Here is a 143,433-nt window from a genome sequence, read left to right on the forward strand (position 1 = left end):
GGATGCGGGTCAGCTTGTGGCGCACGGCCTCCACCCGCTCCCACAGCTCCTCGCAGCGCTCCTCCGCCCAGGGGGACGACGGACGGGCCTCCCCATCCTCCTCCTCCTCCTCCTCCTCCTCCTCTTTGTGGGGATGTTCAGACTCCTCCCCCCAGACAGACAACCCTGGCACAGAGTTCCAGATTGGTTCCCACCATTTTGACAAACAGCGGTAAGGCACCTGACAAGAGGCTGGAAAACTCAACGACTAGCACCGATAGTATGGGTAGCCCAGTTAAACACTACTGCTAATACCGTCGCTACCGCAACTACTGTTTTGCCTTTTAGTAATTCATCTGCCATTTGACAACTAGAATGATTATCCCAGAGGAGGCAGCAGCATTACTTATTAAACCACAACAACTCAGCTCACAACAACTGTGAGCTGGTTTCTGCTGAGTGACTTATTTGATTTGGTTTATGAAATGTGTGCTCTGTCCACAAGATGGGTGCCATCAAGGACTTACAGCGACTTTTCTTACAAGCTTTAACTAAGGACAAGAAAGATGTGTCGGTACAACAGAGTCTACAAGTACAAGTGACTGCATGTCTCTGCCCCTATATGAAGGGGCTCGAGGAGGAGAGACCTTTGATTGGTTCTGCAAGGCAGGGTTTTTATTAAACTCTCTCATTGTTTCTGGTTAAGGCAACCAAACCTGGGAGATTATCCTCGTTCTGTAGTTGAGCAAAGCCTTAAGAGTTTTACTTGTGAGTCAACAAAATTCATGTTTTCTCCGAGCTGCCAAAGAAGAAGGAGGAGAGTTTGGCCAAATATCCCAAACTCCGCCAAAACACATGACTGGCTCACTAGCTTTATCAAGGTCTGCCTGGCCTTGTGGAAGACTCTGGTCATGCGGGGTGATAGCACGGGCAGAGTGTGTGCATGCCGCCAGGTAGGCAGGTAGACTGGAAGGCCATCCAAACATCCAAACATTGAATGAAATTAAATGCTACCACAATTCCAGCCCACGCTGGGACGCTACGAGTCCCCCCCCCGAGGGTTCAGCTGGCCCTACAGCTCAAGTATTAAATACCAAGTCCTGCAGGGGCTGAGGAGGGCTTCGCTAACGACTCGATGGCACTGATTGCTCAGATGTTGTAAAAGGGGGTGAGTCCAATCCAGGGTTGGCTCAGCTGGTGACTCATTGGATGGTAGGGTGGCAGCCAGTCCAAATGGAAGACAGCCGTTCACTAGGTGCACCCAGTAGACATATACTGGGTGTATATATATATATACAGTATATATATTAAATATATAAAAATATTAAATATATATATATATATATATATTACAGATTAATATTATGGCATAAGGTGACTTTAAAAAGCTTTAAAACAGATAAGACAGAAAGACAGACAGATAGAAACACAAAAATGTCTGTCTATATGTGTGTGTGTGTGTGTGTGTGTGTGTGTGTGTGTGACCTCACCTAATGCCCTAATATTAATCTCCCTCCCTTCCACTCGTCTAGGATTCTCTTAAATAAGTATGATTCAATGCGTTCCCGCGAAAGGGAATTTCCCCCAAGGGTCGGAATTCCGGAATTCACACACACAACTGGTGCTGAGTCATCCAGCAGGAATGAAAACACTGGGTGATTCACGCAGGTCAGCAGACAAAGCTTTCTAAAGCCCGAGGTTTATTGTGCAGCAGCCTCCACTGGACCCACTGAAACCACTTCCAGTAATTTGCTGGTAAATCTAAGCCTGCTATAGAAGGACACAAATGGAAGAAAATCACAGCCATGATGTTTTGAGTATAAGCCATTGAATTTTGGATATGGAAATGTGATCACCATTGAATTTATACCATTGAAATAGTATACTTTGAAAATCAGGTCATCTGAATTTATTTGTTTTGAATTTGAAATTCAAACAGATAGGGAAAACTCAGGTTGCAGATATTCTGAATACGAATATGAATATGTTCATTGCTCATATGGTGGTCAAAAAATACGGACCAGAAAGTTCAAGCTATAAAAATTGGAACTGCAGTAGCAGGGCATTCCAAGGACAGGCCTAAGCAATCAAGACTGAATGCAATCTCATCTACTGCCACCCTATCAGAGCACGGTATGTCAGTCATGGAATCAAACAAACCTGCTCGAGAATCAACCCAACGATGGCAGGGAGAACGCTGGGGCTCCAGTAAGTTGTCCGGTTTACATCAGTTATGTATATTCAGACTCTGATCTCGATAAGCACAGGGGGTTGAGGGTTCAAAACCCCTCAGAACACAACATAACAGCTATGATGACAACATTCGGCTCGATCACATTCAGTCTCCATTGCTTAGGCCTGCCAATGATTTTTACGCTGGGTTCAATGAGGACAACCCGGAACCTTACCAGCGGCTCCTGAGAAGACTTAGGAAGTTTGCCATGAAGCCCAGCGTTCTCACAGACTCAGCACATCACTACAGAGAGGCTCAGCACATCACTACAGAGGGGTGGAGAGGCTCAGCACATCACTACAGAGGGGCTCAGCACATCACTACAGAGTGGCTCAGCACATCACTACAGAGGGGCTCAGCACAACACTACAGAGTGGCTCAGCACATCACTACAGAGGGGTGGAGAGGCTCAGCACATCACTACAGAGGGGCTCAGCACATCACTACAGAGGGGCTCAGCACATCACTACAGAGTGGCTCAGCACATCACTGACCATGTGGAGGTCATCAGCAGAAACTGATCTCAAAGGGGAAACAGAATCTGACACAACACTGATATCAACAATGGCCTCTTGATACCGAGGGTTTACTGAAGGTTAGGTCACAGCATGGCTCACCATGGCAACGGAACAGAGATCAGTCCAATCTTGGTATCCGAAACTCTCCCTGAATTCAGATTTAACATATCTGGTTAACCTGGGAATCCAGTTCCAGGAAACATACTCAACCAGATCATATAGAATCGGTGGGTTGATCAGTTGATAGGACAACATGAGAAACATGAAAATCGTGTGGTATATATGTATTATATATATTTATTTATATATATTATACATATTACATGGCTCTTCTCAATGCTGTGGAATGCTCCGTTCACTTGCATGGACCTTCCCGAATTCCGGTGGTGAATTATTTTTCAATAATGATGCTGTCAAGGGAAAGTGGATTTTTTCACGTCTTTCGTATCACTCCGCAAGTAGTCCGGTAACTTATCAACCCCAGCGGATTCGGTTGCTAAGCGACGTCAATGTCTTGGGCGGACTATTTCTCTGCTGATCAACACTACCAATGGTAATTGTAGAAAGACACAGTGTGTGAAGTTATTTTTTCGTTTTGGCAAGTAACCGTGTAATAAGCGGGATAATGTATAGAACGTCGCCGGTCATTATGTTAAATAAGCCCCTTCAGGGCCCCTTCTGGAGAAGGGGCATCAAAAATCATAGGACAAGCCATCCCATCTGTAGCCTCTATCTACGCCACGAGGACTAGCCATAAAACAAAGTGTTAGATGATCCCTCCCACCCTGTCAGGTCGCTCTTCAAACTACTGCCTTCTGGAAAGAGAGTGCAAAGTCTCAGGTCCAAAAAACATCCAGGTTTCGCAATAGCACGTACCCTGCCACTATCAGGCTCCTCAATGCTCAGGCACTCAGGTGTAAACCTGTGCTAAATGCACTCTGCACTTTATAGACTGCACAAACACTTTATGGGAAGTTGGAATAGCACAAGATCTTTTTATCTTTTTATATTTTTACTGGTTTGAATGATTGTCTGTGTCATTATATTTTATGTACTGTATGTAATATGTGTGTATTGCCTTATTTTAACCTGTGTGGTACTACGACAAATTCCAATCAACTGTGTTGACATAATATGGCAATAAAGTTATATATCCATCTAAAGCCTTTGTTAACCGGTGAGGGACATGTTTCCATGTTTCTCACACTGGGGGCAGGCCGGGACAGGTCAGGGTCTCCTCTGGAATCTGTCATCACAAACACCCGCAGCATGAGGAAATGCATTTGAAAAGCTTGTTGGTAAAAAGTACGCTGTTTCTTATCTACTGCATTGCGCTGAGCGGATAACACGTGTTCATGTTTGGGATCGGATCTCCAGAGTTGGTTTCTGCCACTCGGAGCTGCAGCGAACATTAAGCGCTTTGGGTTCTGGAGGCGACGCCTTATCTTCTCCAGGAGGGGGGCGTCACTTCGTCCTCACGAAGTACTTCTGCCGGTTATGAATGAATGTCGAGCTAAACTGATCGATTCGAGAAGCAATGTTGAACTAAGTCCATATTTCGGAATGGCAAGATGGCATAATCAGACATTATTTACAATACTTTTTGCTCCATTACGCACCATACCGTGCGTACTGGGAAGGGTGCATAACTGGTAGGCTAATAAGGCATCCATCATGTATTACAATTAAAAACAAGGAACAAATGCACGTCATGAGGTAATAACTAACTTACCGCTCATTGTCTCGTTGTGATGACAGCAGGAGGGTAGAGAGCGGACGAACCAGACGCACCTCCACCGTGGAGTGAGAGCGACTCATCTGAACAGCGGGTGAACTCCAAGGGGAGGTCTGATGGCTGTACACACACACACACACACACACACACACACACACACACACACACACACACACACACACACACACACACACACACACACACTCGCGCTCATAAACACAAACATGTGGGCGGTTGGGGGTTGATTTGACACCTGCCGGAGGCTTTTGGGGTTCAGGCAACTTGAGCAGTTACAAAGTAACGGATTACAGTAACGATATAAAAATAAAAATATCGGTACACTACTTTACTAGAATATAGGAACGCGCTTTCCTGCGTTACCCAAGCCGCGTTTGCCTGTGTGTAAAGTTCTGATCTGTTCAAGTGGTGCGTGCATGCGATTGCGTAGCCTACTGCCTGTGTGTGTGTGCTGCTTGCTTCGGCAGGCACGTTGCCATGGCGATCGATTTGAGTGACGTAGCTGCTGGCGCGAAGGAGAGATACGGAGACAGGGGGTTTCGGCCAGTGACGAGCTCAATTAGTGTTGCTACTGATAGACCTCACCAACCATAGCCTCCTTTATCCTGTTGTTTGTTATACAATATACATTAAGTGATGATAGGGCTATGATGTTTGGCCGTGTATCTACACAGTAAATTAAGAAACGGGAAAGTAAAGTAATGAGTAGTGAAGTTACTTTACAAATGCAGTAACGTAATCTTCAATCTACAGACGTAGGCTAACTAGTAATAAGTAACTAATAATACTTTTTTTCAGTAACTACCTGCAACACTGAACTTGAGGCATATGTTTTCCTAATAATATGGTTACTGGTAAATGTATTTATTTGTTGTCAAATGTAGGCTATTTCAGTATTTTATTGAAAAATAAAGTGAACCAGATTTATTACTGTAATAGTCAGGCCGTTCGATTTTCACACTGGTAGGCCTAATATTAATGCCTCACTCACTATTTATAATAGAGTTATAATATATATTACTGGATCAATCTGTGAAAAGTAAAAGTCCTGTTTTCAGAATCACAATTATGTAAAACTAAAGTAAGTATACAAAAAGTAAAAGTTATCTTTCATAAGGGACCATACATTTCTAATAAATAATAAATGTGGATTTTTGATTATTATTATTATTTATTTTTGATTTTTTCAACATTCCCGTAGCTAATGTTATGCCAATATTAGGTGAGTCAGTCACAGCATGATGAGGCATGACAACGACATGACTCATAAGGATGAACTTAGACTCAGGTCAGCTGCCTAACGAGCCAGCCTGACTAAATCACCACCATCCTCTTAACGTTCATAAGAAGCCACCAGCTGAACCGTGGTAGGACAACCTCCAACTCTTCGTTGCCTCGGAGTCAAAGGTGACAGTGAAAATCATCATCACAAAACTAACTGCTAAAAACACAACGACGGACAGAAACTCCGCCCCAGACCAGCTCCGCCCTGGACCAGAAGGTCTGGCCATTACAATATATACAGTTTGCTTATACATAACAGTATCAACAGTCCATAACACAAACTGAGATGCTACACCTTTCATATTTATAACACAAAGAAAAAAAAACCTCCGTAACTGGTAATTGAGTATGACTCACTTTGATTTATACCACTGCCACTACCACTGTCTCAATTATCAGTTCAATCTGATTTATCGCCATCAGATGGTGTGTATATGTGTGTGTATGTGTGTGTGATTTATAGGATCTACAATTGCCTTCAATATCGGGCCATCCCCCCCATAGTTTTCCCCATGACACAGACACACAGACACACACACACACACACACACACACACACGCACACTAACATAACACATTACAACAATATAGCTTACATAATTGCTTTATAATTGCTTGTGTATTAAAATATGTTGACCGTTTCTGATAAAATAGGCTATGCCTAAAGGCAAGAGGAGACAATACAAAGTAAACATGGACATATGTTGACAATACGTTTTTTTTTTTTGTCTTTAGCAAAACTAAAGACAAACTAGAGTCGTATAACTCTTTGCTTTGTGGCAGGCCAAGATATAGGATTACATGACTTGGTGGACGATTTATGGGTTGCCTATCCAATGGTGAGGACAAAGGACAGAATCATACAATACATGGACTATGATTCAAATTAAAATGCTGACAGCACCCTGCATGGCTGGGTATGCAAACTCTTCTTAAACTATCAAGGCCATAATGGATGACTTGAAATATTTAGTGCAATCTTATATTCACAACTTAACTGTTCAGTTGTATTCTATGAATAGCATATTAATACAAATAATAGCTTTATTTATATAGCACCTTTCAATAGAGTATATTAGCCTTATTGTTGTTTAACAGGTTTAATTGTTTCCTTAAGTCGATATGGTCTAATATTGCTTAATCAGTGCAGAATTTGTTCTGTTCATTGTGATAAAAATGTTAAGTGTATTTTCATCTATATGTCAAGCTTTACAGCTTCAGGGTTAGCAGAGCTGCCCGGGTTAGAGTTAGCAGAGCTGCACAGGTTAGAGGGGGGAGGCAACGGGGGGGGGGGGGGGGGGGGGGGGCAACGCACCAGTCCAAGGAGGTCCTAGCCTCAAAATTAATTAATTAATTCTATGCCTTATTACACCACATTATATGAAAGCTAACAGTACCTCATTGAACCACATATCTGCAGTGCTAACACCAGTTCTGACTAGTTTCTGCTTCGACACATCAAGTGGTCAACACAACACTAATAAGGCAGACCCTATAGGCGAGGCGTGGCTTCTTTACCATTCCGCCCGTGGCAAGGGGCCTGAGGGTTTACGTGGTTAAATCAGCCCACACCCAGACTGAATTTTTACCTGGATTCCGCAGATGCTTCATGAACCACCTCCAGAGTGCATATCTGTATCTCTGAATAAACCACGCATTGACCCTTTACTACTCTCCGAGTCATACCCAGCCCAGAAACCACGATACCAGACAATTAAAAATGAAGCTTCATTAATTATCTTCTTGTTTGCCCATATTAAGAGTGAATTCCTTACAGTTAAGAGTTTACTTCTTATAGTAAAACAAGTTATATTTTAATATTAGAACAGTTGTGTTGAAGATCTAAAGACATCTGGTTCTGAAGAGTTTCTCCAACAAATTGCCATGGTAACTTCACTAAAAGTATATGGTATCTGAAACTGACCTCTGCATTCCCCCAATTCACATACATATTAACATATGAATTACCTTAGTGATAACTTATTGAACAGGGCCCTGTTTGGATTATGTTATTAACCCTGAAGCTGAACTATTGTATTGTGTAACAGCTATGGTATTTTGTTCAATGTGTAGGTGGTCAGTTGGAAAATGTTTTTCTGATATCCTGGTATAGTTCACAGGAGTAAATAAATTAAAGATGGGTTTCTATAAATAGACTGCCATTTTGTCGCTCTATTTATAGTGAATGGCTCTTCTTACTGAGTCTGTCCAAGACAGGCACTTTCTCTGCTCTTGGTATAATTCCACTGGGTTTAACATTAAATAACCTAACTAACTACTCTCTTATGAGGGCTGAATAACATTACAATAATAACATTTTTTGGTTTATTCATTCATTAAACGGCTCTAGTCCATCTCCATTTGTTTCTTCATAATTGGTTTGGGATAGCGAGGCGTCCTTGGAGGTTTTGTGTGTTTGGGGTTAGTTCCAGAACCTGCTGGCTGAGGGGACCTATTTCTGGGTGGGTCTATGCTTGCTTAAACCCCACCTTTACAGCACAGATAGTTAAAAGACAGCCTGAAGAAGGTTCAGATAGGATCGGGAGGAGAGTCCCACAGCAGCAGATGAACCATGGCTCTCAACGTTCCAGGAGTGGTGGTGATGGTCTTCTTCTACCTGATGGTCCTTGGAACCGGTATCTGGGCCTCTTTCAAATCCAAGAGGGAGAGAAAGAAGAGTTCAGCGGACCAGATGGAGATGACCTTACTGGGCAACCGAGGAATCAACCAGGTGGTGGGCATGTTCACCATGACAGGTGAGTCCAAACTCCTCTCCTCACTTCTCCGTCCTGGGAATACGTTTTATTTGGAGATGTTTTCAGAGCAGAACGCAGGGATGGACTGCGGCTAAGAACAGCCCTGTAGGGCAGTCAGAACAGCCCTAGATGTGAGCAAAGTTTTTTAACTAATTACAGACATTATAGACGGGGTCCTGACAGCTGCAGAATACAAAAACATATATAAATGTATAAAATAATATAAAAGTTTGACTGTATATTTGTGTTTGGGTAGGGTATAAGGGTAAGGGTAGGAATCAACATTAGTTAATGCAGTAATAAGCATTATTATCTATCATTAGCATAGGGATTAGGGGTAATCGGTTAGGCTAATCCCAACCTTAACTCTATTTAATAATGTAGAAATGTATGCCTTTGTTAACATGAACACAATTAGTAAAGGATTACTAAACGATAAGTTAACTGTTAATTAACTGCTAGTTTATACTTGGTACTGCTTTACTAATGGTAAATAATGGTTAATAAATGTACCCTTATTGTGTTACCTGTATAGGTAATATGTGCAGTAACCTTGATTTCTGTCTCTTGTGATACTGTCGTTGTATATGTGCAGTGATAATACAATATGTTTTAAATTAACTAAAGCAGTGATTATAAAGGTCTGATAGTCTGGTAGATGAACTAGACTACGTCAGAACCAAAATACAAAATACTTGGTCGGTTCACTGCCACCTTGAGACTCAATGGCAACAACAGATGACCTTTTAAGCAATTTTGTTTGGATAACAAACCCTAACAAGAGGTTCCTCGCAATTCGTGCTTGGCACCTAATAACAACACGTCCTCACCAAAAAACTTGAGATTGTCATATATTGGCCCTAAAGGCTTTTTTCAGCTGCTGTGCCAACCATATCTGTTAATATAATAATATAATAATAATAATAATCTGTCTACACATTGTTTACGACCCAAACGTAGATGATGATTGATGACATTCAAAGTTTGTGTTTGTGTTGCATATTGTTTGTCGTGGTGGCTGTAAAAACAAACAAAAAAAACAACTGTAAAAAAACATGGTTGCATTCAGATGCAAAATATACGTTGCAAAATACCTTAACATATTTTCCAGTTAAACTGGAAAATCCAAACAACTTCATATGGTTTTACCCAAAACTATTCCAATAATTTGTCGTTCTTAGTTGGCCTATGGCTTAACAATGAAATAGGCCTGGGGGTTCTTAAATTTCTGAAATAATATCGGAAAAACAAGTTATTTGGCGACTTTATATGCTGTTAATAAGTTGTGTGTGTGCACGCACTTCATAACTAGTAGCTAACGTAGTCGTTAGCATGCCATGCATGCACTAGGGCCGTCATAATATCGTGCACCGGGGCCCCTTCGAAACTTACTTCCACGACTGCTGTAGGTTATAAATAATGTGTAATTGGAGTCAAATTATACATGTATATTACAAGCATATGAACATTAAAAGTAGATCAACTTGAGGTTTTTATTATTTGACAAATGGCTGTCAAAAGAGTAAGAGTCGACCACAGACTTTAATAGACTGCAGAAATAGTGTGGTAAAATGTAGCATCTAGTGGTGTGGTCGGGGCGAGGATAAACCCAAAAGATAGTCCTCTTTATTAAAATGGTTTTCTCGTCTGAATTAATGCATGAACACATGCATGTTGTATGCACTTTCCATCAATGGTACATTAACTATTGATCCACACAGTAATATGCATTAACTAGTAAACTAATGGTCTAGTAAATAACTAATAGTGTTAATGTGATTTAATGTTCATCAGGGGTCACCTCAAACCTTCTTTGTGTCCTAAGGTCAGGGCATTTCATAAGGAGAATGGGGTTGCAAAATGACACCACAGCCTTGCTTGGCCTCTATAAGAAAAAGCCTGCAACTTATAAAATATTTTTTGAGGGGGTGGGGGATTGACTCAGTCTTCTGTTTGCAATTTGCTGTTATTCTTTGCTTTCAATAAATGCCCTTATTGTTTGTCTGGTTTTTGTAATGGCAGGGGCTTTATTTTAAAGATTGCAGTGGATTGAAAAATGAATATAACCTGCCAAAAGCAGGTCTGCAATCCCGCACTAGGCATGGAAGTCACATTACACGTTACAGCTTTTATTACATGTGCACGGTCTGACCCCTTTGGCTATGTGCGGGTATTACTTCCTAGCTATTGTATGTGCTCGGTCCTGCTCCCCGTGACTATGTGAGGATATTGCGGCTTTGTTATTATATGTGCTGAAATGTGTCACATAAACATCAAGTGACAACATCAAGTGATATTTAGTATTTAGTAGTATATTGTGCCTCTGTGTGTGTTTATCTAAACAGGTGGTTAATATGTTGTGTGTGTCTGTGTGCTAATCCTGTAGCTACGTGGGTCGGCGGAGGCTTCTTCATCGGTTTGTCTGAGGCGGCCTACACCCCCTCGCAGGGGATCCAGGAGGTTATCGTGATCGTCATCGCAAATTGCACTACCTTCATTATCTGTAAGAGACTGAATTTATGATCTATATGAGCCTGAATTAATTATCTATAGGACCCATAATTCACTATATGGAATAGCATTGATTTATAATCCATTAGAGCCTTAATTTACCCTGGAAATCCAGAGTTCTCACGAGAGCACAATTTGTTCAATGTTGTTGTTGTTAGTGAGTCACTCTGGGAACGAGCAATATACTCACTCCCTGATTCCCCTGGCCCAGAACATTAACCAATCACATCAGTGTATCTGATATAGGCGGGCCAAAAGCTTTGCTGTTTTACCAACCGGATACGGCAAGAGTCTTATCTATAGGTTAGCTTTGCTGGTCTGGATACGTCACCCCTTGTATTCTTCTGATTGGTCGTAGTGTTATCCAATTGCATGCAGTGATATTTTCAAATGCATGCTTGGTGGCCCCCCTCAAGTTGGGCCATTTTCATTACTTGTTGCCAGACCTTACAGCTTTCTAGATGTGGGTCTGGATTTCCAGGCTAGCCTTAATTCGTTCTTGTAAGAGCCTTATTATCTGTATGTGCCTTAATTTACTTTCTGTATAAGCCTTAATTCATAATCTGTAAGAGCATTTATCAATTATCTGCAAAGGTCCTTTTACATTGAACACCATTCCATTCCATTCACATGAAAATCTCAATACAAATGTTTAGCCTGATCATTAAATCACAAAAAAGGTGAAATGTTTCCTCTTTATATATGACTAGCCTCCTTGAATATTTGACTTTGTCTTCTCCAAAGGTGGCTTTGTGTTCACCAAGCCCATGAGGGACAGGAGATTTGTGACCATGCTAGATCCCTTCCACATTAAGTATGGAAAGGGAGTAGCATGCCTCTTCACAACATTGTCCCTCATCGCTGACCTCATCTGGGTGCCAGCTACACTTGTGAGCTTAGGTAAGTTGGATGAACCAGACTTTCAAATAAACAGGGTAGTATTTTCTAACCATCAATGACACCCAATGATCTAACTAGTTTAAACACATTTCTTTCATCAATGGTGTTTTTTTTTTAAGTAATTGGGATTTTTTTTCAGATGTGTATTGTTGCGACAGATACAAAACGAATGTGTCAACATTTAAACTTGCAGAGACTCAACTTATTTTAATAATTGTACCACAAAGAGAGTATTGAAATTTTTATTGTTAACACTTATATTTGTGCTTAAACGGCTAAGCACAAGGTATATTTTCCCCCTCTCATGTCAAGAGTCCCCAAATCAAGTACATGTCTGGTTCTATGGTCATGTGCTTAACCTTGTCCTTCCTGGCAAAACAATCAGTTGGTGGATCACTATTTGCACAATTTAATGGATGGAGTGTGGGAGAGTGAAAGCCAGGACCAGCGGCTGGTGGCCCAAGGATGCTGCTCTGAATACTGACCCGTTGATACTCTACACTTGACAAAAGGGACCTCTGTGCCTTATGAACTGTGTCTGTGACATATCTCAGAACAGCAGAACAGTGGTCATGGGAAACTATGTCCTGGCCGATGGGCAGAATTAAATAATCTATTGGTGCCTCAATCTTTTCCTCTCGTGTTCTTTCTCCTCATTCGTCTCACATCGTCTCCTCTCTCATGCCTCCTGTCCGCTTTCTGTTTTCTCAGAGCTCATGTACTCTCTCTCCTCTCATCCAGGGAAAAAAAGAATATGAGGTTAATGGGCCATTTTGACAATCCTGCAGACATTTTAAGATCATTGCATGATTATTTCTTTCTTTATTTTAAAAACATAGGCTTACAGTATATTAAAGGACAAAGCCCACTAGATGTAGCACCCTAGTCCTTCCTTGCTGGTAATGATGAAGTATTATATTGTTAAAATGTGATTCTGAACATATTCAAAGGCTTTTGCAATGTGAAGTAGAGTGTGTCTATTTCAGAAGGAACTGACTTATTCTAACATGCAATTAGCATGGCATAGATAGTAACAAGTAGCCTCCCTTTGAGGCTGTTTTGTAAACACAAGTTACAGAAGTTGAAACTGAACATTTGGCGAGTATTGCAGAAACTGAGTACCCTCAAATGATAATAGCCTAGCGTGATAGATCCCCTATTATTGTGACCTTGCCATTATTTTGGAGAGCACAAATTAGCAATTCCTTTGTTACATTTTGGAGTTTAATAATTGATTAAACTATTTAATTAAGTAATTATTTAAGGATACATTTTCGATTTAATGATTTCCCTCCACCTGACCTGCTTCCTATTTGCGTTCTCTTGTGCATTCCCAGGTGCTGTCATGAGTGTTATTCTGGATATATCCTACACAGTGAGCATCTGGATCTCTGCTGCCGTAGCCATCAGCTACACGCTGCTGGGGGGTCTCTACTCTGTGGCCTACACAGATGTCATTCAGCTCATCCTCATGTTCCTCAGTGCAGTAGGTCAAAAAGAGAAACACCCTTTAATTTATGTCCCACCACCTCTACTAATGTCCATACACCCTTTACCCTCACACTGTGAGCCATTATCAGATCGGATTTGGTTCAACTTGCCTCTCCTGCAAATTAAGCACATACATGCATATATGCAGGCGTCTGCGTCAAGGAAATTTCTAGATGGACTGCCCTATTAGACAGACAGGTGAAGATGACTCCATAACGCTTTATCTGGCCTTGTCCCCTCTTTTGTCTATTGGCCGAAATAATCAACACCAACACACACCAACACGTTCTTTGAGCAAGTCTGACATTTTCTGATCACCCAGAGCAGAGTGGAGACGTCTGCATGTTACACATTGGGATATGATCTTTTTGCAAGGGAGTTTGCACAGGAGATCCAATATATTTGCCGAAGCTGAGACAGCATGGCCTTTTTCCACTGTGTCCTACTTGTTTTTGAGTTAAAGCTTGGAAACATGATGGTCTTTCGGCAAGATTGCTGGATACTTGGTCTCCTCTGGCTTTGACAATCTGCTTAACCTTCTGCCAACCCTGCGTCTGGCCTAAGGTTTAACTTTTTTTCTTGACAGTCAGTTCTCACTTTAGTAGTGCACTTTCTTTCTTGAATCCTTGCTGCTGACAGAAGCACACAATATCAAATTCAGCTTTTCTATTGTCATCTACTGACATATTGGATGCTGCGAGTGATGTTAAACTTGATCATCCATCCATCCATAATAATTTAGATTGCTATTAGAGGTAAATTGGGCCACTCCTGTTCTGCTCATTGCTGAAAGACCGGTCCATTTCTCCAGAGATTACATCCTAGGAGGGCTTCAGCAGTTTGACCATGGGACGCCGAATAAACTGGATAATCCTTGGTGTTGATGTATCACCACTGCTTAAAATCTGATACTTCCATGATGGCAATGACTCGATTGACAATGAATGTCTCTGAATTGTTTGGTTTAATTCTAGATGACCTTTAAGACTGAAGTACTGTCAGTCCAGAATACTGAACTGCCTAGTTAAATCTGTAGTTCTTTGGCTAACATCAGTTTGATCCGAACTGATTATACACCTTCCTTCAATTCCATCCTCTGTATGGTCATCTCTTTGAGGTGCAACTCTAGCTTTGCCATCAAAAATGCTATGTGGAATTCTGCTTGTAAGACGGTCCCATAACCAGACTTGCTTGCATTGCTGAAAAGGTGTGGCTTTGCAGATTTGATCTTGCCAAAGATTGCAGGTTTGAAACATCTGCTGATGCGGAAATCTTGTCCAAAGATCAAAGAGCCATCTTTGCGATTGTTGAATATAGATCTCTGGAACCTTGTTCCAGAGACACAACCATATCCAGCCTGTATAGGCTGGATAGGAAATCCACCACCACGATTTTGGCTCTATTGCATAGTTTTCTGTAGTGAAGGATGTGAGACAATCATCTATATATAAATTGGTCTGGACAATGTGAATGGCCTCTGCAGAAAAGTGATCCTTATAGAGCTTGTAAGTTGCATGCTTCTGTTTCCGGTACATGGGATCTTTATGATTGATTTCTCATAATGCATTTGACGACCAGATCAAAATGATTTTCTGGTCCCATTTGAATTGTGCCATGAATGTCAACATATGTTGAATATATTGTCTGTGAATTTCTAATATCATTTTTCATGCAAAGAATGCAACAATTTAGCGGGTAGAAGTTTGATACGGTTAGGTTTTTTGTCATGGTGCTTTATGGACTACAACTCCACTCGCACACGGATCCCGCTTGGAACACATTCGGGTGACATTCGGGTACAAAACACACAGGCATCTTGATCTGATAATACCTATGGATGGCTCCGTAGATTTTCCTAGCCTAGAGGTCCAATCTAGGGGATCTAGTGGAAGGGGCGTGACTTACGAGCTCTATTGTCATCTGCAGTTATTTTGAGTACATGACTGGCAAAACTGGATGAAGATGTAGCTCCAAATAGATGTAATTCTATACTCAGCAAGGCTCTGATTAAAATCACCTCCTGGCCACCATTGAAGTGGAGAAAGTCTTTGCCAGATAGTCTGACTGACTTGATGGAACATGCCTTCTATGTCAGCTATTAAGGCAAATGTTTTCTCCCTGAAGCGCAGTAAGACACCAATGAGTGTGGTGGCTAGCTTGGGACCTTGGATAAATTCACTGTTCCGTGATGCTCCATGGTGAGAGGTAGATCAGTCAAACACAACGCAGAAGGCGGCCTTCTTTGGATGATACACACTATATATGTATGGTATGTACAACAAAAGTCTTCTCTATCAAGCTCAGACTCTGTCACAGCCTTAGCATGCAGCTTTGTGTTTTTCTTGAACTTCTTCTGCAAACCTAATGCACGTTGTTGGACCACTTGGCGATTGTTAGGCATTCTGACATTGTCATTCTTGAACAGTATAGGAAGTTGATAGTGTCCATCTTTGAAGGTCGCTGTTTCAATGGTGCTCATGAATCTTTTGTCTTCTTGGGATCTGTCTTTTCTTCATAAGCTCTTTCAGGGAAGTCATAATCGAAATGCTGCACCAACAAATCTGACTTAGTTAGGCTAGATGCTGAAATGCGGCTTGAAGCAAGGAAAAACTTGCACCTTTAAATCCTGTTGGCACCAGATTCCTCAGAGGTAAAGAAGAACTCATTATGCCCATACTTTATTTGTGTTTCATTACAAAAAACTATCAAATTGATTCTCTTTACTTTCTCTCTCTTAACTTGTGCCCTGTGAAATGTTTTCACTGTTTTAGAATGAACCCGGGGACCAGTATGATTTTTACATTGCAGAGGTGAATTTCGGGAATGAACAAAGTTTGATTATCTGATTATTGGGACCACAATCCAAAATCCTAGTTTGTATGTTGTATTGTGTGGGTCTACAGTGATAGTATGTTTTTTTGTGTATTTCTACAGTGGCTGTGTGTTCCCTTTGTGTTGATGAGCCCTGCAGCGTCTGGTGTCTCCAACACAACACTCAACCTCAACAGCACCGGTTACCCCCCGTGGCTCGGGACCTGGGAGGAAGACTCCCTTCTGATGAAGGTTGACACCTTTCTATTCTTGGTAAGCTGCAGGAACAACATCCTTCCACTACAAGAATCAGTATAAATGTTGTACTACCGAAGTAACGTGAGCTTAGACTCCGTCACTCTGGAAGCAAAAGTGGCGTTTTTTGCCCAAACGTGACAAAGATATGTGACTCACATTAGAATTTTTTGATAATAGTTTTAACAGCACAAATCACATGAAATCTGATCTTTAAATTCTGATTGGGGCCACATTCATATGTGGTCCTGAATCAGATACAGATCAGATGTTTTGCAAAGCAACCCGAGTGTGAACAGTCATATTGGAATTCATGCGACTTGGACGTCCCCCTAGATCGACACTCGTCACAGTTCTGCTCTGGCGAGAGCCAATCTGTGAATACAAACATGATGCATAACTGCGATCCTACGTTGAGGCCATCCCTATATGCTCAACAGTGTAGTTGTTCCCAGTTCCACAGCTGGGGCTGTATGTAATACAAGGATATTGTGTTGGTCATGTGTTTACATGCATATGTGTGGTCAAGCTGTCTTCTAAGTTGTTTTTCCAAAGTACAAGAATGCTGAATGCACCGCAAAGCCAATACAAATATGCCCACTTTTACTTTGTAAAGCATTTTCATTAAACATAATAAAATAAAAAATATAAAAAAGAATTATAGGAACACTCAACATACGTACAAGGAATATTTGACCGATTATCTGGAAGACCTGATGGGCTTTGATGAGGTGTTTGAGGACCCACAAATTTGTTAAAGAGTTAAAGACAATACAATCCCCACACCCCCTTGAGATTACCCCAGTTTAAGGGACCCTCAAAGAAGGTTGCAGTTCCCCTTGTTTACAGTTGTTTACACTACAAACAATTTACAGAAATAATTTTGTTATTAAAAAAAAAACGTTCTTCACAAATTATTTGGAAACAAAAACATTGGATCTGAGCAATAAATCTGAATTAAGCATTAAGGCTAGCAGTGTGTTCGAGCCTTATTGTCAATACATCCCGTGTTTATCGAGAGAAGCTCTGGGACGCCTATCGGCAGAGTAAAGTGCGTGGTTTGCTATGGTATGTGAATACATTTTGGTTTAAAGAAGAGCCTGAATGTTTTTGCTACTCTGGTCTTTTCCTCTTAGATGCTGTGTGCATCTGAGCTTGGTGTTCAATGTACATTTGATCATTCGTAATGCCAGGATACATAAACGGTTAGGTCTCGACAGTTCCAGATTTGTTTTGTTTTATATCATTAGTTTATAAATTGAAATACTTTCACAAAACCAAATTTCTCTTTTGGGTGTCTTGGTGAAAATATCAGTATCCCATCAGGATCCCATCATGACGATACCCTAGGGGTGTACGTTATAAACGGTATAGAAAGTACACCGGTGTGAATTTGCGCTACGGTATGGATTTTGACCATACCGTGAGACCGGTGTGACCGTAAGTAACGTAAATACAGAAACGTAATTTTATTATTTTTCTTATTTTTCATGTGAAAAGTAAAGTTACGCGAAACTACTGAAAATATAGTAACGAAACGTTGTTCCTTTTTCAATTCGGAGCAACGTTACTTTTCCCAGGGACCGATTTGCCAGCGATACTATGCTATTGTAGTATGCTATTGCGCAAGCACGCAGGCACGCAGCCTGCGCAATAGTCTCTTCACAAGCACTCATCCACTCTATGAGACAGACGCTGGTAGCGTGAAGCTGTCTCTGCATCTCAGACATCGCTTCCACAGGCATTTTCCAAAGCCAGTTCTTACGACAAAAAAGCCAGCGGTGGAACGAGATAACAAACACCGTCACTGTTTACCTGTGTAAGGACATAGTTCCCTTTCAAAATGTCGATAGAAAGGGCTTTAAAGAGATGATCAAAACACTCGATCCCAGGTACGCGTTACCTGCCCGCACACACTTCAGCCAAATTGAGATGCCAAAACTATACGGCAAGGTCCGCGACCAAGTGGAGAAAGAAATCCATACTCACCATACTGGAAGTAACTTAAAAAAAAGAAAAGATTTAGCATTTTTTTATATTGCAGTTTTGCTCAATAAATGTTTTTAGAATACTTCTACACAAAAAAAGCTGCCTAACCAGTATTTTACCCCTTCAGAAGCATTTATATCGAAATTAGAATATAAAATTAACATACCGTGATATAATACAGTACAGTCTATGCCTCAAATCATACCGTGATATAAATTTTAGTCCATACCGTACAGCCCTACGATACCCTTATTGTTTGATCCGTATATCCTACATTTATTGAGACAGATTGCTTTTTGTCTTCCAGACTTTGGGGTCTATAGCCTATCAACCAGTTCATCAGAGAGTCTTGTCCGCCAGTTCCTCCCACACGGCAAAAATCAGCTGTATCGCTGCTGCCGTAGGTTTCATCATCTTTGCCATCCCTCCAGCTATAATTGGAGGTGTGGCTGTCACTGCAGGTAACTATTTTACACATGGTAGGAACATGCATGCACATGTAGACTAAGACTAATTCTGTGTACATTTACCCTCCTTAACAAAAGTAAATATGCATCTGGATCAATATATACAGGGAAGGATAGTGTACCAGCTACTAGGGTGTAAGTCCCCCAGCTGAGAGGTCCCGGGTTTGATCCTGTATGATATTTTAGTCCAGGAAAGGCCGCCGAGACAGGATCGCTTTTAACTCACTTTATTTGGTTAAGGTTATTGGTCTATTGTCTATCGTCTATGAAACAAAAGGAGAGGGATCGTATATAACACACGTGGAGCGTCTCTAAGCTTTACATCTAATCGATACGCCGCCCAAGAGATTCTGCCTCCTTGGTTCAGCTCTTGCCTTTTATAAACAGGTGAGAGTAGACTTCTTCTATGGTTTTCTCACTTCCTCTGTGTGTCCGTTGCTGCCCCTAGTGTAAACGTTTGTAACTTTGTTAAATGTGCTCAGTACTGCCCTCTGAGGTTGTGTGAGAGTATTACTGCTTAATTTGTCAAATGTGTTCAGTGCTGCCCTCTGGCAATTGTGAGGGGAAATTACCTCTAAACTATGCTCGGTGCTGCTGGATGTGGCTATGTGAGAGTATTACAGTAAAAATGTATCACTAGGGAATATTACAATTAAAATATGTCACAATCCCTAATATCTGTAGCCTTCCTGTAGGCATCGTGAGCAAAATGCCTAAGCTTCTGAATGACTATATTGCACTGTATTGACTGTATTGTACTTGTATCTCAACTTTGGATAAAAGCATCAAGTAGATATAAATACAATTTTGTAAAAACTGGCTCCAGAGGGAATCAAACCCATTACTCTTGAAGGGTCCATGCTCTTTCAATCGGGAGCACTGTGGGCTGACTTCCTGTATGTGTTCCTCAGACTGGAACAAGACATCCTATGGGTCTCCTTCTCCGTTAGAGCGTGGTGATGGACAAATGATCTTCCCCATCGCTCTGAACTACCTCACGCCACCCTACATCGGCATCATCGGCATTAGTGCAGTGGCGGCCGCTGTGATGTCATCAACTGACTCAGCCTTGCTCTCTGCTGCCTCTACATTTTCTACCAACATCTACAAGAACATCCTGAGGCCCCAGGTGAGGCCCACTTCTTTGTAGAATTTTTAGGTTAAAGGTCCCATGGCATGTCATTTTCACTCTATGAGGTTTTCTATAGGGATGCACCGATTGTGAGATTCTGGGCCGATACCGATGTTTAAAATAACAATTTGGCTGATAGCTGATGCCGATACTGATGTTTTTTTGTTGTTGTTGTTGTTATTTATTGCACCTTTACATGCACGTTCTTGCCTTTGACCTCAATGAATTGAAAATGACAACTTTTCATTGGATTGCTCCGGACTCGCCATTTCTACTGCTTCATCGAATCTGTTTGGTGTTTGTGTGTGCATGTGTCCTGTATCCTGGCTTGTGTGTAAAAACACTGGCTCTGATTGGCTACCATGAAACATGACTCTGCCTTAGCCAATCATAATCGCTTATCTCGTTGTTAAACCAGCCGGTCTCCTCACTAGCAGTTTGTGTGTGGAGCCAGGGGTGCATTCGGATTACGCAGTTTATTCAATCAATTCATATTAACGCACCGCATTTAACGGTCAGTAACGGTAACAGCGTTGTAACAACGGAAACAGTAATTAGTTAGATTACCCGTTACTGAAAAAATAACGGCGTTATTACAAACACTGATCAAATCTCATCAGCCATTTGAAAAACAGACATGGAGAAGTGTACAACGATTACCTGAAAGCTGCTAAAAAACGGAGAAATTAACGGGACATCAAGAAAGCACAAACCACCACCAGCAAGACTTAGTCGATAACCACAGCATTTGAGAAAGGGAAAAAATTCCCCACGGACAGCGCCAAAGCTAAAGGGATCACTAACAAGGTGATGGAGCATTAGATGACCAACCTTTCTCTGCTGTGGGGGATGTGGGGTTTCGAAGCGAAAAGGGTTTCGAGTGAAATGTCACTGTTCTTTTTCCGAGACAGTGAAATACTCCCACACGACCGACATTTTCTTTCACTTTTATTTGTAAACAAACCACACGTGCGTGCGGCACCCGCCGCTTACATCATCACGCCAGAGGCGTGTCCAGCCAGCGGCTCTTATGGGTGGTATTATTAGTAGACTACCACCTGTTGCATCTTCTCCGAAACTGCAAGTCAGACCGCAAATAATCAACACAACATTTAGCCAGCGCAAAATTGATATGACACAACAGATAAACATCGGCCACTGCCATCGGTGAATGTCATCTTATTTCCCATTAGGCCGATGGCAGTCAACAACGCGAATATCGACCGTTACCGATGTTCGTCCGATAAATCGGTGCATCCCTAGTTTTCTAACATTAATATGAGTTCCCCTAGCCTGCCTATGGTCCCCCAGTAGCTAAAAATTTGGGATCAAATACTGTATTAGGGGCCCACTAACACCTATATATAAGCATCCATAAAGTAGCATGCCATGGGAGCTTTAAAGGCTGTGTCAATTTAGTTTTCCCCAACAGAACTGTTAAAAAATATTCAGAAAAGATGAAGGGAAAGAGAGGTGTGCTAGAAAATAGCTTAAATATTTCAACAAATGTTTCAATTTAAATTTATCTTGGTTTCACTATAGAGTTGGGTTTCACCGGAGAAGATGAGAATTTGACGGCAGTAGATCGGAATCTGTGAGCTAATTGGTGGCTAATGTTCCCCTCTCCTTCTAGGCATCCCAGAGAGAGATGCAGTGGGTGATCCAGGCTGTTATAGTAGTTATAGGCATTACAGGAACTTCACTCACCTTCACCGGAAAGGGGGCATTGGGGATCTGGTACATTGGAGCATCGGTGGCCTACGTCTTCATGTTCCCTCAACTGATCTGTGTGCTTTTCTTGGACAAGGCGAATGGTTATGGGTCTCTTATGAGCTTTGTGGTGAGTTTGGTCTTGAGATTGTTGTGTGGATGGCCCAGCTTGGGGATCCCAGCGGTTCTCTACCTCCCAGGAGGCTCCTTCGAGGATGGGGTTCACGTCCAGCGCTTCCCGGTCAATACTCTGTGCATGCTATGCTCCTTGGCCTGCATCCCGATCTTCTCCTACCTGACTGCTCTACTTTTGGACAAAGGCATAATCCCTGAGGCATGGGATGTGCTCAATTTCCTTAAGTTACCCAGAACGCTACCAAGTTTGGAGGCTTCCAACAAAGACAAGAAGTGGAGGTTGGAGGAGAAAGACCCTCAACAAGACCCCTCAGAGCCAATGATAAACACCACAGGCCCTAGTTAGACGGTCTAAAACGCAGACGTCAAGGCGCAAAGTCAAAGTACTTTGTGGGCGGTTCTACGGTGCTGTTGCTATTATGACGGCGAGATAAATTAGCTTTGCGCCTGGCGGAAATCTAAAATGGGTTGGGCTGAAACCTGTAGGTGTGTTTTGGGCATAACGTGCAATAAACCAATGAGAGTTCCACCTGCCATCCCCTTTAAGACCCAGCGCATTTGACTTGGCGAGTTGATATTTTGACAGCGCGTTTGCAGTCCGCTGAGACAGATGCATGACCACATGAATTTCAAACTTCAAATGGCTCAGTTTATGGCCAAATAATAGGCATAATTCATACATGGAATAGCATTTTCTTCTCTAACTTCAGAAACACTGATTCGTCATGTAAATTGCGGTAAATACAACTTAAAACATATATGATATGCGGACACGGTCCTCGATGGCCGCAACTGTGGGTCTATTTAATGATATGCGGCAATACATATACCAATACCAGTATTGTATACATTATCGTTATCGACTTGTGTTCATAATATACATGTGTCCCCCCGTTAATATACATCGCCATGGACTGTATTATGTGCTACGTGTTTAGTTTGCGTGTGTTTAAACAGAGTATAGCAAGCCAAGTGTGCCACAATTAGACTTTAATGAAACGCGTGCTAGAACGCCAGAACGCATTCCGGTATTCCAGCACGCGTGCCAGAACGTGTTCCAGCGTTTCAGCACGCGTGCTGAAAAGCGTTCCGGCAAGCATGCTGAAACGCCGGAACGCGTTCTGGGATGCATTTCAGCACACGTGCTGTTAATATGCTAATGAGCTCCTCCCCTCAATTTTCTCAGCCAATAGATTTGAGCCGTTTTCACCCAATCATATGCTAGGGCAAACACACAGACAACATCGGTCGAGTCCAGAGATCGCAAATCTTTCCTGTTGCAACGTTTGCTCACACTTGTGTTAGTTTAGCGTGTCTACCTAACATCATATCTAACATTTGCAGACATTTTGTGTTATTTTAATAGTTATTTGACAGATATTTTTTGCTATCTAAGGCATCTTGTCATCTTGAACGAGAGAGAGCGAGAGGCTTCAGAAGGGGTGTGCGCAGCTCTAGTTATGCATCATGCTCATGTTCATGCTCGTGCACGAGTGTCCGACTTATTTTGTGCTACACAGAATCAAATACAAACCAAATCATTTAAATTGGGAGACTTTCTTTAACTTCATAAGGGAAGTGCGTGGATAGTAGGCTACAGTGCACCCTCCACAGTTATGTGTCAAAACCAGAAATGCAACAGGGGGGTAAATGCTTTATATTATAGATACTCTGATTTTTGCAGCAGACAGTGCAATTATGCACCCGTAGTTATGTATTGTGCTCATAATAATAAATAAATGAATAAAATGAATCTTGCATGCCGTTTAAATCATGGCTATAAAACCATTGTCTTTGCTTGTTATGTTATTTTATGTAACCGTGTAGGCCTAATGATGTTCTCTTATTTAACAACTTCAAAAAAAACGTTGATACATTTTTTGAGCAGCTATGGCGTCTTCTTTCTTGGGATTTAATAGAGCGTCTTAATAAACCATTTTTGTTGCTTCGAGGGGGTCTGGTGGTCTCTGTATATAATAAATAAATACATATCTAAATAATATGTATATCAATGGTCAGATACAGATCTTGTTATAAGGATAAACTACATACATGGTCTACTTATAATATTATGACTAAATAATTGTATATTTATATATATATATATATATATATATAATATAATATTTTTATATTTAATTAATTCAATATTAAACCAATGCATTTCAATCGGGAGATTATTTTCGACAGAATATGGGGCAGGCTGCGCAGGATTTTATGGCTCTATGGTGGTTGCCATCGACTACACAACCTGGCCATTATTTCATTTTCTGTAACATCCACGCATATATCCTGCATTTAATACATGTACACATGTATACGTTATATGCACAATATTCTGAACAAACCCCCGAACATATTGATTCTAGGTTCCTGTGATAGGAGCGGGACACTGTGATGAGGAACATTAATGTACACAATGTATGCACCGTTCACGTTGCAAAGGACTTCATGAGTTCAAACATAAACATTCATTGTAGCATAGGCCTAACATTCATTCATAGCTTGCTCCAAACCACGGCCGTTTCTCAATACCCAGAGGCGCAGTTTGCCAAAAGGCAAGGCAGGCAAATGCTTGGAGCTCCGAGCTGCTAGGGGGCCCCTGCGACCTGGTCTGAGAGCCCTTGCCGCTCGTCCGCGATCCAACCCCCCCCACCCAACAATCCCCCAAAACTCCATGTAGGCATATACTACTGAACAATATAAACAAATTATATAAAACTAAGCCCCAGCATCTTTCATTTTAAAATAGTATGTTAATATTTTGAATGAATATAAATGAAAAGATGCTTGTCGTGTGTATAAGCTATACACACAACTTTTTATATGTAGGGTACAGATGCGCATGCCTAACTGCCTATGTAGTTGGAGAGTAGACTATTGATATAATAATTACCAATGAGCGAGAAATTACACCGATTATAATAGAAACACACACATGATCGGATGGATCCGACCGGGATTTTTATTGCCGTTGCGATGGGTTTCCTCTATCAGCGACGTATACAATATAAACAAATTATATAAAACAAAACCCCAGCCTCTTTAATTTTAAAATAGTATGTCAATATTTTGAATGAATAGGCCTACATTTTTGTTATATATTGTGGCGACCGTGGGCGTTGTCGCAGTGTTCCAGGTGCCGCAAGGGATCCTGGGACAGGGATTTAGGACAATCCCAAGTTGGACCTCTGGCGCCCTCATGGACTTCATTTGCATCAGAGAGTGTGTGTGTGTGTGTCAGAGAGAGTGTGTGTGTTGTGTGGGGTTTGGGTGTGTGTGTTAGTGTTGTGCGGTTATCCTGTTGTGTTCTGTGTGTCGCACCATTACCAAGAGTGTCATGCATGTGTGTTGGTTGCGCTGTGTGTCAGTGTGTGTTCTTCCCAGTGTGTGTGAGAACGCAAGTACACAAGTACACACAAGAACGCAAATTAATTAGTTAATTAGTTAACAACGTTAAGTGCAGCAACTGAGCTGGCATCAATTGTGTTGTTTTTGTCGTAAACTAGGGTCCGCTGGCTAGGAAATAGACAACAGCTATTCTAAGTTGTCCTTCAAAATTCAAAATTTTTTACTTTACAAAGTATAATGTGTTGCATTTGAGGAGTTTTAAACCCACCTATTGTTTGACAAACAGAGACACGAAACTAGTGATGGCTCGTTCGCAAATGAATCAGTTCGAACAAACGAATCAGTTCGAACAAACGACTCTTTAACATGAACGAACCAACCTGATTCCCCATTTCAGTTTGTCTCATTCGTATCGTTCGTTTTCCGAGACTCGACTCCCAGCTCCACCCACTAGTCGCTGAGTCGCACTGACTTGCGAGTCACTGTTCGTTCACTGACTGTGTTTAGCGGTGAAGACTCGAGGACTGAGAAGTCACAAGAGCCAGCCGGGCAACAACATCCCGATTCCAACCATGAAGCACTCCTCAGCTAAAAGGAACTTAGTTAATGTTGTGTTGATTAATGACAGTACATTCAGTACATTGATGACATTCAAAGTTTATGTTTCTGTTGCATATTGTTTGTCGTGGTGGCTGTAAAAAAACATGGTTGCATTCAGACGCAAAATGTACGTCGCAAAATACCTTCTCGTATTTTCCAGTTAAACTGGACAATCTAAACAACTTCATATGGTTTTACCCAAAACTATTCCAATAATTAGTCGTTCTTAGTTGGCCTATGACTTAACGAAATAGGCCTGGGAGTTCTTAAATTTCTGAAATAATATCGGAAAAATTTATTTTTAAAAATTTAAAAATGTAAAAGTTATTTGGCGACTTAATATGCTGTTAACAAGTTGTGTGTGTGCACGCACTTCATAACTAGTAGCTAACAAGTTGTGTGTGTGCACGCACTTCATAACTAGTAGCTAACGTAGTAGCTAACATTAGCAGTGTTGGGATAGTTACTCAAAAAAAGTAATGTGCCAAGCACAAAGTGTGTGCCAAGCACAAAGTGCGTGGCAACCTATCATAATCGGAATGTCTGACAGTTTGAATGTGTGTATGCATGGTTTTAAGTCATAAATTTCACAGCCAAGAAATTTTTATTGCTTGGCTGTGACTGTCAGTTATGTTCTTTGTAAGGTGTGGCGAGGAATATACCTGTACATTCCACCTATGATTGCTTTTATGTGGTTTAGAACTTCAGGATTCCTAATGGACAGGTTGGTTGCTTTTAGTAAGCAGAGAACCATTCTGCCAGGGTCATCTAGCAACTCGGGCTTAACATAACAGCGACTGCGTTGCGCCGGTTCCATGTAAAGTCTGTGCGGTCAATCATCACCAAACTTGTGTACTTATTTGTCAAGGTCTTATGGTCTGCGTCAGGGTTTTAATGGCCTGTCAGGGTCTTAATGGTCTAACAGGGTCTTATTGGTTGGATTTAGGCTTGGCACCCGTAAAATGCTGCTTGCAGCTTTAATTAGGTGCCAAGCACAAAGTGCGAGGCAACCTATTATTATAGTAATTATTAGTTTTATTATTCTATTCTAAGTTGTCCTTCAAAATTCAAAATTTTTTACTTTACAAAGTATAATGTGTTGCATTTGAGGAGTTTTAAACCCACCTATTGTTTGACAAACAGAGACACGAAACTAGTGATGGCTCGTTCGCAAATGAATCAGTTCGAACAAATGAATCAGTTCGAACGAACGACTCTTTAACATGAACGAACCGAGCTGATTCCCCATTTCAGTTCGTCTCGTTCGTATTGTTCGTTCTCCGAGACTCGACTCCCAGCTCCACCCACTAGTCGCTGAGTCGCACTGACTTGCAAGTCACCGTTCGTTCACTGACTGTGTTTAGCGGTGAAGACTCGAGGACTGAGAAGTCACGAGAGCCAGCCGGGCAACAACATCCCGATTCCAACCATGAAGCACTCCTCAGCTAAAAGGAACTTAGTTAATGTTGTGTTGATTAATGACCGTTTGCACCACTTTACAATCGTGATTTGTTTGAGAATGAGAACGAGGGAGGAGCTGAGTCTGACCGAATCGGCTGAGAACTGTGCATTCGCGATTCGTTTGAACGAGAACGAGGGAGGAGCCGAGTCTGACCGACTCAGTAACTGAGAATCATGATTCACCGCTACCGGAAATGCGAACGAACGAACGAACGAACAAACGACTCTTCTTGGCGAACTGACCGACACAAACTGATTCATTCAAACGAATCATGAAATCCACCACTACACGAAACAAAGCTTTAGATTAGTCTTGCTCGCAGATTAGTCTCTCCCCCCTATGATCGATAATAGAAAACGTGCGGATCTGCCGCCCCCCCTGCCCGCTTCGCCCGTACCTAAAACCGCCACTGCTGTGGGGTTAATGATCCCCTGGGCGCCATGTGCCATCTAGTGGCTTGGTGAGTGATTCTAGCGAACGCCGACATTATACAATTACATTACTAGATTATTATAGTCAAAAACAAAAAAATAAAGGGGTGTCTACATTTATATTTTTACTAATGCCCTATATCTTTAACCCTTTACACACAATAAGGAACTACTTTTCTAACCCATTACACCAACTTGAAGAACATGGCCTTGTTTAGATTATGTAATTTACCCTCCAGCTGAAATATTTCTCCCGACTACAGTGTTGGGTTCAATATGTAGGTGTGGTCTGTTCAAAAATGTTTTTCTGATATCTTGGTACAGTTCACGGGAGGATACAGGCACTTTCTCTGCTCTTGGTAAAATGCAACTGGTAACTCTCTTATGAGGGTGAAATAACAACCCCACGGCTCTAGTCCTTCCTCTCCAGTAAAAAAAGTTATATTTTAATATTAGAACAGTTTGTGTTGAAGATCTAAAGACAACTGGTGGACATTTCTGCATTCCCTCAATTTGTCTTTTTTTGTTTATTCATTCGAACGGCTCTAGTCTTTCTCTATTTGTTTCTTCAGAATTGCTTTGGGACAATGAGGCATCCTTATTTCTGGGTGGCTCTATGCTGGCTTAAGCCCCACCTTCACAGCACAGATAGTTTAACAGTCTGAAGAAGGTTCAGATAGGATCGGGAGGAGAGTCCCACAGCAGCAGATGAACCATGGCTCTCAACGTTCCAGGAGTGGTGGTGATGGTCTTCTTCTACCTGATGGTCCTTGGAACCGGTATCTGGGCCTCTTTCAAATCCAAGAGGGAGAGCAAGAAGAGTTCAGCGGACCAGATGGAGATGACCTTGCTGGGCAACCGAGGGATCAACCTGGTGGTGGGTATGTTCACCATGACAGGTGGGTCCACACTCCTCTCCTCACTTCTCCGTCCTGGGAATACGTTTTATTTGGAGATGCTTTCAGAGCAGAACAGCTTTAAGAACAGCTGGTCAGTCAGAAAAGCCCTAGATGTGAGTATGTTTTTTAAAACTAATTACAGACATTATAGACAGGGTCATGACAGCTGCAGAACAATACAAAAACATATATAAATGTATAAAAGAATATAAACGTTTGACCGTATATTTGTGTTTGGATAAGGGTAGGAATCAACGTTAGTTAATGCAGTAATAAGCATTATTATCTATCATTAGCATAGGGATTAGGGGTAATCGGTTAGGGTAATCCCAACCCTAACTCTATTTAATAATGTAGAAATGTATGCTTTATGAAAAAGTTTAATTTTCTTTTTGTTTACTTTGCAATGTTGAGGGTCACATTGGGGGTAGCCTAAACAAGTTGCAGTGTAATTTCTAAATCTAACCAAGAAAAATGGACTGATGATTACTTCTTTGTTGAAGTAAAGGGCAGGCCAGTTTGCCTTGTGTGTGGAGAATTGCTCGCTGTAATGAAAAAGCCCAACCTGGAACAGTACTAAACATGCTAGGCTACGTGAATTGCAGGGGCAGTTACGCAAGGACAAAATAAACACACTTAAGCAAAGTTTGGGTGCCCAACAAGCAGCTTTCACCATACCAAATTTAGAGAGAGAAAATGTTGTGCATGCAAGTTATGTAGTGAGTGAGTTATTTTTACAGGCCCCTGAACTAGACTTACCTGATAGACAACGTCAGAACCAAAATACAAGATACTTGGTCATTTCACTGCCACCTTGAGACTCAACACTAACAACACGTCCTCACCAAAAAACTTCAGATTGTCAATATCCTCATATATTGGCCCTAAAGGGCCAATACAATATCTGTCTACACATTGTTTACGACCCAAACATAGATAAAATGGGAAGAATTTAATTCACAGAAACCCAGGGGCAACCTATTGAAAAACCCTTTGCCAAACAGTACATTGATGACATTCAAAGTTTGTGTTTCTGTTGCATATTGTTTGTCGTGGTGGCTGTAAAAAAACATGGTTGCATTCAGACGCAAAATGTACGTCGCAAAATACCTTCTCGTATTTTCCAGTTAAACCGGACAATCCAAACAACTTCATATGGTTTTACCCAAAACTATTCCAATAATTAGTTGTTCTTAGTTGGCCTATGACTTAACGAAATAGGCCTGGGAGTTATTTGGCGACTTAATATGCTGTTAACAAGTTGTGTGTGTGCACGCACTTCATAACTAGTAGCTAACAAGTTGTGTGTGTGCACGCACTTCATAACTAGTAGCTAACGTAGTAGCTAACGTTAGCAGTGTTGGGATAGTTACTCAAAAAAAGTAATGTGCCAAGCACAAAGTGTGTGCCAAGCACAAAGTGCGTGGCAACCTATCATAATCGGAATGTCTGACAGTTTGAATGTGTGTATGCATGGTTTTAAGTCATAAATTTCACAGCCAAGAAATTGTTATTGCTTGGCTGTGACTGTCAGTTATGTTCTTTGTAAGGTGTGGCGAGGAATATACCTGTACATTCCACCTATGATTGCTTTTGTTACGTGGTTTAGAACTTCAGGATTCCTAATGGACAGGTTGGTTGCTCTTAGTAAGCAGAGAACCATTCTGCCAGGGTCGTCTAGCAACTCGGGCTTAACATACCAGCGACTGCGTTGCGACGGTTCCATGTAAAGTCTGTGCGGTCAATCATCACCAAACTTGTGTACTTATTTGTCAGGGTCTTATGGTCTGCGTCAGGGTTTTAATGGCCTGTCAGGGTCTTAATGGTCTAACAGGGTCTTATTGGTTGGATTTAGGCTTGGCACCCGTAAAATGCTGCTTGCAGCTTTAATTAGGTGCCAAGCACAAAGTGCGAGGCAACCTATTATTATAGTAATTGTTAGTTTTATTATTATTATTCCGCCACATTTGACTTACACAGCCTAAACCGCTCGCACGCTTTTTATGAAACTTACTACAGCTGTAGAGGCTGACTCAAGATTAACAGACAGCAAATATTACACTGATTGGCCCAAAGGTGGCGCTATAGCAACTGTCCAAAAATGCAAACTTTGAACAAGCATATCTCGTAACCGCTTTGACCTACAGTCATGAAACTTTGTTCACACATGCATATCCTCCCATCATAATAGCGTGCACTGGGGCCCGTCGAAACTTACTTCCACCACTGCTGTAGGCTGTAAATAATGTGTAATTGGAGTCAAATTATACGTGTATATTACAAGCATATGAACATTAAAAGTAGATAATCTTGCGGTTTTTATTATTTGACAAATGGCTCTCAAAAGAGTAAGAGTCGACCACAGACTTTAATAGACCGCATAAATAGTGTGGTAAAATGTAGCATCTAGTGGTGTGGCTATATGATGATATTACTTCCTAGCTTTTATATGTGCTCGGTCTGCTCCCTGTGGCTACATGAGGATATTGCGGCTTTGTTATTATATGTGCTGAAATGTGTCACATAAACATCAAGTGACAACATCAAGTGATATTTAGTATTTAGTAGTATATTGTGCCTCTGTGTGTGTGTTTATCTATACAGGTGGTTAATATGTTGTGTGTGTCTGTGTGATAATCCTGTAGCTACGTGGGTCGGCGGAGGCTTCTTCATCAGTTTGTCTGAGGCGGCCTACACCCCCTCACTGGGGGTCCAGGAGGTTATCATGATCGTCACCGCCAATTGCACTACCTTCATTATCTGTAAGAGACTGAATTTATGATCTATAAGAGCCTCAATTAATTATCTATAGGAGCCATAGTTCACTATATGGAATAGCCTTGATTCATAATCCATTAGAGCCTTCATTTTCCCTGGAAATCTAGAGTTCTCACGAGAGCACAGAACACTAGATTTGGGAACGAGCAATATACTCACTCCCTGATTCCCCTGGCCCAGAACATTAACCAATCACATCGGTGTATCTGATATAGGCGGGCCAAAAGCGTTGCTGTTTTACCGGTCGGATACTGCAAGACTCTTATCTATTGGTTAGCTCTGCTGGTCTTGATATGTCACCCCTTGTATTCTTCTGATTGGTCGTAGTGTTATCCAAGACCAGACCCTACAGCTTTCTAGATGTGCGTCTGGATTTCCAGGCTAGCCTTAATTCGTAACTTGTAAGAGCCTTAACTTATTATGTGCCTTCATTTATTTTCTGTATAAGCCTTAATTCATAATCTGTAAGAGCATTTATCGATTATCTGCAAAGGTCCTTTTACATTGAACACCATTCCATTCCATTCACATGAAAATCTCAATACAAATGTTTAGCCTGATCATTAAATCGCAAAAAAGGTGAAACGTTTCCTCTTTATATATGACTAGCCTCCTTGAATATTTGACTTTGTCTTCTCCAAAGGTGGCTTTGTGTTCACCAAGCCCATGAGGGACAGGAGATTTGTGACCATGCTAGATCCCTTCCACATTAAGTATGGAAAGGGAGTAGCATGCCTCTTCACAACATTGTCCCTCATCGCTGACCTCATCTGGGTGCCAGCTACACTTGTGAGCTTAGGTAAGTTGGATGAACCAGACTTTCAAATTAACAGGGTAGTATTTTCTAACCATCAATGACACCCAATGATCTAACTAGTTTAAACACATTTCTTTCATCAATGGTGTTTTTTTTTTAAGTAATTGGGATTTTTTTTCAGATGCGTATTGTTGCAACAGATACAAAACGAATGTGTCAACATTTGAACTTGCAGAGACTCAACTTATTTTAATAATTGTACCACAAAGAGAGTATTGACATTTTTATTGTGCTTAAACGGCTAAGCACAAGGTATATTTTCCCCCTCTCATGTCAAGAGTCCCCAAATCAAGTACATGTCTGGCTCTATGGTCATGTGCTTAACCTTGTCCTTCCTGGCAAAACAATCAGTTGGTAGATCACTGTGGAGGGGGGCGGAGTCTGGCCGGTAGGGTAAGTATGGAGCACCAGGTCGGCTGGGGCGATTGCAATTCCAATCAGGAAGTGTGTATTTATGTGCCTGCTTTGCATTTCAGTAGGAGAGAAGAACACAGAGAGCGGCAGACGCTCACGTGGACAGATCGACAGGGGAAAAAGGGCAGAGAGCCTGGCCACAGTGTTGGTGGACCCTACTGTGCACTTTTCGTGCGTGCTATGATTTACTTGTTGTTCGCTTTTTGAGCAATAAAGCGAACCGCCTGTTCAAAACGCCAAGCCTGTGTCCGCCCACTCCTTGAACACGCTACAATCACTATTTGCACAATTTAATGGATGGAGAGTGGAAGCCAGGACCAGCGGCTGGTGGGCCAAGGATGCTGCTCTGAATACTGACCCGTTGATACTCTACACTTGACAAAAGGGACCTCTGTGCCTTATGAACTGTGTCTGTGACATATCTCAGAACAGCAGAACAGTGGTCATGGGAAACTATGTCCTGGGCGATGGGCAGAATTAAATCATCTATTGGTGCCTCAATCTTTTCCTCTCGTGTTCTTTCTATTTGGCGAGTATTGCAGAAACTGAGTACCCTCAAATGATAATAGCCTAGCGTGATAGATCCCCTATTATTGTGACCTTGCCATTATTTTGGAGAGCACATATTAGCAATTCCTTTGTTGCACCTTACAAGGATACATTTTCGATTGAATGATTTCCCTCCACCTGACCTGCTTCCTATTTGTGTTCTCTTGTGCATTCCCAGGTACTGTCATGAGTGTTATTCTGGATATATCCTACACAGTGAGCATCTGGATCTCTGCTGCCGTAGCCATCAGCTACACGCTTCTGGGGGGTCTCTACTCTGTGGCCTACACAGATGTCATTCAGCTCATCCTCATGTTCCTCAGTGCAGTAGGTCAAAAAGAGAAACACCCTTTAATTTATGTCCCACCACCTCTACTAATGTCCATACACCCTTTACCCTCACACTGTGAGCCATTATCCATGCATATATGCAGGCGTCTGCGTCAAGGAAATTTCTAGATGGACTGCCCTATTAGACAGACAGGTGAAGATGACTCCATAACGCTTTATCTGGCCTTATCGTCCCCTCTTTACATCTATTGGCCGAAATAATCAACACCAACATACGTTCTTTAAGCAAGTCTGACATTTTCTGATCACCCATAGCAGAGTGGAGACGTCTGCATGTTACACATTAGGATATGATCTTTTTGCAAGGGAGTTTGCACAGGAGATCCAATATATTTGCTGAAGCTGAGACAGCATGGCCTTTTTCCACTGTGTCCTACTTGTTTTTGAGTTAAAGCTTGGAAACATGATGGTCTTTCGGCAAGATTGCTGGATACTTGGTCTCCTCTGGCATTGACAATCTGCTTAACCTTCTGCCCACCCTGCGTCTGGCCTAAGGTTTAACTTTTTTTCTTGACGGTCAGTTCTCACTTTAGTAGTGCACTTTCTTTCTTGAATCCTTGCTGCTGACAGAAGCACACAATATCAAATTCAGCTTTTCTATTGTCATCTACTGACATATTGGATGCTGTGAGTGATGTTAAACTTGATTGTTTTTTCTTTAAGCATTCCATCCTGCTTGCTTTGATTTGGTTCTTATGATTGGACTGCTCCAACTATTTTTTTTCTTTTCAGACATAGTAGCAGCTTCTTGCTTCTGAGAAACCAGACGACAGCTCTGATAATGCTGTTCCAAGACGAGTAGTAGTGGATCAGAACGCTAGGGCTGTCTTGCTGTTCTTTCACTATTGCATTGACTGTTAATCTATCCATTTATCTATCTGTTTTATTTTGGGATCATCCATAATAATTTAGATTGCTATTAAAGGTAAATTGGGCCACTCCTGTTCTGCTCATTGCTGAAAGACCGGTCCATTTCTCCAGAGATTACATCCTAGGAGGGCTTCAGCAGTTTGACCATGGGACGCCGAATAAACTGGATAATCCTTGGTGTTGATGTATCACCACTGCTTAAAATCTGATACTTCCATGATGGCAATGACTCGATTGACAATGAATGTCTCTGAATTGTTTGGTTTCATTCTAGATGACCTTTAAGACTGAAGTACTGTCAGTCCAGAATACTGAACTGCCGCCTAGTTAAATCTGTAGTTCTTTGGCTAACATCAGTTTAATCCGAACTGATTATACAGCTTCCTTCAATTCCATCCTCTGTATGGTCATCTCTTTGAGGTGCAACTCTAGCTTTGCCATCAAAAATGCTATGTGGAATTCTGCTTGTAAGACGGTCCCATAACCAGACTTGCTTGCATTGCTGAAAAGGTGTGGCTTTGCAGATTTGATCTTGCCAAAGATTGCAGGTTTGAAACATCTGCTGATGCGGAAATCTTATCCGAAGATCAAAGAGCCATCTTTGCGATTGTTGAATATAGATCTCTGGAACCTTGTTCCAGAGACACAACCATATCCAGCCTGTATAGGCTCGATAGGAAATCCACCACCACGATTTTGGTCTGGACAATGTGAATGGCCTCTGCAGAAAAGTGATCCTTATAGAGCTTGTAAGTTGCATGCTTCTGTTTCCGGTACATGGGATCTTTATGATTTATTTCTCATAATGCATTTGATGACCAGATCAAAATGATTTTCTGGTCCTGTTTGAATTGTGCCATGAATGTCAACATATGTTGAATATATTGTCTGTGAATTTCTAATATCATTTTTCATGCAAACAATGCAACAATTTAGCGGGTAGAAGTTTGATACGGTTAGGTTTTGTGTCATGGTGCTTCATGGACTACAACTCCACTCGCACACAGATCCCGCTTGGAACACATTCGGGTGACATTCGGGTACAAAACACACAGGCATCTTGATCTGATAATACCTATGGATGGCTCCGTAGATTTTCCTAGCCTAGAGGTCCAATGGGGATCTAGCAGAAGGGGCATGACTTACGAGCTCTATTGTCATCTGCAGTTACTTTGAGTACATGACTGGCAAAACTGGATGAAGATGTAGCTCCAAATAGATGTAATTCTATACTCAGCAAGGCTCTGATTAAAATCACCTCCTGGCCACCATTGAAGTGGAGAAAGTCTTTGCCAGATAGTCTGACTGACTTGATGGAACATGCCTTCTATGTCAGCTATTAAGGCAAATGTTTTCTTCCTGAAGCGCAGTAAGACACCAATGAGTGTGGTGGCTAGCTTGGGACCTTGGATAAATTCACTGTTCCGTGATGCTCCATGGTGAGAGGTAGATCAGTCAAACACAACGCAGAAGGCGGCCTTCTTTGGATGATACACACTATATATGTATGGTATGTACAACAAAAGTCTTCTCTATCAAGCTCAGACTCTGTCACAGCCTTAGCATGCAGCTTTGTGTTTTTCTTGAACTTCTTCTGCAAACCTAATGCACGTCGTTGGACCACTTGGCGATTGTTAGGCATTCTGACATTGTCATTCTTGAACAGTATAGGAAGTTGATAGTGTCCATCTTTGAAGGTCGCTGTTTCAATGGTGCTCATGAATCTTTTGTCTTCTTGGGATCTGTCTTTTCTTCATAAGCTCTTTCAGGGAAGTCATAATCGAAATGCTGCACCAACAAATCTGACTAAGCTAGGCTAGATGCTGAAATGCAGCTTGAAGCAAGGAAAAACTTGCACCTTTAAATCCTGTTGGCACCAGATTCCTCAGAGGTAAAGAAGAACTCATTATGCCCATACTTTATTTGTGTTTCATTACAAAAAACTATCAAATTGATTCTCTTTACTTTCTCTCTCTTAACTTGTGCCCTGTGAAATGTTTTCACTGTTTTAGAATGAACCCGGGGACCAGTATGATTTTTACATTGCAGAGGTGAATTTCGGGAATGAACAAAGTTTGATTATCTGATTATTGGGACCACAATCCAAAATCCTAGTTTGTATGTTGTATTGTGTGGGTCTACAGTGATAGTATGTTTTTTTGTGTATTTCTACAGTGGCTGTGTGTTCCCTTTGTGTTGATGAGCCCTGCAGCGTCTGGTGTCTCCAACACAACACTCAACCTCAACAGCACCGGTTACCCCCCGTGGCTCGGGACCTGGGAGGAAGACTCCCTTCTGATGAAGGTTGACACCTTTCTATTCTTGGTAAGCTGCAGGAACAACATCCTTCCACTACAAGAATCAGTATAAATGTTGTACTACCGAAGTAACGTGAGCTTAGACTCCGTCACTCTGGAAGCAAAAGTGGCGTTTTTGCCCAAACGTGACAAAGATATGTGACTCACATTAGAATTTTTTGATAACAGCACAAATCACATGAAATCTGATCTTTAAATTCTGATTGGGGCCACATTCATACGTGGTCCTGAATCAGATACAGATCAGATGTTTTGCAAAGTAACCCGAGTGTGAACAGTCATATTGGAATTCATGCGACTTGGACGTCCCCCTAGATCGACACTCGTCACAGTTCTGCTCTGGCGAGAGCCAATCTGTGAATACAAACATGATGCATAACTGCGATCCTATGTTGAGGCCATCCCTATATGCTCAACAGTGTAGTTGTTCCCAGTTCCACAGCTGGGGCTGTATGTAATACAAGGATATTGTGTTGGTCATGTGTTTACATGCATATGTGTGGTCAAGCTGTCTTCTAAGTTGTTTTTCCAAAGTACAAGAATGCTGAATGCACCGCAAAGCCAATACAAATATGCCCACTTTTACTTTGTAAAGCATTTTCATTAAACATAATAAAATAAAAAATATAAAAAAGAATTATAGGAACACTCAACATACGTACAAGGAATATTTGACCGATTATCTGGAAGACCTGATGGGCTTTGATGAGGTGTTTGAGGACCCACAAATTTGTTAAAGAGTTAAAGACAATACAATCCCCACACCCCCTTGAGATTACCCCAGTTTGAGGGACCCTCAAAGAAGGTTGCGGTTCCCCTTGTTTACAGTTGTTTACACTACAAACAATTTACAGAAATAATTTTGTTATTAAAAAAAAAAACGTTTTAAATTTCTTCACAAATTATTTGGAAACAAAAACATTGGATCCGAGCAATAAATTTGAATTAAGCATTAAGGCTAGCAGTGTGATCGAGCATTAGTGTCAATACATCCCGTCTTTATCGAGAGAAGCTCTGGGACGCCTATCGGCAGAGTAAAGTGCGTGGTTTGCTATGGTATGTGAATACATTTTGGTTTAAAGAAGAGCCTGAATGTTTTTGCTACTCTGGTCTTTTCCTCTTAGATGCTGTGTGCATCTGAGCTTGGTGTTCAATGTACATTTGATCATTCGTAACGCCAGGATACATAAACGGTTAGGTCTCGACAGTTCCAGATTTGTTTTGTTTTATATCATTAGTTTATAAATTGAAATACTTTCACAAAACCAAATTTCTCTTTTGGGTGTCTTGGTGAAAATATCAGTATCCCATCAGGATCCCATCATGACGATACCCTAGGGGTGTACGGTATAAACGGTATAGAAAGTACACCGGTGTGAATTTGCGCTACGGTATGGATTTTGACCATACCGTGAGACCGGTGTGACCGTAAGTAACGTAAATACAGTAACGTAACTTATTTTTCATGTGAAAAGTAAAGTTACGCGAAACTACTGAAAATATGGTAACGAAACGTTGTTCCTTTTTCAATTCGGAGCAACATTACTTTTCCCAGGGACCGATTTGACAGCGATACTATGCTATTGCGCAAGCATGCAGGCACGCAGCCTGCGCAATAGTCCCTTCACGAGCTCTCATTCACCGTATGAGACAGACGCTGGTAGCGTGAAGATGTCTCTGCATCTCAGACATCGCTTCCACAGGCATTTTCCAAAGCCAGTCCTTACGACAAAAAAGCCAGCGGTGGAACGAGATAACAAACGCTGTCACTGTTTACCTGTGTAAGGACATGGTTCCCTTTCAAAATGTCGATAGAAAGGGCTTTAAAGAGATGATCAAAACACTCGATCCCAGGTACGCGTTACCTGCCCGCACACACTTCAGCCAAATTGAGATACCAAAACTATACGGCAAGGTCCGCAACCAAGTGGAGAAAGAAATCCATACTCTCCATACTGGAAGTAACTTAAAAAATATATATATATTTAGCATTTTTTTCTATTGCAGTTTTGCTCAATAAATGTTCTTAAAATACAGTCTATGCCTCAAATCATACCGTGATATACATTTTAGTCCATACCATACAGCCCTACGATACCCTTATTGTTTGATCCGTATATCCTACATTTCTTGAGACAGATTGCTTTTTGTCTTCCAGACTTTGGGGTCTATAGCCTATCAACCAGTTCATCAGAGGGTCTTGTCCGCCAGTTCTTCCCACACAGCAAAAATCAGCTGTATCGCTGCTGCCGTAGGTTTCATCATCTTTGCCATCCCTCCAGCTATAATTGGAGGTGTGGCTGTCAATGCAGGTAACTATTTTACACATGGTAGGAACATGCATGCACATGTAGACTATAAGACTATAATTCTGTGTGCATTTACCCTCTTTAACAAAAGTAAATATGCATCTGGATCAATATATACAGGGAAGGATAGTGTACCAGCTACTAGGGTGTAAGTCCCCCAGCTGAGAGGTCCCGGGTTTGATCCCTAATATCTGTAGCCTTCCTGTAGGCATCGTGAGCAAAATGCCTAAGCTTCTGAATGACTATATTGCACTGTATTGACTGTATTGTACTTGTATCTCAACTTTGGATAAAAGCATCAAGTAGATATAAATACAATTTTGTAAAAACTGGCTCCAGAGGGAATCAAACCCATTACTCTTGAAGGGTCCATGCTCTTCCAATCGGGAGCACTGTGGGCTGACTTCCTGTATGTGTTCCTCAGACTGGAACAAGACATCCTATGGGTCTCCTTCTCCGTTAGAGCGTGGTGATGGACAAATGATCTTCCCCATCGCTCTGAACTACCTCACGCCACCCTACATCGGCATCATCGGCATTAGTGCAGTGGCGGCCGCTGTGATGTCATCAACTGACTCAGCCTTGCTTTCTGCTGCCTCTACCTTTTCTACCAACATCTACAAGAACATCCTGAGGCCCCAGGTGAGGCCCACTTCTTTGTAGAACTTTTAGGTTAAAGGTCCCATGGCATGTCATTTTCACTCTATGAGGTTTTCTTAGGGATGCACCGATTGTGAGATTCTGGGCCGATACCGATGTTTAAAATAACAATTTGGCTGATAGCCGATGCCGATACTGATGTTTTTTTTTGTTGTTGTTGTTATTTATTGCACCTTTACATGCACGTTCTTGCCTTTGACCTCAATAAATTGAAAATGACAACTTTTCATTGGATTGCTCTGGACTCGCCATTTCTACTGCTTCATCGAATCTGTTTGGTGTTTGTGTGTGCGTGTGTGTGTGGCACGCGTATCCTGGCTTGTGTGTAAAAACACTGGCTCTGATTGGCTACCATGAAACATGACTCTGCCTTAGCCAATCATAATTGCTTATCTCGTTGTTAAACCAGCCGGTCTCCTAACTAGCAGTTTGTGTGTGGAGCCAGGGGTGCATTCGGATTACGCAGTTTATTCAATAAATTCATAGTAATGCACCGCATTTAACGGTCAGTAATGGTAACAGCGTTGTAACAACGCAGTAATTAAACAGTAATTAGTTAGATTACCCGTTACTGAAAAAATAACGGCGTTATTACAAACATTAATGGTGGCTAATGTTCCCCTCTCCTTCTAGGCATCCCAGAGAGAGATGCAGTGGGTGATCCAGGCTGTTGTGCTAGTTATAGGCATCACAGGAACTTCACTCACCTTCACCGGAAAGGGGACATTGGGGATCTGGTACATCGGAGCATCGGTGGCCTACGTCTTCATGTTCCCTCAACTGATCTGTGTGCTTTTCTTGGACAAGGCAAATGGTTATGGGTCTCTTATGAGCTTTGTGGTGAGTTTGGTCTTGAGATTGTTGTGTGGATGGCCCAGCTTGGGGATCCCAGCGGTTCTCTACCTCCCAGGAGGCTCCTTCAAGGATGGGGTTCACGTCCAGCGCTTCCCGGTCAATACTCTGTGCATGCTATGCTCCTTGGCCTGCATCCCGATCTTCTCCTACCTGACTGCTCTACTTTTGGACAAAGGCATGATCCCTGAGGCATGGGATGTGCTCAATTTCCTTAAGTTGCCCAGAAAGCTACCAAGTTTGGGGGCTTCCAACAAAGACAAGAAGCGGAGGTTCGAGGAGAAAGATCCTCAACAAGACCCCTCAGAGCCAATGATGAACACCACATGTTAAAAGGGAGCATGTCTGCATGTTTAAATTACAGTTTCTGTGCGGCTTTGTTTGACGCATCAAAATTGCCCAAGACATTTCCATTTTAAAAATACAGATTTTCCTGAGAATAGCAATGGTTGAAATCATTTGAGATACTTTTAGTACACAAGAAAATAAAAGATATAACAAAAGTCTACACTATCATACACATTTTACCTTTTAAATCTGTATTATATATAGTCTACTTCATGTTTGTTAAAGCAGTAAAGTTATCATATACAGTTTATTTGTGATAAACCCACAATAGAGCTCCGTTGGCTCACGTTACCAAGTTCACTACTATGAAGGTATTATTGTAGCAAAAGTCTTTAGCATGAGTACACTGAAGTCACAAATATGTAACAGTAAATTGGAAGTCGGAAATATTGTTAACACAAAATAGGGACTGAGTTCACAAGTCCTTTGTTACAGGTGTACAAATCCTATCCTGTGCATCACAACTTCAAAGAGTCGTGCATTTCACACTTTTGCTACAATCATTACAGTGCAGTTGGTGCAAAACACATTTTCACACCCGTGTTTCATAATCTGAGAACTCTGAAAAAATGTGTGCATTCGTAAAACCAAATGTAAACCAAATGTAATGCCTCCGAAGTTGCACATCTGTGAAAAATTTCCTCACAAATTAAATGATATAGATCGCTATGTTCATTGAGCATTTTAATGAGCGAGCACAAGTCCATCGATACAACTGCTCGAATCTGCTGCTACGAGTCTCAGCTGTTTTTTTTTCAACCCACCACCACCCCCATCAATGGAGGAAATATTAATTGTTTTATTATTATTCTTTTTTTTTCTTATCTTTTCCATTCTTCTTTCCTTTTAATTCTTTTTTAGATATATGTCTGTATCAGTGGTGGCTGGTGATGAAAGTTGTTGGTGTGGGGTAGTCATGGACGGGGAGTCTGGGGGTCCTCCCCCAGAAATTTTTTAATTGTTCTTTCCTGTATTCTGGTGCATTTTGGGGATGGCCATTACCTAAAAAAATAATTCAGATTCATAGCCTATGTATGTTAATTGAACCCACATACATTAATTTCATATTTTCAATGCTCAAATGCCATTCTTAAAGATCCCATGGCATGCTACTTTATGAATGCTTTTATATAGCTGTTAGTGGGCCCTTAATACAGTACTTGAATACATTCAAGAAATTCAGCCTTGGTGCAGAATTACAGCCACTACGAGCCAGTCCCACAATGAGCTTTCCACAAATGTGTTTTTTAGAGGAGGGTCAAGGTGGAGGGTGGGGGTGCAGCCCTGAGCAGCTTGCGGCCACGGTACCATGCGCTAGTGTTTACAGTGGATGTATCGCAATGGTGAGGCGCACACAGCTTTTGGCCGTGTTCTGTAAATATTCTAGAACACTCCAAATGCTCCGGCCGGAGTCCTGGAGAACTATATCTAAATAATTTTATATTATACATAGATATCTATATCATATATATTATCACGGCCAAAATCTGTGTGCGCCTCCAGACGTTATTATGAATCTCAAACGACTGCGTCGGATTCTCCGACGTCTCTGGTTCTTCCACTTCCACATCAATCTGAAGTAGACTGAACCACGACATGGAGGAGAAAGGGATTGTTGATCACGATTGTTGACCGCGATTGTCTCCCGCCGGAGCCCCGCTGCCCGCTGCCTGCTGCCCAGTGCCGAGGCACCACCGCCTCGGCAGTGGGCAGACGGCGGGAGACAATCACGGGCAACAATCCCTTTCTCCTCCATATCGCAGTTCATGTACTTCAGGGAGTCAAAGCCAAAGTTCCTTTCCCCCAATTCCTTCTCAACCATGGCTGAGATAACCCCTACTACGAGTCTCATTGTGGAAATACCAGAGACGTCAGAGAACCCGACGCAGTCTAGTCTTTTCACCAAAGGCAAGCTTGCCTTATTGTGTTGTGTGTTACGTGCCATAACACCAACAACAGAACGGTTATCCAAATAACAAAGAAGTGTACACTTGCGTTAGTGTGTATTCAAACACACATATGTGGCGCTCACACGGTCGTAGCTCATTGTCTCATTGGCGGGCCAAATTCTCTGGGCGGGCAAAGCAGAGAAAGGGGAGGTAACATGTCCCCGTATGCAGCTGAATGATGGAAGTTGCCGGACGCGCTTTGTTCAAGGAGTAGCCTGATCCAAGTTTCATGCAAGGGTTTCTTTATTCCATCGAAAATGTATCCTCAAGTTTAGACGTTACAAACTAGTCCACAAGCATCACAGTAGCGTCTTGAAAGGAGTAGCGAACGCAAATGCAAGGCACCAGGCATAGTGTAAGCGGTCAGCAAAAGTATGCTTTCCCCCATCACCCACTCACTACTAACCTCACCTGAGTGAAGAGCTGATATTACAAACCCTTACCGCCACCAACACCACGTGACCCAATCATTGAGCGTCATTACATAGGTGCGCCACAACTCAAGCTACGCCTATCCCCAACACTAGTGCTCATTTTATACCTAACGCCATTTCTAGCTACTGGGGGACCATAGGCAGGCTAGGAGAACTCATATTAATGTTAGAAAACCTCATCAAGTGAAATTGTCCCATGGGACCTTTAACATGTCTATACTCGTTTAACGACAAACACAACAAGTTTGTTTTAAAAGCCACATGAGTGATTCTTATTTTTTTCAGTGCAAAGGGCTCACATACATCATCATTCAATGATGGCACAAAACTGAAAAACAGTGGCCCAACATTAAGTGCAACAACTAGCATTATATTCAGTGCAGTTGTATTACTGGCAACTTAAGTTGAAATCTTTCATGACTGATATTGTTTCTAAGCAAACTAGACAGATGGGTTTGCCTTTGAATTCTATGAAAAGATACTCGGCTTCTCATCTTGACTGAAAGGTACGGTTTTTGTTTGATTGAGTTTTCTGTAAAAAAAAAATATATATATATATATATATATATATATTTTTTTTTTAACTTAAAGGTGTCATTGCACCGTTTTTTCATTAATGTTGCGTTGGTCAATAGTAGCAATGAATGCGAGTCGGTTTTGGTGAAAAAAATGCTCTGGTACTGTTCTAGCGTGGTGGAGGAGGTAGGCGGGGATGTACGACCTGATTTTGGCTCTTATTCATGACATGCAATTGCCGTGCCCGCGGGAGTGCACCGCCGGAGTCCGGGAGCACGGCCGGGGCACGGCTGCTGAGGGACCGCGACCGCGGGGACCAGCCGCTGTGCACCGCGCCCGGGAGCTCAGCTCCGGCCGCCACGGTGCCCCAAGGCGGCTCTTCTTTCTGTATTCAATTGCCGTGCCCGGACCGCCGTGCCTGAGCCACGTAAATGTTGAAATAGTGGTAATGTCCGATCCAACCATTTCTTCCTCAACTCTTGTTTCTTGGCCAAGAGATGCAACGTTGATTTGTTATAGTCACAAATAACACAGGCACAAACTCAATACTGTCGTGGACCGTCGCAAGCCAAGGTGCCATGAATACTAATTCACCAACTGACGTCAGTCAGTTACTAAACGGTTTCTTGTATTGCATTTTGGCATAACTTAACAATATGTAGATCAATTTTTAAAATATTAACTGTTGGAACACAATGTAACTAGTGCAACATCAACTTTTTGATTAATCAAATCAAGTAGTGTTAACAGACAATTAAAAAGCACTGATATAAGGTGACACTAATCCTTACTCTTAAAACAGAAAGGTTTTTATTAATTATTTTTTTTCAGATATTTTGTAGCAAACTTTTCACGGACCCCCTGGCAACGCGCAGCGGACCCCTGGGGGTCTGGGGACCGCACTTTGAGAACCACTGACTTAAACAGAACTTGTAGCATGTCACCTGTGACCTTTTTGGGCCATCACCAGTTTGCACCCCTGACTCTGTTAAACAGTTAAAATCTTTCACATGTTTCAAAATGGTTACAATTCTCAAAAAGGTATTCATATTATATTGTTAACTCTATTCTTGTGTAATTTAAAATGTAAAAGTGTTTTCGTTGCTCCGGAGTCAAAGGTGAGAGTGAAAATCCTCACAGAACCACACAGCTCCGCCCCGGACCATCTCAGGACCAGCTCCGCTCTGAGTGAACTGACAACCTTCTGGATAACCGAGCTGCAAGCGACTGAGAGGAGTTATTTATTTGGAGTTGGAGCAACATATTTGGAGTTCCTATTCATCACAGCATGTCAGAGGGTAACCATGGTTTCTCCCTGCTGATCGTGCAACAGTTCCATCTCCACGAACGTCTCCACGCCATCACAAATATATACACTGATATTTTTATTAAAACAAGGTTGATATCGTGCAGACACGTGGCTTCTACAGGAGCATATACCATCATTTCACGATCTCATAGTTGTTGGTGGTAGGTCTATAACGCTGTATTACGTAAGTTCTTTAGCTATATTTAAGATGGTTTACCAAGGTAGGCTGTCCCTTTATTCCACTGTAAAGTTAACGTGTTATTCTTACATAGGTTTGTCGGTTAGGTGTTCTGTGGATGTTTTGATTAGTTTGGTTTAAAGGTAATCAATAAAGTTGGTCAAACGCATGCGCAGTGCAGAGTGAGCACCACACCGGTGACCTTTTAAGTGTTAGTAGGTAAACAACACAACACATATATCTCTTCACAGGTCCAGCGTTTCTGAGGACGATGACTTCATCCCTCGTGTCCATCCAGTCTGAAGACTTTGTCCACGTTTTCCATAAAACGTTCATGTTAGTGTGTGGACCTTGAGGTGAGCCCGCGGTCCGGCCGACCAAACCAACGGGTCGTCACCCTGCAGGCCGCCGGCGTTCAGCTGTTAAACTGCGCAGCCTCAGCGTCTACAGTTTAATCTCATCGTCCTCGGCGCCGGGGCGTGCCGTGGTCCGGTGGCCGGAGAACGACACGGTGGTCCGGAGGCCGTGGGGCGGCGGCGAGGCATCATCCCGGTGACTGAAGGACCCGCCCCCATAGTGGCGGGACAGCACGCTGGACGCCCGCTGGAAACGCTCCGCCTCCATGGCCGGCTCTGCCCCCTGAGGGGAGCGGCATGACGCGTCTGGCGGCGTTCTGGCGGGATCGCCGCTGCTGCCCACCGCCGACGCTCCTTGCTCCGTCCAGACGGAGGTTCGGGAGCTCCCCCTGGTGGAGGTGGGGGTGGGGGTGCTTGCGGGGCTCTCCAGCGCCATCTGCAGGACGGAGGAGGAGCGGTCATCCTCCTCCTCCTCCTCTTCCTCCTCATCCCCCCGCCCCTCGGCCTCCAGGCCGCCACCCGAAAGGCCACTGGGGCTGTCGATCAAACTCAAGATCTCGCTCATGAGGGAGGGGCCCAGGTCAAAGGTGAAGTCGGTGAAATCGGTCAAGGAGTCAGAGCGCGTGGGAGTGGCCCCGCCGCCGCTGTCCGCTATGGAGCCCTTTCGGTTGTTTCCCTCCGGAAACCCTCTGTCCAGTCTGGAGAGACGGGGGAGAGTGACGAAGCCAGACTGCAGACCTGACAGAGAGAGATAGAGAGAGAGAGAGAGAGAGAGAGAGAGAGAGAGAGAGAGAGTTAGATATTTATCAGATTTGTTATATATATATATACTGTATATATATATATATACCATATAAACTAAATGATTGCAGGCCTCCCATGTTGTCATTGAGTCTAATTGTACAACAGTAACCATAAGAAGCATGCAGTTTGTTTAAGTTAGGGTTAGGGGTTCTCCGGAGGCAGCAGGCTACCAGCTGACACAGCCATAGTGAGGCACTTTTCCTCTCTTCAAACCCACACACATTCCGCGGTGCCATGACGGCACTGGCTCCGAATGCACTTTTTTCATATTCTAAATCGGCCTGAAAAGAGCAGTTAAAGAGTAGTAAAGCTACCGCTGAATGCACAGTTTAACCAGTGTAAGACAGAGCAAGGTACTGAGAAAGGTCAACTTGTTGTTACTAGGCACAACATGTATAGAATATCAAAAACTACTAAGCTTTTCTTTACAAGTTCAAAGAAAAGTTCACCAAGTAAGAAAGGAGACTAGAAAGTGCATTGGACAGTTTACGTACAGATACTGTGGTGTACATTGGTATACGTTGTGTTTCCTCAGTCTCTCGCTAAAGTTAGTGAACACTGATCTGATTCCTCTGTATCTGTGGGAAAGGAACTACTAACACCACAACCTGGTGAACTCCACTCACCCATGTTCAGTATAGAGTATTTATACAGTTTTTACACACACACACACACACACACACACACACACACACACACATATGCGTACACACATACACCCACAAACGCATGGACACACTCACACACACATTTGTGTCTAGACACAAACATCCACTGATTGGGGGGGGGGGGGCGTATTGTATGACCTGTTTACAAAGTCCAGTCAAAGTAACACACACACACAGACACAAAGATGCCAGAAATGTCCTCTTTCACACGTGTTGCATGTAAGTGTGTGTAAGTGTGCATGTGATTGCATGTGTGTGAGGTCGTATGCAGCTCTCAGGTGAAGCTGGGGTTACTGAGGTGACACCCAGTCCGCAGGCTGTTGAACACATTTGACATAATCTGCATTCATCATTTATCTTAAAAAGTGACAAATTTGAGATTCCAGAGATTCTATCCACCTCTGTCCTCAACTTGTTGCCAAACCGACCTTGTGTTTTAAGTGCTTTAGTCTGTCTAATTGTCCATCAGTTGCATATCACTAAACTATCATTTGGACTTTCACACTAAAGTGAAAATTTGCAGTAGTTGAGTGTTCTCTCGAAATGTCTATTGATAATCGAGAGATAATCAAAAGTAATGTTATTCAGTGTCTACTGTACATTCAGCAATCTATATTTATTTACACAAAACTAAGATCAGTGATAACATATTAAATTGAAAGTTTCAGTAAAAACAATTACAAAAAAGTGCAGTGGAAGTAAAAAATACAACAAATACACATACACACACACACACACACACACACATTTATATATGTATATATACATTTCTTTTTTCACTTGACATGTTGATGATACGTATATCAAAATTCAGTGGATATTCAGAAAAATGACGTGTATGTAGTTATCTTCGTGATAACCCTGATCGAGCGCCACCTTCGCCAATGTGGACATGTTGAGTGGGTGTCCCCCGTCACTTGCTGCGACGTTGTTAATACTCAACTGATACTAGGTACTGAACTGATACTCGACTGTGGACCATGAAACCTGAAACCTGGTGAATCATGTCTCAGTCAGCTCAGTTCATGTTGGGTTAAACTAGGCAACTACACACACACACACACACACACACACACACACACCTGCACTTACACACTTACACAGACACACATGGCTCTGCTTGCTGCTCTGGTATGGAGGAGCATCTCTGGCAGGAAATGCCCCACATCAATTTACTTTAGTTTGACAGTAAACTGACGTTCCACGGCAACAGTAAAATGAGGCGCAGCCCGTCGCTCTGCCCTCTCCAGGCCCCTCCCCTCACCTCCACTCACCGTAGCGGTAGTAGGCCTCGTTGGAGCTGGCCGAGCTGGGGAACAACGTCCTCTGCAGGCCGCCGTTGTGCAGGTCCAGGTTTAGCTGGGGCAGCGAGACGGCGTTCTTGATGATGGGCGAGATGGATGGCGGCGGCGGCGAGGACAGCTCCCGGGAGCCCCCCCGCAGCCGCGGCTCCGGGTTCCGGCGGACGTGGCGGAACGTGCGGGTGAAGAATCCGGTGGCGGAGTCGGGGCTCCCCGCGGGCTCCTCCCTCCGGCCCCCGTGGTTACTGAGGAAGGAGGTGTCCCCGAACACCTCCCCGCCCCGGCCCACGTGCATGGTGTGCCGGAAGTCTGGCAAGGGCGGGCTGATCATGTCCACCGAGAGGTCGCTCTTGAAGTGGCGCCGGCTCTGAGAGCCTGATGCCAGGCCCTTGAAGCCCGGGATCTTCGCCATACTCATGGTGGCGGTGGAGGTGGCGGTGGCGGCGGTGGCGGCGGACGGGGGGTGGGGGCGGCTGACGGCCGACGACGGAGTGACGTCACTACGTCGATGTCTCCCGGGGGAACCTCCGTTCAGCGGGCGGAGATAATAACGAATGTGGTTATTTCGAGAAGGTTCCTTGATGTGCTTTAGAACCGACACAGTTGGACGGCGTTATCCCGAGAGCGAGTTCAGGGACACTCCATCTGCTGTGGAGAGAGAGAGGGGGGGGGGAGAGAGCGAGAGGGAGAGAGAGAGAGAGAGAGAGAGAGAGAGAGAAAGAGAGAGAGAGGGAGAGAGAAAAAAATAGTTAAATGTGTTAAATTAGCAGCATGGAGAGGAAGGCAGGAAATGTGTTGTCCAGTGGCCTAAGAATGTGAGCATAATTCATTCTCCATGCAGCTAGTGCCAACTATCCCCCCCCCCCCCCCACCCCCTGCTCACTCCTCCCCCCTCCTCACCCCACACCCCCTCCCTCCTCACCCCGCAACACCCCCCCAGCCAGCTCCCCTCTCCAGCCACCCCATAGCAGGATGTCAGAGGGCACAGTGGGTACATTCTGTATGTTGGTGTGTCCGTATCGAGTCGGCTGCCATGTTTACATTCCTGCTCTGTTTCTGTGTCAGAAAGTCTCTCTCTCTCTTTTTTTTTCTCTCTCTCTCTTGCTCCTCCCTTCCCTCTGTGTCAGTTTGTTCATTACCACCAGAGATCAAAACAGAAAGCCCTCTCTTTACATGCACACATCACTGGCTATTGCATGTTGAAATCCCAGCAAAAAGGTTCCAGGTCTGATTCCCCAATGTCTGCAGAATATCTCTAGGTATCCTCGGGCAAGTTTGGTCCTGACAAAAGTGAAACTAGACTTTGTTTTTCGTTTTTTAAGAGAACCATAAAAGCACAAAACCAACTGGAATCAAAGCCTTTGTAACTCCACAAACATGTGGAGCTGCTCTGCTCCCACAAAGAGGGCAACCAACACATGCCTTCATCTAGGCAGCAGAGAGACAACAGAGTAACTAGGCTACATCCTAACACTCCTGGCTTACCGTCTGTCTACTAGCTCTTCACTAGCCTCCTAGGGATATGTGAGGACTTAGTTTAACTTACTAACCTTTCCATGTCCCAGACCGTTGTTTACTTACATTTGAGTCTTTCTAAATTTACATAATAATAATCAAATTATTAATCCTGCTTATTTTATATGAACATTTATATAAATCTTCCTTTAAACATGATGGTTCAATGTTCCTGTGAAGGACAGTAAAAACCTACCCATCCCGTGAGACTGGACCCCATTGAATTGATGCTAATGTAGCATCGGGGCTGCCTAGCTTGCAAGCTACAATCTAGCAGTCTTGTTGGAGTTTATAAGTAATCCTGTTGACGAGCCCTAATTGGATTAGCATGTCTGTTAACTGCTCGGTTAGCCAGGCCGTCTAGCCAGACATCCTACTCACTGTGGGAATCAGCGCTTTCATCACCATTTGGGATATGATGTCATCGTTTGAGATATGGCCTCTTTCTTTCCTTACCATCTGATACACAGATGTCCCCCCCCCCCCCCATTATTACATTGTTTCTCCATATGGTTCATGCTTTAGTTCCTCCTCCTACTCTCCAGGACACAATAAGATGTATAATACACCGTCAACTTAATGCAACATTTCCATGTGAACTAAATCTTGAACCAAATTCAACAACTTTCTTCCACTTACTGGCAGTGAGTCCTGGAGGACCATGTTCTCTATCTTCTGGTTGGTGTCTCCACGGTTTCATGCGAGAGACGGTGGTCCGGGCAGAGACAGAGAAAGTCCGGGCAGAGACAGAGAGGGTCTTGGCTTGGAGACCCGGGGAAAGGGCCTTGGAGCGATGGCGCCCTCTCTCTCTCTCTCTCTCTCTCTCTCTCTCTCTCTCTCTCTCTCTCTCTCGCTAAAGATCTTTACCCATGGCACCACACGACTCCTCCAACTCTGCAGTCACGGAGTCCGCTCAGCCAGAGGAAGCTACTCTCTTCCTCTTCTTCCCTCGTTAGTGTGACCGTTCAACTGTCATCCTGCGGAAGGGTTTCAAACCTTCGTGAAGCAAAGGGAACAGGGAAGAAGATTCACACACAGCCAGAAGGGCCACGTTAGAGGCAGTGGTCCTGGTGATAACATGCAGTTCGGCCGCGTTGCGCTCAAGAAAGGCCGTGAGAATGACACTGTTGGATTGGCCATGTTTGGGATTATCCCCTAATCCCAGCTGTCTTCTCTCTCTCTCTCTCTCTCTCTCTCTCTTTCTCTCTGTCCATTGCTTGCTCTCTGCCTTCTCTACAATCCACTTAGTTTCCTCTGGCAGGGGGTCCAACCAACGCAGGGGACTCAACGCTTCATTAAGTTCACTTGAGGCCAGGGGAGAGAGAGAGAAGGAAAAGTAGAGAGGGAAGGAGAGAGAGCCACAGCCAAGGAGAGAGAGAGAGAGAGAGAGGTATTTGTGGTGGAGTCAGACAATGAGAGAGGGGAACAGGTGGGCAAATAGAGGGGCAGATAGAAAGAGATACAGTAAATGTACATTATCCTTGTCAATAAAGCCTTTGAATGGGGGGGGGGATAAATGGTACGAAACTGGGGAACTGGGTGACACAGTAAGAGAATGAGGGACAGTACAGGGTTGAGATTTGAGACTAGGGCCAACAGTGAGGGCCATCAGCTCCACATAAAGCTGTCAAGCAGATGAATGCTGGGATTAACTATTGGAGGGACTGGGAATGTGTATTATTTTAGATTGGTTCTGGCTGGGGAGCCGGTTCTTCAAGGACAATGTCGGTCTGGGTCATCAAACGATCGTAACCTTGTTCTTGGTGATAAGACATTTTGTATTAGTAAGTACTTAAAGTTCCCAAACATTCAGAAGGCCAAAGGGATGTATTTACAAAGTAACAGTCGTGCTCAGCCTGCACATGCTAAATGCTCTTCAGAATCACTACATGGAAGTAACAACAACAAATTATATTGGTCACGAATGCTCTGGTGAAGCCAGGAGAGACACTTCTGATGTTTTGATCCGGGGGATTCAGGGGAGTTTGGTTCTCTCTTAAAAGCCCCAGGTTCTGATCTAATAAGGCACACCCCAGCAGGTATCTGTTAAAGACGTGAATCGTTTGTATTTATCCCCCTTTCAGCCTCAGCCTTACATAAGTAACCTTCGTCCTCAGTACAAGGTTTGTGGACCACATACGTCAGATGTCAGCCTCTCCACTACACCCTACGGTGCCCGTACGTGTTAATCTGGCCTGTCAGGGTGGTCTCCTATTGTCACATCTCGCCCTGTTCATTGAATACCTGACTCCCTGTCCTTGTGTTTCCCGGATCTGTGATTGTCCTTCCCCCCCCTGATTGTTTTCACCTGTCCCTGATTAACGGTCCCCTCCTAGTGTATTTAGTCAGCGTGTTTCCATTCCTCTGTAAAAGTTTGTCTTTGTTTTGTGGCTGAAGCGTCCCAGCATTTCCTGAGATATTATTACGGTTCCTGGTTTGGATTCCTTCTCGATTATTCCCTGACTACGCCTTTGCCTTCTCCCTGCCAGATTGTTTGCCTGATCTCCAACTGATGACCCGTGTACCGACCCTTGTATATTCTAGTAAAGAATATTCTAGTAAAAATCATTATTTTCACCCTGACTTTTTTTGCATCCGAGTCCTGCTATTGAGTCCTTTCTTCTGTCGTTTACCCAGCCGCTAAACCTAGACGCCCGTCGGGGTAACCCCCTGCCGAATGGAGGCAGAAGAAGTCGGCTCTCTGCTACATTTAACGTCTACTGATGTCTGCCTTACTTCCTGGTTTCCTTGTTCACAATCTGCTGGACATGAAGTGAGATCACATGAGATTCACGTCATTCAACCAGGACGGAACCATTAGATCATCCATGGTCTGGGAGGGGGAGGGGTGGGGGAACACCAGTGTGAGCTGGTAAGTGACAGTGTGATCGTTGGTGTCGACGCCCATCCATGTCCCGGCTAAGGCCCGCATTAGTCCGGTCTCAGCCTGGCCCCAGTGAGGAGCACCAGAGCTACCGCACCGCTTACCTGGCCGGCTGCATTCAGTTCAGATTACCTCCTCTTAATCTGAGGTTAATCCAATTAATACGAAGGAAAGGTAATCTAGAGAACCAGTGGAGAGCAGACAGCCGTCTGTCACACGCATGCACGAGAGGTCCAGGGCTGAGAGAGGATCATCGTCCAATCTAATATCGAGTAACAACATATTTAGGAGAACGAAGACCTTCTACAGCCATGATGAAGACAGACTTCAACAATCACGTCTCTCTCTCTCTCTCTCTCTCTCTCTCTCTCTCTCTCTCTCTCTCTCCCCTACATACATACATGAGCATGGCTCAATCTGTCTATTTGTCTGTGAGAATGTCTAGCTGTCTGTCTGTTTGGTTTCGGAGCCACAGAACCACAAATTACACTACTGGCCTCCCAGATTTTTTTAGGACTTCACACACATGCATACACACACACACACACACACACACACACACACACGTGTTGATGACAGAAGCTCTATGTGAGTTGAACATGCAACTACACACAACTACACAATATACTCAACAAAATACCCAACTACACACACAAATGCACATACAACTACACAACAACAAAAACAACCAAATACCCAACCTCACACCTACACACATAACTAACAACAACATAAAACTACAAAGAAACACCACACAGGAATACCCAACAACAACCAGACCAACACAACAGCAGTAGCTCAGTCATCACTGAGGGCCATGTTCAAACGTTTTCACACACACACACACACACACACACACACACACACACACACACACACACACACACACACCCACACACACACACACACACACACACACACACACACACACACACACAGATCGCTTGACATCATCAATAAACAGTCTTACTAAGTCTTGAATTCACGTCAGAGATAACGGGAGGCAGAGATAAAAGCAAACACGACTCATACACACACACCTTTCAGAAATGCAACTGAAGCACAATCACCCTGCTGGAGGCTGACAACCTGAAGATCCGTCCTCCTCTCCTCTCCTTCTGATGGAGCATTCAGTAGTGAGGCTCCATGAAGATCAAAGTCCTGACTTCACATCCTGATGGAGCATTCATTAGTGAAGGCTCCATGAAGATCAAATTCCTGTGTTGACCGCATAATGAACGAGTGAATGAGTTAAATGTTGGGTGGCGGGGTCCTGTTATACTGACCACAGTCGTGCGTAACGAGTGAATTAGTTAATGTTAACGTCACCATTTCCCGTTCCCCGTTATAGGAAAACGGGATTCGAGTATCCGTGAGATCCAAATGATATGCTGATTATGTTCCTCAATCCAAAGCACGGTAAATAGTAGATCATGGATTTTTCCAAGGCTATAAGTCATTTTGATGTTTTAACCTATGGTGTAATTTCTAATATCTTACTGGGACCAGTAAGATACACTTTATTGGATCCTAAACTAAAAGCATTTGGGGGTCTGAAAGTGCGTTTGCTTGGACTAATCCAATAAAAGTCTCTAGTCAATGAATTAATGTGAAATTATATTTAAGATCTAAGGTTTTGATAAAACTTGCTCCGCATAACATAACCGTTCATCGCAATCATTCATGGTTTTAAAATTGGTTTTCTTAGAATGCAAAACTCACCTTGAGTGAAACAAAAAAGTAATCCCGGTGCCGAAAGGAAATTCAACTCTGTGTAGTTGATGTGACGCGCGCGCGCGCGTGTGTGTGTGTGTGTGTGTGTGTGTGTGTGTGTGTGTGTGTGTGTGTGTGTGTGCCGGGTAGTTGAGATGTTGCGCAGTGGAGCGTCGTGGTCCCGGGCAGCTCCGGGGAGGAGGAAAAGGAGGAGGGGGGGCCGTGTTGGGTGACGTAGCGCGTGAACTTCAATCAATCAAACGAGGACAAGCCAATTAGAAGTCATCGAGACTTCAAGAAACAATGATAATAGTACAAATTATTTAAGATGGAAAGCAATCAATGAGCAGCAATCAATTTATACGATACATGGCTTTATGAAAGTGTGTGTGTGTGTGTGTGTGTGTGTGTGTGTGTGTGTGTGTGTGTGTGTGTGTGTGTGTGTGTGCGTGCGTCATGTGTAGACCATAATCCCTCCCTTCCTCCCTTCCCCCATCCTTCTTTTGTTGACACTGAATCAGATATTGTTTCATGTCGTGGTTCTAAATCCTCTGTGCCCTGAGAGAGTTCCCAGCCCTCAGACCAGCGGTAGTATGTGGCCCAGCCTGCTGCTCCTTCCTCAAGGACGGTATTTAAAGCCTTCTTGGCAGGCCGGGTTTGTGTGAAAGTCATTTCCTGAGGAACAAACCGAAGACTGCTCACCCCGTTTAAATATAACTCACGCCCTTCTCCTCTTTCCTCTCCCTACTCCGCCTTCTTCCTCCTCTCAGGAGCTCACCTCCTCCTCCTACACCTCACCCTCTCGCCAACTCCTCTCCCTACTCCTCCCTCCTCCTCCTCTCAAGAGCTCAGCACCTCCTCCTACACCTCACCTTCTCCCCCACTCCTCTCCCTACTCCTCCCTCGTCCTCCTCTCAGGAGCTCCTCAAAACAAACACAGGACGCAGGGTGGTGGTGTTGAAGCCGGTTTATTGAAAGGTTTGTAGATGATGATACATGGCCTGGTGCTCCATGCTGCCATACAGGAGATCTCTCCCTGAGTGTGTAATGTACAATAGGTGTGCAGCCTCACCCAGCCCCGGAGTCCTATCAGACTCGGCCAGGTAAGCTGCTTCAACCAGCCATCCTCCACACATACACCACACCACACAAACTCATCACCCCAAAGAGGCTGACCCAGGTGTTTACGTTTGGCCTGCAGCCGTGTTTCTGTGAATCCAGGAAGCTGGTGCCACGGCGCCTCAACAATGGAGCATTGTGACGAGGTCACTTGGTCCCTCTCACAGGCTAGGACAGGACAGGACAGGACACACACACACACACACACACACACACACACTGTTGTAGACATGCAAACAAATACTACAAAGACGGAAAGCGATGTTACAGAGTGTGTTGTTCAAGGTCTAAATATAGCAGGCTCGGGGGGGGGGGGGGGGGGGGGAGTGAGGATGGTGAAGAGGCAGGAGAGAAGGGGTGGATGAGGAGGGGAGGTTGCTGATGGTTGGGTGAGGATGGTGGTGGAGGGTAGGGCCAAGGTGTTTTGAAGAACCTGACTTTTCACCCTAACCACCATGCTGGCCTGGTAGGAGGTCTCTTGCTCGTGGCAGGGGGAGTCTGGTGGGAACCAGACTCCCCCTGCCACGAGCAAGAGACCTCCTACCAGCTCCGTCTTAATCCAGCATCGGCTGAATAGGACTCAGATGACCGACATGCTTTGACAGCTCACTACAGTAGAAACCATCTCTCTTGGGGATAAACTCTTTGCTGCGTTCACAACCTCCCAGGACATGGTGTTGTTTTAGGTCAGTTTGCCGTCGTCACTAACAGGATCTCTGGGAGAAAGAGAGCATGGCGTAACAAGGTGACAGGTGTCTCCGACACGTTTCCATGAACACTGGATTCCAGACCCCAACCGGTTGGTAGTATGCATAGGTATCCTGCCCAGAGGTCTGTTGCATATTCTCTTCACTGCTGACAGAATGTAAGCCAGCGGTGGAGCCGGGATGGAAACTGACGCAGGCCTCATTGTCCAAGGATCTTCTCTGCCTGAATCGATGTACAATGTAATAACATAACACCTACATGTGGCTGAACGTTGTTAACTGCTTGACTTGATCAGGTTTTTCTTGGCTTGTTCTCTCTTGTGAAAGAGACGTTGAATCTCATTTCTACCAAGCTGGTCAAACAAGGTTCAAAGAAAGTTATAGTTGTTGTTATAGTTGTACATACAGTAGTAGTAGCGGTAGTGGGAGTAGTCATAGTATCACAACACACTGGATTAAAAGAGAGCCAGCACAATTAGGAGGTTCAGAGCAGATGGGGAGAGGTTAGAAGACATTGTTTGTGCGTCAGAAATAGGTTCATACGGTGATAGGGCAGATGTGTGCGGTTTACTCAGATTTAGACACACTCTGTAATTCATATGTCAACTGCAGCTCTGATGTTGAAACGCACTTGCGTGCATGCACACAGACACACACACACACGCGTGCATGCACACACACACACACACACACACACACACACACACACACACACACACACACACACACTCACACACACAGATGCAGCATCTGCGGGACGGCGGGACAGGTCGTGTGTGTGGGTGTGTGTGTGTGTGTGTGTGTGTCTCTGCATTTGTTTGTATTTCTGTGTGTGTGTGTGTGTGTGTGTGTGTGTGTGTGTGTGTGTGTGTGTGTGTGTGCGCGTGTGTGTGTGTGTGTGTGTGTGTGTGCGTGTGTGTGTGTGTGTGTTTGTGTACTAGATTAGAGATAGAGGTATACGTTTAAAGAGTAGGGCAATAGGAATGAATACATTGGACTGAGATTGATAGATAGACATGTTTTCTGTGTGTGTCTGCATGCAGTCTGTCTGGTCTCTAGTCCTTCCTGTTGATCGGGGAGAAGAGAGACACCAGGCATCACAGCCTGCATCACCATGTCCACAGGATACCCTTTCTACTAAGAGAGAGAGAGAGAGATTACCAACAGGATGTGACCTCACTGTTTTCCTACAGATCAACACACAAATCATATTATAATGTAACCCCGTCTCACTCTCACCCCCAACTCTCTGTCTCTCCTCTTGCTTTCTTTCCCTCTCTTTGTCCCTGTCTCTCCCTCTCTTTCTCTCTCTCCTTCCTTTTCTCTCTCTCTCTCTCTCTCTCTCTCTCTCGTGCTCTATGTCTCTTGCCTCTGTTCCTAAAATAAAAAAGACACATTCTTTGAGGCGAGACAAAGCAATGATTCAACTGGAACAGGGGGCAATGGGGTGGGTGTAAGGAGTGGGAGGGGTGCGATGTCGGCGGGGTGGGTGGGGGGGATGAGTCAGAGACAGCTCTGCAGGGGGTCAGCCGTGGGGGGGGGTTGGGGGGACGACGACGACAGCGTCATGTCTTACATAACTTTTGTATGTTTTTCTGCTTTGCTGATTTTGTCCAAAACTTGGAAAAAATGTACAAAATATTTTCTTGCTATCTTGCTACATGTCTGTCCTTTCAGACCTTTTCCCACCTTACTGTTCGTGACGTCGTATCCTTTGTTCCTGTGCGGGCCGCCACAGCCATACGAAACATTCCAATGACGATGTCCTGAGTTCTGGTGCCACCATGAATGGGTCCTCTGTGTCTCTGTCCTCCTCACCCTGGGGCCCAGCATGGCGGAGCCCTCGCCCCCCATCCTCCAGGCCAGACAGACACAGAGCTTGGATCTGTCCCCGCCGTCGGGGAGAGGAGGAGCAAGAGAGGAGATGAGGGCTGGAGAGGAGAGTATGGGGAGGAGAGGAATGGGGAGGAGAAGAGAGGAGGAGACATGAAAGGAGAGGATGGGGAGGAGAGGAGAGGAGGAGACATGAGAGGAGCGTATGGGGAGAAGAGGAATGGGGAGGAGAAGAGAGGAGGAGACATGAAAGGAGAGGATGGGGAGGAGAGGAGAGGAGGAGACATGAGAGGAGCGTATGGGGAGGAGAAGAGAGGAGGAGACATGAGAGGAGAGGAGAGTATTGGGAGGAGAGGAAGGGGGAGGAGAGTAGAGGAGGAGACATGAGAGGAGAGGAGACAGGAAAGTAGAGGGAGAAAAGGGGAGGGAGAAGCGAAGGAGGGGAGGAAGGGAGTGGGAGAGGGGAGGAGGAGACATGCGAGGAGAGGAGGGAGAAAAGGAGAGGGAGGAGGGGAAGAGATAGGAGAAGGGGATCTGAAAGGAGGGAGGCGAACAGTAGAAGAGGATGAGGAGGAGAGTACTTGAGGGGGAGGAAAGGACAGCATCATCTAACAAAGGTGAGGAATAAAGAAGGGATGAGTGTAAGGAGATGGAGGATTGTAGAATGAGACAATGTAACGAGGAGTATGCAAAGACAGGGTGTTGGGTGTGGGCTGTCAATCACTGCTGGTTGCCTAGGGCTTACTCTGACAGCCCGACTGTTTCCCTTCCTGTTTCCGAGAGGCTCCCCATTGGGGCACTGAAGTTTCTTCTTTGGTGCCACTGGGATTCATTGCAACCACGTAACATCCCGATGCTCACCTTGTTAATGTGGACCAGATTGCAGTTCTGTTATAAAAGTCAGATACAGGGCTGTAATGCACTGTTTCTCTATCTGTGGCTGAGTTCTGCGGTTCTGGATTATCTCTGTCAGCAAAGCAGCGAGCTGTGAATCCTTGTGTTACGGAAGAAACACACAAATCCAAACAAGGGTTACACAATTCATTGCAGAAATGAATGGCCTTTGGGTTGTTGGTTAGTTGTTGTCCATTCCGGAGATGTATTAGCAGCATAAGATATGTTTGTCTGAATTCTCGGATAGGTTCAATCAGAATTTATTAGGTATTCAAAGAGTATCTACGGATACCTATTGTTATTGTTATTGGGTATTATTATTATTTTAATTTCGGATTAGTTATGCCTATATCTCTGCAGTGGACTGGTCAAAAGTTTTCAACTTATACATATACTTATACATATATATATACATATCCCTGGTAAACAGGTCTCCAAAATGTTTTGGAGAGTACTATGTTCAAACATTGTATGTTGTTGTATGTTCAAACATTCAGAAACTTGGTGTAGGGGAGAGTCGCCTTAATTGTAACGCGTTACAGTTGTAACACGCACGTTTTCTCTTGCTGCGTAAATGCCATCATGACGTCATCACCTAGGCATGTGGCCAGTGCAGTGCTAAACGTCCCTGAGAATTATCAACAGGATTCGTCCACTCTGCGGGAAATAGCGGCGGGAAAACCGGTTTAGAACCAAGTAAGTAAAAATTAAGATCCAGAGGTCTTTTTCGAATATTAAATTCTGCTTGTATGTTGTGGAGCTAAAATCCACACGGTTGTCTGCATGTATCTGTTCTTCGTCAGTTAGCATAGTTACTAGTAACTTGGTGTGTGTTACAACCGTAACTCACGCTGTTACAATTGAGACTCACATGCGCTTCAATTGTAACATCGGACAGCGTCAATGTTTGGTTTAATTCCTCACGACTTGTTTTCTCTATTGAATAACTTTAAGTAGGTTATGATAGCAGACACATGTAGGTCGTTTGCCTGAAAATATTACATATGTAGGTAAAAAAATCTCGGGGTAAAAGAGTGAAAAGTGAAAAATGTTACAATTGTGGCGACTCTCCCCTACATGCCTTATTTCGCATGCTGACATTTTTTTTCTCTTGGAACCACAATGTCCGTTGGGATAGATTATGCTGTACAGTGAAAATGTCCTCAAAAAATGTCAAAAATCTGCATGTTCAGAACCATAGCTTCAATTAAAAATCAGATTGAGATATACATGAACTATGGAGTTGCCTCATTAAAATAGGTTGAATTGGTATTTATTGTGTAAAAAATAGTTATGGCACATAAAATATTTGCTAATTTGAAAACATTATTCCATCATCCCCAAGTTAGCTTCAGAAGGAAACTTGTATAGACATAGCGGCCACCCTCGTGAACATGTGTTTACAAATTGTGTGTTGACAGCTGAAATTAAAAAAAAAATGCTAAGCTAAGCGCTAATGCGCCATTTCGATCGCAACTCGGCATAAGAAGCAGGCAGGAACTTGAATTTTGCCAGGAACATAGAGGACCCCTCTTTTAACATGTATACATAGTTTGTGTGTCTCTCTGTATGTCTGAGCCTGCCTGTCTCTGTATGAGTATGAGTGTGCGTGTGCGTGTGAATAACAAAGACCCTCCACTGCTGGAAGCATAGTTGCCCATCAGGACTTCTTGTATGCATGGTGCTACACTCCTGAGGAGGACAGTTGGTTGGAGATGGCATGTTCCAGTGTTTTAGAAAGGAATGAAAGAAGAGATATCAGTCTGTAGTTCTGGATGTTGGTGGTGTCAAGGAGCGGCAGTCTTGAAGGACGCTGGAAGGCCTGAAGTGAGGGAAGAGTTGATAAGGGCGGTGAGAAATGTCAATCGAGATGGCCTGGAGGAGTGAGGAGGGGATGGGGTCAAGGGGGCAGGTGGTGATGTGCTTAGACGTAACTATTCTGTTGACATCTTCGGAGGAGAGAGGGATAAAGTGGGTAAAAACAGAGGTGGGGATAGGGTGAGGGAGGATTGTGCCAGGGGTAAAAGAGGAGCTAATGTCCTTCACCTTCTGGGTAAAGTATGTAACAAAGTCAACAGCAGTGAGGGAAGAAGGACGGGAGGGGGAGGGGTGAGGAGGGAAGAGAACATGGAAAACAGTTTCCTGGGGTTGGAGGCGGAGGAGTTGATTTTGGTCCGGTAGAAGGCAGATTTGGCTGTTGACACAGTGGAGGTGAAGTCTGAGAGGAAGTGAAGGTAGTGAGATAGATCATTAGGCCAGTCTTTCCTAATGATCCTAATGACCACATAATGTCCTTTAACATGTAGTGTTCATCATTAGCTCTGAGGGGTCTTGTTGAGGGTCTTTTTCCTCCAACCTCCGCTTCTTGTCTTTGTTGGAAGCCCCCAAACTTGGTAGCTTTCTGGGCAACTTAAGGAAATTGAGCACATCCCATGCCTCAGGGATTATGCCTTTGTCCAAAAGAAGAGCAGTCAGGTAGGAGAAGATCGGGATGCAGGCCAAGGAGCACAGCATGCTCCTTGGCCGGAGTATTCCGGAGTATTGACCGGGAAGCGCTGGATGTAAACCCCATCCTCGAAGGAGTCTCCTGGGAGGTGGAGAACCGCTGGGATCCCCAAGCTTGGCCATCCACACAACAATTTCAAGACCAAACTCACCACAAAGCCCATAAGTGACCCGTAACCATTTGCCTTGTCCAAGAAAAGCACAGAGACCAGTTGAGGGAACATGAAGACATAGGCCACCGTTGCTCCGATGTACCAAAACCCCAGCGTCCCAATTCCGGAGAAGGTGAGTGAAGTTCCTGTGATGCCCATCACTAGGACAACAGCCCGGATCACCCACTGCATCTCTCTCTGGGATGCCTAGAAGGAAAGGGGAACATTAGCTACCATAAGCTCACAGATCCCGTTCTGGTGCCATCAAATTCTCATCTTCTCCGGTGAAAACCAACTCTATGGAGAAACCAAGATACATTTAAATTGAAACAACATTCAATGAAATATTTAAGCTATTTTTCACACCACTCTTTCACTTAGTCCTTTCTGAATATTCTTCAACAATTTTATGTTGGGAAAAATGAAATGGACACAACCTTTATCACTGGTCTCAAACATACCAAACCCTTAACCTAAAAAGTCTACAAAGACGAGTGAGGTGGGCCTCACCTGGGGCCTCAGGATGTTCTTGTAGATGTTGGTGGAGAAGGTAGAGGCAGCCGAGAGCAAGGCAGAGTCAGTTGATGACATCACAGCGGCTGCCACTGCGCTGATGCCAATGATGGAGATGTAGGGTGGAGTGAGGTAGTTCAGAGCGATGGCACACACATACAGGAAGTCAGCCCACAGTGCTGCCGATTGGAAGAGCATGGATCCTTCAAGAGTAATGGGTTTGATTCCCTCTGGAGCCTTTTTACAAAATTGTATTTATATCTACTTGATGCTTTTATCCAAAGTTCAGATACAAGTACAATACAGTCAGTACAGTACAATATAGTCATTCAGAAGCATAGGCATCTTGCTCACCGATGCCTACAGGAAGGCTACAGGGTACACACGCAGAACTCATCTTATAGTCTACATGTGCATGCATGTTCCTACCATGTGTAAAATAGAGTTACCTGCAGTGACAGCAACTCCTCCAATTATGGCCGGAGGCATGCCAAGGACAATGAAAGCTCCAGCAGCTATGAAACAGCTGATTTTGCCGTGTGGGAGGAACTGGCGGACAAGACCCTCTGATGAAGTGGTTGATACGCTAAATTCCCCAAAGCCTGGAAGACAAAATACAATCTGCCTCAAGAAATGTAGGATATACGGATCATACAATAGGAGCATCGTCATGATGGGATCATGTTGTGACGATCCCTCCACCCAGGCACTAGGTGTCCCTGTTTCTTTTGAGTTGTCTTTTACAGATGCTGAGTGGTGGGATCGTCAGCTGCATGAGTAACACCTGGGCCAGTGAGCTCTGCCTATAAAGACCTTCCTCATTCTGTGAAAGGAGTCTTGCGAGGAACTGATTCCTGTTCACCAGCAGGCCTGATGGCAGCACTTTCTCTTTGTTTATTTTGATCTGCACATACATTATCACACATCCATACATGCATTCATGACTGACTTTTATGTGTCCTGGTGTTACGAATGATCAAATGTACGTTGAGCAACAAGCTCAGATGCACACAGCATCTAAGCTGAAAAGACCGGAGTACCAAAAACATTCAGGGTCCTATCTTGCGCCCAGCGCAATTTACTTTCTACACCGACGCATGTGTTGTTGCTAGTTTGCAACCAGCGCAAAGCTGATTTTCCCCCACAGCAACCAGGCGCCACTACACTTGTGCCTGGAGAGGCGTGTCGGCGAAAAGCAGGGGCGTGTTCCGGCGCAAATGATACTTGGTGCTATTTTACTGATCTAAACATTGCGCCAATACAATTGCGCAACTGACCTGGAAATACCTAGTCTAAAGTCAGTGGCGGATAGCGCAGTTGGTGTTGTTATTTTTGACGTGCCATGGCAGGTCGGAACTGCAACATACTCTTACACACACGTAGGCTATACACAGCACAAACATGCAAACGATTAGGCTGATTTAAATATTACGATGTCAACGATTGTTCATATGAGTGAAACATAGCATATGCATAGAAATAGCATAGATTGTAGAAACATTTTTTTCCATAGGGGCTGCATGAATGAACACAGTAGAATAGGCTATGCCATGCATTTAAATAATAATAATACTAATAACAATAATAAACTCGAGCAAAGTGTATTCCAGCCTCCCAAAACAAAATCTTGTTTTAAAATCTTGTGTAACAGCTAATACATCTGTAAGTTCTACTTTTAAATCAATGCATCTGCAAACACCGTACAGCAAACACATATTTTCTTGACACAGACATCGTTTACAAGCCCATATCTTTTCGGGATTGATAGAAAACGTTTTACCGCGAGTGAGTGTTTAAAAGAATGAATGAATGCGGGTGATGCTTGGCACGCGTGTGTGTGCACACCCATCTGTTTAAACACACGCAAACTAAACACGTAACACATAATACAGTCCATGTCCTGTCATAATAGCAACAGCACCATAGAACCGCCCACAAAGCTACTTTGACTTTGCGCTTCACGTCTGCGTTTTAGACCGTCTAAATAGGGCCCTCAGGCTCTTCTGTAAACCAAAATGTATTCATGTGTCATTGCATTGTTATGCATTTTACTCTGCCGAACGGCGTCCCAGAGCTTTTCTCGATAAAGACGGGATGTATTGACACTAAGGCTGGATCACACTGCTAGCCTTAATGCTTAATTCAGATGTATTGCTCAGATCCAATGTTTATGTTTCCAAATGTGTAGTGAAGAAATTTAAAAAGTTTTTTCTATAATAACAAAATTCTCTCTGTAAATTGTTTGTAGTGTAAACAACTGTCAACTGAGGGAACCTCAACCTCCTTTGAGGGTCCCTCAATCTGGGGTTATCTCAAGGGGGTGTGGGGATTCGCCAGTGCAGAACTGTGACGAATGTCGATCTAGAGACGTCCAAGTTGCATGAATTCCAATATGACTGTTCACACTGAGGTTGCTTTGCAAAAGATCATCAATCAGATTTGTATTTGATTCAGGACCACATATGAATGTGGCCCCAATCGGAATTTAAAAGATCAGATTTAATGTGATTTGAGCTGTTAAAACTATTGTCAATAAAATCTGATGTGTGCCACATATCTTTGCCACTTTTGGGTAAAAATATCAGGCCACTTTTGCTTCCAGAGTGACAGGGTTATACTGATTATTGTAGTGGGAGGATCTCCTTCCTGCAGCTTACCAAGAATAGAAAGGTGTCAACCTTCAACAGAAGGGAGTCTTCCTCCCAGGTCCCGAGCCACAGGGGGTAACTGGTGCTGTTGAGGTCAAGTGTTGTGTTGGAGACACCAGATGCTGCAGGGCTCATCAACACAAAGGGAACACACAGCCACTGCAGAAATACACAAAAAACATATCATCACTGTACACACACACACAATACAACAAACTAGGATTTTGGATTGTCATCCTAATAATCAGATAATAAACTTTGTTGATTCCCAAAATTCACACCTGGTATTATAATGGCTCACAATGTGAGGGTAAAGGGTGTATGGACATTGGTAGAATTTTAAATTAAAAGGTGTTTCTCTTTTTGACCTACTGCACTGAAGAACATGAGGACGAGCTGAATGATGTCTGTGTAGGCCACAGAGTAGAGACCCCCCAGCAGGGTGTAGGTGATGGCTACGGCAGCAGAGATCCAGATGCTCACTGCATAGGACACATCCAGAATAACACTCATGACAGTACCTGGGAATACACAAGAGAATACAAATTGGAAGCAGGTCAGCTAGAGGGAAATAATTCAATGGAAAATGTATTCTTAAATAATTTAACTCCAAAATGTTGTTTTCCCTATAAAGGTGTTACAAAGGAATTGCTAATCTGTGTTCCCAATCTCAAAAATAATGGCAAGGGCACAATAATAGGGGATCTATCACGCTAGGCTATTATCAGGGTACTGTGTGCACTGCACGTATATGTTGTGGAATATTAACTCAGTTTCTGCAAGTTCAAATGTTGACAGTTTATTTGAAGTCTGGCTCATTCAACTTACCTAAGGACATAAGTGTAGATGGCATCCAGATGTACTCAACGATGATGGACAATATTGTGAAGAGGCATGCTACTCCCTTTCCATACTTAATGTGAAAGGGATCTAGCATGGTCACAAATCTCCTGTCCCTCATGGGCTTGGTGAACACAAAGGCACCTTTGGAGAAGACAAAGTCAAATATTCAAGGAGGCTAGTCATATATAAAGAGGAAAAGTTTAAACTTTTTTGCGATTTAATGATCAAGTTCAAAATTTGTGTTGAGATTTTCATGTGAATGGAATTGAATGATGTTCAATGTAAATGGCGAGTCCGGAGCAATCCGATGAAAAGTTGGGATTTTCAAGGTGGAGATATAAGCACTACTTCAAATTCATTGACGTCAAAGGCAAGAACGTGCATGTAAAGTGTACATTATGTCCAGGAGCGAAGACTTTGTCGACATCCGTTGTAAGCAACTCTAATTTAATGAAGCATCTCAAAAGTACAGGTTGTACAGGTAGTACAGGTACGTGTGTGTAAGCAGGCAAAAACATGTGTCACACGGTGAAACCGTGAGAGTTGGCAGCTCTGATGCTTGCTCAATAAAAATATATTCTCATCGTAAAAACGTTACAATCAAGGCTATTCCAGATAGTGAATAGTGAAAAGTCCTATAGATAATTAATAATGGTTCTTACAGATAATTAATTAAGGCTCTTATGGATCATTAATTAAGGCTCTTACAGATAATTCATTAAGGCTCTTATGGATCATAGATTCAGTCTCTTACAGACAATGAAGCCAGTGGAATTTGCTGGACTCCCATCGAGGGGGTGTAGGTCGCCTCAGCCAAGGCCATGAAGAAGGCTCCGCCGATCCACGTAGCTACAGGATTAGCACACAGGCACAACATATTAACCACCTGTATAAACACACACACAGATGCACAGAATAAATCAACAAAATATTTCACCAAAGATCACTTCATGTTGTCATTTGATGTTTACATATACTGTTTTTATGTGAATAGAGCCTTTTTACACATTTTTCAGACATAAGGGTTGTGCAGCCTATATACGATATACAAATTTATGGCCCCCAAATCCCTATTACACTGCCTTGAAATACTCATTCTTTGTACAACACACCATTCTGCTCTGAAAACATCTCCAAATAAAACGTATTCCCATGCCAGAGAAGTGAGGAGAGGAGTGTGGACCCACCTGTCATGGTGAAAATGCCCACCACCAGGTTGATCCCTCGGTTGCCCAGCAAGGTCATCTCCATCTGGTCCGCTGAAGTCTTCTTGCTCTCCCTCTTGGATTTGAAAGAGGCCCAGATACCGGTTCCAAGGACCATCAGGTAGAAGAAAACCATCATCACCACTCCTGGAACGTTGAGAGCCATGGTTCATCTGCTGCTGTGGTACTCTCCTCCAGATCCTATCTGAGCCTTCTTCAGGCTGTCTTATAACTATCTGTGCTGTAAAGGTGGGGCTTATGCCACATAGAGCCACCCAAAAATAAGTCCCCTCAGCCAGCTGGTTCTGGAACTAACCCCAAACACACAGAACACCCAAGGATGCCTCGCTATCAAAAGTCAAAGTCAAAGTGTTTTATTGTCATTTGTTCAGAAAACGCAGGGTCATTCTGTACATTGAAATTCTTATTGACCTGGCAGGAAAACAATATGTAGTAGGCATAATAGATTAACAAAAGAGATACAAATAAATATATCCAAACCAATTATGAAGAAACAAATAGAGAAGGACTAGAGCCGTTCAAATTGAGAAATAAAACAACAAATAAAAATAAAACACAGTTGATCAAAACACATGACAAGGGTGTGGCTATTGGCTACCCACCAAAAATTCACTGGACTACAGAACAGTTTAGAAAAAACGGTTTTGAAACCGGTTGTTTAATCCCTAATGATTGATAGGGAGGAAGAGAGCATGGCGTGGTGACAGGTGGCAGGTGGTGTAACAAGGTGACAGGTGTCTCTGATGCGTTTCCATGAACGCTGGATTCCAGACCCCAACTGGTTGGTAGTATATTGGTTGGTAGGTATCCTGCCCAGAGGTCTGTTTCATATTCTCTTCACTGCTATAAGCACTACTTCAAATTCATTACGTTTAAACGGTAGGGCAATAGGAATGAATACATTGGAATGAGATTGATAGATAGACATGTTTTCTCTGTGTGTCTGCATGTAGTCTGTTTGGTCCTTCCTGTTGGTCGGGGAGAAGAGAGACACCAGGCATCACAGCCTGCATCACCATGTCCACAGGATACCCTTCTTTTTGACCTACTGCACTGAAGAACATGAGGATGAGCTGAATGATGTCTGTGTAGGCCACAGAGTAGAGACCCCCCAGCAGGGTGTAGATGACGGCAGCAGAGATCCAGATGCTCACTGCATAGGACACATCCAGAATAACACTCATGACAGTACCTGGGAATACACAAGAGAATACAAATTGGAAGCAGGTCAGGTAGAGGGAAATAATTCAATGGAAAATGTATTCTTAAATCTCTCCAAAATGTTGTTTTCCCTACAAAGGAATTGCTAATCTGTGTTCCCAATCTCAAAAATAATGGCAAGGCCACAATAATAGGTGATCTACTGTGATCTACAGTGGTACTGCGTGTACTGCACGCATGTTCACCATGACAGGTGAGTCCAAACTCCTCTCCTCACTTCTCTGGCATGGGAATATGTTTTATTTGGAGATGCTTTCAGAGCAGAACGGTGTGTTGTACAAAGAATGAGTATTTCGAGGCAGTGTAATAGGGATTTTGGGGCCATAAATTAGTATATCGTATATAGGCTGCACAACCCTTATGTCTGAAAAATACCTGCCACTTGTCCATCATCGTTGACTACATCTGGATGCCATCTACACTTATATCCTTAGGTAAGTTGAATGAGCCAGACTTCAAATAAACTGTCAACATTTGAACTTGCAGAAACATTTGAACTTGCATCTGGTCTGCTGAACTCTTCTTGCTCTCCCTCTTGGATTTGAAAGAGGCCCAGATACCGGTTCCAAGGACCATCAGGTAGAAGAAGACCATCACCACCACTCCTGGAACGTTGAGAGCCATGGTTCATCTGCTGCTGTGGTACTCTCCTCCAGATCCTATCTGAACCTTCTTCAGGCTGTCTTATAACTATCTGTGCTGTAAAGGTGGGGCTTATGCCAGCATAGAGCCACCCAGAAATAAGTCCCCTCAGCCAGCCAGCGGATGTGTGTATACCAACATAGTAAGTAAGTTTGCCCCTTCTCTCTTCTCACGTTTGCAGGTTGAAACATATTATATTATATATTAATTATATCCATAGCGGTGGACTTTGATAGTGTTTCTCCTTCAGCCTCGGAGTCTTCCCCGCTTGTAGGCCGTAGAGCAGTCCGATTGGCATAGAGCTCAGATATTATAATTTAAGCCAATAGTGTAATGGGACTGCCCTTTGTTGGTTTGTGCCTTTTCCCTGACCCCCTTGGGGTAGTCGAGGATGAAGGGCTCCTACTGATAAGGCCCGGCTACGTCTCCCTCTGACACACACATGAGGAATTCCATCAATCATTGACTACTATCTGGTTAACCAATACTATCGTTTTATTGGGGAGCAGAGCTGTCCTCAGCATTCTGAGACCTGTCTTCCAGTGCATAAGAAGTCCTTGCTTTTGCCAATGTATTGAATTCCTCTTTGTGGAGCTCTTCGAGAGACGCAGGGCGAACGCCCATCTGGCCTTTTCACTTAAAAGTCACATAAAATCAAAACGATAATGCATGCTACGCGCGTAGACATGGAGATTGTTGTGGCAGGCATACGATTGGTTACCAGGTGCCAATGTCAATGCCCGTTCTATTTAAAATGATTAAACCAATTGTTTTCAGAACAACCTCACTTAATCAATGATTTGGTTTTGAATGAGGAGTTACTTTTCTAGGCAGCGTAAAACAAAACAATTAAATGGACAAAAAATATGTAAGTTATTTATTCTTTCTTTACAACCCGGTACCGGTTCCCAACCACTAGGTTGGGGCCGCAGCACTACACCATCTGAACATACAACATCACCTATGGTACCAACCTACACACCTCATTGAACCTTCACATTTAGATTATTTAATAAATTCCTATAATTGAACCCTTTCAAGGCACGGTGTCCCTTTTTGTAATGGGCATAGAGCCAAGGACCCAGCAGCCGTTTGAGGTTAAAGGTCCCATGACATGCCACCAGGTGTGGGATTAGCCGTTACAAGCCGTTTTGAAAATCTGAAAAGTCTGTTATGACATCAAAGGTGGGCGTGTCCACCTAGATGTGTGACGGATAGATGAGCAACGTTTGCTTCAGTCCACTGGGTAGGCTGGTAGACTGATCTATCCAGCACACATCTTGGACATGGACACGCCCACCTGTGATGTCATAACAGACAGATTTTCAAAACGGCTTGTAACGGCTAATCACACCACACCTGGTGGCATGTCATGGGACCTTTAAGGTTTTAAATACTTTGTTCAAATTTAAATCTCATCAGATTGGTTAAATACTGTCACAAAAACAGAAACACACAAACACACCACAAAACTGCATTTGCGTACAATGAGTTTAATGATGAAGTTGGTTAAATTAATTCAGTCTATTTGTGTCACCATTCAAGTTAGTAGCTACAGTTCTTGATTTTGAAGGAAGAGATCTGCAAGTCTCCTTTCACACCGACGTAGTTGATGATGCTGGCTCCTTCGCGGTTTGGAAACTCCACTGTCTGTCCACCAGGAAGTTCCACCTTAAACATGTCTCCCGTAAACTTCAACACAATCTGGGAAAAATGAGAAACAACAACAATAAATTTTAGAAACAACAGATAAAGACAACTTAAATGAAATTACAAAAACAGTAACGGAATCAAAAAAGATCTTTCATGGCAAGAAGGTGCGCAGATTTGATTACAAACATCTGCATCGTCTATCATTTAATGACTTAAAACAAAGACATATGTTACTCACACACACATATGCAAGCAGTAGAAGTTATGAACTTATTATAAAGGGTAATACATACTGTTTTTTTTTTTTTACAATAAATACAATAAAATAGGATAATGCTAACTAAATAACAGCAGGGGAGAGCTTTATTTCCGACCTTGACCTCCTCGCCTTGCTTTAGAGGGTTATGACTTTCCCGCATCTCATCTCCCCAGCAACCATCAGACTTGGAGTTGCAAATGAGCACGGCTCCATCATTGTCGTCATGAAAACGAGGGTTGAAATGGAATGCCAAGTCATTGGTGTTACTGCCGAGGTCAAACTGGAACCTGAATCGATCGATCAATTGATCAATCACGAAAGTCAAAGAGAAAATAAGAATGTATAAATTTACCATACTGCACTTAGTGTAAATAAGGCTACTAACGACTGAAACCGAATCAATTAGAGAATGTTTTACAAAAAATGGTTTAACAAGAACCAGCTGCAAAAACCCATTGAAACATGAAATGTTTCATGAAAACCAGTTAACACTAAGTAAGGAGGCAAAAACAGTCAACAGCAAAACCACCACAAATTAAACATCTTTTTTAGATGTATCATCATGTAGAGTTTTAAAGTACTATCAACTTTGATTGTTTTCTTACCTTTCAGCATCAGGCAGAATCAATCCTTTGAAGGTCAGGTAATCTCCGGCACTGAGACAAATGTTATTCAGCTCCATTCCCTGCGTACAACATCCAGGTTTATAATGAAATTACCTTCAAATGTATTTTGAAATTACATTGAACATGAAAGGTTTTAAAGCAAGTTAATTACCTTAAGTTTTGTACAATACAGACCAAAAAACATTGAACAATACATACAATTAAATAAACCTACCATGATCGGATGCGGTGGTTAGCTTTCCTTTGCCAAACTCACAGACTTAGTTTTCTAGGAGACAGATGTTTTGAGAAGAACACATCAGTTTAATTTTATACTGTAGGCCTGAGAGAGAGAGAGAGAGAGAGAGAGAGAGAGAGAGAGAGAGAGAGAGAGAGAGAGAGAGAGAGAGAGAGAGAGAGAGAGAGAGAGAGAGAGAGAGATTAACTCAAAGAATCAATCACCTTAGCATCTATTGTTTTTATTTAACATTTATTTAAGAAAGAGGTTCATTAACTCATGTTGACTAAGAGGTGAGTGATGGCATTAAATACCAAGCAGCCACTGTGATTAAATCAATTAATCAACACAGTGTTCTGTGTGGTGTTATTGTATTTTTATAAAAAATGTTTGTATTACATTTGTATATGTCCTATTTACAATTTTGTTTAAATGTACTGTATGATTTTAATATGATTTGGCTGGGTTGGAAGTATAGGTGTTAGGTAGGTGTATAAGTATAAGACATTAGTTCAATGCATTTCCACTTTCTGCCAGTAAATTTGTAAAAGGAAATAACATAAGAAATTGGTATTCAGTATCAGGTATTGATAGTTGTCCTGAATATTACTGAGACAGTGTGTTTTATAGTTTGTTGTATGTTACTGTACCGTTATTACCCACATATATGACCATAATTGTTATTAGTTCGGTATGACTCTTTATTCTACCCAGTTTAGACAGTTATGATTGACTTGGCCCGGGAATTCCCACAACAAAATGCTCCCCCAGCAGGCACCAAAACTGGGATGTTAAACACAATTTATGCAGAGAATTAAAAAATAATAATAAGGCCAGAAGGGGGCGGTGTTGCGACACAAAGTACCAAATAAGGCCAGAAGGGAGCGGTGTTGCGACCACAAAGAAGCGCAGTAAAACATCAAGGAGGCGCACTATCCCGGACGTGACGTATGAAGGTAAACAGAGAGGACCTATGACGTCAAACGATCCAGGAAATCAAACATTTGTAAAACTAACGCTACGTTTCGTTACATACTGAAGCTTCGATGCCTATTTGGCTGTCGTACCAAGGATAACTGGAGCGAAGCCTGGTTGTATTTAAAGGTAAACTATCTTTAACACTCAGAGGACCTGCAGAGAGGCGTAGCGTTCCTCTCATAGGAGACGTCACCTTTACACCTTTAATAATCCACCAGTCATCTAATGCTGTCCGGTGTCATTAAGACAATTGTCGACCCATCGGTCGAGGCTGTTTCATTCTCATGCAGTCTACTGTGCACTGTGAGCCGTTCGGCAGTGATGATCCACCAGCTGTCTGCACCTGCTGGGTCCTTTAGCTCTGCTGCTAGCTGTGTGTGTGTGTGTGTGTGTGTGTGTGTGTGTGTGTGTGTGTGTGTGTGTGTGTGTGTGTGTGTGTGTGTGTGTGTGTGTGTGTGTGTGTGTGTGTGTGTGTGTGTGTGTGTGTGTGTGTGTGTGTGTGTGTGTGTGTGTGTGTGTGTGTGTGTGTGTGTGTGTGTGTGTGTGTGTGTGTGTGTGTGTGTGTGTGTGTGTGTGTGTGTGTGTGTGTGTGTGTGTTCGTTCTAGCTCTGCTGCTCGGTCCTGCAGCACAGACCACAGATGTTGTACATCATAGACATCTGCGATAGATCATGTTGATATCTAGCTGTCCATTCCATTAAAAAAGGTGTGTTTTCTGCATGGGGAAATCAGCAGTTACAATGCCAGGCAGTCCAAATAAAGAATAAATAATAATGTAAAAATTGATAAAACCAAATTGTTGTTGTTGTTCATAGACTAGCATTTTGTGGCATAATTATTGCTGCCCTTGGCAGCAACAATTAACAATTCATTACAATTGGGCCTGTTGGCCTCAATCTGTGAGTCAATTTAAGTTTTTTATTTTTTCTGTCTTTATTTGCATATTTCTCTTATCTGTATTCTGTATTTAGTTGAATCACTTTTCTTGTAAAGCACTGCTTTAAAAAACGTGCTACATAAATTGAGGGTGTCATTATTATTGTTATAGTTAATATCATCACCAAGTGTCTTTTTGTTTTGAAACATTATAGAAAGTAACCAATGTTCCAAATGTGTGATTATGTCTGGGACTGCTTTGAGATTTCCAATAACGTTAATAATGTTCCTGTGTTTGGTCTGAAAGGTTGGATGAGGCAGTAGTGGAATGTTCACTGACATGGACTATGACCTCGAAGAAGACAAGTTGTAAGTCACTGTTTATACCCTTAATAGTGAAAAATGGATTTAAAAGTTTAGAAGAGGACTTTTCTAATGTATTAATTATATCTAAAATATATCACACAATCAACATGAATGAGCAATATTATGAATAAACTATCTATATCTATCATCCCTCTATTTACCTACCTACTACTATATATATATATATATATATATATACATTTACATTTAGGGCATTTAGCAGACGCTTTTATCCAAAGCGACTTACAATAAGTACATTTGTCATAAGAAGTGAAACAATATATCGCCGTCAGTACAGTAAAGATGTTCATATAACCAAGTGCAAGTACTAACAATCACCAGGCTAACCCCATTCCCCGTATACAGCAGTGATGGCTAGCTACTGCAGATGCTACACAACTAAGTACATGCTACACAACATGCATGCACAACGCAATTAAGTACATGCTACACAATTAAGTACAATGAATATGAGTACAACCTGTATTAAGTGCGTTCATCAAGTGCCAGGACGTGCAACAGACAAATAAAGGACTGAATGGCTATGTAGAGTCTAGGTGAACTCTGAACAGGTGGGTTTTGAGTCGTTTGTGGAAGCTGGTGAGCGACTCTGCAGTCCTGACATCAGCAGGGAGCTCGTTCCATCACTGTGGTCCCAAGATAGAGAAGAGTGTGTGATTTAGCTGATCGACCTTTGGTTGTTCTTAGTGATGGCAGTACCAGACATCCAGGTGAGGTAGTTGAGCGGAGGGATTGAGCTGGGGTGTGTGGTTTGACCAAGGCTTGGAGGTAGGCAGGGGCAGTTCCATCGACTGCCTTGTATGCCAGTACCATCATCTTGAATCTGATGCAGGCTACTACAGGGAGCCAGTGGAGGTGGCGGAAGAGGGGAGTCACATGCGAGAATTTAGGTAGGTTGAACACGAGGCGTGCTGCCGTGTTCTGGATACGCTGCAAAGGTTTAATAGCAGAGACCGGGAGTCCAGCTAGGAGTGAGTTGCAGTATTCCAGGGAGATGACCAGCGCTTGCACTAGAAGCTGAGCTGCTTCCCTTGTGAGGAAGGGCTGTATCCTGCGGATGTTGTGCAAATCTGCAGGATTGGGCCACTGCGGTGATGTTGGCGGTGCAACATAACTGGTTGTCTAGTACCACACCAATGTTTCTGGCAGTTGGAGACGGAGATACAGTGATGTTCTATAGATATATATATAAAGTATATTTTTTCTTATATCTATTCCTTATATCTAGCTTATAACAGTTCTAAGATAAGAGTTAATGAGTTAAATGGTTACAATATGGTCTTCTATTGATTGACATGTTTGCCCCTCCCCCTACAGGGGTATACCCACCGTCCCCGGCACGGTGACTCTGAAGAAAGACGGGCAGAACCTCATCGGCATCAGCATCGGGGGGGGAGCGCAGCACTGTCCCTGCCTCTACATCGTACAGGTCACACACACACACGCACGCACGCACGCGCCGGAACGCACACACGCACGCTCGCACACAAAAACATGGACACGCACACGCACACAATCAAAGACATTTACACACACACACACACACACACACACACACACACACACACACACACACACACACACATACACACACATGCATACATACATACATACATACATACATGTGTATGTGTTGAAACATTATAAAAACACATTATTTCAGTACCTTCTTATTGTGAAAGGTGCACTGGGTAACTCGATTGGTTGGGATCATTTCAAAGTAAAGGTACTCTGTGGTTGGCAGGTGTTCGATAACACGCCCGCGGCCCTAGAGGGCACGCTGGCGGCGGGCGATGAGATCACCGGGGTCAACGGCAAAGCAGTGAAGGGGAAGACCAAGGTGGAGGTGGCCAAGATGATCCAGGCTGTACAGGTACGCAGCCTGCAGCCCCCAGCCAATCACTGGCCTGGGAATGACTGCAGCGTAACGGAATGTTTTCCCCTGACTCCTTCACTGTGTTCCCTGTTCCTATTGGTTCTCGCTGTTCAGCGGTTTAGTCACTTGTCAGACACTTTTATCCAAAGTGATGTATGCAGGTCATTAGGGACTAGGTTGGGATTTGGTCGGCATCGTGCTCAAGAAAGCTTGCAGGGAGCTGGAGGACATTCAGGATCAAACCCAGAACTTTACGGTTCAGAGACAAACCCCTCTAACAGTTGACCACCGTGAAGTTACATTCCTGAATTCTAACCAGAAACTGTGGATTTGGATCTACTGTTCATTGTTTATGTTGTGTTTTTATTACCTACTTAAAGGATTTCCATATTTTTGTTACTTTATTTTTCCTTCCATATGTAACATTACATTATGATTTGAACATTGCAAAAAAAACAAATGGTTGCTTTTCAAATCATCCATAAATTCACAAATCAATACAGCAAAGGACATGGCAAAGCTTAAGTTACTCACAGTTAGATAGATATATCCATCCCACAGCGTCGAGCGCTCAGTATTCTCACTGCCTCGTGTGGGTCTGCAGGGCTCTGAATCCACCCAGAGAGCCAGTGGGTCAAACTCATTCAGACCTGACTAGTAGAACCCTAACCCTAGCTCAGCCACAGAACAAGGATCAGGACATCGGTGAGCGCCTGGTGTGGCCTTACGTCACCGCCCAGAGTGCCTGTGTTGTCTTTAGGACCCATTGTGGAGCCAGGATGCTGGATGGGGCCCGGAGCCCGGGGGTGAGGGACCAGGGATGATGTGTGGCATTAAAGGCTTACTGCTAAATCATACGCACCATGGCTCCACAATGGGTCTCTCTGTTGTGGCTCTCTACACCGTGGGGAAACTACCCCAGTGCCTGCATTTTTTCGTTATGGAGTTCATGAGTCCACAGCACGCTAATTAGCAAGAAGAACTAGACCACTCCAAAAATAGTATAGAAGGTTTTATTCTGCAGCAGTACAAGACAACAGGAGCATTTGCATTAGAGTGCAGAATCATTCTCCCCATAGCTACTCTCTGGGGCTGGGTTATATCGTTTCTTCTGATACACCTAATATCAGAATTGGAACACATTTAGTGATTTTCCATCCCATCATGCATCAGCCCTGTTCATTGGTGGTATTGGTTGACATTTTAAGGGGAGGAGTCACACAAAGTTATACTATAAGAGTTCTCCTTCAAACGTGTGCTGTAAACAAAACTCCCTCAGATATTAGAAAAAACTGTAAAACTGCAGAGATATTTCACAATTTATTACTAGTTTTAATGAATTTATTTTGGTTTCTTAAACCAAAAAAAATAATAACGTAAATAAAACATTAGTGAAATAACTAATGAATAATTGAATAGCAATGGTTTTCAACTTGAAACGGGTGCAGCCTAACGTGTGTGTGTGTGTGTGTGTGTGTGTGTGTGTGTGTGTGTGTGTGTGTGTGTGTGTGTGTGTGTGTGTGTGTGTGTGTGTGTGTGTGTGTGTGTGTGTGTGTTAGGAAGAAGCGGTGATCCACTACAACAAGCTGCAGGCCGACCCCAAGCAGGGCAAGTCCCTGGACATAGGTGAGGGCTCTGGGACACCTGCACAGAGACGACCACCCACGGAGAATACTGTGTCGGTATCATTAGACAACACTAATCGGACACGTCACTAGTTATAAAGTGTAGTTTGAAAGAGACAGAGATAAAAAATGTTGTATCCTGCCATTGCAGAGTTGTAATAACACTAGTAGTATGGTTGAATTGCTAGTTGGATGATAGGCCCTCCCATGGCTAATGGTGCTGTGTGTGTGTGTGTGTGTGTGTGTGTGTGTGTGTGTGTGTGTGTGTGTGTGTGTGTGTGTGTGTGTGTGTGTGTGTGTGTGTGTGTGTGTGTGTGTGTGTGTGTGTGTGTGTGCGCTCCAGTGCTGAAGAAGGTGAAGCACCGCCTGGTGGAGAACATGAGCTCCGGCACGGCCGACGCTCTGGGCCTCAGCCGAGCCATCCTCTGCAACGGTGAGACCCCGCGTGGACCGGCTGGTCTGAACCGGTCTAGGGGCGGCATGTGACTCAGGAGGCATACGGGTTGGCTGGTCACCGGAAGGTTGCTAGTTCGATCCCTGACTCCTCCTAGCTGAGTGTCGAGGTGTCCCTGAGCAAGACGCCTCACCCTGACTGCTCCAGACGAGCTGGCGAGCTGTCGCCTTGTATGGTTGACTCCGCCGTCGGTGTGTGAATGTGTGAATGAATGGGTGAATGTAAGGTTGAGGTGTCTTGCTCAGGGACACCTCGACACTCAGCTAGGAGGAGACGGGGATCGAACTAGCAACTGGAAGGTTGCTAGTTCGATCCCCGGCTCCTGGCACTGCTCTCGACGCGCTGGCTGTCGCCTTGCACGGCTGTCAGCGCCATCCGTGTGTGAATGGGTGCGTGGATGTAAGTGGATGTAAGCGCTTTCAGTGGCCACTGGTTAGAAAAGCGCTGTATAAATGCAGTCCATTTACCATCTGTGTTATGACACACTGAGGATGATGTCTTTTTGTTATGATGTGTGATGCAGACGGACTGGTCAAGAGGCTGGAGGAGTTGGAGAAAACCGCAGAGCTTTATAAAGGTTTGCTTTATAACCTTTAATTATCGTATTTATGATGTGAAGAGACCAATTGATTCACAAAGACTGACTCAAGCAGTCTAATGGATTTTGAAGGACTTTGTTAATTGACATACTCTTGAGTGATATACTCTCAGAATGCTACCATTACTGGAACTGTTCCCAAGTAAATACAGATGCCATCCTGGATGATGTGTTAGGGGTTAACCTGTTTTTTAAACCGCGTTATACCGGTTTTTGTTTGTTTTCAGGCATGATGGAGCACACCAAGCGGCTCCTCAGAGCGTTCTTTGAGCTTTCTCAGACCCACAGAGGTGAGCTCCAGAACATACCATTAGCTCTATAAATCAACAGAAATGTACTGTTTAATTATTTTCTATAGTAAATTTAGATCAGAAACCTCATGTGACTTCCAGTTGCGTTTTAGAATATTTGCTGACGAATCGCACAGGGTTGCAGCTCTACGATGTCTGTGTGCACGTGAGGTGAGGTGACTGATTAGTAACCATGGTGACCGTTGACAGCGTTCGGGGACGTGTTCTCTGTCATCGGCGTGCGGGAGCCCCAGGCGGCGGCCAGCGAGGCCTTCGTGAAATTCGCAGACGCCCATCGCAACATCGAGAAGTTCGGCATCCAGCTGCTGAAGACCATCAAGCCGGTGAGTAACATCGGAATGGTCGTAACGTTGTGCAACATAGCATCCAGCACACCACCCTAAACGTCATTATTACCTAACATGGATAACTCATGGCTAGCTGATTAGATAATACCGGCTGGTTAATTAGCTAGCTAAATAGCTAATAATGGATTGCAATCCACAAATACTGGTGTTGGCTATATAGCTTGGTGCAGTTTTCTCACTTTTTGTAATACTATATTAATCCAACCAAATATGGACAGCATACTGTAAACAGTGAACTGTATCTTTATTTCCCCTTGGGGATTAATGAATTGTTATTACTAATGTAAATCCCTTTTCTACTGTAAAGTGTATTCTGTGAAAATGAACAACAAATTTTGTCATTGGGAAACCATTAACCTGGTCCTGCCCTCCAGTGTAGGGGGTATGTCTCAGACCGGTGTATCTCTGTACAACACGGCCCACCTTCTGTCTCCACAGATGCTCCATGACCTGAACACGTACCTTCACAAAGCCATCCCAGACACCAAGCTCACCATCCGCAAGTATCTGGACGTCAAGTTTGAATACCTGGCAAGTACTTTGTTTTACCACAGGAACCCCTTCCGAGCCCTGGTCAGACCGGCCTGGCTGTATCTATGGTCGTCATGACTCATCAGTGGACCTGTAATGCTGGTCTTAGCTCGGGAGTCAGGCTGCTCGGATGGGAAGATGTTGTGCTGATGTTCTGCCAGGATGATCACATGACCACTGTCTCTGTTCCTCCTGCTTCAGTCCTACTGCCTGAAGGTGAAGGAGATGGACGATGAGGAGTACACCAGCATCGTGAGTTTCTGATTACACCACAACACTTTTACAACAAGCAACACCAATGAGATGCATTACAAATCGTGTGTGTGTGTGTGTGTGTGTGTGTGTGTGTGTGTGTGTGTGTGTGTGTGTGTGTGTGTGTGTGTGTGTGTGTGTGTGTGTGTGTGTGTGTGTGTGTGTGTGTGTGTGTGTGTGCGTGCGCGCATGCAGGCCATGGGAGAGCCCATGTACCGGGTGTGTACCGGTAACTACGAGTACCGTCTGGTCCTGCGGTGCCGCCAGGAGGCCCGGGCGCGCTTTGCCAAGATGAGGAAGGACGTCCTGGAGAAGATCGAGCTGCTGGACCAGAAACACGGTACACCTCTATGTCTCTCTCTCGCTCTCTCTCTCTGTCTCCCTCTCTCTATCTTCTCAATGTAAGATATACTAGTGTGAAGAGTTGTGCATTGAGCATTTCCTCTCATCCCCTCTTCTCCTCTCTCTCCTCCACTCTCCTCCCTCCCTCCTCCCTCTCCTCTCCTCCCTCCTCTCTCATCCCCCTCCTCCCCCTCTCCTCTCCAGTCCAGGACATCGTGTTCCAGCTGCAGCGCTTCGTGTCGGGCATGTCGCGCTACTACGACGAGTGCTACGCCGTGCTGAAGGAGGCGGATGTCTTCCCCATCGAGGTGGACCTCTCCCGCACCATGATCAACTACGGCGGCCAGGCGCAGGCCTACGACGACCAGGAGGACGATGAGGAGGAGGAGGAGGATGCGGCGTCCAAGGACAAGGAGCAGGGCAGAGGAGGAGGAGGAGTAGGAGGAGGAGCGGGCAGGCAGGCAGAGAACGGCGCCGAGAAGCTGATTGATGACGAGTGAGGGTCATGGGGGTCACGTGATCTGTCCCACCTCTTGCTGTTCCTCTTCTTGAGATCTTCCTGCACTGCATATGGCAAAGAACCTCTCCCCCCCCCCCCCCCGTGTGCCGAGTAGGTCACCTGATCAGACCACGCCCATGACAGTGGTCTGCTGGGAAGTCCTGCTGTACCGCCAATGGTTACACTGGAATATTACACTGGAATGTTTTAGTTACACTGAAATATCCTTAGTTACAATGAAATATTCTTAGTTACACCAGAATATTACAGTGGAATGTTCTCAGTAACACTGGAATATTACACTGGAATATTCATATAGTTGCACTGGAATGTTCTGTTGCACTGGAATTTTCTTAGTTACACTGGAATTGTTTAGGTTACAATGGAACATTACACTTGAAGGTTCATAGTTACACTGGAATGTTCACAGTTACAGAGTGTTCTAGTTTATTATTCATTTGTTTGTTATTCCCATTTACGATTCAGAGAACAGAGGAATATTGATAGTTACACTGGATTCAATTACTGTAATATTTGATAACTTGAGGCATGTTCATCTCAACCACAAATTAAAGCCTCTGTTCTTTCCTGCTCCGCTAGCTCCTTGCTACTGCTAGCCCTGTACTCCGCTAGCCCTGGGCTCCTAGTCCTGTGCTCCACTAGTCCTGTGCTCCTAGCTCCTAGCCCTGTGCTCCTAGCTCCTAGCCCTGGGCTCCTAGCTCCTAGCCCTGTGCTCCTAGCTCCTAGCTCCTAGCCCTGTACTCCTAGCTCCTAGCCCTGTGCTCCACTAGCCCTGTGCTCCTAGCTCCTAGTCCTGTGCTCCTAGCTCCTAGCCCTGTGCTCCACTAGCCCTGTACTCCTAGCTCCTAGCCCTGTGCTCCACTAGCCCTGTACTCCTAGCTCCTAGCCCTGTGCTCCACTAGCCCTGTACTCCTAGCTCCTAGCCCTGTGCTCAACTAGCCCTGTGCGCTTTGTAATGAGTGCAGGAATGGGAGGTATCCCGGTGACTTTAGACTTATCGTCTATGGAGCATCCAGCAGGACTGTTTGAATGTTGTGTGCCTTCTCTTCTGACTTTCTGTGTAGGTTGTTGTAACATGAAGTAAATACAGATCATGCATTAGGGTTAATTGACCCTCCGCTCTAAAAGGCAATTAGTGCTTTTATATTTCAGCCAATGCTCAAGCCTTTATGAATGGCAATCGGAAATTATTAAAAGTTCTAAACAACTGATAACTGAGAAAAATGACTAAACATATGTTGTGGCAATTCCCCTTTAACAGAGATTGCGTCTAGGCCAGGTGAGATTCCCACTGCAAAAAGCACACAATACATTGGAAAGCAAATGTCCTAGGTTTTAATGCATGCATACATTAGACTCCTCTCTAGCAGAGTGAGTCCAGAATACAGGTTGACATGGTTTTTTATACAGTTTCAGACCCTCCCCACATGGAAGGCTTATCAAAGAAGAGAGGAGAAGGCCAAAGGGCAAATTCTTCTCCTTACGATCCTTTTGTCCCAACACCTAGGAAAACAGTGGTCTTCTGTTTTACGACAAACAAACTCAAATTCCAGATGCCTATCTTTGCAACGTTTTCACCCAAGCACAACGATCAATAGACAGTTGATGATGTGAGCAAGACAAACAAGGCTGAAACTGAGGACAATACAAGTTATACAAGAACAGACAAACTTATCAAACAATAGGTCAAACATGTGGATTTTTCCATCACACATATCTATTAGAAATTAATAAAAAAATGGCTAGAAGGACAGACATAAACACTAAAGATTAATTAATTTGCAGGTTTGTTACAAACACACAATGCTACTGCTGTTTTCATATTCTTCTCTATGATTGAGTGCACTAAAAATGTATAAGTCTCTTTTGCCTTTTCAAAGTCAATTTTAAAACTTAAAACTACACTTTATGTTATATATTGTATTTCTGAAGGGAAGTCATTGAGGCATTATGACCAAACTAAAGCATCCTTGATCTTTGATGTTATGAAGTTATTAAGCATTCCAAGCCTAAATATTCACCAGAACTAATTAAACTTGTGATCTATCATTTTTATCTCGGACAGCTTGAAATACTGTTTGTGTATCTGAAATATTATTTAATGTTTATTGTAATATTGTTGCTTAATATGGTTGGTTTGATTTATTTCATTGTGGCTTCCATCACACAGCGTTTGCTTCTGTTTGAGTGTGTGTGAGGGACATCAGACAATATGAATAAAATATATTTCTCCCTGCGCTCGATACATTATCGATTTTAAAATTCATAATATGTAGAGCTTCTTATTTTTATCTTGGTCTAACGAGTTAAGTTAATTATTTTCACAAACTATATAATTATCATCTATTAAACTATTGTTAAATATAATTTAATACTTTTTCTATTTTTATGTTTTATAACCTATATCATTTACTATTAGTCATCTATCTATATATTTCGTCTATCTATTGCAGAGGACACATAATTAGAGCCGAAAGCCCCAGTGGCCTAATGGATAAGGCACTGGCCTCCTAAGCCAGGGATTGTGGGTTCGAGTCCCGTCTGGGGTGGGTTGCTCTTTTCTGAAATCGACTCTTTTTTGGATAGACACAAGTACAAGGATAACAGAATCCCAAATAAGATCAAACGCAAACCAACGAAAGTGTAACACGCTTTTAAAAAGTAGTTAAACGCTGCGCGTGACTTGTAGCCAATCAGAAGTCGTCCCGTGACCTCATTACTCCACCAGGAACAACCTTCCTTGGATTCGTTCCTGGACTCGGGAAGTTGTTGTCGTTTGTCCTTCGAGCTGCAGGCGTGAAGGTTTCTTAAGACCACGAGTTTAGCACTCGTTTGAACAACAAAATACAAACATGCTCCTAAACACCCGGTTGTGTCTGGTTGTTTTATTCAGCGCTGTTGCTGCTGCTGTTGCTGGTTCCTCCTCCGCGGCGGACAGTAAGTAGCGGGAGGTCCGCTTCACCTCCGCGGTGCTCCTCCTTCTCCTCTCCTCTCCCCACTTCACCTCCGCGGTGCTCCTCCTTCTCCTCTCCTCTCCCCTCTTCACCTCCGCGGTGCTCCTGCCTCTCCTCTCCTCTCCCCTCTTCTCCACCACCATTTTAATATTGTACAAAGAATTGCCAAAAGCTTTCATATGTAATCACTGAGAGGTCAAACATCTATTACGGTCTCAACAACTATTTTTAATGCAACAATTATGATTATGATTTTCTTGCATTTATTACAATCAAAACATATTCAACATTCTATTTTCAATTCGTCTCAAATATTTCAAGTTTCAAAAGCTGTCCCTTATTTAATCTTGCCAAATGCAATAGCTGTCTGACCATTTGATCTACAGAGGTTAAGACTTCGATCCCTTCTAAGATGGGTTAATGTTGTCACCCCTGTAATTCACATGGTCGGAGAGGATTAAATATGTTTAAATTGCAAGCAAATCTTTGACATAATTGCTGTAAATTGTGGATAAGATGTTGACGGCTAACATTAAATGAATGTTGGACCGCTCAGCACTTGCAAAGGAAAGCTAAATGTACTTATTTGCATTGCAATGATGTATCTCAGAAATTGAAATCAAAATATTTATGTAAATTCTTCTTCAACTACTAACCAATCGTATCATACGTGAATAATAAATAATCTACAAAAAAATTGAAAAACGAATATCCACCGTACACCAATCACCCATCATGAGACCAACTTTACTGCGTTCCCAAACCGCACATTCAGTTAAAAGTGACATATTATACCACCAGGTGTGACGTGTGATTAGCCATTACAAGCCGTGTTGAAAATCTGCCTCTTCTGACATCACAAGTGGGCGTGTCCACCTAGATGTGTGCTGGATAGATCCATCTTTCAGCCTACCCAGTGGACTGTAGCAAACGTTGCTCATCTATCCGTCATACATCTAGGTGGACATGCCCACTCGTGATGTCACTAGAGGCAGCTTTTCAAAACGGCTTTAATGGCTAATCACACTCACACCTGGTGGTATAATACGGCACCTTTAACAAACCGATGGCGTCTGTGGTGCTAAAGTAAGGCTCCATGTCTGTCAGAGCTGACCGCCGCCACCGTGTACTGGGACCCCTCTCTGAAGACGGTCCGACTGAAGGAGGGCGTGCTGGAGCCCGCGGGGGACGCCTACGGCTACCTCAACGACACTCTGCTGAGCACCGGCTGGGGGGTGCTGGAGATCCGGGCAGGGTACGGGAGGAGCCTCCAGCCCGATGAGATCACCTTCTTTCTGGCCGGCTACCTGGAAGGCTACCTCACCGCCCGGTAAGACGGCAGCCATCTTTGTTTCTTACGACAGTTGGATGTGATGCTGCCATGAGTTCTTGAGACAGAAGTCTATCGAGTCTGCTCTCCTCACCTCCTCTCCTGTTCCCTCCTTTTGACCCCCTCTCTCTCCTGCTCTCTCCTCTGTCGCCCTCTCCTCATCCTTGCCTGGGCTCTGCACTCTTTTCCTCTTCCTCTCTTCCCCTCTCCTCTCCTCCTCTCCTCTCTTCCTCTCTCCTCCCCTCCTCTCCTCCCCTCCTCTCCTCTCCCCTTTTCTCCTCTCATCCCCTCTTCTCCTCCCTCTCGTCTATCCGTCTCCTCTCCTCTCTCCTCTACTCTCTCCTCTCTCTCCTCTACTCTCTCCTCTCCTCTCTCTCCTCTACTCTCTCCTCTCCTCCCCCCACTGTCCCCCCCTCCCCTCCCCTCCTCTCTTCTCTCCTCTCCTCTCCTCTCCTCTCCTCCCCTCCCCTCCTCCTCTCAGGCAGATCATGGACCACTACACCAACATGTATCCTCAACTCATCCAAAGCCCTGAGGTCCTGAGCAAAGTGCAGAAGTTCATGAAGTGAGTCTGTTTATGTTTTACTTTGGTTTGTTTTTCATGCCTCCCCTCCAACAACGCGTCACCCCACTCTCCCAAACGGCACTCCCCAGACATTGGCGGAACCGACAACCCTCTGGTCTCTACAGAGAACATTTTCTTCTCCTTTGGCTGACGCATCTCTGTGTGGTTGGTTTCACATCCTCTTGTGAGGCAGCGGAGCGAGACGACAGCTTGTGTCTGTTTCCACCGGTGGCCCTGCTCGTACCGCCACACGCCAAGGGAGCTCAAACTAGACATGTTTTGACTCCTCGTCAACGTTTACCTATGCTTGGGTGGGCTAGTGGGAGTTCTAGTCTTGAACTCCTCGACCTGAGCGACCGCGACAAATCCTCCCACTCTGAACAGCTACGTCCCGCCCCAAACCTCCCAATGTTACGCAGACGCCTCACAAAATACAAAAAATGCTATCTGACGTCTGGTGGACTGAGCCTTTAGGCTATTGGAAAAGTCTGTGCTGCTGTTTGTTGTTGTTGACTCCCGCCTCTACGGTGCTCCTCTGTACCGCCGTCGTATTCATCCCGCCTCACATCAGTTAAATGGCTGTGATTGGTCGGTCTATCAGTACCAGGAGGGGAGCAAAACCCGTTCTGCAGAGCGAATGAAACATGAGCTGGCGTGATTGGTCCGGTTCCCAGGCTGAGTACTGGTTCCCAGGCTGAGTACCGGTTCCCAGGCTGAGTACCGGTTCCCAGGCTGAGTACCGGTTCCCAGGCTGAGTACCGGTTCCCAGGCTGAGTACCGGTTCCCAGGCTGTGAGTGTGTCTGTGTGACTGCAGGCAGCAGGACTCGTGGAGCCGGGAGCAGGTGAAGCTGAACCAGAGCTCTGACCCCCTGTGGAGACACACTGGCTTCATCCTGGCCCAGCTGGACGGCCTGCAGGCGGGCGTGGCCCACTGGGCCAAGCAGCACGGACAGCAGGTGCCCCCTCCATGTTGTGTTGTGTTACACAATAGTGTTAGCCTCATAGCATGTTTGCCTAAGTCATATTTTTTAGTGATATTTTTTTTATTCTTGTATTTAGCATAACAAAAATGCCACAGTCAAATAGATCCCGAAGGCATATAGTGAATATGGAATGTAAAAAGAACTCTGATTGGGTTAGGATTTAGCCAATGAGGCACAGTGAATCAGCAGCGTTAGGAGACTGTATTGGAGCTCTGAACTGTACTTCCTGCCCCCCCAGCCTCTGTCGCTGTTCGCCATCCAGTTCCTGAACGCGGTGGGGGACCTGCTGGATCTGATCCCGGCGCTGGTCCCGAGGGCCAGGCCCCCCCACGGGGGCCTCCGCTGGCCAGAGATGGGCCACTGCTCCGCCCTCATCAAGGTCAGAGGTCACCGACAGGATTGGGACAGTGTTTTTTGTTTTTTTGCATTTAAACCTCATTTAATCATGGAAGAGAGGAGGGACGTTGGCCTGCAGCAAAGATTTTGTTTTGTTATTTTTGCGTCATTGAACATTCGTCTTGGGTATTGGAGGTTTTGCAGACTTTTCCTTCATTATTTAAAAAAATATGGTCACTGGTTGTTGGTTATTTTCTCTCTTACAATCCTGAATCATAAATCCACATCCCTTCTAAGTTCTCTCTCTCTGATTGGCCGGTGCCCTCCCATCTCTCTAGCCGTTTCTCAATTCGCGTTCTCGTGTGTACTCGCGTACTTGCATTCTCGGTAAACGTCATCAGTGGTAGCCCAAGCACTGTTCCAATTCCAAGTACGCGAGTACGCGAGTACTGTCGTAAAACCCGGAAGTGTTCTCGATGCGTTCTCGATGAAGCCGTTCTACCGAGGATGCATCGGAGGTGACTCGTGTGGACTTGGGACCGTTAAATATCCCAGGATGCATTTCGCATTCCCATGTTTTAAAATATTAGTATGTAAGCTATAATAATAGGCTATATATAGGAACATTTTACATATATAACAAAAATGTATGCCTATTCATTAAAAATATTGACATACTATTTTAAAATTAAAGAGGCTGGGATTTTGTTTTATATAATTTGTTTATATTGTATACGTCGCTGATAGAGGAAACCCATCGCAACGGCAACGAAAATCCCGGTCGGATCCATCCGATCGTGTGTGTGTGTGTGTGTGCTTTTCTATTCTAATCTGTGCAATTTCTCGCTCATTCGTTATTATTATTCGTTTATTATTATTATTCGTTATAATAGCCTACTCTCCAACTACATAGGCAGTTAGGCACGCGCATCTGTACCCTACATATAAAAAGTCGTGTGTATATAAATACACACAACAAGCATATCTTTTAATTTCTATTCATTCAAAATATTAACATACTATTTTAAAATGAAAGAGGCTGGGGTTTAGTTTTATATAATTAGTTTATATTGTTCAGTAGTTTGAGGCCGTAAAGCACAGTTAACAGAGCTGAGGTGGTGACGTCATCGAGGCCGCTGCTGTTCCAATTGCAGGTGCGTACTCACGTTCTCGGAAGTCTGTACTTCAAAGTCCGGACTTGCCAAGTACGTACTTCCAAGTCCGCGAGAACGTAGTCCGCGTACTTGGTATTGAGAAACGGCTTCTGATTGTACCCCATTCTCCCTCCCCTCTCTCTGATTGGCCGGTGCCGTCCCCTCTCTCTGATTGGCCTGTTCTCTCCCCTCTGGGACCTCTGATTGGTCCCCAGATGTCGCCGGCCTTTGAGAACCTGTTCTTCGGCCACTCCAGCTGGTACACCTACGCCGCCACCTCACGCGTCTACAAGCACTGGGACTTCAACGTCCGCGACTCGCACGCCGCCACAGGACAGCTGTCCTTCAGCAGCTACCCCGGTATAGGCTGCCTGTCTGTCTGCATAATCTCTGTCTCACATTTACATTTAGGACAATTAGCAGAGGCTTTTATCGAAAGCAACTTACAACGGGTCATGCACCCATTCACACACCGACGGTGTATGAATTATTATTATTTCCTACCATGCATCACCCCCCCCCCACCCTCAGGGTTCCTGGTGTCTCTGGACGACTTCTACCTGCTGGGCAGCGGCCTGATGATGACCCAGACCACCAACAACATGTTCAACGCCTCGCTGTACGCCCTGCTGACCCCCCGCAGCCTGCTGGCCTGGCAGAGGGTCCGGCTCGCCCACAGCCTGGCGCGCTCCGGCCAGGAGTGGGCCGCCACCTTCGCCATGCACAACTCAGGTCAGCAGCAGCCCCCCACTACACCCAGCCACGCCTTGGTTTACCCGTTGTACATTGAAACCGGCCCCCCTTTGGCTGGGGGCCTTTGGGGTCCACTCCGCACACACACACACACACATGCAGAACACACAGAACGGACTCAGGCACAACTCAACGTTAAAACATTGCTTCTGAAATCCCATCATAGCACTCACTCATTCATACTCTAGCCCAGATCGGGTCCTGTATCGTATGTTGGTACAGAGGAGCAATAGTAGATTATGGGAAAGTAGTGTAATGTGTGGTAGAGTAATAGAAATGGTAGAGTACTAATAATGGTTGAGTAGAGTAGTAATAGTATAGTATGGTGTAGTAGTGTAATGTGTTGTATAGCAATGGTTACAGGAACCTGCTGGAAATCAGCTCTTTACTGAGTCAGGCCCATTTTAAATTGTAACTTTGTTACTCTTAATACTTTCCTGTATAATAAATATAAAAAATGGTTGAGTCTAGTAATATCAATGGTGGAGCAATATTAGTTGAGTATGGTATAGTAATGTAATGGTAGAGTAATGGTAGAGTAAAAATAATGATTGAGTAGAGTAGTAGTATAGTAATAGTAATGGTTGAGTAGAGTAGGTTAAAGTCGACCTGTGAAACCGCCCACGTAGAGACGAGCACAGGAAGTGACACGTCCCAGGGGCAGGTCCACTTCCTGAAGAAGGACTAAAATAAAAGTATCGGTTGCATTTACATGTGCACCATTTCTCCACCAGTTCACCATGTCTCCCCACTGCTCTACAACGGGATAATAATTCAATACTGACTGATTCTAAGTCTACCGCTTCATCTCAGTTATTGGTTGATTACATTTGTTTGTGATTTCAACAGATGTTGTATAAAAATTAGCTCATTTATTTGGGTTTATATTTTTTATGTATTTTATGTTTTATTCTACTTGAAACCAAAAATAAGAAGGCAAATTTGTATACATTGTAGTATGAGTCAACATGTGACAAATAAATTTAAACTATTTCCTTCACAGGCAACCTTAAACTAGCATTGGTAGAATATAAATGTGCATATCAAAATATCAAATCTAATGTTCATACGTTTTTAAGACCTTGCGGCAGCCTGTTGCCATGGTAACATATTGACCACTAAAGAATGACCAAAATGCTGGCACCCCCCCACCAGGAACCTACAACAACCAGTACATGGTGGTGGACCGCAGTCGGGTGAAGCTGGGCCACTGGGTGGAGGACGGAGCGCTGACGGTGGTGGAGCAGATCCCCGGCCTGGTGGAGTACTCTGACCAGAGCCAGGCGCTGCGCCGAGGTCTGGCCCCGCCCCCGCACGGCCACGCCCACAACCATGAACACACCCACAGTCATGACCACACCCATCCCATGAACACACCCACAGTCATGACCACTCCCATCCAATGACCATGCCCGTCCCAGGGCCACGCCCATCCCAGGGCCACGCCCATCCCAGGGCCACGCCCATCCCAGGGCCACGCCCATCCCAGGACCACACCCATCCCAGGACCACACCCATCCCAGGACCACACCCATCCCAGGGCCACACCCATCCCATGACCACACCCATCCCATGACCACACCCATCTCATGACCATACCCATCTCATGACCACACCTACAGCCATGACCACCCCCCACCGTAGCTCACCTCCACAGCCATGACTTTGGGAATTGTGTATATTTCCGTTCTCAGTCCTAACACCCTTTGTCCTGCACACCATGCCTCCACCTCCCCCCACCCTCCCCCTTCTCTCCTCTCGGTCCTGGACCCCCCACTGGCAGGCTACTGGCCGTCCTACAACGTCCCGTTCCACCGCAGGATCTACGAGCTCAGTGGTTACCCCGCTGCCGTGGAGCAGTTTGGGGACATCTTCTCCTACGACCTCTGCCCCCGCGCCAAGATCTTCCGGCGGGACCAGGGCCGGGTCACGGACCTGGACTCCCTCAAACACATCATGCGCTTCAATGGTGGGGTCAGAGGTCACTGGGGGGGCGGCTGAGGGCTGGGGGAGGCAGGAAAACACCTTTTTTTTTTTCTCTCTGTTTTGGTTTAAAGTTCATTTTTTTGCATTGTCGTCTGTTTTGTTCAGGTTTCGGTCTCTTTGTGACTGGTGTTTAAAGGTTTGATGTACCTTAGGTACATCAAGGTACTAAGGGTGTGACATTATCCATAGCCAGGGGTACTTTACACCTCACCAGAGGCTAAGGTCAGCATGCAGTCATGTTGAAGTAGCTACAACTTTTAAAAGAGCTAACTTTTGATTTATTTTGTTACGCACAAGGGTTCAATTTCAATTTCAAAAGAAGACTTTTATTTTCTAAACCCGGAAATTCTGCCTCTTATGTTGTGATTTTCGTGTTTGTTATTGTTTTGTTGTTGTTGTTGACAGTTTAATACCGCGTGGTGTTCCCTTCCTTCATGACGCTGAACTTCCTGTCTTGCGGTTGCCGTGGTTTCAGAGTACAAGACAGACCCGTACTCTGAGGGTGACGCCTGTAAGACCATCTGTTGCCGCGGCGACCTGCTGGAGTCGAAGTCCCAGGCAAGCGGTTGCTATGACACCAAGGTAAAACCACTTCCTGGTTTATGGGTTAGATTGACCAGTCGCATCTCTAATATTACATTTAAGGATTTAGTATATAGATTACAATTAGGATTACATTTATTGATTACATTAAAGGATTACAATTAGGGATTTCATTTACAGTTGACGTTTATGGATTATGTTTAGGGATTTAAATATTTATTTATATATGTATTTGGCATGGAAATTATTAATCGTAACTAGAATATACAATTATATACAAATGATATAAACCATGTTATTTACAATTACTACTCAATTGAAAATATATTTGCATACATACATTTGTCCCTGTACATAGAGATACCTCCCTTCCTCTCTCTAACTGAAAGGTGTTAGGATAGTTTGCATTTGCATTTCCACTGTAGCCACAAAGTCTCATACTGAGGCCAATTGACTGGCTTCTCTGTTATGTAGATTCCTTTAACTGTCTAGCAGCCTTGCTTGAAGCCTTGCAGACCTGTCCACTTCCCCACATTTGTGTATTGCAGTTTAACTTGGTCTCTCCCGCCATGGCTGACTTCGGCCTTCGCCCTAATCGGCCTAATCCTAAACTCTCCACGATGGTCCCTCCCCCTCTCCTTTGTTTCCCGTCGTATTTACTACCCATGATGTGAACGTTTCCCCATAAGAATCACCACACCCATTGTCTCATTGAATGTACGCTGTGTAGTTTTGCTGCAAGATTCTTCCCAGGATCATGCTGTAAAAATTAAAACAAATACTTTGCTGTGCAAAGTGTCTCTTAAAATAAGCTATTCTGCATCAGTGTCATATTTTTATTTACATATGACATTTAACCTCTCAGTTTGGTCGCTCTGCTCGGTGCATTCTCACGCCACCTGTGTCTCTCTCACCCGTTGCCTAGGTGACCGACTTCCCCATGGCGGGAGAGTTCCTGGTGGAGGCGGTCAACGGGCCGACCACCCAGGGGGGTCTGCCCGCCTTCTCCTGGAGCGGCCCCTTCAACGCCACCCTGCACCAAGGCCTGCCTCCGTCCTACAACTACACCTTCATCCGCATGAGGCCCATACTCTTCACGCCTTGAGGAGGGTGCGTGCGCGTGCGCGTGCGCGTGTGTGTGCGTGTGTGTGGGAGAGCATTCTTGCACGCTTCAATGAGTAAACACGACCAACATTGATTGAACTCTTTCCGTGTAATTTTAAATCTGCATAATCAACAGGGAGTTTTTTTTTCTCAGGGGATAAAGTGCACTAAAGTGCATTCAATGGAGACAATCCTTTGCTGTCTCTATCTGTTGGGTTCCTATGGGGTCTGGTCTGATGTTCTGAGGACGTGACAGGGCCGCCTGTAGGTCTGTTTTTCTATTCCGTCCATCAAAGTGTGTCAAAATGTAAGTGAGGGGAAGTCGTTCCTTAAACACTCAATCGCACACATGACCTGTACAGTGTTTGATTCACTGCTGCTGCTATCAGTTAATCGGTGAAGCCACAAGGTACGTTGATGTAGATATATATTTAGATTTTTATAAATATGTAAATATATCAATGTTTTGGATGACTATTGCAGCCTTTTTCACTTTTAATATCTGATTAAAAAGTGTTCTCAAAAAGCTGGATTTCCCTTCATGCTTTCGTTGTGACTGAGTAAGTGCAGGTTTTGCATCGCGGCTGGGGTCTTTGTTGTGGTGGGGGGATGCCAGGTGATTTGAGGCCTTGAACAAGAACATCCAAACACACCCATGTATCACCTGATGCGTCAAATCAACCTAATGAGCGATACCCTTCTTTCTTTACAGTTGGGGATCAATTGTAGAATAGGACCACACCATTTATGGAATACATCCATCTTTTTTCACCGTTAAGTAGACTACAGTATACTTGAGTATTTGGATTTTGAAACTTAAATATGCACCTCTATCTCTCCTTTCGCTCTTCTCTCTCTCTCCTCTCTTCTCTCTTTATAGCTTACCCCCAGGGAGATAGTGATTCACCATTTACTTGAATAAAGAGGAACTGAACCTTGTTTTGGGGCATAGTGTCTCACTCTTAGTCTCACTACGCTACTTACTGACGCTACTTGTCATTCTATTTCTTTCCCTACGTCTCTCCCTCTCTCTCTCTGTCGTGTATTGCTGTCGTTCTCCACACAACAGACTGTTTTCTCCACCAGCAGCGAGGGCATCGTTCGCCCTTCTCCCCCCTCGGCCCTTCGCCATGTCCAAAGGAGTGTGTCCTGCCGGCAAGATATGGAATAAATTCCTGGACTCCTGTGCTTGGGTCAGACAGAAAGACCCTCAACGTCAACCCAGACCCCCACGACCGCCCGCTGTCGAGCCAACTGCTGCCGAGCCAACTGCTGCCGAGCCAACCGCTGCCGAGCCGACCTATGGTTTGAAATACTTCCTTTGTTCCCTTCTAGAACTCATCTATAAAGTTATAGAGATAGCTCTCGTATAAAACAGTTTTGGACTTGCATTTCTTTGATTGTCACAGAAGAAGGTTTTCCTGAAAATGTTGATTTGATTTCAAGTTACAATCTATAATTTAGTTTTTCTTATATGATCGTCTGAAGTTGGAGGCGTTACTTTTTTTTTTTTTACTACACAACTAAGGTTTAGAAAATGTTGCAAAAACCTGTTTGCCGTTCTGGTTCTTTACTTCTCTTCCCCTCTCCTCCCCACCCTCTGTCCTTTCTTCTCCTCCTCTTCTCTCCTATTTCCTCTCCCCTTACCTCCTTTCCTCTCCTTTCTCCCCCTCACTCCTCTCACCTCCCCTCCTCTTCTCCCTTCCCCTGTCCTCTCTTCTCTTCTGCCCTCTCCCCCCCTCCCCTCTTCCTCTCCACCCCCCTCTCCCCTCTCCTCTCCTCCCCGCCTCCTCTCCTCCCCCCTCTCCCTCTCCTCCCCCTCTCCTCTCCTCCCCCTCTCTCCTCCCCCCCTCCCTCTCCCTCTCCTCCCTCTCTCCCCCCTCCAGCTCCCACAGTAACGTCTACCTCTCCTCCCCCCTCTCCCTCTCCTCCCCCCTCTCCCTCTCCTCTCCTGCCCCTCTCCCTCTCTCCTCCCCCCCTCCCTCTCCTCCCTCTCCCCCACCTCCAGCTCCCACAGTAACGTCCGGTGTGTTGACGGCTCCCTGGATCCCCACCGGCCCCACGGCGGGCCCCTACCTGTGGGCCGCGGTGGCGGTGGTGGCCACCGGCTCCATCCTGGCACTGGTGCTCTGGTTCCTCATCTACAGACAACACCGTAACTGTAACAACTGTAAGTTAAACTCTCCTGTCTCCTCCCCGGTCATGTTTTCTCTCCTCCTCTCCTTCTCTCCTCTCCTCTCTTCTCTCTTCTCTCCTCTGTTGTCTCCTCTCTTGTATCCTCTCCTTCTCTCCTCTGTTGTCTCCTCTCCTCTCATGCCCCCAAGGGAGGCTCCGTCTATTCTAGTGTTGGCGTGTGGTGATGTTCTGTAGGTAGGTGTGTGTGTGTGTGTGTGTGTGTGTGTGTGTGTGTGTGTGTGTGTGTGTGTGTGTGTGTGTGTGTGTGTGTGTGTGTGTGTGTGTGTGTGTGTGTGTGTGTGTGTGTGTGTGTGTGGTGATGTTCTGTAACTGTTTGTGTGTGGGAGTGTCACCAGACTAATGAAACCACTCCTTGGTTCTACAGGGGCCCCTCCGCCGGCCCTCCAACACACAGACCAGACAGACCCCCTGCCTGGGGTCCACCAGCCCCTGGTCCCGGGGTCTTACCCGGCAGAGCCCCTTCGGAAAGTCCCGGAACCCTCCGGCCCTCACTTTGATGGCGTGCACGTGAATGACATCACTTCCTGCGTGGCCAGGCTGAGTCCCCGGGTGACCTGGGTAGGGGAGACCGGTGCCACGGGCAGGAAGCACCGCGTACCACTTCCTGCCACCGAGCTGGGAGACACCACCCTGGTGACCGCCAAAACTGGCAGAGACCAGTACAGCCCAGTATAGACTTTAAGAGACCACTGTACAACAGTAGAGACCAGTACAGCCCAGTATTGAATTTAAGGGACCACTGAACTACAGTAGAGACCAGGATCAGTGGTTTATTCTGCTTCAACATTTACCAACAATGATTAGATACTAGTTATTTCCAACTGTAACGCCATTGCTTTTTTATCGACTTAATCAGCTGAAATGAGAATATTGTTCTGCTGCACTTGGAGCATATTGTTTCTTGTCGATCGCTGTATTTGACCATTGTTGTTGATCTTGAATTAAAATCGCATTGATTAAATTCCGGAATTGAACAATGCTGTGGTATAACATGAATGCTGCAACGTCATGGCTGCCAGTGGAAGCTCAGAGCAGCTCCACAGTGAAAAGATTGAATGGATTTCTTAAGATTAGTATTCAAATGCCGGGCTGTTTAAGATAAGCAGCCTTACAGTGAACAACCATTTTAAGTCCACTCAGATTCTAAGTGCACTTATGGAGGCTTCGCTTTGACAAACTCAAAGATATGCGTGTAACTTTGGAATATGCATAAACTATTTAATTCTTTCTCTAAATACAAAATAAACATGACATCATGACAAATCGGCTCCAAACATGACATTGCAGACACAACACAAACGGAGATACACGTGGACATTCTGGAAGAGATCCTTTAAAGAGAAATATTCTCCGGTCATCAATACATCACCAATAGTTACATCAATATAAACATACTTAATATATATCAATTAACAGCACAAGGAACCAATACCAGAGTATGACCCTCTCTACACCTAAACATATTTACACAGTAAACATTATTTAACACAAGTATTGCATAAATATTCCCCTGTCGACGGCGTGTGTAGATGAGGTTTAGTATCAAGTCCTTTAGGTTATCTACACTGAGGTATTGAGGATCTGTTGGGACCCTTTTACTGGCCCTCCATAACGCAGTCAATACCCGTCCTTAGTGTTGAGTGACTTTAGTGTGATTAGTGAGTCAACAGAGTTAATCCACGCTAACAACACATGTGTGGACTTTAAAGTCATTAAGGCAGTATGTGAGTACGAAACATGTCTTGCAGTAGGTGGGTGCTGGGGTTGTGTATCTGTGTGTGTGTGTGTGTGTGTGTACGGGGGTCACAGGTAGGTGCTGGGGTCGTCGGTGACGGCCAGGTCGAAGTAGGCAGGCAGGCCGTCGCTGGGCAGGCTGCCGGTGGTCTCGCGGCGCCGCACTCTGGTGGACAGGGTCTTCCTCTTCTCCAGCGGCCCGCTGCCCGCACTGCGGCTCTCCAGGCTGCTCACGATCATCTCCGCCAGGTCCTGTTGCAGCCGCTGGAAGTTCTCCCTGAAAGTAGAGCAGAACCCGGGGGGTGAGCCCAGAGCACCGAGCAGAGAGGAGGGAAACACGCTCAAATAGAATATGAAATAATCAACTCATAAAAATACAGCAACTGCACTCCTGTCACTTCATGACAGGACTTTTATTGAGTGGAAGTTTTTCAAAAAGTACATCAAAACAATATTTGTAGTGTCTTGCTTTTGTCATGCTACGAATATGAGGGCCGATGTGCTCTCTCTTATCTTAGGTCCTGATCCCGTCCCGGCGAGTGTGTGTGGGGGGGAGGGTACTCACGCAGTGGGGGGGGTGGGCAGGTCGTACTCCCCTCCGGTCACGCCCGTCAGCCAGTAGGTCATCTCGTTGCCTTTGCCCTGTGGAGGAGGAGGGATGGAGATCATGGCATGGATTCCATTTGGATACATGGGAGCAGGGAGGGGATAGCTCTTTGCTCAGGGACATCGGGGGATGTCGGGGACAAGTTTGATCAAACAAACTTCAAAACATTCTCCCGAGTGGTTTGAAGAATATTGGAAGAGTTCACCTCCTCTGAACGCCAACGTTTCTTTCCGCCAATTCCTTCTCCACCATGGACGAGATAACCACCACTACGAGTCTTTACTTGTTGTGGAAGTACCAGAGAGAGAGAACCCAACACAGTCGTTTGGGATTCATATCATCCGGAGGTGCACACAGCTTTTTGCCGTGATATTACATATTATATTATAAAGATATAGAGCTCCGGGAGTCCGCAAGCCGCAACAATCCATTTCTCCTCCATGCTGCGGTTCACTCTGGACTTCAGGAAGTGAACACTAATAGTCTGTCATGACCAAGCATCAAGCGAAATTTGCGGGAAAGTAAAAATATTTCAACTTGAGAGAAGTGGTTGTGTCGTCTTTGGTGTGAATGCACCTTTACCGCTACACTCCCCATCCCCGGTGACATGATGAATGGATGACCGTTGGGTGTCCTACCTTCAGGAAGGTCTCTCCTCTCTTCTCGTACTCAAACTTGCAGTCTGTCCTCTGCAGGATGTTGATGGTGGATTCGCTCACGTGGATCCTGAGGGCTGGACGGAGACAGGAAGAAGGTCACTCTGACAGAAAGTATGGCACTCTAACAGGAAATATGTCAATCTGACACAAAGCATGCTGGTTGCATGTTATGCTTTCCCGTGTGTATGTGCAAGACATGTGTATGCCTGTGGATGTTATGTGTATGTGTATGTGTGTGTGTCGTACGCAGGCCTGTGGACTCCATGCGTGAGGCCGTGTTCACCGTGTCCCCAAAAAGGCAGTAGCGCGGCATCTTTTTCCCCACCACTCCAGCTGCACAGGGGCCTGCGGACAGACAAGCAGACAGACAGACAGACAGACGGGCAGACGGACAGACGGGCAGACGGATAGACAGACAGACAGACAGACAGGTAGACAACATAGAGGGACAATTAATAAGGATAACTTGACATGTCCACTTATTGTCCACGCCGATGGACGATGTCATCATCCATCGTGACGGCTGACCGACATCACGATGGAGAGCCACCATCGTGATGCCCCCCCCCCCCGTCAGACACACACTAATCCTCCTAGTCTCTTCTATAGTTAACCTAGAAACTTTGCAGGGATTGCTCTGTAAATTAAATTAAGAATATAACTAATGCATATGCATGCTATTTTAAATACGGTGGCCTATGCCAGCGACGTGACTACCGCAATTTGATTGCATTTCTTGAGGCAGATTACACAGTGCCATGTCGCCAAACTATGATTGGAGAAAATGTACAGCGAAGCAGCAGCCTCGCTCCGTGAGATCCTGTCCTTAACGGAGAAAGTTGCCATCACCACCGATGCTTGGACAGCGTTGACTACGGAGGCGTACGTGACCGAGACGTTCACTTTTTTACTGACTGGGTTGTGCAGAGTGCGATCCTTTAGACCCGCTCAATGCCAGAGAGGCACACTGCGAAATACATGAATTTTGGTTTCCAAATATTTATTTAAAAACTAAAATATGTTTTAGTGCATGTGTGTTAAATTAAATGGTTTTATATCTTAAACAAATTCTGTTGCAAATAGGAGGCACGCAGCATCAATATCCTAAATATAATATAACTAAAAAAAGTCGGCCAACGCAGACACATTTTGCAGATTGTAGATTGACATGAGACATTGTAAACGTTCACAATCCTGCTATATGCTCTGTGATATTTTGTTTATCATCATTTCTATTAACTTCAACAGTTGTCATGTAGATTGGTTGTCGCCCCGTCTTTTGCGCGGATCACCAGTGGCGGAGCCAGAGGGGTGGCCGGGGTGGCACTGGCCACCCCTGGAACCCGATTGGCCAGCGTTCGCCCCCCCCCCCCCCCCCCCCCAGACGAGAATCGCGTTCACCCCCCCCGTCAACAATCTCGTTCGCCCCCCCCTCCCCCGTCAACAATCGTGTTCGCCACCCCCCCCCCCCCTCTATGCTCTGTGATATTTTGTTTATCATCATTTCTATTAACTTCTGCGAGGTGCATAAAGTGGTCATGTAGATCGGTCGTCTGCCCGTCTATTGCGCGTATCACACATGAGCAGATCTTGCACACAACGTCAGTCGTGTCCCTTGGCTGTCCACTCTCATCAGGTCTCTAAATCCAAAAAAATGCCATAAAAGCGAAGTAGTAGGCCTACCCTTTTATCAACCAACGCCATTGTTTCAACCCCCCCCCCCCCCCGACGACGATGTCATCGTCCATCGTGATGTTTTACTGTAAACATCGCCACCTGCCAATTTAGGGGACATCACCCAACCCTAGTCCACACAAAACAAATCATAAAGCGTTTCACACCTGGTCGTCATGGTGATAAGACGGTGATGAGACGGTGATAAGAGAAGATAACGAGAGGGTTACGAGAGGTTGTGAGAGGGTTATGAGAGGCTGTGAGAGGGTAATGAGAAGGTTGTGAGGGGGTTATTGAGAAGGTTGTGAGAGGGTAACAATAAGGTTGTGAGAGGGTAATGAGAGTTGTGAGAGGGTAATTAGAATATCATCAGGTGTCATCAGGGGGTCATCAGTGGGTCATTAGGGGGCGGTCCCTACCTGAGTGCACCCCAATGCGGATCCACAGGGGGATCCCCGGGAGGTGCTGCAGCTGGAAGGTCCCCACGAAGGCCAGGATGTCCAGTGCCATGTGGGCGATGTCCACGGCGTGGCGGTTCCCGTTGCGCCGCGGCAGCCCGGACGCCACCATGTAGGCGTCGCCGATGGTCTCCACCTGGGGGGGGGGAGTGTGGTTAAGGCGAACATAAATCACGCTCCCTGTTTGCTACCCTAATGGAGGTTTATCTTGTAGATACAGGCTCATAAACTGAGAGACCTTTAAACGCTTCCTTAAAATGTTTAAAACATATTACACAATATTGCGATATTGCCAAGAATTGCTTCCTCTATAGCAAGCATGCTAGCCTATCCTAATAGAAATCGAGATTAAAAGCTAGTTGTTGGTTGGTCTCTTAAACATTAGAAGGCAGCAAACTCACAAGAGCAGCAGTACCTTTTTCACCCCCGCCCCCTCATGCTTTTTCAGTTGTCGACACGTTTCTATCCATTCATTCCTACATGTCTAAGTCTCCCCACACGGAAAGATCCCAAGCAAAACACTTCCCAACAGCTACAGGAAATACCTTTAGATTAGACCCTTACAAACATTTTGAACCTTATTCAAATGCTTTTGTTCGCACGTTAGCGCTGAGCTAGTGAAGCTAGCATTAGCATCGGTACCTTGTAGACGTCGTGGTGGTCCAGGATGCTGTCAAAGTTCTTGTAGATGTCGTTGAGCATGTCCACCACCTCCATGGGCGTGCTGTAGTGGCAGAGGGTGGTGAAGCCCACAATGTCACTGAAGTACACCGTCACCTCCTCAAACAGCTCCGGCTCCACACAGCCCTTCTCCTTCAGCGAGCGCACCACCGGCCTGGGGGAGGGGGTGGAGGTTAGGGTTATGATTGGGTGGAGGTGGTAGTGGTGGAGATGGAGGAGGTGGTAGTTGATGGCAGTGGTGGTGATGGAGGAGGTGGTAGTGGTGGTGATGGAGGAGGTGGTGGTGGTGATGGATGTCTGTGTAATGATAATGTTTGTGGTGGTGGTGGTGGTGGTAGTGGTGGTGGTGATGGAGGTGGTGGTGGTGGTGGAGGATGTGATGATGGGGATAGGGGCAGCATTGATGCTGGTAATGGTGGGGGTGGATGTTGGGGAGATGATAATGTTGGTGATGGTGGAGGTAGAGGTGGGGGAGGGGATAATAACATGGGTCACCCATGTTATTATCCCCTCCACCACTAGCTGGTAGTGTTGGTGAAAGAGGTAGAGTGAAAATAACGGCCTTCGGAAGATTCGAATAACATAGCATGTACGTATAAAGTACACAGGGTTAACTCATCAACTTAGTAAGATAAAGACAATCCTCCCAGCAGAGCAAGCGGAGTGGTCTCCACGTCCGTCTCAGTGTGTGTGTGGGGGTGTGTCTCTCTGGGGGGCCAGCAGCCCCCAGCATCCCTCAGCAGCCGGCAGCGTACCCCGGCAGCAGCATGAAGTTGAGGCGGTCTGCGCGGTCCCGCTCCGCCTTGTACAGCGAGGTGCGCTCCTCCACCAGGTGCTCCAGGTTCTTGGAGTACATCTGCAGCCGGCGGATCAGGTTGTCCATGTAGGTCTCGCTCACCTGGTTGTGGAGGTTACTGCCAAGGGGAGAACGAGAGAAAGTGAGCGGGACACGCCTCCGGACTGGGGTCAGGGGTCTCAACCACCAAGCCGACAAACAGGGATTCTGGAGCAAAACGACGATCTAAGATAACGCTACTCTCCTAACGCTGCTGATTCACTGCGCCTCATTGGCTGTATCCTAAGCCAATCAGAGACAATCTTTCTGTCTACATTTGAAGGGGGTAATAAATGTGGTGCATTTGCAATGTAGTGCATTTGGTGTTTGTGACGTACCTGAAGATCTTACCCAGAGTTCCCTCAATCTTCTTGAAGTCTGGCCTGCGTTCCGGGTCCTCATCCCAGCAGTTTCTAATCAGTGTGAACAACTGTATTCACACACACACACACACACACACACACACACACACACACACACACACACGTACGCACACGAGGACATTAAACACCAACAAATCAAAATGGAGTTTTGGATTTGAACGTCAAGTGATGAAGACCATCTGAGAAGGTCTGATACCATAGAACCATTGAAGAAGAGTTATCCTCACCTCCACCTCCGTCTCCGTCTCGGTGGCCGTCTGGAAGTTGAGGTCCGGTCTGAAGAGGTTCTGGCCGTCAGGGTACTGAACCCGGTGCAGCTTCTCTGAAACACAGCAGGGGTTAGAGGGTCAGAGGGTAAGGGTTTAGAGTTCAGTGGTTAGGAGTTATGGGTTAGGGGATAGAGGCTAGCGGTTAATGGTTTGGAATTAGGGGTTGGGGGTTAGTGGTTAGAAGATAGGAATAGGGGTAGTGGTGAGGATTATGGGTTAAGGTTTAAGGTTAAGGGCCCATAAAAAGTGTTTGACATTTTAGAGTAAGGGTTTTTTCACTGAAACAATACATGCCTTGCGATTACATTCAGTGGCCAGTAGGATGCACTGTTGCATCACTATACCATCACCTATTGACGTTCTTATGAAGAAAAATGTTTGTGCATTGTAATCACACACACAACAGAGACTTTATCATCAACACTCATTATTCAGTGTCAGCTAATAAGAGAGGTTTATGGCAGAAGTCATCCACCCCTTGTTTGAGTTGGTGGCCAATGGCAAGCAGGTAGGCGGATACACCTTGCCATGAGCAAATCACACCCTATGCATGTAATATAACTATGAACTGGACTTGAGTTACACAACAAAGCATAAGAAAGTTCCTCATTCTCTGAGTCGCTCACCTTATCTACCACTCAGTATGCTGTACGCACGCACGCTTTGTTGATGTAACTGGACATTTTGTATTTGCCCAGTTAGGTCATTTACTATTCATCTTATGCATCAGAATGTTACAATCCAAAGGTAGACATTGTAACTGAGGTACTCAACTTTGAGCAGCATCTCAAACATCTATCCAGATTTTTCTACCGTTTAGCAAAGCTACATATCGTTAACTTCACAGCATAATTGCCATATTATTAATAAGTCATATTTTGACAAAGTTGAGATATCTAACTCTACTCTCCTAATGCTGCTGATTCACTCTGCCTCATTGGCTACATCCTCAGCCAATCAGAGTGCTCTTACATTCCATAATCACTATCTGCCTATGTATATTTTCTGCATTTCTGACGCTAATTACAAGATGAACCTTAAAATATGACTTAGGCAACTATGCTATGAGGCTCAGATACAATAACAATAATATACTGTATCTAATTCTCAATTCCCTACCCTTTTTCAAGGGCGCACACAAGTGTTCAAACGTCTGAAACGTTCTACCGTGGATCACCCTCAACACTGCAGCCCCCACACCTCACCCTCCTCCTGGCCTACCTGCGCGCTCCGAGCAGCTGGCCGTGTAGAAGGTGGGCCTCCGCAGCACGATCTCGTGAGCGATGATGGAGTAGCTGTAGATGTCTCCTCTCTGAGAGACTCCTCCCCCACGGAGGTGCTCCGGGGAGGTCCACAGGTCTGGAGGAGGAGGAGCAGGAGGAGCGGGAGGAGCAGGAGGAGAAAGAGAAAGAGTATGGGTATGAGGAGAAGGAAGAGGAGGAGCAGGAGGAGGAGAAAGAGTATGGGTATAAGGATAAGAAGAGGAGGAGCAAGAGGAAGAGGTGGAGCAGGAGGAGGAGGAGGAGCAGGAGGAGTAGAATGAGGAGGAGGAGGAGTAGGAGGAGAAATAGTATGGGCATGAAGAGAAGGAAGAGGAAAAACATTATGAGGAGGAAGAGGGGGTGTAGGAGGATAATGACGAGGAGGAGGAAAAGGAGGAAGTTGAAGAGCAAGAGGAGGAGGAGGAGGAGGAAGAGGAGGAGGAAGAAGCAAAGGAGGAGTAGTAGGGAGAGACCACGGGGGTTCGGGGTGGTCTTACCGAGAGCAGGGCTCAGGATGGTGTGGCAGCCGAAGTCGGTGATCTTCACCACCATGCGGTTGTCCACCACGCAGTTGGTGGACTTGAGGCGTCCGTGGCTCTCAATGCTGCTGGAGTGGAGGTAGGACATGCCCTGCAGCACAGACAGGGGGTCAGAAGGACACCTCCACATTGGGCGAGGTGTGATGTTTTGGGACCTTTATTTAACCTGTAGGCGGAATACCCCAATACTTGTATCCTAATATTTGAATTGCCATACTATACTAGGCTACTTAACATTCTAAGTAATCTAACATGCTAAGTACCCTAGTATGCTAGTACTAGGGTACTTACTAGCATACTACTACCATAATATGCTAGTATCCGAGCATATTAAGCTAGGCTACTTAACATGCTAAGTTACCTAACATGTCAAGTACCCTGTCGTCGTTGTTGTTCTTAGTTAAACATGTTCACTCAGCCATCTTTTGGGATTCACATGGTTTGAAAAACGTTCAGAAAGAGGAAACAACAGGAGGAGGAGGATGTGAACACCTTAGCGATGTCGTACATCACGGAGATCTTGAACTCCATGTCCATGAACGCCTCGTCAGGGTAGGAGATGAGGTCGTTGAGGACATGCTGGAAGGAAATAAGGAGATCGCTTTTAACTGGTTTTCATGCTTAGTTACTTCATCATTAACAACGTCATTATGAAATGCAGAGCATATCGGATTTACAGTGTGACTGTGATTCTAAGATAAGGTAAGTTAAGATAATTCTTGGGGTATTACTGTAAGTTGTTGCTTTTACATTTACAAATTGTTGGAAAGGATAGAATGAAATAAATATAATTTCAATCTTGGATCTACATCTGTGTGGATGTGTGGCATTATGATGGGTGTAAGACAGGCTGGTTCATAATGGTTCAGATGAAGGTGTGTGTGAGACAGGCTGTTCATAATAGACTCAGTTGAAGGTGTGTGTGCGACAGGCTGGTCATAATGTAGTCAGATGAAGGTGTGTGTGAGACAGGTGAGATCATAATGGTTTGGATAAAGATGGCTGTGAGACAGGCTTGTTCATAATGGACTCAGATGAAGATGGGTGAAACTGGATGTTCATAATGCGCTCAGATGAAGATGTGTGTGAGACAGGCTGGTCATAACGGTATGGATGAAGGTGTGTGTGATACAGGCTGATCATAACGGTATGGATGAAGGTGTGAGACAGCTGAGGTCGTACTGGAGGTGAGCAGAGGTTCACTCACCCTGAGGGACCCCCGCTCACACAGCTCAAACACCCCAAACACGCCCCACTCGTACTTGACAGTGCCGTAGAACTTGGCCAGGTTGTAGTAGTCGATACCCAGCAACTGGTGGATACAGATCAACATTAGACATTTTGACATTTAGGGCATTCAGCAGACGCTTTTATCCAAAAAGACTTACAATAAGTACATTTGTCAGAAGAAACGGAAACAACAATATATCTCTGTCGGTACAGTAAGGATGTTCATAGAACCAAGCACTAATAATCGCTAGGTTAACCCATTCCTGTATACAACTAAGATAGCTAGGATAAGATGCTACACAATGCTAAGTACTATTTTGAAGTGCAAGGAAGTACTTCAAACATGGGCGGCAGATGATACAAAACATACAATAAGAGCGCTATAAGTGCGATCAACGGATACTATGTTCTATTTTCTCATTTACGATACAATTATAACTTACAGTGAGTTGAGATACATGTCATTAAAGGGGTACTGTCACAATAGGCTTTTTCCTTAGTACTGAATACTTAGTAGTGAGTGAGTACTCTATGAGTACTAGTGAGTACTCTGTACTGCTTCATACCTGCTCTGCTACATCTACTCCAAAAATACCAGAAATATCTTAATATGTTTCCTTTCCCAAATAATTCTGAATCAGAGTTGATGCAGCAGACCAGTTTGAAGCAGATCCGATGACAGTGATCCTTTAGATAGATAGCTTACTGACTCATAATCTGTCAACTGTCTTAATAAAGCGATGGCTTTACGTTATTAAGTACAAACGGTCATATATACGAGGTCAAAGGTCAGATGGAGTGCCGTGAAGAGAGCCATTGTGAGATAAGGGATTGGCCAACACTGTTATATCACAACACTAGACATGAGAGACTCCCACACAGACAGCCAGACACAGCGCTCCACCGACCTGTCCCTGGTGACACACAGGAAGTCACAACAGACAACAGGAACGTGACATGCCACGCAAAAACATGGGCGGCAGATGATGATCTCCTTTGGACACACGGGATGGCGGTTTCTATTTTATAAGTCAACTGAAGCAGCGAGACATCAACCTATTAAATGCCACACCAACAAGAGTTTGAAGAAGAATAAACTGTAAACTAGACGGCAAACTGAGTTAAACAGGTTAAAAGAGGTTGAAACCGATTCAAACAGGTCAAAACCGAGTTGAAAAGGTTGAAACTGGAAACAGGCTGAAAGTTGTCTTACGGTGTTCAGCTCGATCCTCTGGTCGTCACTGAAGTTCCCGTCTGTGTGTATTAGTTGCTTCAGGATCACCGGCTGGAGAACAGAACAACAAAGTCACAATCAACGAATCCGAGCAAATGAATCCTAATGATGCCGTCCACACTAATTAATCCATAACACTCTAACCCTAGAATAAAGACGTCCACACAAAGTCAACATGATCAGTCTGTTCGGAGTACTTTTTCCGTTACTTTGGCTTCTATTTCCACCTGCACTATGCGACTAGTGTTGCCAGATTGGGCCTGATTTCCCGCCCAATCTGGCAATCCTGGCTGCAGCACGGGAATGTGTACTCTCCCTCTATCCATCCCTCTCTTCATCCCTCTATTCTCCCTCTCTCCATCCCTCTCTCCATCCCTCTTTCCTCTTTCACACATAAGACTCCTCCATCCTCTCTTTCTGAAGTACGTTTCCTCTCTTTCTTTCTCCTCTCTTTCTGCAGCACGCTGCAGGGTTCCCAGATTGGGCCGGAAACCTGTCAGTCTACTCATCAGGTTTCTTCAGCCTCTATCTCCTCAGACCAACTGAAACCCCAGCGTCGATCAGGCGGAGGGGTTTCATTCTTTAAACACTCAAATATCTTATGAACGGTTTGAAGTTATTTTAATAGTTAGGATAGTAAGACATTATGCAGGTTTCAATAAAAGTTGCTCTACAATATACTCTGTATTATGAATTATTTTATGTAGGATGTATATTTGTACCTTTTTGTCATAACGGCCCCGGTTGATTTGATACGTGCTGCTCTTTCTTTTGTCATCGATCTGTAAAACACGCACAAGCACGCGCAGACACACACACACACACATACACACAAACACACACACACACACACACACACACACACACACACACACACACACACACAACACACATTGACTCGGGAGTTCAACATACAACGGCAGCACTTTTATCCATCAATGAACAAAGTGACTCAGACATTGTGGTCGTCCTTACTTTTTTTTTTTTTTTTTACTTCTATATTTGACTCAGATTATCTCACAACAATCATCATAATTTATTCACCAATCTAGAATTACAATATCCTAATTGAATGTTATCCCTTAATGAAATAACATTTTAATTGAAATTAATGAATTTAATGAAATACAATTAACAAATTAATGTAATCTGAAAGCTCCCTCTCCCTCCTCACCGTCAAGGTCACCTCCTTCTCATCTAGCGGTGCAATCAGGTCGGGGTTGATGTGGGACCACCTCTTCTGGTTCTTACGCTCTTTTCTGTTCTGTCTGATGTCAGGTAAACACACACAGGGGAAATTAACCCACACGTGTACACACACCATGGGCGTCAGTTTGGTTTGAAATGTGCTGGGGACAGAGACGCATTTGAAAGTGCATTTTCAGAGTGCTGGGTACAATGAGGATGCAATATTTTTTTTCTCTTTAATGCAGGTAATGAAAGGTTCTGAAAGATGGCATACCCATGTAGCTTACTAATGAATAAAATGCATACAAAAAACTGATGTCTGACATGTTTTATGAAGAAAGCGTTTCCAAAAAGCATTGGACATAGGCTATGACCCACTATGTTGTGCTCCATGTACCCATGTTGACAACGTGACATGACATGACTAAGCTGGGAAAGGAAATTAACTACGTGTTTAAGTTGTGAAGGGGCAAACGTGTGGCTACACACAGCACTACAAATGTCGAAAAAGATTGAAAAAGCAAAAAATATTTGTTGCACAGCTGAATGCTGTATTACATCATGAGCTGGCTGTTCTCAATTCACAACACGCATCCATCCAATCTACATCAGGCATTCTGACCAAAACTCATGCACTCCCCACCACAATTATTCCACTAATTACTCCACTATCGTCATCTCCACTATACCCAACACTTATCCACGCAAACCGTGGATAAGTTAGGCTACTTGGTGGCTATGGCTAACATCAATTGCAAGAGTTGAAACAGCCGACCACTTGAGTGCAAAAAAACACAAAACACCTCACCACAGCACCAGCAAATTAAGCAATAAATATCGCATTTTACCTTTATTTATGTGGCAGTGGTCTGCAGATGCCTCCCATAGTGTAGCCTACCACATCCATTAAGTTCTACAGGTTATCGCTCTGATACTGTTCATGGTACTACCAACCTGCTCTGGTGCTTTTTACCTGGTATTGTATTCAGGCTAAAAAGACTTGATTGTCTGATGCCTCATCATTGCATCCCAGCCAAAGAGTATTGGTATTAATACCTCATTCATTGTCCAAGCCAGGCTGACAGCTCATACAAAAATAAGTAAGGGATAATGTATGGAACGCTGGTCATTATCAGGGAAATAAGCCCGGACACCGTGCGAAGCGAAGGTGTGTTGCCCTGAAGGGGCTTGTTCTAGATAATGACCAGCGACGTTCTATACATTATCCCGCTAATTACACGGCTACTTGCCAAAATGAAAAAATAACTTCACACGGTGTGTCTTTTTACAATTCATTTGTTACCAGCATTCGTAGTGTTGATCAGCAGAGAAATAGTCCTCCAAAGACGTTGACGTTGCTTAGCAACCAAATACGCTGGAGTTGATAAGTTACTGGACTACTTGTGGAGTGATACGAGAGACGTGAATCAGAGCCACTTTCCTTGACAGCGGTCAGGTGTATAGTAACGAAGTAGATGTACTTCGTTACACTACTTAAGTATTTTTTTTGAGGATTTGTAGTTTACAAAGTTTTTTTTTTATCAGGACTTTTACTTTTACTTGACATTCGCCACCTCATTACTCGTTCCAAATTAAAATAATCAAAGAATTATCTGGAATGCTCTCGCGAAGTTTAAGGTAAATGTGCGGGGTGGCAGAGATGAGCAGCATTACAAGCATGGCAGCCGCAGAGCATGTCGACACAGAAGACACAGAAGACGCACAGCGAGTTTCGGTTTAGTTTCAGTTTAGTTGACATACGTGGCTGGCGATTTAAGCCTTTTGTATCGTGGTCGTGGATGTGTAGTAAGAAGAACGCACAACATGACTAGATGCTAATGCTAATCTGGGTCAAGGCTATTTACCAAAACAGTTTTATTTTGCTGTGTATCCTTTCTGAGCTCAGCTGAAATAGCTTGTGACTGGCAAACAACGGCATAAACTCAGCTGATTTTGTTTCATTTCCCCCTGGTTTCGTTTCCTTTTTGTCTCATTTACCCCAGTGCGTAAGGAAGAGTTTAGGGAAGAGATCAAGACCACACCAACACATACCGGTAGTTCTTATATTTGTATGAGCTGTGTGATACTAACCATGTTTTATCTGCAGTGGTGAAAATGTGACTGATAGTAAACATGTGGATTAGTATCCTAACCACTCTGACTAGATTAGATTTTAATGTAATTGTAATGGGATACTTTTGGAAGAAAAGAAAAAAAAGTTCTATACCACATTTCATTCACCTGAAAAAGTTAAATAAAAAACAAGGGGAGAATAATTTTGGGTTGTTTTGCTTCTTTTCATGCGTACTATAAAATACTTGTACTTTTACTTTTGATACTTGAGTATATTTTTTCACAAGATACTTTTGATACTTAAGTACATTTAATGTGAGCTACTTTAAGACTTTTACTCAAGTAATTTTCCTTTAGGAGACTTTAACTTTTACCGAAGTAATTTTCAGTTATGGTACTTATACTTTTACTTAGTTATTTTAAGTACTTTATACACCTCTGGCGGTCATTATATGCAACGGTCAATTATCGAAAAATAATTCACCCCTGGAAGTCGGGAAGGACCATGCAAGTGAACAGCGCATTCCACAGCATTGAGAAGAGCCGTGTAATAATCCATAATAATTCAACTCAAGTTTTTTGTCTTTTTAAGTGGTGGGTACAAAATTAATCTTAACGAAAACTGGTGGGTACTCGTCCCCAGCGTCCCCAGCGTAATTGACGCCTATGACACACACACACACACACACACACACACACACACACACACACACCTGTATTGACCCTGAAGGATGGGGGAATAAAGATGTCAGCTGATGTAGGCTGACGTGTGTTTACCTGTAGAAGATGAAGGCGATGGCTGTTACCACGACAACGCTTACACTCAGGACGATCACAATGATATCCTGCAGTTCCAGCTCTACACACAGACACAGACACAGACACAGACACACACACACACACAGACACACACACACACACACACACACACACACACACACAGGCGTTCAAATGAAACCAGACACAGACACACACACACACCACACACACACACACACACACACACAAAGAAATGTAGAGAAATGTACTGTATGTTTAAAGGAAGTGTAAGCATTATCTTGCCTACATGAATGAAATAAGTGTCAAATGAGTGAAAGAAGGAGTACATTCTGAGTGACATCCACATGTGTCCCTCATTTTCACTGGCTGCCCCGGAGACAGTCACTCAGCTCACTCTGAGTTCACCCCTTAAGCTGTAAACCTTTCTGTACCTGTCTCACCCCATCCTGAGAGGAGGAGAGGGGGAGGGCTTTATGGCGACCAGAAAGAAGAAAGGAAACCCCTTCATTCTATCTCTCACTGTCCTTATACTGACTATATAGGTTAAAGTTAACTAGTTAATAATACAGTCAGTCAAGTCAAACCACTGCCTGCTTTATGAATGTATTCCACAGTCCCATACGGTGGTTGTGTTGTAAATAGTTGGATTTACCGTGAGCTGGCTGAGCATTGGGAAGAGTCCCTCCCTCCCAGGTGAGGTCGGGGTTGGCGTCCACCACGGTGGTTTTGTTACTGGACGAGTCGAAGCTCAGCAGAGTTTGGTACTGGAACCAGGAAGGAGAGTTCAGGGGAAACTGTCAGGTTTTGGCCTTTCCTGCTGTGCCTAGAGGAGATCTTTCCCCGTCCTCAACAAATATCCAGTGTTTATAAGGTGGGCGATTTCCTCTGTTAATCAGTAATCCCCTGTCTCCCTTATCCAGCAGATCTAACCCTAACCCTGCCATACCCGTCGAAGAGGAATGAAAAAGGCTTAGGGAATTTTCTGGGAATTTTAACTGAAAACAAGAGATTTCAACCCAGATACTCTTACTCTACTAATAAGTCATTGTGCTACTATAACAAAACAAGGAGAAGAGGAGTAGACAGGAGGAGACAGGGGGCGACAGGAGGAGGAGAACAGGAGGAGACAGGAGGAGAACAGGAGAACAGGAGGAGACAGGAGGAGACAGGAGGAGAGAGGAGGAGAGAGGAGGAGACAGGAGGAGAGAGGAGGAGACAGGAGGAGAGAGGAGGAGACAGGAGGAGAAGAGGAGGAGAGAGGAGACAGGAGGAGAGAGGAGGAGACAGGAGGAGACAGGAGGAGAAGAGGAGGAGACAGGAGGAGAAGAGGAGGAGACAAGAGGGGAACCTTGCAGGTTTTCTTGGATGTGTAGATGACGGAGAAGTTGGCGTCCCGGTCACCGTATTCATCGAGCACGTAGCGTCCCCCCCACCCTGCAGACAGACAGATAGACAGACAGACGGACCGAGAGACAGACAGATAGACAGACGGACAGGGAGACAGACAGAGAGATTGAGAGATAGACAGAGATACTGAGAGAGAGACAGACAGACAGACACACAGGCAGCCAGAGAGATAGACAGACACACAGACACACAGGCAGCCAGAGAGACAGACAGACAGACAGCGAGTCAGCTAGACAGACAGACAGAGAAACACACAGACAGATGACACACAGACAGACAGACAGACAGACAGACAGACAGACACACACATACACACACACACACACCACACACACACACAGACAGCTAGACAGACAGGCAGCCAGAGAGACAGACACAGACAGACAGACAAACAGACAGAGAAACATACAGACAGACGACACACAGACAGACAGACACACACACACACACACACACACACAGACAGACAGGTACCGTCGAAGGTGACGTTTCCGAAGGGGTTGTCTCCGATGCTTGAGGCGCGGGCCGTTCCCAGCAAGGAATCCCGGACCACCTGGCCGAACAGCAGCGCCCCGTTGTGGTAGCCCGCCATGTAGTCGTTGATCTGGAGGAGGGGGGACATCATTATCACCACAACAGAACACGCTCTCATTATCCACCACAACACGCTCCATTATCACCACAACACAACACACTCATTATCCACCACAACACAACACGCTCTCATTATCACCACAACACGCTCTCATTATCACCACAACACAACAAGCTCCATTATCACCACAACACAACATGCTCTCATTATCACCACAACACGCTCTCATTATCACCACAACACAACATACTCTCATTATCCACCACAACACACTCTCATTATCGCAACAACACGCTCTCATTATCACCACAACACACTCTCATTATCGCAACAACACAACACGCTCCATTATCACCACAACACAACACGCTCTCATTATCACCACAACACAACACGCTCCATTATCACCACAACACACTCTCATTATCGCAACAACACAACACGCTCCATTATCACCACAACACAACACGCTCTCATTATCACCACAACACAACACGCTCCATTATCACCACAACACAACACGCTCCATTATCACCACAACACAACATGCTCTCATTATCCACCACAACACGCTCTCATTATCACCACAACACACTCTCATTATCAAGGTTTCCTGCTGCTAGCCGGGCTCAGGGGTTTGATTTGTTGAGAGAAAATTTGACTGCAGACAGACATACGGGTGGATGGACAGACAAGGCAGTCAGACCTAGAGACAGGGAAACAAATAGAAAGACAGGCAGAAAGACAGACAGACAGATAGTCAGACACACAGACAGGCGGACAGACAGACAAGCGAACAGTCAGTCGGACATTCAGAAAATTTGACTGCAGACACACAGACAGGCGGACAGACAGACAGATAGTCATACACACAGACAGGCGGACGACAGATGGATAAGGGAACAGTCAATCAAGACAGACCGACATGCAGTCCTACAGAGAGACAGGAAGACAGACGGTGAGTCTCTCTCACCGTGTCGTTGTAGGGCAGCCCTGAGTCCATGCTGTAGTTCCTCTGAGGCAGTGTCACCACCAGAACATTCTCCATGCCCGCGCTGGCCGTGGTGTTGTCATAGTACTGGGGGCTGGAGACCGGAGAGACAACACTGTGGTGACACAACAGGCCTCCTCAAAGGGCTACGGGGACATTATGCTGCCTCATGCTCTCGCAGCCTCACATGCACTCACATGCACTCTCATGATCCTGCCTGTCAGCTTAGCTGTTCTAACTGTGGTTAGCACAGCGGTTTGTTGCAACCTTGGCCGTGGGTCACTTGTTTTGAGTCATCAGCCTTGTCGATAGATATGTTATAATAACTAGTTCTATTTCATGTAGGCTTGTCTTGTCATTATGGGCTTGTCCCGTGCAAGGGCCAAGCCCATAAGGCGAAGCCTAAACAAACCACCTGTTGCCATATTTGGTCTTGTGTGTTGATCACGGTTTATTTTAGCTTTGGTCGTTCCTGTATGAAGCAGGGAGGGATGAGTGTTTTTTCAGTTGGTGCCCCATTCTTTCCTGTTTCTGTTGAGCTAGGCTTACCCGTTGTATTTCTGTTGAGCTGTTTGAAAGATTGTTTTGTTTTAAGGTAAGTCTTTTATGTTCATTACTTTGGCTCAGGCTTACCCTGACAGTTTATATGACCTGTTTCGGGTTTGATATGTTTGTGGTTCCAATAAACCCTTTGTTTACTTGGGAAACCCTGGGTCTGTGCTATTTGAGTTAGCTTTATGCCACCCCTCTATCCCCTAGACTAGAGGCTCATAACAGGAGCCATAATGCTTGGATATACTCTAATACAAACGGGTACTGCTTCATAGGCGTTAAATATTCAACTGCTGTCAAAGGAAATCAGTCCTACTTGGGGAATGCAAGTCTCAGACAGATGACAACTTTTACGGAAACAAAGTTGATATTACAGACCGAAATTTTGTGATACGTGAATAAACAAAATTCTCTCACCATTGAAAATGTTGTCTCTGGTGATCAACATAGTTTTTATCTCCTACTGCTCACCATATCTTGTATCTCCTAGTGATCACCATATCTTGTATCTCTTAGACTTAGAGATCGCCATTTTATCTCCTAGTGATCACCATATCTTGTATCTCCTAGTGATCAACACCTGAGCAGGACTTCCTTTTAAGAGTCCCATCCTCACACCGCTGGGGTGTACTGGGAATATACCAGTTACTCACTTGTAAATGTCGAGGAGAACGAATACGATGTCCTGATGAAACTTCAACCTCTTTAACGACGGAATGTCGCTGATCGTCCCGCACATGATGAAAACTGGAAGTGAATATGAAAATATCAACAGAATACTCATAGTGTAGTTCTATCTATACTATATTTTAACCTTCACTATGAAACAGCAGCAAAAACGTTTGTTAATAATAATAATGTTAGAAGAGAAAAATATGTACGTTTGTTTTGAATAATATAGCTGTGTAATCAGGGTTGCACAGCGATAACCCTGAAAATATGTTTTCACATGTTCATCAAAACTCTCTCTGTACAACCATGACATCCAGGGCTGTAGTTGAGGCTGAACACACTTAAACTGTGTTTAAGAACATCCTACATTTCTAAACTAGAGTTGAAGCCCTTTAAAATTGCTAGGGTTAAGAGGTATGGTTTTAGAAAAACAAAGCTGTAGAATATTCAAAATTGGATATCTGTCCTTTATATATAGAGGAGAGTCAGAGAGAGGAGCGATAAACAGAGGAGAGACAGAGAGAGGAGAGACAGAGAGGAGGAACAGAGACAGGAGAGACAGAGAGAGGAGAGACAGAGAGGATATCTGTCCTTTATATATAGAGCAGAGTCAGAAAGAGGAGAGATAAATAGAGGAGAAACAGAGAGAGGAGAGACAGAGAGGAGGAACAGAGAGGAGAGACAGAGAGGAGGAACAGAGAGGAGAGACAGAAAGGAGAGACAGAGAGGAGGAACAGAGAGACGAGAAACGGAGAGGAGAGACAGAGAGGAGGAACAGAGAGAGGAGGAACAGTGAGCAGATGCCACCCACTGCTCACAATTTGTAAACTGCTGCTGCTCCTACAGTTTCTATACTATGTAGACATATACTATCAACAGTTCCACCTCCTCTGCTGCCACTCACATTTTAATATCCAACCAAAGCTATGCATAGTATTTAAACTTTAGCAATCTGTCTGAGTCATTCTCCCCATACAAATACATTACGTTATGTCCAGAATCTCACAAATAAATAAACTGACGTTCTGAACATTGTTTTTATCGATATGTCCACTACACCCCTGATGACATCAAACAAACAAACAAACAAACAGTTGCTAGGCGCTTGGTATTATGGGATGCGTACTGTTGCTCTTTCTCTTCTTTTTCACAAGCTCTTTGTGGAGTTCCGTCTCCCCCCGCAGCATCAGGCGGGTGGTTTGCTTGGCGAAGCTGGCCGAGGGAGCCTCCAGCGCGTTGATGTACCTGGGGGATAGTAGAGAGGTTAGCACGCGTTAAACCCTCCATAGGGCAAAACACCTAACCCCTACCCCCCTAGCCCTGACTCTAACCCCAACCCCAACCACTAACACTAACCCTAGCTCTAACCCCAACCACTAACCCTAGACCTGACTCTAACCCCAACCACTAACCCTAGCCCTGACCCTAACCCCAACCACTAACCCTAGCCCTGACCCTAACCCCAACCACTAACCCTAGCCCTGACCCTAACCCCAACCACTAACCCTAGCCCTAACCCCAACCACTAACCCTAGCCCTGACCCTAACCCCAACCACTAACCCTAGCCCTGACCCCAACCACTAACTCTAGCCCTGACTCTAACCCCAACCACTAACCCTAGCCCTGACCCTAACCCCAACCACTAACCCTAGCCCTGACCCTAACCCCAACCACTAACCCTAGCCCTAACCCCAACCACTAACCCTAGCCCTGACCCTAACCCCAACCACTAACCCTAGCCCTGACCCCAACCACTAACTCTAGCCCTGACTCTAACCCCAACCACTAACCCTAGCCCTGACCCCAACCACTAACTCTAGCCCTGACCCTAACCCCAACCACTAACCCTAGCCCTGACCCCAACCACTAACTCTAGCCCTGACTCTAACCCCAACCACTAACTCTAGCCCTGACCCTAACCCCAACCACTAACCCTAGCCCTGACCCCAACCACTAACTCTAGCCCTGACTCTAACCCCAACCACTAACCCTAGACCTGACTCTAACCCCAACCACTAACCCTAGCCCTGACCCCAACCACTAACTCTAGCCCTGACTCTAACCCCAACCACTAACCCTAGACCTGACTCTAACCCCAACCACTAACCCTAGCCCTGACCCTAACCCCAACCACTAACCCTAGCCCTGACCCTAACCCCAACCACTAACCCTAGCCCTGACCCTAACCCCAACCACTAACCCTAGCCCTGACCCTAACCCCAACCACTAACCCTCGATAGAGAAGGAAGGGGCTATGTGGCTTTTACCGAGGACAGAGCGTGTTCTCGCCCCTCGAGTCCAGTGAGTCCCTGGTGTGTGGCCCTGGTGTGTGGCCCTGGTGTGTGTGGCCCTGGTGTCTGTCCCTGGTGTGTGGCCCTGGTGTCTGTCCCTGGTGTCTGTCCCTGGTGTGTGGCCCTGGTGTGTGGCCCTGGTGTGTGGCCCTGGTGTCTGTCCCTGGTGTCTGTCCCTGGTGTCTGTCCCTGGTGTGTAGCCCTGGTGTGTGGCCCTGGTGTCTGTCCCTGGTGTCTGTCCCTGGTGTGTGGCCCTGGTGTGTGGCCCTGGTGTGTGTGGCCCTGGTGTGTCCCTCACCAGAAGCACTCCTCGGAGGCGTTGTCGTTGCGGTAGACGTAGGCGATGTCCCAGGCGGGCTTGACGTTGGGGACCTTTGCAGCCAGGAAGTGGATCATGAAGTCGGAGATCTTGCGCCCCGGTGGCAGCAGGCGGGTCAGCTTGGGCTTGTAGTCACATGACAAGCCGAAGCTCCCCGCAGAGATGATAGGGATGCTGAGGATCAACCCCACCTCCTCGCTGGGGGGGGGGGGGGCACAGGGGGTCGGAGGTCAGCTCACAGACTCAACCAAGTATTGGTGTGTGGAGTTATGTGTTTTGTTTGTGTGTGTCTGTGTTTATGTGTGTGTGTACGTGTGTGTGTGTGTGGGTCAGTGCTGATGTTTATTCTATCTACTCAACTAGCTATGTGTGTGTATGTGTATGTGTGTGTGTGTGTGTGTGTGTGGTTAAGTTGGTTGAAGAGTGAGTGCGTGCGTGCGTGTGTGCGTGCGTGCACACGTGTGTCAGTGCGTGCATGCTTGTGTGTACTTACTCCACCAGCTGGTACGTGGCGTAGGTACAGGACGGTCCCAGCATGATGCAGCCCAGCTGTTTCTTTCTCTGCACAATGAGACTCCCAATCAATACACAATCAATCACTACTGTCAATATCTGTGTGTGTGTGTGTGTGTGTGTGTGTGTATGTGTGTGTGTGTTCTCCTACGTTTAGGTCCTTCAGGATCTCCACCCCCTCACAGCTGCTGCTGCCGCAGCCCGGCCGGTTGTAGGCGGCTGTGTCAAAGCCAGTGTAGGTCGCGGTCAGATTGAAGGACAGACCTGGGAGACAACGAGCATTAATGAATAACGATCAAACTCGTTAACCCTGCACCAATCAGCCTGAGCCACGCCTCCGCCCCCAATCAATCAATATTCAATAAATATGACACAAATGGATAAGGAGATTTCAGTCTGAAAAAATGAAAGCCTCTGTGTTTTGAGTAAACCAGCTTTTAAGCCTCAAGAGACCGTCCAGAAACTGCAGGGTTTTGTGTTAGGTCTAGGGTTAGGTGATAGGTCTAGGGTTAGGTTTTAGGGCTAGGGTTAGCGCTAATAACTATATTTATATGTGTGGGTTGTGCTTATAAGTATAACAGACCTTATAAGTATATAACAGTGGTTTACTCAAAACACAGAGGCTTTTATTTTGTGAACCTGGTTTACTCCAAACACAGAGGCTTTTATTTTGAGAACCTAAACTTTCTTGGTTTACCTAGTTATTATCAAGTCTATAAATATCTACCTGTGTGTATTACCATTTGAGCTGTCTTTATAGCTTTTTTTAATTGAGATAAAGTTACACAGTAACACAACAAAAAACAACATTATGAAACACAACATTATGGCTCCAAATGTCTGACAGAAACTGTTTTGCTGGGAAAACGTGTTATAATTGTCCTTGGCTTCTAATCTGTATTGTTAATCGCTAATTAAAAAACAAGTGTGTTTGTAAGAGTGTGTAGGCTGTGTGTGTGTGTGTGTGTGTGTGTGTGTGTGTGTGTGTGTGTGCGTGCGTGCGTGCGTGCGTGCGTGCGTGTGCGCGCGTGCGTGTGTGTGTGTGTGTGTGAGTGAGTGAGTGCGCGTGTGTTTGTGTTTGTGTGAGTGAGTGAGTGAGAAAAGCGTATCGTATCGTATGTCGTGCGTACCTTCGGCCTGGTTGATCTTGTAGTCCTTCTCGATGGCGGCCTGCACGGCCTCCTTCACGTAGCGCAAACTCCAGTCGTGCGTGCTGTCCTCCAGCAGCACGACGTTCATGACGACATCGCGCTTGGACTTAATGCACATACGCAACTTGTCACTGGCGGCCGTCATCCCCACCAGGACTCCGAGGTACAGTAAACACTGTGTTCTAAACATGACGATCCTCAATCGAGCTCCTACATGGTATAAAACACTGATCGTAGAAGAAATCCAAGTTTCACAGACGAATACGCTCCAAATCAGCAGTTAGAATAAAAAATGGAGATACTTTGACAATTGGATCCAAGCATCTAGTCGACTTTCTATGACGAGTTGATAAAAAGTCTGTTTTGTATAGAAAAGCACTAATCCGAGATCATAACGCGTCGCGTAAAAGGTGCGCTGGTGCCAAGCAGGAGGTGTCTTCCGTGCGTCAATGAACTGCAAAGTGGCCGCTTACCAGTGAAACGAAAAGAGGGAGGCGGGCGGAAAGGAGTGACACACTCGCACTAGAATCGATGGGTTTCTGACCACCCACCAATGAAACGTGCGTCCTTACGATGAATAACATGCTGTGCGTAATGTGCGTAATGTCATGTGTTCATTTTGGGGACGTTGGACATGTTACGTTTAAACTGACCATTAATCTCTCATATTATTCCAGTAGGACAATATAAAGTCACAGTGACTGAAGTCATCATGAGTTCATACAACAGCTGCACCAGTAGGCCAGTGACTGACTGTGGAGTAACCCAGGTCACCAGAGTGTGTCTCCAGGCTTAAGGGAACACTCATGCTTTGCTTTGGGATTAGGGGGGTTATCTTCTTTCTTCATTTGGGTGAGGCCTGGGTGGACTTTGGACTCTCCCCCCCCCCACACACACACACACACCTGAGAGAACATCAATGCTTAATGGTAACAGATAAACACATCACTAGAGACACCTTAAGAGGACAATAATACAGGCGAACAGAAGTGGTCCTATTTTCTTTTACCATCGTTTTTAGCCTAATAACAAAATAATTTGACAGTCAAATAACCAGGCAGGTATACATTTAGTAATCAAGCACTTAGTACATTTATTAACATTAATTTACCAGCGAGGCTGAGCAAAAAAAACAACTGCATTATGCTTCTGATAAAATAACCACTGGAGTCCGGAGTGGTGAGGTGTTATCAGAGGGTGTCCATTTTGACAGTTTTTTACTAGTGTCAGTGAAGTGCCTCACTGTGACATCTGAGGGATACAGCGATAAAACAACACATACATATTAACACATCTGAGATCAACACAAAGAGAAGAGCAGAGATCTACGCAGGAGTAGATTTCTGTAGCTTCCGCAAAAGACCCAAGACTCACTTGTTCAGAGTTTACCTGGACTCTGCATAGCCTCCCCCTTTCCCGCCCCACCCCCCCACACCCCACTTACACACTTATTGTATGTTGTATGTCCTTAAACTTAAAAATAGTAATAAGCATTGTGGAGCATCTTATCCTAGCTAGATTTGTTGTATACAGGGAATGGGTTAACCTAACGATTGTTAGTGCTTGACACTTGTTTCTATGAACATCCTTACTGCACCGACAGCGATATATTGTTGTTTCTCTTCTTCTGACAAATGTACGTATTATAAGTCACTTTGGGTGAAAAAAGGGTCTGCTAAATGCCCTATATCTCAATCTAAATGCAAAGGAGTTTAAACACACTCCAGCATGTTCCAGAAGGTAAGCAGGCGGTCGTCTTCTGTGGTGAGATGGGAGCAAAGGTCGCTCCGCACCATAAAAACAACAGCTCTGAGCGGCGGTGATATATACTGTACGTTATAAAAGGGCTGAGATCCCATAAACACCGTCGCCAGGCAGTCACTGGGAGACATCGAGTTCTTTTACCGCCTGTTTGTTCCACTGTTTCAAACCCAGTAGTCCTCTGCTGCCAATCTTATTAATCAACATTCAAACTATTATTATTATTAGGTCTATTATTATGATTAGGATTATTATTATTATTATTATTAGTATCACTTAGACTCTGATCGTACCAAACAAACAAAGAGAGTGATTAAACATTAACATTCATAGAGTCACAGAGTCAACATCATCTACAATGACGCAAAACCAATGCAAAATAACCCACAAAAACGGCTATCGGAGAGATAAAAGCACAATCTGTAGGCACTGGTTGCTCAAAGGTTCCTAGGCACTGCCCTTCAGACTTCTGGGGGACTAAAGAGAGTCTGCAGTCTGCTTTTAGAGCTTCACAATAAGAGCATGTCCATGTCGGTGTAATGGATTACTGACTAGCAGCTGGATGGAGAGGCTTAGGAACTGCTTAGGAACTGCTTTCTAGTGGTTGAGAGAGACGGGGCACAGTGTATCATCACACCTTATGAAGTACATGATGAAGTACATCCTGTGTCCTGCAAGGTGTTGTTTTGAGTTAGACAAAACACCTGCATGTGAGTGTGTGTTTATGATGTGTGTGTGTGTGTGTGTGTGTGTGTTGCTATGTACATGGTTGAGCCTGACTGTGACTCATCCATGTGTGTGTGCTTATGAGTGTGTAGCTGAGTGTGCATGTGTTTGTGCACGTCTACTTTCATGTGTGATGTCTCCCCTCCCTCGCTGTGTGCCGGGGCAGAGCCCGGAACGTCCGTTAGATCTTCCAGAAGCTTCCAAATGGTTCATCTTGTGCTCGTTCTGGATCTGTAAATTTTAAAATCTGGCTTCTTTCATGTGGCTCAGGAGGTAGAGAGGGTTGGCTGGTAACAGGAAGGTTGCTAGTTTGATCCCCGGCTCTTCCTAGCTGAGTGTCGAGGTGTCCCTGAGCAAGACACCTCACCCTAACTGCTCCCGATCAGCTGACTGTCGCATTGCGTGGCTGACACCGCCGTCGGTGTGTGAATGTGTGCATGAATGGATGAATGTTAGGCGATATTGTAAAGCGCTTTGAGTGACCACTGGTTACAAAAGCGCTGTATAAATGCAGTCCATTTACAAACACGTGTTGTTTGTTGCACATGGCTATTCCTGGTGTCATCACTCCTCTGCCTTCCGCCTGACCCCTAGCTCACTGTGGCTCAGTCTCTATTCAGGGGCCCTTGCCTCACCGCCGGGGGCGTGTCACTCCGGTCCACCATGACAACACAAAATCCACCCATGAGTGACACCCCAAGTGGGCGTGTCCACCGTCATACATCTGGGGGACACACTCACTTGTGATGTCACTAATGGGTTGGTTTTGGAGTGACTTGTAATGAATGATCACACCTGGTGGTAAAATAGGGGCCCTTCAATATCATTTATATATATATAGTTCTAATTAGTAATAGTTATAGTTTATTTACTAACACGCAAGCCGACAATTTAGGTTGCTAACATACAATGTTTGTGGGCATTCGTTGTAGACGTTCTGTAGCTAACTTTATCTATGGAAACACCTCACCTACGGCCCACTAAAACACTACTATTAAGGTGCCACTGAGTAATGCTTATTCATTTATGAGGTCACTATCTCATTTATAAGATCACCACCTCACTGATGAGGTCATAATCTAGTTTATGAGGTGGTGATCGTGCCCAATGAGAGCCAGGTGACTGCCGTGGAGCGAGTGATTTATAGGCTTGTGGAAACTTTAATTAGCCGTACAACTGGTATGATTGGCCGGGGGCGGGACAACCATAACTGTATCTCTCCATATTTCTGGTCCATATCTCCATCTCACCCCCAGGTGCAGGAGATATGGACTGGAGATATGGAGTACAGCTTACAGTATACTCCAAACAAGTTTTTCCATGTAAAATATAATATCACCACAATCATCACCCTCAAAACACTTTCAACAATTAAACTCAACTCAAATGAATGTAATTTAACCTAAAGGTTACGGTTGGTTGGTCATATCAGTTGTCAATCACTCGAGTCAGCCATTAAGACTCATCTGTCTGTTGGGTTAAAAATGCATAAAAGTCAGTCAGGAGGATTTTCTAGGCGTCTTCCCACCTTTCTGTTGGGTGCTGTTATCAGAACAGCTTTGTCTCCATGCGTGCATACCTCCAGAGAACGGGTGACCCCCCTCCCCCCAGCAGAGATAACAGACAATGCTCTGAATCTCACACAATGTGGAGCAGGGCCTGGCTGGGGACACAGTGTGTGTGTGTGTGTGTGTGTGTGTGTGGTCATGAAGGTCGAAGTTGCAATGTCTGGGCGTCACACCTCATCAGCATGCTCAAAAATGATGATGCCACTGTCAGAGAGCTCGCCAGAGCTTCCCTCCTGCTGAACATCAGGAAGAGGAAGGTCCCCCTGGCCAAAGCAGGCAAGGACAGCTTCCTAGGCTTTAGGAGGAAAAGCAGGGGGAAACACAAGGACACACAAGCTGCAGGCTTTGGAGTTCGGTCAGACTGGCCGGACCTAAATTATCTGTGCAACAGAATGACAGTCAAACTGGAATGGACACAACACATCTCACACACAGTACCACATGCATCTGATGCAGCTGTCATCTGTAACAGCAGAGGCTACTGTATTTCACAACGAGGCACAACACACACTACAGAACACAACAGCAAGGAGATTCCTCCTTAACATAAAACAAACAGAGACCAAACAACACTGGACTGCCGAATACTCTGCTTCACACTCAATGTACACAAATGCAGCTGTTGGGGAGGACATCCTCTGTTTCACTGTCAAAGCCAGACTGCTGGTGCTACCTACCAAATACAATCTGTCATTATGGAACCCTGCACACCACCATCCACACTGTGTAATGCATTCAGACTCTGGCCATCAACTTGAATCAGTTGCCCATATTGTAAATGGCTGTATTATGTACAAAGGACTTTATATTGCACGCCATGACGCCATTGACAGATTATGCCAGAGTGGTTTAACAGCTCTATTGATGTGTTTTGTAACAGCCCTAACACCCCTGATGTTGTGTTTTTAAACAGAGACAGAACGGAAGAGCTCTTACTTGAAATAGGCTGTGTGTATGATCTCTACATGGAAATGGCCTTTAACGATAAAATCATTAAGTACCAGCCCATTCTGGCTGGTACTTAGGGACCTAGGCTTTCAATGCAAGCTAGTGGTGTTGATTTTTGGCAACTTTGGGCATGTCCACAATCTTGTTTTCAGTGGGTTAAGGCTGGCAGGGCTCTCCAGCAGAAAATCCAAATGACTAGCAAAGTTTTGCTCCATATCAGCAGTGATAGGCAGCCTTGCAGTATGGAGCAGAAGATGTTTTTTGTACCCTTGAACAAAGCAGTATCTCATCTCTGAAAATATTTGAATCCTGTCCGTTGTAATGTGATTGGTGGATTCAAATAAAGAATTAAAATGTGTGTGTGTGTGTGTGTGTTTGTGTGTGTGTGTCTGTCTCTCTCTCTCTCTCTCTCTCTCTTTGTGTGTGTGTTGTGTTTGTGTGTGCATCTCTCTGTGTGTCTGTGTCTCTGTGTGTCTGTGTAGCACTAGAATGAGAATCGGTTCCAGGCGTTCCGTGGTGAGAGGAGAATTCCTGGGAACAGGATTAGTAAGTAGGTTTTCCCTTTTCAGAGGTGATCCAATTCATATCTGTAAGGTGGGCCTGTGGAGCTGAGGCTGAGATAAAGAGATTAACATACCTGGGCCAGTAAGGGATGCTTCAGGACAGCAACAACCACCGACCTCTGATAGGTCATTAATATACAATTAAAATACCAAGGTGCAGTACTAGAACAAACCACTAAGGGGGGCTATAGTGAAGAGTAATTGTGGGTTACCTGGCAAACAAATACAAAATACTCTCATTACTGTGATACCCTTTGGATAAAATTATATAAAAATATATGACTGTTTTTTAAATTAAAACAGTGCATACTCTCTCTAACCGCTTCTGATGTGAATGCATCACACACACACACACACACACACACACACGCACACACACACACACACACACACACACACACACACACACACACACCATGCAGATTTGAGCACCTGACGTGATGAAGCTGATTGGATCATCTGGTCCTGCTGGTTTTTCTACTTCCTGCTGCTGGTGTCTTTTCCCCCCGCTGGTCGACGCAGACCGACCAATCTCCGCTATTTAAATCGATAGTTATGTTATTATAACTCTAGTTCTATGATTGTAGGCGTAGCCGTCTAGGCTTCGCCTTATGGGCTTGGGAAGCCTAGACGGCGTAGCCTACATGAAATAGAAGGGCTGAATCATTACCACTCAGCTGTTCTGGTGGGAGGGGGGAGGGGGCTTCAGGGGTCCAGTTTTGTTAGGGCGAGTGGTGGGGGGTGGTAACAAGTCTCTGAATTAGAAATCAAGAATGAAGCATTTACTTATCTCAGAGAATTTCTCAACAACTGATTTTGTATTCAGATGTATTTTGTTTCAAATGATATTTTTATCTGTAGAAAAATGACCGAGGTCTGGTGCTCGGTGACCTCATAAGGCGTGAATATTACTCATACACCACCTCAGTCACTCCAGAGCCACATCCACAGGGGAGAGATGGAGTTCAACTGTTCTCCCGCTGATAGTTGGCGTATTCAAGCTCTTCATCTCTTAGAGATGAAGGACTTTGTTTTATAGATCGAACATCCTTCTTATCTCTAAGATATAGAAGTCGATGTATCCTTAAGATCTAGACTCTTGTAAAGATGTACAATTCTTCCTTTCTAGAAGAATCCCACTTTGACCAGAGAAAGGGAGCGTGTGTATTAAAGTGTATTGTGTTAGCTCGTAACTCAATGACTGTGCTCTGGATTTGATTTCTCTTTAATAACCTGTGATGTGTTAGCCTCGCTCTGCATCTCATTTATATATAAATGAGATGATTTATATAAATAAATATTTAACTTGTCCTTCACATTACATTTACATTTGGGGCATTTAGCAGACGCTTTTCATAAGCGACTTACAATAAGTAGATCACTAACAATCGCTAGGTTAACCCATTCCCTGTAAACAACTAAGATAGCTAGGATATGATGCTACAAAATGCTAAGTACTATTTTTAAGTGCAAGGATGTCCAATCACATCACAAAAAGTCCTGTCGTTGTATATCACAAAGTCTTGTTTTAGCTCTGCAGTATAAAAGATATCCATGTTTAACGCTGCATTTTAAAATATTCCATGACCAGGAGCTCTGTATTTACCTATTAACTTAAAGAGTCATTTTTTTAAATTTGTTTTGTTCAAAAAGCCCCACCTATTGACATTAAACCCCCTCTATCATTAAAACAGAAGAACAGCAGATCCTGTTGTCCATGATAAACTAGGCTATAGGGTTTCCTACTGCAGTGATTTGTCTTACATGCCAACCTTGGCTTTATGCATCATTAAAACAGTTTAGATGAGCCAGCGAGAGAGAGCAAGAGAGGGAGAGATTGAGAAGAGAGGAGAGCCTGCAAGGGAGAAAGGGCTGTTTAATATGAAATAGCACGGAGTCATAGGGTTGCTGTGTAGCCTGATGAGCTTGAGCTTGTGTACTTTATAATAGCATTCAGTCATAAGTCTTTTATAAGCCTTGAGTTACTGACGAACGGACATTTACAAAACATACATTTGTAAATTATTAATACGTACTATATGAAAGGGTTAGGCCACACCTAACTAATCAACATCACACCTGGGGGTTTTTCACTCCCAGGTGTGATGTTGATTAGTCATTAAAGGCCACCATCTGCCCCCTAGTGACATCACAAGTAGATGTGATGATCCATGATGGGTAGATCAGCTACCAGTTGGTACAAATTAATATTTTGTTAAAGATTAGTCCATTGTTAACTCAAGTCTTACAAATGACGTATCACTGAAAGTTATTATAGAGTTTTACTAAAAAACAAAACCGATACTGTAAAACAATGAAACTATTGTCTTTCGCTCCCCGGCAGGGATGCCTTAGATAATGGAGACGTAAATCTATTGTCAAGGAGAACGAGAACTCCTCACGCAGCAATAAAGCACAATGGGCGAACAACAGCACGAGCCTACTTCACAGCAGGGAGGTCCCTGGATGAAATAAAGGCTTTAATAAAACACAGCAGGCCGAGTGAAGTGGACCACGCATGACAACAACAGCTGTGTGTTGAGTGGTTCTACGTCGACCTCTGCTCTCAAACCCATCGCCCTATTTTTAGGGCTGATATTATGCCACCAGGTGTGGCATAATATCAGCCCTTTAATAGAAATACATGCAAAAACACCCCAAATAACGTAGTCTCTACTGGTTTCAGGTGCGAGATGAGAGACATGTCGACAGACAAACACCACGGTATCGTGGTAAAAGAGAGAGGTGCAGGGTGAGTGAGCTAGGGCATCATACCGGTTGCCATTCAAAGACAGGTGAGGTGGATTTATAGACTCCAGCACATTGCCACGATGACGATCTTCTGAACCCGTCTTTCAAATCTCTTTTTTTCTCTTGAATCTTGTTTTTCTCACGTAAACTCCTGCAGCTGAATCTACCAGACTTTCCTCAGTTCATTCGTTATTGATATACTTCCATCTTTGTTCTTACCTTTCCTGTTGCTCTGTCTGCGTCTTTGTTTTCTCTCTCCCCTCCTCTCTCTCCCCATCCTCTCTCATCTCTCTCCATCTCTGCCATTCCCTCCCCTCTCTCTCCCCTCATCCCTCTTCTCCTCTTTCTCTCATCTCTCTCTCACCCCTGTTTCCCCACCTTTCCTTCCTCTATCCATCATCTCTCCCCTTTGTCCATTCTCTCTCCGGTCCTCTCGTCTCGCACTCTCCTCACCTCTCCCGTCTCTGTCTCTCCTCACCCCCCTCTCCCTTTCTCCATCTCCTTCTCTCCCCTCCCAGTCTCCTCACACCCCCCCCTCTCCCTCTCCCTCTCCCTCTCTCTCCATCTCTCCCCATGTCTCTCCATCTACCTGAACAATGCTGCGGTGTCTTAAATCAATAAATCATGATCTGAGAGTGTGTGCTACCATGTGTTCCTGTCCCAGGGTATTCTGTGCCTCCCTGTGCCTGCTCCCTCATCTCGCCCGTCAGGCCTCATAGAGACGTCTCCGTTCTACTAACACGGTATCAGCCATCACATCAGAGATCTGATTAGCGCCACTCACAGCTGTAATGAAATCTGTGTTCACAAGGTGCTCAGAGTAAACGAGCCGTGATGCCCGGACGCTTATTAGTCCTGAGAGGGCGATGTCTTGACTTTAAAACAAACATATTAATTAAGATCTTAAAATTCTCATGGTTTTACTACACCTGTTCAGCTTACTTGTATTGTATTTTCCGATCTTCAATGACGTCACATCCTGTCATTTCCTGCCCCTATTCTATCCAGACCCATGATGCTATCATGTCAACACTCACTTTAACTCATGAGAAGGACTTCAAATTGTCCTGGTAATATAAAATGTAGCACAACCGTAATTTACTTGTAAAATAAATGCCACATGATGAATAGGTACAGAAACACGCAGTGCAGTTCAGTGTTGTTATTTCATTGAACACTCCAGCAGTGTGCTAAAGACACTCAAACACATGCAGCACTTTAAAGGTTCCCTTCTTCACCAGGTGTGATATGATGGTGATCAGCCTCTTCAAACCACTTATAAGTGACATCAAGAGTGGGAGAGTCCACCCTGATGCTTGACGGATTGATCGACCTACCATTTGGTACAGTCCAATGGGTAGGCTGGCAGGCTGGTCTATCCATCCATCCTACCTCTGAACGGACACTTCTCCCTGGGATACTGCAGGGTTTTGGCTGCTGAGGCGGCGGAGCCATGGCAACGATTCGAACATCCCGGTCGGCGAAGGCTCCGTGGTGGCCGGACCGCTCCATCACCCGCTCCGCAGGGAGCCATTGTTCCTGAGGACTCCGCGGGGGAAAGGCCCTGAGTCTCTGCTTGGTGTTACGGTGGCTTTTGTCCTTCACTTCAGAGGATGGGGGGGAGGGGGGGGGAGTAGACAGGACAGAGTAGCAGCAATCCAATCCTTCCCACTTTATCGTTGTCATATCGTTGTCATCCAAAATGACTTACTAAACAGAGTTTATTAAGGAGGAGATTGGAGGATTAGGGCATCTTGCTCGAGGATCCCTACAAGTAGAATGCGGATATTGGGAATCGAATCAAGATCCTTTCAGTTTGGAGTTAGATTCCCTAACCACGGCACTCTCCTGCATCGCAGAGCAGCAGATAGTGGCAGTGGTGAGTGAAATAAAGTAGAGGTGATGGAGGAAGAGAGCAGTAGTGATAGGGAAAAGGGTAGATGGAGATACAGGAAAACAGAGAGAGACAGAGAGGGAGACCGAGACAGAGACAGAGAGAGAGGGAGGGATTTTTACAGAGTTGGCTAAAGACAACTCATTCTATGGCTGAGTCCCAGGAAACAGTTACAATAACTCAACCCTATCCCGACCATAGCGCATTATCTGACATTATAGCCTCACCTACTTATCGTGCTTTGGCAACGTAAATGTACTTTCTCCATGCCAACAAATCCCTTTGAATCTTAAAAGGGTGAGAGAGAGGAAGGGAGAGAGAAAAAGAGCAAGGGAGAGGAAGGTAGAGAGAGAAAGAGGGTCAAAGGTAGAGAGAGAGTGAGGGAGAGGAAGGCGCTGGCGGGGAATGCGTCAGAGCCGACCCATTTCCTTCACACACAAAATGTACATCAGGATTTTCTTTTAACCTCCAATGTTTTTCATAAGCCATTGAACACACTTTTGTCCACATCCAAAGCTTTCACATCGCACGCACACACACACACACACACACACACACACACACTTATACATCAACACACTCACACACAGTCGCACACACACACACACACACACACAGTCGCACACACACACACACACACACACACACACACACACACACACACACATCAGGGACTAGCAATACACAACCTCCTCATCTCCAACAACAATGTTCTCCCCTTGTTCTTTGCCCTCGGTCATAACAACCATTGACAGACTCCAAATATACCCTTGTTCATCATGTTTGTTGTTCTCTCCTTTCGTTTGCTTTGTTTTGGTTTCCGCATGCTACAGATACTAACAGTGAAAATCAAATGTATCCTGTCTGTGATGACCATAAAGAATGAACAGGAGTCTGCTGTGAGCCAGTTCCACCAATAGAAGGCGCTGCTGAGTTGAGATGTATTTTTACCCAGAACAGCAGAGAGAGAGAGTCCTCACACCAGAGACCAGAGAAGTTCCTTCACTAGAGACCAGAGAACGTTCTTCACTAGAGACCAGAGAAGTTCCTTCACTAGAGACCAGAGAACGTTCTTCACTAGAGACCAGAGAAGTTCCTTCACTAGAGACCAGAGATGTTCCTTCACTAGAGAAAAGACAGAACTCAAATCAATCAACCAAATAAATGAGAGCTGGAGGTAAGATTCAGGAGTTATAAAGAGAGAAAGTGTAAAAGAGCAGGAGAGATCAAGATTTTGAAATAAAACAAATCCTCCCTTCCCGCTCTTCTCTGTCCTTCCATACCTGTCTCTGCCATGGTGAGATGTTGCCTTGATGCATCTTCACAATAAAAGCATACAATCAGACCAGAGTAGCTGTACGAGCAGCACTTGTTGCTCCACCAGACAGTGTGCAGACTACACGGCTATAAGATTCACAACACAGCCTGATTATTGTATTATTATCTATTTGTATGGTTATATGAGATGTAGAACTTTTCAACAAAGTTTCTTCCATCTCCACAGAGATGGTACATGTCAACTAGAGATAAGATAATAATTAAAAAAAAGATAGAGAATAAACACAGATGTACACAGAATTGTATAACAGAGCTCCAGCCACAGAAACAAAATGGCGGATGATAACAGAGGGATACTTAAACCTTCAGGGGCTCAGACGTATCACGTGCCAGTGAAGAAGAATAAAAAAGTTTAAAACTCTCCTTTTACTATTTTTCTACACTATTGGAAAGCAAAGTATCCCCCTCTCTCCCTCCCTCCCTCTCAGACTTGGCCCTTGTTACTTATTGTGATAGTGGCTGGCAGTAGCGTTGCATTTTAAGCAGAATACCCTCAAGCCTGTTGGAGAGAGAAAGAGAAAGCAGTTTTCAAAGTTACAGGGGGAATATACTGACTGTCACCGGGTACTGGAATGCTTATGGTAAATTTGTGCAAATCCTATTTTATATCTCATAGTTTCTGCCATTATTGGTATATATTATATAATATTTATGGAAAGGAAAAACACCACAAAAAAACCCAGAACCCCAAAATACGATGTCATGCAGATTGTTAAGTTAAGCATAAACTTTGACAAACTTAAAACTATTAAATTGAATAAAACTGGCCTTACTTTGACCAGCAGTATTACGACATGCATTAACTATGCAAAAGAATGGTTGTAAGTCGCTTTGGATAAAAGAAAAAAATAAATAAAAAATAAAAAATCCCCAAAATGTAAATGTAATTATTACATAATTTCATCACTTTAATGTAAATCCCTTTGGGCAAGCGCCTGCCATATGTAAACGCAAACATGTAAACATTCCCGTTTCACTCCAGTTGGATGGATTCTGCACCAGGATTAGTGATCAGATCAGATCAGATTCATCCCATTATTGGAATGAAATAATGCTAAATTATCATATATTCAACATTGTGCTTTAACAAAACGTCAGTAAAGCAGCTTATGCTCTGGGGGATAAACAAATAAATGTGTTTTCTGAGCGACCGTCAAAACAAATAGAAACAGATGGAGGAGTGGGTAGAGGAACTTGTTGGAGAAGAGGGAGAACGACATTCAGGGAGGAGGAGGATAGCGGAGGAGAGAGAGGAGGAGGAGGCGAGAGAAGGAGGGAGAGAGGAGGAGGAGGAGAGAGAGAGGAGAGATGGAGAGATAGAAGAAGAGATAGATAGGGAGAGAGTCAGAGGGCCAGACAGATAGAGGGAAATTGTCAAGTGAAGCTGATGATGGGGAACAGAAAGAGGGATGGGGAGAGAGAAGAGGGGGAGGGAGGAGGGGAGAGTGAAGAGGGGGAGGGAGAAGGGGAGAGAGAATAGGGGAGGGAGGAGGGGAGAGTGAAGAGGGGGAGAGAGAAGAGGGGAGGGAGGAGGGAAGAGAGAAGGGGGAGGGAGGAGGGGAGAGATAGTAGGGGAGGGTGGAGGGGAGTGTGAAGAGGGGGAGAGAGAAGAGGGGAGGGAGGAGGGAAGAGAAGAGGGGGAGGGAGGAGGGAAGAGAAGAGGGAGGGAGGAGGGGAGAGTGAAGAGGGGGAGAGAGAAGAGGAGAGGGAGGAGGGGAGAGAGAAGAGGGGGAGGGAGGAAGGGAGAGAGTGCGTGTGTCACCCCTACCATTGTCTCACAGCAGGGGAGGTTTCACGTTGAAGTGAACGATAGCACAGAGGGAGAGAAAATAGTTGGAGAGAGAAAGAGATTTAAAAGAGAATGGTATGGTTGAAGACCATCTGTCTGTCCCCATGTCTGTCTGTCTGTGTTATATCTATCCCTCTATCTTTCTTTGTGTCTATCTATCAAGGGAATTCAAAATATTTCCATTCCAAGAAGCTTTATTGACATGGAAAATAAACATTGACTTTGCTAAAGCAATTTTAAAATGCTTTTTATCTATGACATATCTGTGTATCTGTATATCCGTCAGTCCGTCTGCCTCCCTGTGTTTCTGTCTGTCTCCCTGTGTGTCTTTCTCCTTGTGTGTCTGTCTCCCTGTCTGTGTGTCTGTCTCCCCATGTGTCAGCAGACACATGGACACAGAGCAGCCTAGGAACCGTTGACCTGACAACACAGCGAGGCGGAGCTTGATCTCTGGGCCTCAGAGACCCACTCTGACACCTCCCGCCTCTCCCATCCTCTACGGGGTAACGGGTTACCATGGTAACCGCCCGGAGACCATGGGCTGTTGATTATGGTCTGCCTTCATACCTACCTGTCTGCCAACTTGTCTGCCTGTTGGTCTCTTGTCTATATATCTGTTTGCCTTTCTGCCTACCTAATGAAACCTGTCTCCCTGGTCCTTCCTGTCTGTTGATCCAGTGCAACCCGTCTGTCTGCCTAGTTATATCTGTGTCTTTTCGACAATGAAAGGACAGTGAAACCAATAATAATTGTATATATATATATATATATATATATATATATATATATATATATATACATATACATATATATATAAAACAATTTATGTATATATACAGTATATATATATATATATATATATATATATATATATATAAAATATATATACATACATACATACAAACACGCACAAGTGCACCCCATCAGTGTCAGCATGATAGTTTCACTATGTTGAGCATATCTGTGTAGCCTTTTGGTTTAGGCAGCATACAGCGCACGTACACAGACACACAAACACACACACCAACCCATACACATACATTCACACCTACACACTAACCCATACACACACACACACACACACACAGGCATGTACAAAAGAAGCACTAATGACATACACAGGGAATAGAGAATAAAGTACAGATAATGATTGAAGAGCTCTTTTCTTACAGTTTGCTTGTGTGTGTGTGTGTGTGTGTGAGAGAGAGAGAGAGAGAGAGAAAGACATCGTGTGTGTATGGGTTAAAGTGAAAGAGAGTGTGTGTGTGTATGTGCGTGTGTGTGAGAGAGAGAACGAGAGAGTAGGAGAGAGAGACTGGGTGTGTGCACATATGCGTGTGAGAGTGTGTTTTCCGCAAAACGCTAAAAATAGCCCTGGTGTGAGCACGGTGTGTGTGCTTCTCACTAAAAATAACAACATGAGCTTAGAAGCATCCGGAGTGAAAAATGAACACAACATGTCATCGTAAAAAAAGCTACCGACATCATGTCCCAGTTTAAGAAGCACAAACTCAGCGATTCTCTCGCTAAGTATACATGTACTCTGAAAGCAAATTAAGTACTGCCATACTTTAACAATGTACCCCTGTTTCCACATAATATGTATTCATTTGGTGGATTTGAGGGCTTTTTCCACCACTGTGAAACTGAGTTGCCAAATCTCAACTAATATAGTTGTTTATGTTCCACCAATTAATTGGGATTCAAAAATGCACCAAAGTGTTTTCATGAGCGGCTGGATCTGATTTGAATATGAAAAATGTGTTAAACTGTGCAAGAATTACAAATTATTAAACTAATCCCACTCAAACCCCCCCCCCCCCCCCCCCAAATCTTAATTTATAGCCGAGGTTCATTTAATTTCAGATTTCTATAAATTTCAACAGTCTTTTTATTTTCTGACACAGGGCAAAGGACACTAATCTATTGTACTAGATTGTTAGCCTGGCTATTGCCAGACCAAGCTCAAAAACTTATCGAAACTAGAAAGAAATGTATTGCTCTTCTCCAGACCCTTCTGCAGGGCGAATTCAAATCACAGGCAGAATGGGCGGGGCTACCCAGTCTGCTAGATTGTACTAATCTAAAAATGACCAAACCCTTTTCACTTCACTCTCAATCAATTCCCCCCCCATGTGTCAACCTTTGCATTTCAAGTCACCGCATAAATAAATTAGCTTTTTGTTCCCATCACTGTTACAATTCCTCTGTGAAGTATTTGATTAACTTCTTTTAAACGGAATCAGGGAACACTTGAGTATTGATATATTCGTGGAGTTTCCTCATTAAACGGCTTGCGACGTGGTCACTCCAAGGTCATTCACAATTCTAATAAAACTCAGCAGCGCTCTGCAGTCTCGAGGGAGGCATTGCTCGCTCTCTCCCCCCTATAGAATCCTATACGCTGTAGCGCATAGCGCTGTATCGTGCCTCCCCGTTGGACTAGCAGAGGCTGGGGTTTGTCTGTAAATCTATCAGAGGGATAATTCCCCTCCGTTCTTTGAAGTCTAGGCATTTGCGCAGCGTTTGAATGCCCCCCATGAATGCTAACAGGCTACCATTACTATGCTAACGAAGTGGCGGTTAAAATAATGCAGTTAAACAGTTAGAACCCCTTCATGTGTTTTTTGAACTGCTATATTTTTTCGGTTGACTTGTGTATATACCCCTTTTTTCTGGACTTAACCGCCATTGTCGCGACTCCAGACTCGCTCTTCGGAAGATCAATAAAGTTATTATCCAAACCATTTGCGGCTCAGATAATAACTTCTAAATGCCATCCTTCTAACTTTCCATTACATTTCTAACTGTATTCTTCAACTGAACCGAGCTCAAAGAAACCTCCCACAACCCCAGAGAGATCAGGAGAGCAGAGACAGCTGAGGTGAAGCTGGACACCAAAGGAAGAATTATAGATAGACCAGTTCTCAGTATTTTAAGTAATTGCTTATAATTGCACGCATGTTCACAGCACTTTGTCGTGCTGGGCAAATAAACTTTATTATATGGTTTAGGCTTGATTACATTTTTTCTTAATTGATTTACTTTTGTTTCACAATGTAGATTTGACTGGGTTCTGGGTTCAACCCCCCCCTCTATCCCCAGTCTACCATCGGCCTGCCTGAGGTGGGATGGGTCGCGTAGATCTTCCCTTACAGCAGGGGGATCCGACACCCCACCAAGCAACTGAACCCATGTCACTCACACAAGTGTAGTTTCATGACGTCATTTATGTGGTACCTACGTGCCTCACCATCACCATTACCACCGCCATCACCCCAACACCACCAACCCCACCACCTCGCCCCAACACCAACACCACCACCATCACCCCGCCCCCCCCCCACCCCACCACCACCACCCCACCCCATCACCACCACCATCACTCGACCCCCCACCACCATCACCATCACCACCCCACCCCACCACAATCACCCCGCCCCACCATCACCTGTCTGACATACCATCTCAACACCTATCTACATCTAATCTCAATTCTCCAAAGACAAAAACCACATCTCTCTCTACCTCCTCTCTCTCCCCACCTCCTCCCTCTCTCTCACAACCTCTTCTCTCTCCCACCTGCTCTCTCTCTCTCTCCAACCTCCTCTCTCTCTCTCCCACCTCCTCTCGCTCTCTCCCCTCACTTCCTCCTCTTTAAAGTTGAAAGCAGTGTCTCCCACCAGTCCTTATCGGATTCTTTGTGCCAAATCTCTTGAGCGACGTCTAGGGAGAGACACCCTATCTCCCCCCTTCCCTCCCTCACGCTCACCTATAGATTCACTCCTTCCCTATCTCCCTCCCCCCCCTTCCCTCTCCATCACTCCCTTACCCATCCAGCACCTCCTATGCTTCCTCCCCTGGGAGAGAGAAGGGAGAGATGGAGGAGTAATAGAGGAGAACCAGTGGACAGAGAGTAGATAAAGAGGAAGAGCAGAGGAAGGGAGACAAGAGGACCTAGAAGTGAACCTAGAAGAGTGACATTTCAGAAGGACCCACAGAGGCACACGCATAAATGTATACAGCACACACATGTGTACTCACATAGGCACACACACACGGCTACACAAACACGATCACATGCTTCTTGATAGAGTAAGGATGAGTCTGTGAGATTGTGTGTGTATGAGATTAAGAATGAGAGTGAAATTTAGTGAGTGAGTGAGTGAGTGAGTGAGTGCGTGCGTGCGTGCGTGCGTGCGTGCGTGCGTGCGTGCGTGTGTGTGTGTGTGTGTGTGTTTGTGAATGCGTTTAACACACTCCATGGGATAGATTCCACACGGTAACACAATGCTTCCCCTCTCTGTAGCCCCTGCTGGCGGGAGTTGACGACTTTGCCAATGGCAAAGTGCATCAAAACCAGGACATCATGTTCAGTGCTCACTGCATGTTGATCGTCCAATCACATGGCCCGGCATGTGCCAGACAACGCGGGTCCAATCCAAAGTTAATGGAACGCGTGGAGCATTGTGCTGTACATCGCCTCTTTGAGCATGTGCATTCTGCAGCGTTGTGCTCTCTGTCAGCGCAGCACGGTGTCTCTCCTCGTGGCTGAGAGTGTAATGAGCTATGAAAGTGTTTCGGGGTTTGGTCTCATTTATACAGAGTAATTTAGCTCTCTTTAATCCAGAGCAGCTTACAAGTGAGGCTGACAAGGAACAACGCACACAATCAATATTGGAGGCAGTGCAACAACTAAGTACCGGCTGAAAGTCTGTAACAACCGGACCACTGGAGTGCAGAGTAGCGACACAAGAAACACAGGATAACTGGCAGTCCAGCGGCCTAGTCACATAACTATCCCACCCCTAGTCTCATGAATCTTATTTAAGATGAACATCTACAGTCTGATGGCATGCAAGAGCAAACGGTGTGTTTCACTTTCTTGCGCTTCATATGAGTTTCGATCAATCATGGGGCTGGAGATGACGATATTCAAGAGCATAATAAGCAAACACAAATGAAGACAGTGTCGACTGGCCGCTGTACAGATACACTTTTAAAAAGATTTTGGCTGAATGGGTCTGTAACTAAACAGGAAATAAGCTGTAGCACCACCAACTTTATTCGCTTTCTGGCCCAGGCTCTGTGCAGTCTTCCCTGAGAAGTTCTGTTGTAACACAGTCGCACTGCTGGACCAGAAGTTCTGTTGTAACACAGTAGGACTGCTGGATCAGAAGTTCTGTTGTAACACAGTAGGACTGCTGGATCAGAGGTTCTGCTGTAACACAGTAGGACTGCTGGATCAGAGGTTCTGCTGTAACACAGTAGGACTGCTGGAGGCTCCTACCCAGTTCCCATCATCCCATGTGATTCTCTTCAGAAGGTGCAGGTTTGATCCCTGGCCCTCTAGACGGCCCCATCTGGGGGTGTTGGGGAGGTCCTACCGCTGGTCGACCCCGCTGCGGGGGTGGGCGGGGACGGGGGTCACGCTCGGCATGCTGGAAGTTTTTCCTTACGTGGGCGTCAGCAGATCAGACGCACGCCTCAGGGCGTGTTTGTTATGTAACATGTTGGCCAGGGTTCGACCCTGAGATACACGTGTCGTGCACGCACACGCACTCACACACACACACACACACACACACACACACACACACACACACACACACACCAGGACCCACAGAGGCACATGCAAACATAAATGTATACAGCACACACATATGTGGACTCACACACACACACACACACACACATACAAACACACACATGGGTACACACACAAACACACACACACACACACATACACACTGGTACACAAACACAATCACACGCTTCTTGATAAAGTGTACCAAGGATTAGTCTGTGTGTGTGTGAAGTGTGTGCCTATAGTCCAACACAACCTTCGCTCCGAGCGAGGCCATCTCTCCCCCAGGTGCCCCAGCAGAGTACCTGAGTACTGCTGTTCTGTGGGGAACCACAGAACACAGATCTGAGGCTGGGGGATCAATCCTCGACCTTCAGGGCCCCCCCCACTGCCTGCTCCAATACTGCTGGGCCAGCAGGCACACATCCTCCTCATCCTCCTCATCCTCACAGCCCCCCCGGCCCGTCTGAACACACTCAGGAACTCTTCCAGGGCTCGATGAGCTGAACTCAATGACTCTCAGGCTCAAGCTCAGAAACGTAACACTTGTATTATCCAGAGTTCACATTGACTCTGCATAGCAGAGGCACTGGCACTTAATGTACACACTTATTGTGTGTGGTATGTCCTTGCACTTAGAAACAGTACTAAGCATGGTGTAGCATCTTACCCTAGCTATCTTTGTTGTATACAGGCAGCGCCGTCGTATAGGGGGGAAAGGTTATGACAATTATAAGGGCCCACAGCCCGCTAGGGCCCACACACAGCCCCCAGTAGCCTCTATGACAAAATGATTATGTATACACTGAACTAATATATATTCATACGAATGAATCCGAATTAAAACAAAGCCACAAATCATACAATATTCTATATATTTTAATAATTTCAATAATCCCCTTGGCCCCTTCTTAAAAAATGGTTTGGTCCACACCACTTCTTCCCAGGGATGTGCACAGGAGTTTTAAGGGGCAGGTGCCGAATTGGCAAAAAGGGCAGGGGCTCAAGCACCCCTAGGGCCCTATGTGTGTACGTGCCTGGTTCTTCCCATGGTTCTTCCTCATCGGAAGTGAGTGAGCGATAAGACTTACAGTGAACAAACGAGCCAATTTATACTTTAATTGAGATTAGATGAGGCTTGTTGTTGTTTTTGATATTTGTTTTACAACAACGTATTCCATGTGCTCTTTGTTTCACTTGCACATTTAAGTTAAATGCTACATATTTACCTGTGGAGTATCTTGAGCCAGGACACTTTGTTTTTTGCATATCAGTGCTTGATTGTTAAATACAATAAAATACCCACACCTATTTGTTGAGTGGTTAATTGAAAATGTATTTGCAATCAGAGGTGTAATAACGTGTTGCAAATCAGGGAAATGAGAATAAGACAATTAATAATACATAATTTACATAATAATACTCTGACTTGTTAAGTCGTTAAATGTAAAAAAGGAAACAAATTGGGTGTATTACACCAGGCATCGTCAAGAACACTGAAAAACAAGAACATTTAAGGTGGCAATGAATGGGGTAGAGGGGCCCACACCGATATTCTTTCAGGGGGCCCAGAATTCCTAGCAACTGCCCTGTATACAGGGAATGGGTTAACCTAGTGATTGTTAGTGCTTGGCACTTGGTTCTATGGACATCCTTAATGTACCGACAGCGATATATTTAAGCAATAGATCACGACAGGCTGTCGCCGTCCCTCCGCTGCACGTCGGGACGGACAACGCCCCTTAACTGTGGTATAATGAGCACATTTCACTGACTGAAGTGATCTATTGCTTTTATAAAACGGTTACGTAAGTATGGCGAAATGAAAGTCATAGACACAAAGACACAAAACGAGAAAGTCGGAAAAGCATTTTTTTAACGAATTCATACAAAAATGTAGTCCCTCCTGGCTGCCTGCAAAGTGTGCGGCGGTTGCTATGCAACACACTGTAGCGTCCTTCAGAGAGAAGGCTAGAGACGGTAGCTTGGTTCGCCGGCAATTTAGCCTACTATCGAGCAGTTCACTCACCGGGTGCCTATTGCTTTACAACATTTCCACCCTCTCCATCAATGAACATATTTTTAGGCTTCAGTGAACAATGCTATTGCTTTTATAAATAAATAAACAACAGTTCAAGTTAGGCGCGGAGTGATACTGAACTCTGTAAACTGAATGGCCATCATAGCTGTGTGTATACGCTCATTATACAACAGTTAGGAACCAATCAGATCGCTTGATTTAAGCCACCCGATTTATAATGTTCGTCTTTCTCCTGACAAATGTACTTATTGTAAGTCACTTTGGATGAAAGCGTCCGCTAAATGGCCTTAATGTAAATGTAAATGTATTAAGAAAATTGAGCAACTACCATTCCAACAAAAGGAGTGGAGTAGAAAGTAACATTGAGGCTTCGTCGAGATGTAAATCAGCCCTCTCAGGTGGAAACTTAAGAAATGAGCATTTAGGAAGGATAGTAACTAGTAACTATAACTACTATACGTTACGTATAGTAGTTATAGTTACTATTTAACCGGACGAAACCAGAGCTGCTGCTGGGTAGCATTTAGCTTACTCTGGATCCATCCCCGACTGCGAGCTCCACCTCCTTCATGTGGCGTCCGCCATGAATGTTTCATGACTCCTGAGCAGTCCATGTTTAAAAGATGGTTGAGGATTTCCATCCTCTATGTAACAAAGCCACCATATAACTTCCTTTGACTGTGAAGCCTGCCCACCCAAGAACCATTCAGTATTAGCAAGGTGGCTAGTTTCATGTTGGTAAAAACCAAACTGTCGTGGCAACCGCTGGCGTGGCTACATTTGGGAGTTATGACGATTGCCCATTAGGTAGCACGAACAATTAGTATTAATCGCCAATAGGGGGCTAACAGTTAGCTGGCCCTGTTTCGGGGTCCGGGGGGTCGTGTTATGTGCTCTGTGTTTTGCTGACTCACTGGCGAACAGGAAATACATCTCAGGTTTGAGAGCCGGGGCTGTTGGCCAGTAATGTTTCCTTTTGCATTATTCAGAGGCTATAGCTAAAGTATGCCGGGCTGAAATACATCGACAATATACATCAGCCATAACTGCGGACAAACCCCCCACTCCCCCCCTTCCAAAAAAAGCCCTCTGCATAAAACAGCTAGCGTCGCTAGAACCCGCGCACAACTTAAACGACAGTAAATCTGCGGAGGTACAGTGGTGTTATACCGCGTCGAGAACCAGGGGGTAGAGAGAGAGAGATGGATTTAAAGAGTCCGACGAAAAATATAAATGGTAAAAGCTAACTTTTCCTTCCAATCCCCGGAGAGTGCAGCTAGTCATTGTGGGAGACATAACTACTCCAGCTAAGCATTGTGGGAGATAGACTACTATGGTGACATATTTCAATTATGACAGATGGTGGGGAAGGTGACACAATAAAAAAAGGTATACAGTTGGCACGATTAAGAGAAAGTTGTGAGGATTCAGAGCTAAAGCCCTGGGAATAAACTGGTCCTCTCTTAATGTGGTAGAAAGTAGTTTCCCTCCCAATGAGTGGCTAAATCATGCTATATCTGCTGCCGCTGGCAATTATGACGATCCAATTTCCATTTTTGCAAAAGCAGCAGAGAGGAGAGTGCAGAGCAGCTTATTATGGTCTGTTCTCTCTGGGCACCATGTTTACATACTGTTACAAAAAGGACATCGATAGATGTATTAAATATACACACAGTTGAAGTGAGAGGTCGTGATAATGTATTTTGTCTTTACATTCATTGATATCCATCAAAGGTAGACGCAATATGTATTCATTTTTATTTGTTAATCTAGCCAAATCTTAGATTGCCAATCCTCGTATATCGATTTCCATCTTGTTGCTATGTGGATCTACAGGTTGTTCTCCACTTTTTCCAGTAAATTATTATAATTTTTTTTTATGTGTTTGCAATGGTTGATGAAATACTGCATCACAAATTCATGAATACGCCATCTCAGTAACCGACACAGCATAACTGTTATGGATGTCAGGTCAAATACAGTTTACTCCTATATCCTGACAGTTGAGAGGGAGGGAGAGGGGGAGAGAGAGATGAGAGAGAGATGAGAGAGAGATGGAGAGATGAGGAGAGAGAGATGAGGAGAGAGAGAGAGCATGGGAAGAGAGAAAGAGAGAGAGGGATGGAGAGCATCGTCTCGTTCACCTGGTGGCCCCCTGAGGAGACAGGAAGTCTAAAGTGAGTACTGACAGATTCTCCCACTTGCGCTAATTTTCAACTGCGCTAGTGATATGTAATGACAGCTGCTGTTGACACAGTGTGCGTTTTACTTTTTTAGGGACCGAGCAGAACCTGCAAGGTCCCTATTGTAATTGGTCCGCTTATTATTATTATTATTATTATTATTATTATTATTATTTTCTGGAACTTTGACTGCATTTTTCATTTTTATTTGGCACATTTGTGGGGACTGGTGAAAAATTTGATATTCTATGCGTCAAATTCACATTGGCCCCAAGGTGGCGCTATACCAACTGTTCAAAAGTGCAAACTTTGCACAAGCAGCACTCGTTTGTCATTGTTTTTTACCCTGACATTGTGTAACCTACGAGAGTAATGGCCTGGAACCTGGAATCTATTTTGAAAACAAAATGATTGGAAAAGTGCCACTTCCATTACACAAAAGGGTTATCAAACAACAAATAAGGACATTAATTGAAAGCAAACCATAACGTGGCAAATTGCTTAACAATTGCAATTTTCGAGGCACGAAGATTCGATCCTTAAAGGAGTCGACTTAATGTCTTATTATTGAAGATTCTAATCTGTTCGAGGTCACCCCTGGTAACAAACTACCTCTTTTAGTTTCTGTGTCCTTGGTTCCTATAAAACATGATACAGCCAGCAAAACAGGGCTATTTTAATAAATCCAACTGAGGCCAACCTCAGTCATTTACAATGGTGATCTATGGTTTTTACTCTGAATGAGCATGTACAATTCCACGACACAAAAACAATTGGGGCGGTCGGTTTTTAACTATTGCTATTCTTTTGGATGATCACGATGAATGCCGCCAAGGCTGTGTGCACTGAAGTCTTTCTACAGCATGATTAAGGTAGTGCTGTGGGAGCTGATTATAATGGAGATCTAACTAAAGTGTGGCTCCAAAATGTGGCACACAAACTGAACCTTTTGCATAACATTCGGGAAAAAAATACGAAAATAAACCAAAAATATGTTGTACTTCAATGTCCTCTCGATTTTACTTTACTTAACATCCTATCTGGACAGCAATGGCCTTAGACAGAGTGTCTACTACTGTGTTCTCTCCTACAGAGTGTACCAGGGATTGCTTGTAAACTAAACTACCACTTTGTTCCTTCAGGATGAACCACAGTGAGTTAGGAAAGTAAACTACAGCCTCATCAAATACAGAGTGAACCAGGCAGAGCTAGCTAGGAAACTAAACTACCACCTTTTCTCCTACAGAGTGAACCAGGGCTAGCTATGAAACTAAGCTACCATCTCCTCTCCTCTGCGGATTACCTTACCTCGACAATAAAAAGAGTTGTTGTGGAAATAGATCATGTAGTGAACATGATGACATAAAGCAGAATTTGATTTTTTTGTTTGAGATGTAAAAATATCCCCATCATGTTCTTCAGTAATTGCAGCGGAGGAGGAAGAAGGAGGACGGAGGAGAGGACTGGCTGGCTGGTGCTGATGTCTGCTGAACTCATTAAAACTACGGTTGACGACTTTTTTTATAGTAATATTTATAGATGTAAAATATAAACTTTTAATTGCCG

General features: G+C 44.5%; 9 protein-coding genes, 1 non-coding gene and 1 pseudogene across 16 annotated transcripts in view; 6 read left to right on the forward strand and 5 right to left on the reverse strand.

Moving 5' to 3' along the window:
- The window catches only part of LOC311381532 (caspase recruitment domain-containing protein 10), a 26,031-nt gene extending 21,498 nt beyond the window's left edge, over positions 1-4,533 (reverse strand). For all 4 annotated transcript variants that reach the window (XR_014648489.1, XM_084488464.1, XM_084488463.1 and 1 more), the window contains exons 1-2: positions 4,463-4,533; positions 1-165 (exon numbers count right to left, since the gene is read on the reverse strand). The exon at positions 1-165 is cut by the window's left edge and continues 111 nt beyond it. Coding sequence is in view for 3 of the 4 variants with exons in the window: in XM_084488464.1 (XP_084344590.1) it covers positions 1-165; positions 4,463-4,469 (172 nt within the window). In the remaining variant the exon portion in view is untranslated. The remainder of the gene's footprint in view (positions 166-4,462) is intronic.
- Positions 4,534-8,339: 3,806 nt separating this feature from the next.
- Positions 8,340-22,270, forward strand: LOC311393062 (high-affinity choline transporter 1-like; the record flags this gene model as incomplete). Its single annotated transcript, XM_084488767.1, has 9 exons — positions 8,340-8,523; positions 10,910-11,026; positions 11,779-11,934; positions 13,272-13,420; positions 16,360-16,509; positions 18,788-18,941; positions 19,859-20,076; positions 21,713-21,919; positions 22,151-22,270. 9 exons carry the CDS (start codon positions 8,340-8,342, stop codon positions 22,268-22,270), a joined length of 1,455 nt encoding a protein of 484 aa, XP_084344893.1.
- Positions 22,271-28,483: 6,213 nt separating this feature from the next.
- On the forward strand, positions 28,484-40,918 carry LOC311393228 (high-affinity choline transporter 1-like; the record flags this gene model as incomplete). The annotated part of the gene is made up of 9 exons (XM_084488768.1): positions 28,484-28,667; positions 31,313-31,429; positions 32,089-32,244; positions 33,404-33,552; positions 36,622-36,771; positions 38,923-39,076; positions 39,498-39,715; positions 40,367-40,573; positions 40,805-40,918. 9 exons carry the CDS (start codon positions 28,484-28,486, stop codon positions 40,916-40,918), a joined length of 1,449 nt encoding a protein of 482 aa, XP_084344894.1.
- Positions 40,919-44,791: 3,873 nt separating this feature from the next.
- On the reverse strand, positions 44,792-54,642 carry cdc42ep1b (CDC42 effector protein (Rho GTPase binding) 1b). 2 transcript variants are annotated; one of them, XM_084488723.1, is made up of 3 exons: positions 54,570-54,642; positions 48,422-49,096; positions 44,792-46,413 (listed from the first exon to the last, which is right to left on the reverse strand). In XM_084488723.1, exons 2-3 carry the CDS (start codon positions 48,864-48,866, stop codon positions 45,764-45,766), a joined length of 1,095 nt encoding a protein of 364 aa, XP_084344849.1. In that variant the 5' UTR covers positions 48,867-49,096; positions 54,570-54,642; the 3' UTR covers positions 44,792-45,763. The 2 variants fall into 2 exon arrangements, with proteins under 2 accessions (XP_084344849.1, XP_084344848.1); XM_084488722.1 differs by lacking the exon at positions 54,570-54,642 and adding an exon at positions 50,603-50,739.
- Positions 54,643-60,797: 6,155 nt separating this feature from the next.
- Positions 60,798-67,145, reverse strand: LOC311393394 (high-affinity choline transporter 1-like; the record flags this gene model as incomplete). Its single annotated transcript, XM_084488769.1, has 8 exons — positions 60,798-60,935; positions 61,771-61,977; positions 62,281-62,462; positions 62,648-62,654; positions 64,941-65,090; positions 65,304-65,452; positions 65,760-65,915; positions 66,962-67,145. The coding sequence occupies 8 exons, from the start codon at positions 67,143-67,145 to the stop codon at positions 60,798-60,800; spliced, it is 1,173 nt and encodes a 390-aa protein (XP_084344895.1).
- A 3,263-nt stretch (positions 67,146-70,408) lies between these two features.
- Positions 70,409-71,457, reverse strand: LOC311393560 (galectin-2 pseudogene; annotated as a pseudogene). Its single transcript has 3 exons — positions 71,381-71,457; positions 70,891-71,062; positions 70,409-70,567 (listed from the first exon to the last, which is right to left on the reverse strand). The product of its transcript is annotated as a galectin-2 pseudogene (transcript).
- Positions 71,458-72,592: 1,135 nt separating this feature from the next.
- On the forward strand, positions 72,593-82,915 carry pick1 (protein interacting with prkca 1). Of its 2 annotated transcripts, XM_084488338.1 has the most exons (14): positions 72,683-72,722; positions 73,203-73,302; positions 73,780-73,841; positions 75,177-75,288; positions 75,604-75,732; positions 77,295-77,361; positions 77,704-77,793; positions 78,338-78,391; positions 78,640-78,702; positions 78,913-79,046; positions 79,509-79,601; positions 79,803-79,853; positions 80,049-80,193; positions 80,400-82,915. In XM_084488338.1, exons 3-14 carry the CDS (start codon positions 73,801-73,803, stop codon positions 80,693-80,695), a joined length of 1,275 nt encoding a protein of 424 aa, XP_084344464.1. In that variant the 5' UTR covers positions 72,683-72,722; positions 73,203-73,302; positions 73,780-73,800; the 3' UTR covers positions 80,696-82,915. The 2 variants fall into 2 exon arrangements, with proteins under 2 accessions (XP_084344463.1, XP_084344464.1); XM_084488337.1 differs by lacking the exon at positions 73,203-73,302 and having other exon boundaries at positions 72,593-72,722.
- A 276-nt stretch (positions 82,916-83,191) lies between these two features.
- AC3HAE_007808 (transfer RNA arginine (anticodon CCU)) lies at positions 83,192-83,264 on the forward strand. Its single transcript has one exon. It is a non-coding gene; the product is annotated as a tRNA-Arg (tRNA).
- Positions 83,265-83,460: 196 nt separating this feature from the next.
- plbd1a (phospholipase B domain containing 1a) lies at positions 83,461-92,965 on the forward strand. Its single transcript, XM_084484731.1, has 11 exons — positions 83,461-83,652; positions 84,777-84,999; positions 85,481-85,564; positions 86,380-86,521; positions 86,787-86,927; positions 88,254-88,398; positions 88,570-88,770; positions 89,947-90,087; positions 90,575-90,760; positions 91,253-91,359; positions 92,246-92,965. Exons 1-11 carry the CDS (start codon positions 83,568-83,570, stop codon positions 92,423-92,425), a joined length of 1,635 nt encoding a protein of 544 aa, XP_084340857.1. The 5' UTR covers positions 83,461-83,567; the 3' UTR covers positions 92,426-92,965.
- On the forward strand, positions 92,310-95,562 carry LOC311365310 (uncharacterized protein). Its single transcript, XM_084484825.1, has 4 exons — positions 92,310-92,430; positions 93,514-93,729; positions 94,433-94,594; positions 94,985-95,562. The coding sequence occupies exons 2-4, from the start codon at positions 93,555-93,557 to the stop codon at positions 95,293-95,295; spliced, it is 648 nt and encodes a 215-aa protein (XP_084340951.1). The 5' UTR covers positions 92,310-92,430; positions 93,514-93,554; the 3' UTR covers positions 95,296-95,562.
- Positions 95,563-96,021: 459 nt separating this feature from the next.
- Positions 96,022-118,842, reverse strand: gucy2ca (guanylate cyclase 2Ca). Its single transcript, XM_084466843.1, has 27 exons — positions 118,698-118,842; positions 117,719-117,831; positions 117,548-117,615; positions 117,034-117,252; positions 115,570-115,688; positions 114,425-114,518; positions 113,202-113,313; positions 112,108-112,237; positions 111,575-111,660; positions 110,879-110,990; positions 110,224-110,305; positions 107,360-107,453; positions 106,908-106,967; positions 106,165-106,236; positions 104,929-105,033; positions 104,214-104,300; positions 103,680-103,812; positions 103,142-103,279; positions 101,885-101,973; positions 101,607-101,698; positions 101,189-101,347; positions 100,395-100,587; positions 99,714-99,888; positions 97,867-97,965; positions 97,600-97,694; positions 96,920-96,996; positions 96,022-96,631 (listed from the first exon to the last, which is right to left on the reverse strand). Exons 1-27 carry the CDS (start codon positions 118,834-118,836, stop codon positions 96,424-96,426), a joined length of 3,150 nt encoding a protein of 1,049 aa, XP_084322969.1. The 5' UTR covers positions 118,837-118,842; the 3' UTR covers positions 96,022-96,423.
- Positions 118,843-143,433: the final 24,591 nt, after the last annotated feature.

Source organism: Micromesistius poutassou (genome assembly GCF_964030765.1).
Source record: "Micromesistius poutassou genome assembly, chromosome: 1".
In the NCBI taxonomy this organism is placed as follows: domain Eukaryota; kingdom Metazoa; phylum Chordata; class Actinopteri; order Gadiformes; family Gadidae; genus Micromesistius; species Micromesistius poutassou.

Coding starts and splice junctions, on each gene's coding strand:
- gucy2ca (XM_084466843.1), bottom strand. CDS start 118,836: ATGTGCATTAAGTCCAAGCGCGATGTCGTCATGAACGTCGTGCTGCTG. Junction 105,034..106,164: donor AGAGGATCGAGCTGAACACC/GTAAGACAACTT, acceptor TGTATCCACCAG/TTGCTGGGTATCGACTACTA. Junction 97,695..97,866: donor CATGGAGTCCACAGGCCTGC/GTACGACACACA, acceptor GTCTCCGTCCAG/CCCTCAGGATCCACGTGAGC.
- LOC311365310 (XM_084484825.1), top strand. CDS start 93,555: ATGTCCAAAGGAGTGTGTCCTGCCGGCAAGATATGGAATAAATTCCTG. Junction 93,730..94,432: donor CGCTGCCGAGCCGACCTATG/GTTTGAAATACT, acceptor CCCCACCTCCAG/CTCCCACAGTAACGTCCGGT. Junction 94,595..94,984: donor ACACCGTAACTGTAACAACT/GTAAGTTAAACT, acceptor TTGGTTCTACAG/GGGCCCCTCCGCCGGCCCTC.
- cdc42ep1b (XM_084488723.1), bottom strand. CDS start 48,866: ATGAGTATGGCGAAGATCCCGGGCTTCAAGGGCCTGGCATCAGGCTCT. Junction 46,414..48,421: donor CGAGGCCTACTACCGCTACG/GTGAGTGGAGGT, acceptor TCTCTCTGTCAG/GTCTGCAGTCTGGCTTCGTC.
- pick1 (XM_084488337.1), top strand. CDS start 73,801: ATGTTCACTGACATGGACTATGACCTCGAAGAAGACAAGTT. Junction 73,842..75,176: donor GACCTCGAAGAAGACAAGTT/GTAAGTCACTGT, acceptor CTCCCCCTACAG/GGGTATACCCACCGTCCCCG. Junction 79,602..79,802: donor ACGTCAAGTTTGAATACCTG/GCAAGTACTTTG, acceptor CTCCTGCTTCAG/TCCTACTGCCTGAAGGTGAA.
- plbd1a (XM_084484731.1), top strand. CDS start 83,568: ATGCTCCTAAACACCCGGTTGTGTCTGGTTGTTTTATTCAGCGCTGTT. Junction 85,000..85,480: donor GAAGGCTACCTCACCGCCCG/GTAAGACGGCAG, acceptor TCCTCCTCTCAG/GCAGATCATGGACCACTACA. Junction 88,771..89,946: donor CTTCGCCATGCACAACTCAG/GTCAGCAGCAGC, acceptor CCCCCCCACCAG/GAACCTACAACAACCAGTAC.